The 144179-nt window shown below is 42.6% G+C and overlaps 2 protein-coding genes and 1 pseudogene across 2 annotated transcripts; 2 read left to right on the forward strand and 1 right to left on the reverse strand.

Annotated features, from left to right (window-relative positions):
- The first annotated feature begins 31465 nt into the window (after positions 1 to 31465).
- Positions 31466 to 77350, forward strand: SLC25A43 (solute carrier family 25 member 43). The gene is made up of 5 exons (XM_036917265.2): positions 31466 to 31849; positions 37607 to 37848; positions 41036 to 41208; positions 74309 to 74443; positions 75158 to 77350. The coding sequence occupies exons 1-5, from the start codon at positions 31575 to 31577 to the stop codon at positions 75353 to 75355; spliced, it is 1023 nt and encodes a 340-aa protein (XP_036773160.2). The 5' UTR covers positions 31466 to 31574; the 3' UTR covers positions 75356 to 77350.
- Positions 77351 to 79233: 1883 nt separating this feature from the next.
- Positions 79234 to 79783, reverse strand: LOC118928210 (ADP-ribosylation factor 4-like; annotated as a pseudogene).
- An 8800-nt stretch (positions 79784 to 88583) lies between these two features.
- On the forward strand, positions 88584 to 91445 carry SLC25A5 (solute carrier family 25 member 5). Its single transcript, XM_036917266.2, has 4 exons — positions 88584 to 88790; positions 89799 to 90285; positions 90509 to 90649; positions 91040 to 91445. The coding sequence occupies exons 1-4, from the start codon at positions 88680 to 88682 to the stop codon at positions 91195 to 91197; spliced, it is 897 nt and encodes a 298-aa protein (XP_036773161.1). The 5' UTR covers positions 88584 to 88679; the 3' UTR covers positions 91198 to 91445.
- The last annotated feature ends 52734 nt before the right edge of the window (positions 91446 to 144179 follow it).

Genomic DNA, 144179 nt, shown 5'->3' on the forward strand with positions numbered 1-144179 from the left:
TTAGATTTATTCCTGGCTTTCCTTTAGTTTTTGTTGCTACTATAAGCTCTAGTTATACTACTGAATTTTTTGTTATTCTTATTTCCTCAAACCTTATAAATATTCTTAATTTTTCAGTAGTGTGCATATTCTCCTGTATTTTCTACATAGACAGCCAAGTCATCTGCTAATAATAACCTTTGTTTCTCCTTTTTTGAGCCTTACTTTTTTATTTGCTTTCCTTTTTTTTAACATACTGATTAGGTCACATATGAGATTGAATAGAACTGAGAGTTTCACTCCTTTATTCTATTATTTTAGTGACTTAATAGATTCTTTTTCTAGTGTTAATAAACTCATATTACTGAGATAAATACAACTTGGCCATAATGTATTTTTATACATTGTTTCTGATTGCTAGTATTTTATCTTGCATTTTTGCATGTATGTTTATAAGTGAAATTTCCTTTAACTTCCATTTCTCAATAATAGCCTGGCCTGGTATGATATCAAGGTTATACTAGCTTTATAAAATGAGTTAGAGGGGATTTACTTCAATGGTTTATATCATATTGAGGTTTTCTGTTACTTGAATGTTTGATAGAATTCACCTGTGCCTGGTGACTTGTGTATTTGTTTATCTGTTGGTTGGTTGGTGGATTTTCAGCACTGTTTAATTTTATTAATAATTATAAATCTGCTCAGTTTTCCCATTTCTTCTTGAGTCAGATTTGATAGGCTGTACTTTTATATAATAGAATCCATTGCATTTACGTTTTCAAATTTACTGGCATTAAGATGTTCATAAAGTTCCCTTAGTATTGTTTCAATACCCTATCTACTGTCTCAGTTACTTTACACTTATTCTCATTCTTATTTATTTGTGCCTTCTCTCCTTTTTTCCAGAGAGTTTTCTGTTTTATTCATCTTTTTCAAACAACCAGGTTTTCTTGTATTTTTTTCTGATTTGTGAATTCATTTACAGAATGGACTTAAAACAGCTAAGTCACATTTATTCTCTATATGATCAATAATGATTATTAGAAAAAAAATTACATGAGAAGAAATACAAACTTTAACAACAACAATTATCTGTTAACAGGTAAATATCTGAGTATCAAGCATATCCTGGCATATCTAGCATGTATATTTATCATCTTTATATTGATATAAAATAACCTATTGTTTTGTTTTGTTGTTCCTCTTGATTTGGCTTGGTATTCTATTCCAGTAATTTCTGCTCTTACCTTTTTGAAATTCTTTTTATGTCCAGTATAGAGAAAGCCTATTATTTGTGTTTTCAAATCTCTTTTGCTTTACTAATTTCTTGTCAGCATCTCTCAAATATGAAGAGAAGTATATTAAAGTCTCTCCTATTTGTGTGTATTTATCCTTTTCTCTTTGTAATTTTGTGCATTTTTGCTTTCCTATGATAATATAATTAAATCCATACAGGTTTAGAATTTGTATACCTTCTTGGTGGATTATTCCTTTGGTCATGATGCAGTGACTATATTTATGCCTAATAAATTTTTTCTACTTTTAGGTTTATTTTTATGATATTAATATTGTAGCATCAGTTTTCTTTTAGTTACATCTTCTGGGCATATATTTTTGCACTTTCAAACTTTCTGTATCCTCACATTTTAGGTATATCATTTATAAATAGCACAGAGCTAGGTTTTAAAGATACAATTTGTCAATATATGTTGCTTATTGTAAATTTCATCTGTTTACACTTGTCATTGCTAACTTATTGAATTTCTTTCTACCATCTTGATTTGTGCATTTATTTACCCAACTTTTCTTTTTTTCCTTTTTAAGCTATTTATTTGTGCTTGCAGTATTAGTGTTATTTTTAATCTATGGCTGCGTTTGTGGGGAGATTGAGCAGAGGGGTATTTGTTTGTTTTTATAGGAAACTTTTAAATCCACTTTTACATTTTGTAAGGGTTAGTTTAATTAAAGCAAGACCATATTATCCATGAATACATTTAACTTGACTTAGTAAACGGGAAAAACCTTGGAACACACTGGAAGGGAAAGAATGAGTACCACACCAGGACCAGACCTTCTGTGTTGTGCAGCTCCCACTCTTTTTTCAGGATACCTTGTGTCCTCTATGTGGCACCAACTGTCAGACACAAGGTTAAGTGAGCATGCCCAAGACATCAATCCATATATTAAATATTAATACCATATGATTTCACTTATACGTGGAATCTCAAAAGCAAAACAAACAAGCAAATTAGAAATAGACTCATGAACTCGGAGAATAGACTGGTGGTTGCCCTAGGAAAGGGGGATGAAGAGGTACAAACTTCCAATTATAAAATAAATTAATCACAAGGATGAAATTACAGCACAGGAAATATAGTCAGCAATATTGTAATAACTTTTTATGGTGACAGATGGTAACTAGACTTATTGTGGTAGACATTTAGTAATGTATATAATTGTTAAATGACTGCTGTACATCTGAAACAAATATAATTGGTATATTAACTACACTTCAATAAAAATTATATTAATATTGTACTTTTGGTTTAAAAATATGAATATATATTCTAATATTTTTCTACCCTCCTCAAAAGGGCTGGTGTTATGGGTTGAACTATACCCCCAAAAAAGACATGTTGAAGTTCTAACCCTCAGTACCTCGGAATATGGCCTTATTTGGAAACAGGGCCTTTACAGAGGTAAGCAAGTTAAAGTGAGGTCATTAAGGTGAGCCCTAATCCAATATAACTGGCGTCCTTTAAAAAAGGGAAATTTGGGTACAGAGAGGCATAGGAGAATGCCATGGGAAGATGAAAGCAGAGACTGGAGCAATACATCTACAAGCCAAGGAACACCAAAGATTGCCAGCAAACCACCAGAAGCGAGGGGAGAGGCATGGAAAAGATTCTGTCTCACAGCCCTCAGAAGAAATCAACTTGCTGATGCCTTGATCTAAGACTTCTAGTGCCCAGGACTGTGAGACAATAAAGCTCTGATCTAGTCTGTGATACTTTGTTCCTGCTACTGTGTTAGTGATATTAACTAATATTAATATTAATGTTACTAATGCAATTGGGAAGCATTAATCTTGTCCACCATATTCCTGGAACTAGATGTCCTTAAGGGCACTTCTTTACTTCTTGAAGTAAAGAATAAAAAATGCTTTTTATTCAATAATAGGATATAATAATAAATTGTTGGAACTATTTTAAATTCATCTGTTCAATAAATATTGAACAATTACTAATGGCCCTTGCTGGAGATACAGTAGGGACCAAAATAGACAAGTTCCTCCCTTCATGAAGCTTCCATGCTAAAGAGGGAGACAGATATGAAACAAACATACAGGGATAAACTTTTTAAGTGATATCAAAGAACTGCAGAGCACTATGAGAAAATATAAGAGTGGTCATAGAAGTTCTCTCTGGAGAGATAAACCTTTAAGCTAAGAATTGAAGGCGAAAGGAAAATCATTTCAGGCAGAGAACTGCTTGTCAAAATACCTTAGCATATTCGAAGAACAGAAGGGATATCAGAGCTTGCCAATGCACTGGATATGCATGGGAAATAAGAGAGAAGAAACAATCAAAGATGACTGACTTGGAAACTGGGTGAATAGTGATAGCAAATAATGAATAGGAACAGAGATGAAGTGAGGAAGACCCTAGGAAGAACAGATCGCATCAGGGTGGGAATCAAGAGCTCAGTTTTGGACATGCTGAATTAGAAATCTGGTAAACATTCAAGTGGAGAGGTCAAATGGGCAACTGAATATGTAAGTTTGGAGCTCAGGGGGAAGGTCTGAGCTGGACTGATTGGCTGATTATTTATTTATTTATTGTCATTGGTATAGGTGGTATTTAAAGTTGGGGGGCTGGAAGGGATTCTCAAGGGAGTGAGTGTGACTAGAGAAGAGAAGAGGGACAAGGACTGATTCCTGAAGCATTCTGACTGTTAGAGATTAGATTTTGTCAGACCCGCATTGTAGTCTAAGACTCCCTTCCCAATTCTGCTGCCTATCCCCTTTCTATTAAGAAGTATCAGTCTGCATCATGATCCGAGACATTTCCCATCCAATCCTTCTTCCTCTCCCTCTATGTTTCACAGGCAGTGCCCCCAAGAAACCTCTTGCACTCCTAACTCTGTCTCAGTATCTGCTTTCCAGAGGAACTGAACTGGCACAGTTGGTACTGGGATCAGTCTGAGAAAGCAGAGGTAAGGTGGGGCTTTAGGACTGGACCACTTACCACCTGAAATGAAATGAAGAGCTCATCCCGGATGGTATATGGGCCAAGGATAGTCCCTGGTACAAGATGATGGCCCAATTGCTAAAACAATCACTGGTAGAGAATTGGGAGAACATTCTGGAGAAACAAAATGCTCTGGCAGGTGCAATGAAAAGCAAAAGTGGATAACACTGGCTGTTAAGTGGAGGGAAAATGAAACTGCTGAGGGCAATTAACAATAGAAAACTAAGCGTAAAGGCCAGAGGGCCTCTTTGGTAGCACATAGAGGTCCTAGCTCCTTCAATGGGAGAGCAAAAAAACCTAAAGACCAAACTCAGGACTTAATAATTAGAGTCCCCAAGCTTCAAAGATGACTGAATGCTTATCCAAGGCAGGTCTATTATGTCAAGGCCAGGGCTCTAGTTGGGAAAACCCAGGAAACTGGCAAATGGCATGGGAACATCTAAGTGGATGCCTCCAAGGAATTTTGGCTCCCCATACTACTCTGAACCCTCAAAGCATGCAAAGGTAACCCACCCCTCCCTATTAAGGGCTAGCATTCTCCCCACCCCTTAAGAGAAGACAATCCAAAGGCCTCTCCCTTATAAGGCAACAAGATCTGCCTCTACCTCTTCTCCTAGCTACAAAGCCAGTAACTAGGGTTAAGTCAGGGTATAACCCAGCCAGAGATATGCTGGGCTTGGTAAGAAAAAAAGGGTCTATATGCCAGAGGATCTGCAAGACCTAGGCAACATATACTGGAAGAAGTCAGAAAGATCTCATGGTCTGGATTTCAAGGGTGCTAGATCAATGGGGACAGAACATAAGACTGGATAAAGGAGAGTTTATTGACTTGGGGGCACTCTCTCAGGATACGGGACTTAACACTCTGGCAAGGACCCAAGGGGTAGGTGCAAACCCACTGTTATGGCAGCTCCCAGAAGCCTGAAGAAAGTGATGACCATGCTGGGTGAGGTTAAAATGGCTGAATTGCCACAGCAGATGTTAAAGAAAGGAATTAAAAGGCTCAGGGAAGCTGCTGTGATGGATATGTTACCTGAGGCTGGAAGACCCCTCAGAGAAGTACATTGAACGGGAGGACTCAGGAGACATACCCCTCACCAAAGCCAACAGGGATGCACTGGTGAGAGTGGCACCAGCGTCACCAAGAAGTTCTGTGGTGGTTCATCTCTGCAGGCCAGAGGAAGTGGTAGGAGAGGTAATCACATGGTTGGATTATTTTTTTAATTTTTTTTAAATTTTGCTATCATTGGTTGGATTTATTAATAGAGGCCAAAGTAATAAGGTCCAAGAGGCTGTGTTTAACTGCCCAAAGCCAGGAGGCCACAATAACCATAGGACCAGCAACATCAGAGGGGCACCCAAATGGGCTTGACCCTCGGGGAGTAAAGAAGATTAATAGAGTATGCTGTCCATAGGGGCAAACTGATTGACAACCAATGAGGATATTGTTTAATTCTATAATTTTTTAAAGCAGCAGTAGAAAAGAGGTTAACACTCCAATAAAAAGCCATGATCCCCTGCCCAGTTGCTTGACCTGAGTCAGTTTTCAGATCCAGAACCCACTGACTGAAGAGGTGGCTAGGTCCCCAGGAGGAAGAAACCTCCATCACCATGGCAATTGTGTACAATAATAATAATTCTCGTTCTTCCTGATGGGACCTATGGCCATTTATTTGGATGACTGTATACCAGAGGAATGGGAGACTACTGGACATTGATACCCAGAGACCCAAAGTTTCTCTCTGGCAAGGAGTTCCAGGTAATCAATAGGGAGGTAGAACACAAATTTGGATTAAAAATAGTTTGTAAATATGCAAGTATTCTCCTGGGATATAGGATTTAACACCCTGGCAAAGACCCTGAGAGATGGTACAAACACACTGCCACAATGGATCCCAGAAGCATGGGAAACATGTTTGCTGATAAGAAGGGCATCACTAAGAAGTTCATGTGGCTCTCCTCTGCAAGCCAGGGCAGACAGTAGGAGGGGCCATCACAGAGCTGGCCTCATAACTAGCAATGGGGATGATAGGGCCTCTTCCAACCTAAAAGGACCAAAAATTCATTCTCATAGAAATGGACATTTACACTGGGTATAGTTTGGCCTTTCCTGCCCACAGAAGCTCAGCCAGCACCACTATCCAGAGTGCCTGATCAGAACAGAATCTGACACAGCATAGCATCTGACCAGGGACTTACTTCAAAACAAAGGAAGTTGTAGGAGTGTTCTTGTGACTATAGGACATCCTGGGCATGTCACATTCCACACCATTCAGAAGTAACTGACCTGATAAATCAAATGAATGGCCTGCTGCAGATGCAGCTGAAGCAGCAGCTCAGAAGCAATATTGTGCAAGGATGTGGTACCATCTTCCAGGATACAATGTAAATGCTAAATAAAAGACCTCTATATGGTACCATACTCCCAAGAGTAAAAATACGTGGGTATAAGAACCAAGGGATGGAAGCAGGAGTGGCCCCACAGTTATTCCCAATAACCTAATGGTAAGGAGATATTGTGCTTTTGGACAGTGTGGTGTAAGAGGTACTTGCCCCCATAGGGTGCACACTCTTGCCAGAGGTACAGAAGAGTCCCATTGAACCCCCCAGAGGGATGGGAGGTAGGAATCAAAATACTGTTATAAGGTACTGGCACCGCACATGAAGAAGCATAGTATCATCTGAAGATGGACTTAGATTAGTTTAAAATGTACATTAAAAACTCTACAGCAACTACTATAATTGGTATACTAAGAGAGTAAATAAAATGGAATCATATAAAAAGCTCAATTAAAACCTTAGAAGACAGAAAAGAGAGTGGGGAGGAAAAAAGAACAAATGCAACAAATAGAAAACAGTTACAAAGATGGTATATATTTATCTAATCAATAATCACTTTAAATGTGAATGGTCTAAATGCACCAGTTGAAAGACAGAGATTAATGGAATGGATAAAAAAAACAAGACCCAACTATATGTTGTCTATAAGAAACTCACTTTAAGTATAAAGACACAGGTGGGTTACAAATAAAAAGCTAGACACAAATATATCAAGAAAACACTCATCAAAAGAAAACATGAGTAGCTATATTTCTATCAGATAAACTAGGCTTCAGAACAAAGAAGACTACCAAGAATAAAGAGAAGCATTACATAATTATAAATGGGTCAATTCTCAAGAAGACATAACAATCCTAAATGTATATGCACTTAACAACAGAGCATCAAAATAAGTGAGGCAAAAACTGATAGAACTATAAGGAGAAACAGATACACCTACTATTATAAATGGAGACTTCAACACCCTTTTGTCAGTAATTGATAGATGAAGTAGACCAAAAATCAGTATGAATATAGAATGGACAGTGGAGAAGGGACAAGTTGAAAACCAGTGGCAGCCCTGAGACCAACTGCAAGGTATGGTTCTTCCCACTAACCTCCTTTTCTTTATTTCCCCTTAGGAAGAGAGTTCCATAGGAACATTGAACAGATTTGGAAAAATTAATCCAGGTAGCAGAAAAGGTGGACTATGGCAGGCATGGAGGTGCATGGCTTAGGTCTCCCTTCAAGAAAGAATTTGCCATATATCTGTAAGGAGTGTAGTTAGTTGACAGCCCCTAATTGCAGCACCTTGAAAAAGCTGCATCATTCTTGACAAAGCTACACTTTTCCTTGAAAGATTCCAGCCAATGACCAAGCACAGGAGCTATACTAGGGCCTGGCCATTTCTGCCCAACATGGGACTCTTCTAGCAGTCAGTCTTTCCTCCAGAACTCCACATTGAGTTGACCAAGACTTTGTCAAAACTGCTTTGCAGTATAAAGCAATTCTACTCAACTCCTCTTCTTCCCCCTACCCTTTCACATGAGTCAGATCAGCATTATGGTCTAAGGGCTTTCCCTGCCTAGTCTTGCTCCCTGCCCTTTTATCTTTCACAGGCATTATCTCCAATCAACATCTTGCATTCCTAACTCCATATTAGTATCTGCTTCCTGGAGGATGCAAATTGGCACAATTACCCACTACCACTGCCATCCATTTGGGAGAAATTCTGCAGAACACACTTAATCAAGCACTTCAAGTGTCTCTTCATTATGATCAAAATATTTTCAGCAAGTTTGTCAGCTGAATTCACAACTAGGTAATTAAGACAATGAAAATTATTTCGTACCCCAAACTCACATTCTCCATCAAGGAATATGTGCTGCAATGACAGTTTTTGCAATCATTGCATTCAGTTTCTCTTGCATGGTACAACACTTATGAAGCTTGTCATAAAAGCATAAATTTTGGTTGTTCAAGTCAAACCTAGTCATGCTTATGATCACTCAGATTGAAAGGTTTTGTTCCAGTAAGACACAGATTTTTCTTGAAATTCAAATAGTCAAGTGATGACTTTCCTTAAGAAAATCAGTGAGTTTATTGAACAAAAATAGTTAGAGTCACTGCTCTTCTCTTCATGAAGCTGAGAAAAAAGTCCTTCACGTACCTGATAAGCTTAAGTGCTTCTCTTAAATCTTCATGTGTAGCTCAGGTGGAGAGGGCTTTCCTGTGGACAACAGTGTATAGATGGGTTAGTCAGGGTAGATTAGACTTTGCTGTGATAACAAATAAACTCTGAAATTTCAGTGACTTAACACAAAGGTTTATTTCTCACTCCCACAAAGTCCCATGAGATGGTTCCCATCTGAACAGCTCTCTTAGACAGGTATCCCCTAAGCGGTGAAAGTTCAAGCATCCAGGTTTATCACATTGTGTTCTGTCATTTCAGAGTCCTTTGCATCCAGCTGCCCTGATAACAGAGAGTTTCGGCGTGGAAAATTATTAGGACTATGGTATAGGCCGGCCCTGGCAGTTGTCAGTCCCATCCACATTCTGTTGGCAAGAACAAAACCACATGGCCCCACTTAACTAAAATGAAAGCTGAGAAATACAGTGGAGCACACAGATTTTGGTGTACAGTCTCTGACACAATAGATGCTTTTGGTGTAACAGCTTGAATACATGAAATAAGCCTCCACCTGGATTTACCACAGCTTTAACATCCTTCATACTTTATCCTTGTACATCACTTTCAGTCTACATTATTTTCATGAAGTCATCAATAAGTTTAAAAGTCCTTCCTTATTAATTGCATCACCATCCACCCATTTACAAAAATCCAAAATGTAGAAGTTATCCATGTTTCTTCATATGGAAACTTAAAAATAAGAGAGCCAAAGGAGCCAATATGGCGGCATGAGTAGGGCAGTGGAAATCTCCTCCCAAAACCATATATATTTTTGAAAATACAACAAATACAACTATTCCTAAAAGAGACACCAGAGGATACAGTAAAAGAGTCAGGCTACATCTACATCTGCAAGAACTCAGCATCTCACAAAGGGGGTAAGATACAAGCCGTGGCCTGGCAGGACCTGAGCACTCCCCCCACCCCAGTTCCCCAGTGGGAGGAAAGGAGTCAGAGCAGGGAGGGAGTGAAAGCCCAGGACTGATAAACAACCAGCTCGAGTAATCCGCACTGGGAGCTCAGACACACAGTGCACAGTGTGCAGGATATTAGAGAAACGGAAAAGCAAAATCTGCAAGTGGGTCCCCACAACTGGCTCCCCTGGGAAAAAAGAAAAGTGAGTGCTTTCTGAAAGTCTTAAAGGGACAGGGACCTCACAGCTAGACGGAATCATCCCGGCACACTCAGCCCAGCAGATAGGAATCCCGGGGAACTCCAGGCACCCTAACCCCCTGGGTGGCAGCGTAGCTCTGAAGCCCCTCACAGCAACAAGCAGCCTGCCAGTCATTCCCCCAGGGGGCGCGGCCCCCGAAACAGTGGCCCAGTATCCTGAGAGTGGCCGCGCACGCGCGAGCAGGTGGCAGGGTTGACAAAGCAGCCCGGGAGCAGCCACGCCCCCAGCAGCTGCCCAGAATCTCCTCCCGGCATGCAGCCGACTGGGCCAGACCCAAAGGCCACCACCAGTGCACAGCTGCCTGGTGCAGGGAGAAGGAACCAGGGCAAGGCATGAAGGGGTGCCACTCACGCAGGAGAGAACACCTGGTGCACATGCTACTCCCCTCAGGGCTCTGGACTACCCTGATGGTGACCCCGCCCATGGCAACTTAGGGGATTAATCCAGAGGCTGCTCCAGGAGTGTGAGTAACCAACACAGGAAGCGGAGAAGGGCAAGGCAACCAGCAAACAGGAAAGGACTTTGTGCTCCCAGCTGACACATGCACTAACTACCTACAGCTACTTCTATCTCCATGAAAAGGCAGAAGAATTTGGTCCAGTTCACAATTACCCAGACAAACCCCAAGAGAGTGCCGGGGGGGGGGATAGATTTACACAATCTTCCTGAAAAAGAATTCAAAATGAAGGTCATAACTGTGCTGATGGACCAGCAGAGAAATATGCAAGAGCTAAAGGAGCAAGTAGGGAGGGAGAATATAGAAATAAAACAATCTCTGGAAGGACTTAAGAGCAGACTGAATGAGGTGCAAGAGGCCATTAATGGAATAGAAGTAAGAGAACAGGAATACAGAGAAGCTGAGGCAGAGAGAGATAAAAGGATCTTCAGGAATGAAAGAATATTAAGAGAACTGTGTGACCAATCCAAATGGAACAATATTCACATTATAGGGGTACCAGAAGAAGAAGAGTGAGAAAAAGGGATAGAAACTGTCTTTAAAGAAATAATTGCTGAAAACTTCCCCAAACTGGGGGAGGAAATAGTCTCTCAGACCATGGAGACCCACAGAACTCCCAACACAAGGGACCCAAGGAGGACAATGCTAAGACATATAATAATTAAAATGGCAAAGATCAAAGATAAAGACAGCGTATTAAAGGCAGCCAGAGAGAGAAAAAAGGTCACCCAGAAAGGAAAACCAATCAGGCTACCATCAGACTTCGTAACAGAAATCTTACAGGACAGAAAAGAATGGCATGATATATTTAATGTAATAAAACAGAAGGGCCTTGAACCAAGAATACTGTATCCAGCATGATTATCATTTAAATATGAAGGAGGGATCAAACAACTCCCAGACAAACAAAAGTTGAGGGAATTTGCCTCCCACAAACCACCTCTACAGGAAATTTTAAAGCGACTGCTCCAGATGGAACCACCCCTAAGGCTAAATAGATGTCAACATAGAAAATAAAATAACAGCAGAGAAAGCAGACCAACCGAGGGCGGAGCCAACATGGAGGCGTGAGTAGGACAGTGGGAATCCCCTCCCAAAAACATATATATTTTTGAAAATACAACAAATACAACTAATCCTAAAAGAGAGACCAGAAGACACAGGACAACCGCCAGAATACAACTACACCAGCGAGAACCCAGCACCTGGTGAAAGGGGTAAGATACAAGCCCCAGCCTGGCAGGACCCGAGCACACCTCCCCCCAGATCCCGGCGGGAGGGAGAGGGAGCAGAGGACTGCTAAACACCCAGCCCCAGCCACCCGCACCAGAACGCAGGCACAGTGCATGCGTGGAGGGCTGGTAACTAATGAAATAGGGCAGCAAGACCTCTGAGCAGTGCCGAAGCTGATGCCCCTGTGACAAAGAAAAGCGGAGGCTTTTTGAAAGTCTTAAAGGGACAGGGATTTAACAGCTGGACGGAAACAGCATAGGTCACAGCCCAGTGGCAGGAAATTACAGGGAAAACCGGGTGCACTAAACCCCTGGGCAACAGCTCTGAGACCCCTCACGGAGGTAAACAGCCAAACAGCCCCCCCCCACCGTCCATTACCCCTCCGGGCACTGCGAAAGCAGAGAAACAGCCTAAGGCAAACCCCGCCCACAGAAAGGGAGATCCATCCATATCAGCCGGGCAAGACACAAAGACCCAGCCTACTCGCAATTACCCAACACAAGCCACTAGAGGTCATAGTTGTCCCAGTAAAGAAAGGCCAGCAGCAAGTGAAAAGTTTGGCCCTCCCAGCCGACAGTCAATAGCACCTGTCAACATGAAAAGGCAAAAAAATATGATCCAGACAAGACTAACCCAGACAGCTTCGGCATCTGCTACATCTTCCCCTGAGAAGGAACCTGAGGAGATAGATTTAACCAGTCTTCCTGAAAAAGAATTAAAAACAAAAGTCATAACCATGCTGATGGACTTGCAGAGAAATATGCAAGAACTAAGGAAGGAGAATACAGAAATAAAACAAGCTCTGGAAGGACTTCAAAACAGAATGGACGAGATGCAAGAGACCAATAATGGACTAGAAAACAGAGAACAGGAACGCAGAGAAGCTGATGCAGAGAGAGATAAAAGGATCTCCAGGAATGAAAGAATTTTAAGAGAGCTGAGTGACCAATCAAAAAGGAATAATATATGCATCATCGGAATACCAGAAGGAGAAGAGACAGAAAAAGGGATAGAAAGTGTCTTTGAAGAAATAATTGCCGAAAACTTCCCCAAACTAGGGGAAGAAATGGCCTCTCAGACCACAGAGGTACACAGAACTCCCATGACAAGGGATCCAAGGAGGGCAACACCAAGACACATAATAATTAAAATGGAAAAGGTCAAAGACAAGGACAAAATATTAAAGGCAGCCAGAGAGAAAAAAAAGGTCACCTACAAAGGAAAACCCATCAGGCTATCATCAGACTTCTCAGCAGAAACCCTACAGGCCAGAAGAGAATGGCATGATATCCTTAATGCAATGAAACAGAAGGGCCTCGAACCAAGACTACTGTATCCAGCACGAATATCATTTAAATATGAAGGAGGGATTAAACAATTCCCAGACAAACAAAAATTGAGGGAATTTGCCTCCCACAAACCACCTCTTCAGGTCATCCTACAGGGACTGCTCTAGATGGGAGCACTCCTAAAAAGAGCACAGAACAAAACACCCAACATATGAAGAAGGGAGGAGAAGGAAAAAGAAGGGAGAGAAATAAAGAATCATCAGACCGTGTTTATAATAGCTCAACAAGCGAGTTAAGTTAGACAGTAAGATAGTAAAGAAGCTAACCCTAAACCTTTGGTAACCACAAACTTAAAGCCTGCAATGGCAATAAATTCATACTTTTCAATAATCACCCTAAATGTAAATGGACTGAATGCACCAATCAAAAGACACAGAGTAACAGAATGGATAAAAAAGCAAGACCCATCCATATGCTGCTTACAAGAGACTCACGTCAAACCCAAAGACATGCACAGACTTAAAGTCAAGGGATGGAAAAAGATATTTATGCAAACAACAAAGAGAAGAAAGCAGGTGTTGCAATTCTGGTTTCAGAAAAAGCAGACTTCAAAATAAAGATAGTTACAAAAGACAAAGAAGGACATTACATAATGATAAAGGGCTAAGTCCATCAAGAGGATATAACCATTATAAATATATATGCACCCAATACAGGAGCACCAACATATGTGAAACAAATATTAAGAGAACTAAAGGAGGAAATAAAATGCAATGCATTCATTCTAGGAGACTTCAACACACCACTCACTCCAAAGGACAGATCCACCAGACAGAAAATAAGTAAGGACACAGAGGCACTAAACGACACACTAGAACAGATGGACCTAATAGACATCTACAGAACTCTACATCCAAAAGCAACAGGATACACATTCTTCTCAAGTGCACATGGAACATTCTCCAGAATAGACCACATACTAAGCCACAAAAAGAGTCTCAGTAAATTCCAAAAGATTGAAATCCTACCAGCCAACTTTTCAGACCACAAAAGCATAAAACTAGAAATAAACTGCACAAAGAAAGCAAAAAGGCTCACAAACACATGGAGGCTAAACAACACGCTCCTAAATAATCAATGGATCAATGACCAAATCAAAATGGAGATCCAGCAATATATGGAAACAAACGACAACAACACCACTAAGCCCCAACTTCTGTGGGACACAGAAAAAGCAGTCTTAAGAGGAAAGTATATAGCAATCCAAGCATATTTTAAAAAGGAAGAACAAGCCCAAATGAATGGTCTAATGTCACAATTATCGAAATTGGAAAAAGAAGAACAAATGAGGCCTAAGGTCAGCAGAAGGAGGGACATAATAAAGATCAGAGAAGAAATAAATAAAATTGAGAAGAATAAAAAAATAGCAAAAATCAATGAAACCAAGAGCTGGTTCTTCAAGAAAATAAACAGAATAGATAAGCCTCTAGCCAGACTTACTAAGAGGAAAAGAGAGTCAACACAAATCCACAGTATCAGAAACGAGAAAGGAAACATCACGACGGACCCCACAGAAATACAAAGAATTATTAGAGAGTACTATGAAAACCTATATGCTAACAAGCTGGGAAACCTAGGAGAAATGGACAACTTCCTAGAAAAATACAACCTTCCAAGACTGACCCAGAAAGAAAGAGAAAATCTAAACAGACCAATTACCAGCAACGAAACTGAAGTGGTAATCAAAAAACTACCAAAGAACAAAACCCCCGGGCCAGATGGATTTACCTCGGAATTTTATCAGACATACAGGGAAGACATAATACCCATTCTCCTTAAAGTTTTCCAAAAAATAGAAGAGGAGGGGATACTCCCAAACTCACTCTATGAAACCAACATCGCCGTAATACCAAAACCAGGCAAAGACACCACCAAAAAAGAAAACTACAGACCAATATCCCTGATGAAGGTAGATGCAAAAATACTCAACAAAATATTAGCAAACCGAATTCAAAAATACATCAAAAGAATCGTACAACATGACCAAGTGGGACTGATCCCAGGGATGCAAGGAAGGCACAACATTCGAAAGTCCATCAACATCATCCACCACATCAACAGAAAGAAAGGCAAAAACCACATGATCATCTCCATAGATGCTGAGAAAGCATTTGACAAAGTTCAACATCCATTCATGATCAAAACTCTCAGCAAAATGGAAATAGAGGGCAAGTACCTCAACATAATAATGGCCATCTATGATAAAACCACAGCCAACATTATATTGAACAGCGAGAGGCTGAAAGCTTTTCCTCTGAGATCAGGAACTAGACAGGGATGCCCACTCTCCCCACTGTTATTTAACATAGTACTGGAGGTCCTAGCCATGGCAATCAGACAAAACAAAAAAAATACAAGGAATCCAGATTGGTAAAGAAGAAGTTAAACTGTCACTATTTGCAGATGACATGATACTGTACATAAAAAACCCTAAAGACTCCACCCCAAAACTACTGGAACTGATATCGGAATACAGCAAAGTTGCAGGATACAAAATCAAAACACAGAAATCTGTGGGTTTCCTGTACACTAACAATCAACCAACAGAAAGAGAAATCAGGAAAACAACTCCATTCACAATTGCATCAAAAAAAATAAAATACCTAGGAATAAACCTAACCAAAGAAGTGAAAGACTTATACTCTGAAAACTACAAGTCACTCTTAAGAGAAATTAAAGGGGACACTAACAGATGGAAACTCATCCCATGCTCGTGGCTAGGAAGAATTAATATCATCAAAATGGCCATCCTGCCCAAAGCAATATACAGATTTGATGCAATCCCTATGAAACTACCAGCAACATTGTTCAATGAACTGGAACAAATAATTCAAAAATTCATATGGAACCACGAAAGACCCCAAATAGCCAAAGCAATCCTGAGAAAGAAGAATAAAGTAGGGGGGATCTCACTCCCCAACTTCAAGCTCTACTATAAAGCCATAGTAATCAAGACAATTTGGTACTGGCACAAGAACAGAGCCACAGACCAATGGAACAGACTAGAGAATCCAGACATTAACCCAGACATATATAGTCAATTAATATTTGACAAAGGAGCCATGGACATACAATGGCGAAATGACAGTCTCTTCAACAGATGGTGCTGGCAAAACTGGACAGCTACATGTAGGAGAATGAAACTGGACCATTGTCTAACCCCATATACAAAAGTAAACTCAAAATGGATCAAAGACCTGAATGTAAGTCATGAAACCATTAAACTCTTGGAAGAAAACATAGGCAAAAACCTCTTAGACATAAACATGAGTGACCTCTTCTTGAACATATCTCCCCGGACAAGGAAAACAACAGCAAAAATGAACAAGTGGGACTATATTAAGCTGAAAAGCTTCTGTACAGCAAAAGACACCATCAATAGAACAAAAAGGAACCCTACGGTATGGGAGAATATATTTGAAAATGACACATCCGATAAAGGCTTGATGTCCAGAATATATAAAGAGCTCACACGCCTCAACAAACAAAAAACAAATAACCCAATTAAAAAATGGGCAGAGGAACTGAACAGACAGTTCTCCAAAAAAGAAATACAGATGGCCAACAGACACATGAAAAGATGCTCCACATCGCTAATTATCAGAGAAATGCAAATTAAAACTACAATGAGGTATCACCTCACAACAGTAAGGATGGCTGCCATCCAAAAGACAAACAACAACAAATGTTGGCGAGGCTGTGGAGAAAGGGGAACCCTCCTACACTGCTGGTGGGAATGTAAACTAGTTCAACCTGTCCCGTCCCGCGGGACTATCAACGAGGGCCAAAACAAGAAACCTGCAGAAATGAAACAAGCAAGGGACACAAAGCACGACCAGCAAGACAGGATGTCTGATCAAGCTGGCACAGTTTATTGTTTGCAGGCTCAATTTATACAGGTTAGCAAGGAAGGGGTGGGTCAGAAGATAATTGGACCTTAGGTGGCGCCGGCAGGAAGGTGTAGAGGGGTGATTGGGCCTTGGCTGGCACCAGCGGGAGCAGAGGACCCGGAAGAGAAGCGGGGAGTTCGCCATTTTGTGGGTGGGGGGTCCTTTTGGTCCCCAGCATCAACCATTGTGGAAAGCAGTCTGGAGGTTCATCAAAATGCTCAAAACAGTCTTACCATTTGACCCAGGAATTGCACTCCTAGGAATTTACCCAAAGAATGCAGCAATCAAGTTTGAGAAAGACAAATGCACCCCTATGTTTATCGCAGCACTATTTACAATAGCCAAGAATTGGAAGCAACCTAAATGTCCATCGATAGAAGAATTGTTAAAGAAGATGTGGTACATATACACAATGGAATACTACTCAGCCATAAGAAAAGGGCAAATCCTACCATTTGCAGCAACATGGATGGAGCTGGAGGGTATTATGCTCAGTGAAACAAGCCAAGCGGAGAAAGAGAAATACCAAATGATCTAACTCATCTGTGGAGTATAAGAACAAAGGAAAAACTGAAGGAACAAAACAGCAGCAGAATCACAGAACTCAAGAATGGACTAACAGGTACCAAAGGGAAAGGGACTGGGGAGAATGGGTGGGTAGGGAGGGATAAGGGGGGGAGAAAAAGGGGGGTATTAAGATTAGCATCCATAGGGGGGTGGAGAAAGGGGAGGGCTGTACAACACAGAGAAGACAAGTAGTGATTCTACAACATTTCGCTACGCTGATGGACAGTGACTGTAAAGGGGCATATAGGGGGGACATGGTATAGGGGTTAGCCTAGTAAACAAAGTATTCGTCATGTAAGTGTACATTAATGTTAAAAAAAAAAGCAGTTCCTGTGTGGTGACCTCCAATGAGCTCTACACAATGATATAAAGGGCATATAAAAGTGTAGGCAAAGGGTCTGTTTGTGTTTATACAGAGGATCAAAGCCTAATTGGGCTACCCCGAAAATGAACTAAGATACGATATGAAAAAGAACTTTCAACATCAGCACTCTCGGGAAGACTCATGCCAGAAGATGATTATCAAAAAACCCAACAAAGATCCACGCACTGCTACAGGTGTAGATGCACTCATCCCACCAGTTCCTGGACTTGCCATGGGAATGAAGAAGGAGATATCTAAGCTGGCCTGTGCATACAGTAAAACAACAAATTTGACTGGATCTATACGGTTGGAACTCAACCAAGATTTAGGAGAAGTGCAAATTGTAGCACTCCAAAATCTTACAACTACAGACTATTTACTGTTAAAAGAACATATGGGATGTGAACAGTCCCCAGGAATGGGTTGTTTTAATTTATCTGAATTCTCTCAGACTGTTCAAGTTCAGTTGGACAATATCCACCATATCATAGATAAGTTTTCACAAATGCCTAAGGTGCCCAACTGGTTTTCTTGGTCTCACTGGAGATGGCTGGTAATTACAGGTATGCTTTGGTTACGTAACTGCACTCGTATTATGTTAATGTGTGTGCACAATTTACTTAGTAGTTTAAAAACTATACATGCTGAGGTTACTCTACAAGAAGATATGTCAAAGAAATAATCAATCTCCCCAGGTTTTCTTCCACCTGCTACTTCTATAGCTTATCTTCTTCCTTCCTGATTACAACCCTTAAATAGAATTCGTGCCACATATCGAATTTACCGAGTATCATAATTCTTCCAAGTGGTAAAGACACCTCAAGACAAATACTGGGCATAGAAGCCACAGGGCATAAATATGCAAAGAAGTAAAAAGCTAACCTTTTCAAACAATAAGGCTTCTCTCTCACTTACCAACTTAACATTTCCCTGTATGGCCCCGGTAGATGACTGGTTAGCCAGAGACAGGTAAGATTCCTCAAGGGAGGAACAACCTAAGACAGGCACAGTCGCAGGGGGGCCATCAGGTGAAAAAATGGGGATCAACAGAGGTGAGGCTTAGAACACCCCCCGTTCTGAGAGAAATCTTCCACATACGTGGATGTTTTATTGCCCGTGTCTAGCGTGGATTAACACATAGTCTACAGGCACACACCTGATCACCTACATTTGCTCTCTTACAACACTAAACTATGTTTTCTACCTTTACCTTGTATCTACCTACCACTTCAGCATTTTATTAAAAAGAATAATAATAAAGAGAGAAGTGTGGTATCCACATATAAATCAAGTATAAAAATCAAATGAATATTCATATTTGAACTGACTGTTTATAGTTCATAATGCATGAGCAAAACCGAAAGCTTCTGTGATGACTGCCCCTGTAATGTTCACCATGTAACTTATTCACTATGTAAGAATTTGTACTCCATGTAAGAACTGGTTCGTTAAGCTTCAAAAGATTGGAGACTGACGAAAATTAGGCTTGGGGTGGATTAATGATTGTGCATTGAGCATTGATCCCCCTATACAGAATTTTATTGTTGTCAACAACCATTTGATCAATAAATATGAGAGATGCCCTCACAAAAAAAATATATATATATATATACACTTCCAATTTTAAAATAAATAAGTAACCGGGATGTAATGTATAGCATAAGGAATATAGTCAAAATATTGTAACAACTTGGTATGGTGATACCTGGTACCTAGAATTATCATGTACATAAATGTTGAATCACTGTGTTGTACACCTGAAACTAATGTAATACTGTGTGTCAACTACCCTTCAATAAAAAAAAAAAAAGAAAGCAGACCAACCAAATACTAACTAAACACAAAAAATAAAATAAACTATTCATAAAAGCAGTCAAAGGAAACACAAAAGAGTACAGAATAGAACACCTAACATATAAAGAATGGAGGAAGAGGAAGAAGAAGGGAGAGAAATAAAGAATCGTCAGACTGTGTTTATAAGAGCTTAATAAGAGAGTTAAGTTAGACTGCTAGATAGTAAAGAAGCTACCCTTTAACCTTTGGTAACCGTGAATCTAAAGCCTGCAATGGCAATAAGTACATATCTTTCAATAATCACCCTAAATGTAAATGAACTGAATGAACCAATCAGAAGACACAGAGTAATAGAACATATAAAAAAGCAAGACCCATCTATATGCTGCTTACAAGAAACTCACCTCAAACCCAAAGACATACACAGACTAAAAGTCAAGGGATGGAAAAAAATATTTCATGCAAACAATAGGGAGAAAAAGCAGGTGTTCAAAACAAAGAAAGTAACAAGAGATAAAGAAGGACATTACATAATGATAAAGGGGTCAGTCCAACAAGAGGATATAGCCCTTATAAATATATATGCACCCAATACAGGAGCACCAACTTATGTGAAAGAAATACTAACAGAATTAAAGGAGGAAATAGAATGCAATGCATTAGTTCTAGAAGACTTCAACACACCACTCACTCCAAAGGACAGATCCACCAGACAGAAAATAAGTAAGGACACAGAGGCACTGAACAACACATTAGAACAGATGGACTTAACAGATATCTACAGAACTCTGCACCCAAAAGCAGCAGGATACACATTGTTCTCAAGTGCACATGGAACATTTTTGAGAATAGACCACAAACTAGGCCACAAAAAGAGCCTCAGTAAATTCAAAAAGATTGAAATTCTAACAACCAACTTCTCAGACCACAAAGGCATAAAACTACAAATAAATTGTACAAAGAAAACAAAAAGGCTCACAAACACATGGAGGCTTAAGAACATGCTCTTAAATAATCAATGGATCAATGAACAAATTAAAACAGAGATAAAGCAATACATGGAGACAAATGCCAATAAGAGCATAAAGCCCCAACTTCTGTGGGACACAGCGAAGGCAGTACTAAGAGAAAGTACATAGCAATCCAGGCCTATTTAAAGAAGGAAGAACAATCCCAAATGAATAGTCTAAAGTCACAATTATTGAAAATGAAAAAGAAGAACAAATGAGGCCCAAAGTCAGCAGAAGGAGGGACATAATAAAAGATCAGAGAAGAAATAAATAAAATTGAGAAGAATAAAACAATAGAAGAAATCAATGAAACAAAAGCTGGTGCTTTGAAAAAATAAACAAAATAGATAAGCCCCTAGCAAGACTTATTAAGAGAAAAAGAGAATCTAAACACATCAACACAATCAGAAATGAGAAAGGAAAAATCACGATGGACCCCACAAAAATACAAAGAATTATTAGAGAATACTATGAAAATCTATATCCTAACAAGCTGAAAAACCTAGAAGAAATGGACAACTTCCTAGAAAAATACAACCTTCCAAGACTGACCAAGGAAGAAACCGAAAATCTAAACAGACCAATTACCAGCAATGAAATTAAAGCAGTAATCAAAAAACTACCCAAGAACAAAATGCCTGGTTCAGATGGATTCACCGCTGAATTTTATCAGACATATAGAGAAGACATAATACCCATTCTCCTTAAAGTTTTCCAAAAAATAGAAGAGGAGGGAATACTTTCAAATTCATTCTATGAAGCCAGCATCACTCTAATAGCAAAACCAGGGAAAGATACCACAAAAAAAGAAAATTACAGACCAATGTCCCTGATGAACATAGATGCAAAAATACTCAACAAAATATTAGCAAACCAAATTCAAAAATACATCAAGAGGATCATACACCATGATCAAGTGGGATTCATCTCAGGGATGCAAGATGGTACAACATTCCAAAATCTATCAACATCATCCACTACATCAACAAAAAGGACAGAAACCACATGATCATTTCCATAGACACTGAAAAAGCATTTGACAAAATTCAACATACATTCATGATAAAAACTCTCAACAAAATGGGTATAGAGGGCAAGTACCTCAACACAATAAAGGCCATATATGACAAACACACAGCCAACATCATACTTAACAGCGAGAAGCTGAACGCTTTTCCTCTAAGATTGGCAACAAGACAGGGATGCCCACTCTCCCCACTTCTATTCAACATAGTACTGGAGGTCCTAGCCATGGCAATCAGGCAAAACAAAGAAATACAAGGCATCCAGATTGGTGAAGAAAAAGTCAAACTGTCACTATTTGCAGATGACATGATATTGTACATAAAAAAACCTCAAGACTCCTTTCAAAAACTACTAGAACTAGTATTTGAATTCAGCAAAGGTGCAGGATACACAATTGATACAGAAAAATCTGTTGCTTTCCTATACGCTAATGATGAACTAATAGAAAGAGAAATCAGGAAAATAATTCCATTCACAATTCCATCAAAAAGAATGAAATACCTAGGAATAAACCTAACCAAGGAAGTGAAAGACCTGTATGCTGAAAACTACAAGACACTCGTAAGAGAAATTAAAGAGGACACTAACAAATGGAAACTCATTCCATGGTCTTGGCTAGAAAGAATTAATATTGTCAAAATGGCCGTCTTACCTAAAGCAATCTACAGAATCAATGCAATGCCTATCAAAATACCAACAACATTCTTCAATGAACTGGAAAAAATAGTTTTAAATTTCATATGGAACCACCAAAGACCCCGAACAGCCAAAGCAATCCTGAGAAGGAAGAATAAAGCAGGGAGCATCTCGCTTCCCAACTTCAAGCTCTACTACAAAGCCACAGAAATCAAGACAATTTGGTACTGGCACAAGAACAGCCCCATAGACCAGTGGAACAGAATAGAGAGTCCAGATATTAACCCAAACATATACGGTCAATTAATATAAGAGAAAGGAGCCATGGACATACAATGGGGAAATGACAGCCTCTTCAACAGCTGGTCTTGGCAAAATGGGACAGCTACTTGTAAGAGAATGAAACTGGATTATTGTCTAACCCCATACCCAAAAGTAAATTCGAAATGGATCAAAGACCTGAATGTAAGTCATGAAACCATAAAACTCTTTGAAGAAAACAGCCAGAAATCTCTTGGACATAAACATGAGCAACTTCTTCATGAACATATCTCCCCAGGCAAGGGAAACAAAAGCAAAACTGAACAAGTGGGATATCAAACTAAAAAGCTTCTGTACACCAAAGGACACCATCAATAGAACAAAAAGGCATCCTACAGTATGGGAGAATATATTCCTAAATGACATATCTGATAGAGGGTTGACATCCAAAATATATAAAGAGCTCATGCACCTCAACAAACAAAAAGCAAATAATGCAATTAAAAAACGGGCAGAGGAGCTGAACAGACAGTTCTCCAAAGAAGAAGTTCAGATGGTCAACAGACACATGAAAAGATGCTCCACATGGCTAGTCATCAGAGAAATGCAAATTAAAACCACAATGAGATATCACCTCACACCAGTAAGGATCACCACCATCCAAAAGACAAACAACAACAAATGTTGGTGACGTTGTGGAGAAAGGGGAACCCTCCTACACTGCTGGTGGGAATGTAAACTAGTTCAACCATTGTGGAAAGCAGTATGGAGGTTCCTCAAAAAGATCAAAATAGAAATACCATTTGACCCAGGAATTCCACTTCTAGGAATTTACCCTAAGAATGCAGCAGCCCAGTTTCAAAAAGACATATGCACCCCTCTGTTTATCACAGCACTATTTACAATAGCCAAGAAATGGAAGCAACCTAAGTGTCCATCAGTAAATGAATGGATAAAGAAGATGTGTACATATACACAATGGAATATTATTCAGCCATAAGAAGAAAAGAAATCCTACCATTTGCAACAACATGGATGGAGCTAGAGAGTATTATCCTCAGTGATATAAGCTAGGTGGAGAAAGACAAGTAACAAATGATTTCACTCATATGTGGAGTATAAGAACAAGGAAAAAACTGAAGGAATGAAACAGCAGCAGAATCACAGAACCCAATAACAAATCCTACAATTTGCAACAACGACATGGATGGAGCTGGAGGACATTATGCTCAGTGAAATAAGCCAGGCAGAGAAAGACAAATGCCAAATGATTTCACTCATTTGTGGAGTATAACAATGAAGCAAAACTGAAGGAACAGAATAGCAGCAGACTCGGAGACTCCAAGAATGAACTAGTGGTTACCAAAGAGGAGGGTGTGGGAGGGAGGGTGGGGAGGGAGGGAGAAGGGGACTGAGGGGTATTATGTTTAGTACACATGGTGTGGGGGATCACGGGGAGAACCGTGTAGCACAGAGAAGGCACATAGTGGATCTGTGGCATCTTACTACACTGATGTACAGTGACTGCATTGGGGTATGGGTGGGGACTTGATAATATGGGTAAATGTAGTAACCACAATGTTTTTCATGTGAAGCCTTCATAAGAGTGTATATCAATCATACCTTAATAAAAAGAAAGAGAGAAAGAAAGGAAAGGAAGGAAGAGAGAGAGAGAAAGATGAAAGAAAGGAAGGAAGGGAAGGGAAGGAAAGAAGGGAAGGAAGGAAGGGAAGGAAGGAAGGGATGTCAGGCATGACTACAAGATTTTTGGCCTGAGTTACCAAAAGAACCATGTTTCCATTTACTGAGGTAAAAAAAAACTAGGGGTTTAGTTTGAGACACGTTAATTAGCTTGAGCTGCCCATTAGATACCCAAGTGGAGCTATTCAGGAGGCATTTGGGTATGAGAATCTGGAGTTCAGGGGAGAATTCCAGGCTGGAGATGCATATTTAAGAGTCATTAGACATAGGTGGTATTTAAAGACATGAGACTAGAAGAGATCACCATGGAAATCAGTTTAAATAGAGAAGAGGCTCAAGGACAGAGCCTGGAGCACTTCAATATTTAGAGATTGTAGAGCTGAGGAAGAACCAACAAAGGAGTCTGAGGAATGACCAGTATTATCAAGAGTCAGCACCCTGAACTGTCCTACTGCAGGGCCACTGATAAAGCTGAATTTCTGGATCCACAAAGCTAAGGAGTAGATAGCAGGGACTGCCCTCACCAAGTCACTGCTGTCCTGTGAAGTCTTTTTCTCTTTTCCACCCCGCTCATATCTATTTTCCTGCCTAACACAAATACTTGTATGTGAATGTTCACAGCCGCTTTATTCATTAAAGCGAAACATTGGAATCAACCTAAATATTCACCAACAGATGACTGGATAAACACATTGTGCTGCATCCACACTATGGAATACTACTCAGCAATGAAAAGAAAGAAAATACTGATGAACACAACTAGATGGATGAATGTCAAAGGCATGACAGCAGGTGAAAGAATCCAGTCTCAAAAGGTTACATGCTGTGTGCTTCCATTTGTATGACAGTCTCAAAAGGTAGAACTATAGTGATAGAAAACAGATCAGTGGTTGCTGTAACTCTGGGGGAAAATATTTTCCCACCCCTGGGCAAACTAGCTTTGAAACCAAAATCAGTCAAATGGAGAAATAATGTGGGATATGCCTCTCCACCCCTTCAAAATACCTATTGATATGGAGGCAGGAAATAGATATGAACGGGGTGGAAAGAGAAAAAGTCCAGAAAGTCCAATAACAAAGACCCAAAATTAATCAATTAAAGCTCCAAAAGCCAAGAGCAACTTGGCCTGGAATGTTTGAATACTTCCCAGATAAAGGAAGGTACCTCAGCATAGCCCATGTCTTTATTGTGTTAATCATGCAGGCCCAGCTTACTTTCTTTTTTTTTAAATTATTTTTATTAAGGTATGATTGATATACACTCTTATGAAGGTTTCACATGAAAAACAATGTGGTTACTACATTTACACATATTATTAAGTCCCCACCCATACCACAATGCAGTCACTGTCCATCAGTGTAGTAAGATGCCACAGATCCACTATGTGCCTTCTCTGTGCTACACTGTTCTCCCCGTGATCCCCCACACCATGTGTACTAAACATAATACCCCTCAATCCCCTTCTCCCTCCCTCCCCACCCTCCCTCCCACACCCCTCCTTTTTGGTAACCACTAGTTCATTCTTGGAGTCTCCGAGTCTGCTGCTATTCTGTTCCTTCAGTTTTGCTTCATTGTTATACTCCACAAATGAGGGAAATCATTTGGCATTTGTCTTTCTCTGCCTGGCTTATTTCACTGAGCATAATGTCCTCCACCTCCATCCATGTCATTGCAAATGGTAGAATCTGTTTCTTTCTTACTGCCAAATAGTATTCCATTGTGTATATGTACCACATCTTCTTTATCCATTCATCTACTGACGGACACTTAGGTTGCTTCCATATCTTGGCTATTGTAAAAAGTGCTGTGATAAATATAGGGGGGCATATTTCTTTTTGAATCTGAGAAGTTGTATTCTTTGCCAGCTTACTTTACCTGTACCTATATGCTGTTTTTTTCTCCTTCTGGCCCTAATTAAGTAGTTTGTAACCTAGGCAACTAATTTAGCATGCAGGCCCAGCCAAAAACAACATAGTAAAAGGCAGGAAAGATTCCATCTTAAAGATTGTATTTTAATACCCAGAAAGTTAAAAATGTCAGATTCTTAACTTACTATTTAGCAAACAGACAATAACTCAGCCCACCTTGTGGGCTGGGCGGGCAGCCTGTTTGATCTGCTCCCAGGCCAAGATGCCGGTATCCCAGGGAGAAATCAGAGCAGGAACTTCCTTATGTTAAGTTAATTCTGAGTATTCAAAGACCACTTAACAAGTCTGCACCCCCAGCCCTTAGTCAAATTCCTAAAGATCCTTAAAAGGGGAAACCCCCAACCTTTCAGGGCACTCCTCTCTCTGAGGTCACCCGCACTTTCTAAGTATGTAACGTTATAATCTTAAATTTCTCTCTCCAACATTTCGGGGCACCTCCTTGCTGAGGTTGCCTTCTGCACTTCTTCTCTCTTTAAGTAACTTGAAATAAAGGTTTTACTCTGCTTCACTACTGTGTCTCTGCCCTTCAATTCTTTGTCACAGTGGGGGAAAAGGACCGAGGAAACACACAACGCTCTGCCAACACATCTATTGATATGGAGAGGCCAGGCTGTGAGAGATTCTGGAAATATTGCAATTTTACCCACATTGCCCAGGGCTGGGAGACCTTGACTACAAAGGGGCAGCACCTGAGAATTCTGGGGGCTGATGGAGCAGTTCTGTGTCTTGATTGTAATTGAGACAGGGACCATGGGTGTAGTCAGAGTAGGGTGAGGGCCTCCGGAAAAAGCAAGGCACGATATCCGCAGTCAGAGCAATTGTCTCGCCAGTGGGTTTCAGCCCCAGGGAAGTTCGCTATGGATTCAGTGTGACCAAAGAAAATGACAGCAAAATGTTCTTGGGGTGAAAGGGTTATACCCAACTTTATTTCCAGGTGGCAGGTCAGTCACTAAAATCCTGTTCACTCAGAGCAAGTCTGCATGTAGCAAGCCGGTCTCTGCCTCTGGGCCCCTCTGTCCGCATAGCCGTCCCACACAGCCATCCTCTGGGCCTCTGTCCTTAGCACTGCCACCACTCCAGCCTCTGCTCTGCTCTCCTGCAGCCTTGCAGCCCTGCCACAGTGTCGTGCCCAGAGCACTGGGTGGAGCTCTTTTTATAGAGTCAACAGCCATGTATTGCCAACAGGTGTGCAATGAACTAGTCAACCAGGGCCAGGTGAGAATCCTGGCCACAGGAACTCTCATTTTATCCACAGCAATGTAACTACATGCAAGGAAACCCCCTACTAAAACTCTGTGTTAAACATTCAGCTCTAGAGTCATTCTTCAATGAGATCAGTTAATATACCCCCAGATAAAGAAGAGTAGCACATGTTTATTTTATGCAAATCATTTATAATCATGTGTAAGATTCGCTTTAACATGCTAAAAGGCCCAGGCCTATGTGCTGTCTTTCCTCCTTCAGATCTGATGAAGTGATTTTGCAAACTGGGCAAACTAATTTAGCATGCAAGCCCAGCCATAACACAGTAAACGGCAAGAAGGATTCCATCTTAAAGATAAGATTGCACTTAACTTACTCTGTAGCGAACAATACCTCAGCCCACCTTGGGGGCTGAGCAGGTGGCCCTGTTTCATATGCCCCCAGACCAAGATGCTGGTATCTCAGGGAGAAATCAATAGAGCAGGAAGTTACTTGTATCAAGTTAATTCCAAATATCCTAGGACCACTTAATAAGTCCACACCCCTAAGCTTTTTTTCATGTTCTCGAAAAATCCTCATCTGCCTATAAAACCCCCTAGACAACGCACCACTATGGACTCTCTTGTCCCCTTGTGGCGTGAGCCAGGAGCTCTGTCCTTTCACTTTATCTCTAAATAAAAACCTGTACCTTGCTCTCCTACCTTGAGTGTTTGTGGAGCTCATTCTTCGGCTTCGTGAACAAGAACCCCGGCATCATCTTGATGGTCACACAAATCTGTACATGTGTTAAAACTCCTAGAACTCTACACCAAAGCAAGGTAATTTTACTACATAAATTGCTAAAAGTGTAGAAGTGGAGTTTGTCATTAAAATGTGTTGAGTTTAGTCCTAGGTCCCCAGATAGGTATTAGAGATGTATCATTCTGGATCATATCATCACCTGGACCATATCTTAGTGTTGTAAAGTTACCAGCAACAAAGAAACTAAAAGTACCATGTGACTACCGTGAAAAACCATTGAAATTTGCATTACCATAACCTGGTAATGGGAGCAAATTAACTTCTGTTATGTGACATATGTATCCCCAGCATAGTTCCTGATATAGAGGAAGTATTCAGTAAATACTTATGGAATGAATAAATGACTGAGTGAATGAAGGAATAAGGCTCATACATTGAAATATGAAACCTTCCTGCTTCAAACATCACTAATAATTTTGAAGCAGAATGGAAGGATACTTACGCATAACCTAAAGTTAAATACAGTGCGCCAAAGGATAAAAATGCAAAAGCTGTGGAAGCCACATTTTATGGTGGTGTATTTAATTGCAAAGGTTAGAGCCGCTGAAGTCATTGTTGACACGCTTGCCAAAATTGCTGCTAAAGACATGGTAAAAATAATGATTAGGGACAACGCAAGTGTCTCTGTCAAATATCGCTGTTCACTTTAAAATTACAGATGTGGCTAGAAACTCAAAAAGAGAAATATGCTGTTTCAAAGAGGCAGATATTATTCACTGCAAATTGATGAATCCACTGATCTTGTGAATTCAGCTAATCTTTTGCTATTTATCATATAGGACCTAATATATAATTTTATGAAGACATTATGTTCTTCTAATCTTTTCCAAATTATACAACTCAAAAAGAGATTTCCTTCCTCCTTTCCTTCCTTCCCCCTGCAGGAGACTTAGCTTTCCTTACTATTTCTGTACTGCTTGTCTTGGTACAACAGGTATACACTATTTTTATAATTTACAAAGTTCCATAAGGTAAAAGAATAAAAGACAAATTTAAAAAGCAGGAGGCAACCAACACTGGTATAAATATAGCAAGATAAACTATAATCTGAGAAATATCAGCAAGTTAAAATAAGGTAATATACTGAGAGAAGGTCTCATTTAGTGGGAAGAGAAAATGAGAACTGCAGAATTAAAAACTGTTAGCATCTCCCAACCGCCTGCTAGGGTGACAGGTGGCTGGCTGCCTACTGGCTTTAATCAGCCAGCCATCTTTCTCCTCATGTTACACTACTACTAAGCTTTTTTTTTCTCACTGACTGCCTCTTTCGTTTGTTGCTGTCACTGGTTTCAGCTATCATACATTCAGTTTTAACACTACACCCAGATTCACATTATGTGCCTTTTCCAAAGCTAGAGATCCTTAACCTGCTATGTTCTTGACAGACTTTTCGACAAGTGTGCAAAAGAGGCAGTAAGGTTAGCTCGAGTCTACAAGTCACAATCCAAATATAGAATACCCTTGGGAATAGATTTACATTTAAGATCAATATATATAATGTCCCCGATGCTTAGCAAATAAATGAGTGACACTCTCACTGAGTAAAATATTAACACACCTTGTTATGTTAGCACATTATTATGAAAAGACAGAAGGCAGCAAATATATACTTAGTGGTTACTCGTTTGACTGTTCCATGTACCTGTCATGAAAAAATGTGCCTTTTTACCTTCCAGGTTAAAGTAGACCATCAGTTGATGATCTCTTCTGGCCCACAGCAATGAAGACTAAAATGACTCTTCTGGCCTCTGGAGCATTCGAACATTTCATTCAAGCTGAACACAATAGAATCGTAGTGCTAAAGAAAAGGGTATACCTGGTTCCCAAGGTGGGTGCAGTTGAAGCTCTCATATAAGATGCCTTAAAACAAAAGGAAAACAATACAAAACTCAGCTGAGGCAATCTCCATACAGTGAGGTTATTGCATTAACTGTTCCATTCCTGGGTCAGAGCTCCCTGAAGGAGCTTTAGGATCTAGTCCTGTTGTCCAACAGTTTTTTAGAACTGAACTGGTACCTGAAGGTTTCCTTATTGTAGTCTCCAGATTCCATTTCAAGCGCTCTTAAAGTCCAGTGTCCTCTGGTCTTCAGACTCACAAATCTACTTTCTCCAGCCTCCCGTGGCTGTGAAATTAGCTGACAATAAGACAAGAGAACTCACAAAACATGAAAAGTCAGCATTCCCCAATCACTGAGAGCAGAGCAAGGCTTCTGTAACTAGAAGTCCTCTCAGTCTAAACCCTGCAATGCCTTTAAGAAAGGCTTCCTTTTATCATCACGTGTGTTGATAAATGTAGAAACGATACAAGCCTAAAAGTAACTGTGTACTTGGGATGTCTTTAACAGACTCCTGACTGCCCCTTTCCTTTTCATTATTATTACTGATGTGACTTTTTAAAAAGACTGAAATTTGGAAATTTTTTAACTTATCAAATCCTACTTCGATTCTAGCCAAGTCATTCTTAGCCCTTCTTTGCCTCTCCTGTCCTCTTACCTTACAGAACCATTGAAAATGTCCTACTCTAGTTACACACTACAGTCATAGTGGACCTGTGGTGTCGCTATTATTGGATGTTGGCATAAAACCCACCTAGATTTGAATCCTGACTGCCTTTAGCAGCTGCATGACCTAGAACAAGGTAATGTCTGTCTTGGTTTCCTTTTCTGCAAAATAGTATCTAATCATAGCTAACATATATAGCGCTTATAGGTATCATTTCTCATGTAATCCTTATAACAACCCCTATTGGAAAAAAACTATAGATGAGGCAACTGAGGCAGAGAGGTTGAGTGACATCCCAAAGGTCACACAGCTCGTAAACTGCTGAGCCAATATTCTAAGGAGGTTCCAGATTCCAGGCTCTAACCACACCTACAGCCTCTCCAAATGAGGGCAATAAATGAGGACATACTTAAGAGTTGTTCTTAGGGCTGAGATAATATACATAAAGTCCAAAACTTGACATATGTCTGATAAGTAACACTGTATGCTATAGAAGGTTTTTCCTTTCTCCACTGCAAAATCTGCCAGGCTTTTTATTGGAGCAGAACAACGGAGCTCAGAGGGAAGAGAAGCCGGGCCAGGGAAGGTACAGGGCGAGGTGTAATGTGAATAGGGAGAAAAGGGTAAACAAGAAGAGAGGCAGAAGGAGCGCTGAATACTTAGGAAAAAGAAGTCTAGCTGGCCAGGCCTTGTGAGAACTTGGGGACTTTCTCCACTGCAAACAAAAACTCGCCAACTGAACAGCATACATTAAACCCGCCAGGCCGCAGACCCAGGGGCGGACCTCCTCGACTCCACCTTCAGCCCCGAGGCGGGCTCGGGCGTGGTCCCGGCTTCCTGCCTGGGCCGCTGGCCCGCCCCCTCCGCCGAAGCCCGGCCACCTCCGGCCCGAGCCACGCGGTCTCCCAGGCGGGCCGGGGCTCGGGCCCGCAAAGCGCGATGGTGACTTGGCGGCGGGACGGCCGGCTGACGGGCAGCCAACGGCTGCTGTGCGCCGGGCTGGCGGGGGCGCTGAGCCTCAGCCTCACCGCGCCGCTGGAGCTCGCCACCGTGCTGGCCCAGGTCGGCGTCGTGCGGGGCCGCGCCCGGGGGCCGGGGGCCGCGGGGCTCCGGGTGTGGCGGGCCGAGGGGCCCCGGGCCCTGTGGAAGGGGAACGCGGTGGCGTGCCTGCGCCTCTTCCCCTGCAGTGCCGTGCAGCTCGCCGCCTACCGCAAGTAAGAGCTGGGCGGGGCCGGGAGACGGGAGGCAGCCGCGGGGAGGTCCGCGGCCTCCGGAAGCCCAGGCCCCGGGGGGCGAGCCCCAGGCCCCTTCCGGATTGCGTGGGACCCCTCGGGACAGTTTGGCCAAAAGGCGACGCCTACCGTTCCCAAAGAGCAGTCCCCAAGTTTTTCACAGTCTCGGGATTCCTGCCCCGCCAGGTGCAGTTTTTGTAGGGGCACAGCCCTGGCTCAGAGAGGCTTATCCGGTTGCCCCAGCGAGGAGGTGGAATGGTGCAAAAGAAGATTTGCGGGGAGGCAATGAAGGGATCTGCAGAGAGATGGCTCCTGACCATTCCCATCATTCACCAACTTAGTAATTTTGCCTTGGCTGGCTGAGAAGAGAGACCCTTTTGAAGGTGTGTGTATGCAAGTGCGTTCATGTGACCAAAGCCCCTAGAACGTGCTTGGTATCGGGGAGAGGGACCAATCTGGCCAGAAAAAGGCCACAGATTTCTGCAGCACCGCCCCGCTCCCACCACCCCCAGTGAAACTTGTCTTTAGGGTTCAACGCAGGCTGAAGCTTCCCCTCCCTAAGCTGCAAACAGCCCCCTCAGCCTACTACTGCCTCACCCCATTCTTTGGGCTTTTTCACCTTCTTACAACAGCTGCTTCTCAGGAAAGGATCTAAAGATTGCAAATGCTGGATGACTCCTAAAGCTTCCTCAGAGCTCAGAGATATTTGCATTTTAACTGAAAATAAAGCCTAGTGAAATGGTAGTGATGGCATTTCAGGAAGAGATGCTTCTGTACTTAGGGGATGGTCCCTGTGTTCCTCATTCAGTGGGCACAGCACCAACCCTGAAGACTGGCCTTGGCACTGAATTAGACAGACAGCCCACAGTCCTGACCACATTAATCCAACCTTGGAGGCTAACTAACCGTTACAGAATTGCCTTCGGCCCTGGGAGGCCAGACCTGGAAGGCTTACCTGGCAGATGAGAACCCCGATGGGGTCATCCTGAGTCCTCTGGGACTGAATCCTCACTCATTTCACCTAAGCCTGGGAGCAGAGTTCTTCTCTCCCTCTGGGGAGGGAATGTGGTGACCTTGTGGGGCGTTTCAAGGCCGTCTTTCATCCTCAGCAACATCTGGCCTGCGGTCTGTAAACAGTTCTCTGAGTTTTAATGACTCAGTTTCTCCCCACTTCACTCTGCTCTCCAACGTGGTATGGAAATCTTTGGAATGTGTACCAAGCAAAGGGAGGCAGAACTTCGAAGGCTGGTTTAAGTATTGTGGCTTTTCTCCTAACCACCTAGTATATGTACATCACTGGATTTTTTAACAGCTTTACTGAGGTACCCTTGACGTACAAAAATTGTATATATTTAAGGTGTACAATGTGATGTTTTGATATACATAGACATTGTGAAATGACCACAATCAAGCTAATTAACACACACATCACCTCGACCTAGTTACCGTTTTTTGTGTGTGTACATCATTGGATTCTTACAACTCCTTCCTCCTGCCCTGTAAGGTCCATAGGATAAGAAGTATTAAGCCCATTGTACAGATGCAAAACTGGGCTCAGATGGGCCACAACATTGTAGGTAACAGAGCTGAGAGTTCCACCACCTGGTCTCTAAATCCAAATCCCGTTCTCTATGGCATCATGTTACCTTTCTCTTTGCATTCATTTGACATTAATTTAGTGAGGCTTCTTTAAGTACCCACTGTGTGCATGAGGCTGGGGAAAATGCAAGGATGAAGGCAGCATGGTCCCTGTGCCTCAGAGCTTACAAAATGATAGAAGAATAAGACTAGCATGTCTGTAGCATGTCATTGCCATGGGTGAAATGCTATAGAAATTTCACAGTCCTGGTGAGGGATAAGGAGAAGATGTCAAGACTTCATAGGGGAACAAAAACATCTGAGTTTGGTCTTAGGAGAATGAGTAGGAGTTTGCTGGGCAAAGATGGGGAAAAAGATATTGTAAGTAATGTCTTGAGCAAAGGCCCAGAGGTGGGAAGGTATGCAGCGTGACGGGAGCATGGTGTGTCTACAGCAGTAAAAGGAAATACAGGTTAGAATCAGATCTTGGAGGGGCTGAGTTAAAGGGTTGGGACTGGGTATGCAAGGGTAGCTGTGGTCTATTTTTGAGCGGGAGTGCTGTGATTAAAGCAGTTCAACAGGAATTACTGTCACCTGGTGACAGGGTAGGATGACCAGAGAGGAGGAAGACCGGGGATGGCAGGACCAGTTAGGAACCTCTTGCACTAGTCTGTGTGGCAGCTGAGGGCACTTTAAGTAAGCTGGTGACAGTGGGAGTGGAGAAGAGGAGATATATGGAAGAGGAAGAACAGATAGTTACCCTGCTGGGTTTTCTAATAATTTTTTCCTACAAGATTAGTTTCTTTCTGGAAACTAGAAGTATTTCAGTGAATGGCCAGGCAGAAAGCAAAGTGGTTAATTAATCATGGTGCCACCCTTCCTACATAAAAACTATAACTTTGGTCCATCATTATACTGATTTATCTCCATTTACTGACCATGAATTACAAAACAGTTGTCTGGAGGTAATGGTATGGCCTGTGATCATGTATATGAACAAAGTGTAAACATTCAGAATGTTCAGGGAATTAGGTGGTTAAATGACTTGTCCACCAACACAATTAATGGCAGAGTCAGAGCTTGAAACCACGTCATCTGACCCCTTAGTCCAGGGCTCTGCCCACCCTTGTGATGCTGAAATGTCTGCTTACTCAGGTTTATGATTGAGAACCCACTCAGTAGAGTCTGTTAGGAGCTAGATCCTTGTAATAAATAATATACCTAACACAAAGGATGGCTTTCAAATGCATCAGATAGTAGACCTTCACCCAGCTTTACTCCACAGCTGCTTGGCCAGCTGAATAAACCTTGGTTTGGGTCCATGCAGCTCTGAAATTGTTCATAACCAACACCTTTTCCTTATTGTGTAACCACTTCTTGAGCTTTTGTTTGGCTGCTGACTTGTGTTAAGGTGTACAACTTGATGTTTTGATATACATAGACATTGTATATCAAAGTTGAAGTGTTGGCAGTTCCAATTACATATATCCAGGGTGTGTGTAATATCCGTGTAGCTGAAAGGAAAGGGTTACTGCTGTTCACCAGCTTATCCAGTCTCACTGGAAAAGCTTCTGTGCCTGTAAGTATGGGATGGGGAAGAGCAGAACGGGAACCCTGCTGCCTCAGCCAGCTGGACAAGAGCTTCAGATGCAGAGACCAGGAGGACATCATTGAGCCTGTCGGGGCTGCCTGCCTTGACTCTGTGATTCTAAGGGGAAGGATTAGTGGTCCTTGTCTCTGTATCGGACGGTAAGAGTCCGAGAGGAAAGGACTTCCTTTGGTTCATCTTTTTAATTTTGCATATTTGATAGTAACACCCTACTTTATGAAACAAGTCTAAGACAGGGTTCCTCTTCCTAGTTCATCAAGTCATTCAGTGAACCAAGGGCCTATTTCCTTTCCTGTTGTCCCTATCAAACACTTCTTTGGCAGGACTATTATTGAACTCTTATGATCTATGCTGAGTGCCAGTACAGTGTCTGGCACATTGTAGATGTTCAATACGTGCGTAGTGAATGAATAAATGCCCTGGAAGCCATCCAGTAGGATAGGGAATGAGGCAGTGAGAAAGAACAGTGTTTCTTTTGTCATTTCAGTCCCCACCTTCTTCTAGGTTGGTCCAGCTTGCTGCAGACCACCCCTCCCGTCAACCATTTCCTCTGTCTCTCCTGCCTCTCCTAAGGCTTCCTTCCCACTAGACTGGCCAAGGCAGAGAGGAGGGAGGAGCAAGGAAGTGTGCAGGCAGTAAAACCGAAGCAAATGGCCCATTGGTAAATGCCTGCTTTAGTTATCTGCATCCTTAAAACTAGCTAGTTAACTTAAATGACTGTCTCCGTGCAGTTAAGGTAGACTGACAAAAAGTAGATTGACAAAATGATGTCAAGACTTCCTTGCCACTTGAAGATGTTTTTAATCAATGATTAAAACTTGGGAGCAGAGGAGCCACCCTAGAACCCGTTAAATGATTTCACCTGAACACCCACTCATCTTATTTATCATGCAGACTGATGGCCCTGGCTTACTGCCAAACAGAAGCCAGGACATGCTCTGCTCTGGAGGCTCAACAGCCAAAGAACTGGGAATGCTCTCATTAAAAAAAAAAAGAAAACACAGTACTTTTACTAGAGCCTAGCTCTGTTCACTTTCCTTTTACTCAAATGATTGCTGTCCCTCTCCCTCTCTCCACCCCCCTGGCAGAAAATTTTTTATTTTTCTTGGTTTCCAAGACCTTTTTTATTTTGTCCTCATCAGCAAAAAGTAAAATTCCATTGCTTCCTGGCCAGGGAATGTGTACCATCTAAATTCCCCTTATAGTGATTTCTGCCGTGGTAGGCCCTCATAACTAGGGGTGCACTGCTTCCAAAAGAGGGACTGTAACAGAGTGGCTGTTTTGCATTTGGAAAAGTCCACCCAAAGTTATTTTTTACTAAATTGTAAAACTGCAGAGAAACACAAGAACAGTCTAGCAAACACTCATATACCCACCATCCAGAATTGACAGCACGAAAGATAATTAGTATAGAAGATACTTTTAACAGGAGTATCTTTTTTTAATACAAGAAATACAGTATTACAGATAGAGCTCCTCTTTATTCTCCTTCCCAGTCCATCCCCTCTCCACCTTCCTGGAGGTCTATTTTATACTGTTTTTTTATGTTACTATATCTGTCCATGAATAACGTATGGTTTTCTGGGTGCATTTCTTAAACAGATGGTTATCATACAGTATAGGTCACTCTGCAACTTACTATTTTCACTCAGTTTTATGCTTTTATGACTTCTCCACACTAATACATTGTTCTAAGCTCATTCATTTTAACTAAAGTATCCATTATATAACCATACTACAATTTATCCATTCCCCTAGCAGTGGACATTTAGGTTGTTGGACTTTCTCCACTTACAAACCATGCTTTCTGGGTCTTCGTATGTACATGTGCAAGAGTTTCTCTAGGGTACATACCTAGAAATGGTATTGTTGGAGTGAACGTAGGCATTCTTTCTGTTTTACTAGTACTGCAAAGTGACTGCACCAACTTACACCACTACCAGCAGTGGGTGAGAGTTCCTGTATCCATACATCCTCACCATCACTTGACATTATCAGACTTTTTAAACTTTGCCAATCTGCTAAGTTAGAGATGGGATCTTGTTACTGCCTTTATATGTCATCTTCCTGATAACTAACAGGGTGGCACATCTTCTCTTATAATTATTAAGCCAGTATATTTTTAAATTCCTGGGGATTCTGAAAGTCATCATTTCAAGCAAGTACATTTCTTTTAAGTTTCAGCAGAACCAAGGAGCACATTCCAGTTTGGTATTTACTGTTACTTGGTTCAGAACAAGTCCTTTTGTTCCTTTACGCCTCACAGGCAAGCCAGGATTGACAGTTACACAGATAAAAGGGGAAAATGCTTAAAATGAAGGAGGAAGAACTTAGGGTAGATATAAAGGCAAGAGTTGGGTGTCTCTTATAGCTAAGTAGAATTATATAAATATAGTAGAATTTGTTGTTCATTAATCCTAATACATCAGTATAGTAATTTTCACTTTGTAAAGCATTTCCAAATACTTGAAAATGTTGCAAAAAGTAGTGTGGTGCACTCTACTACAATCCATAGCTGATTCCCTTGTGCTTTTCCCCCTATTTTCTCCCAGGTTTGTCATGCTGTTCACTGATGACTTGGGCCATATTTCCCAGTGGAGTTCCATCATGGCTGGGAGTCTCGCAGGCATGGTTTCCACCATTGTGATATATCCTACAGACCTCATCAAAACCCGGTTGATTGTGCAGAACATGCTGGAACCATCTTACAGGGGGATCCTCCATGCTTTTTCTACTGTTTATCAACAGGAAGGATTCCTGGCCCTTTATCGAGGAGTTTCCCTTACTGTTTTAGGTAAGATGGAACTTTTCATCTTGTCCAAGAAAAAGCTGTGTTCTTTTATATTAATGAACGTATTGTATACCTTTGTAACCAGCTAAATCTGCTTTACTGAGTTCATGGTCATATGAATTCAATCCATCTAGAGCCAGTTAGCTTCATTCTATTCCATAGCCACACACCCCACTCCTAACTTTGGCCTGTCCCATTCCAGGGAAGAGAGGAGGACAGAGAGTGGAGGTAGCTCAGCACAGACTGATGGGACAGCAGTCCCACATGATCCCCATCTGCCTGCAGGCAGGAGCACAAGTAGTGTAACAACTGTAGTTCTCTGGTCTTTGGAAGCTTGGCCTGGGCTACACACCCACAGGCCACCTGGTACCCCTGATTGCCAAATCCAGCAGATCCCCCATTATGTGATCTTTGTTGTGGCATTTGATGAGATTGATCACCCCTTCTTCTGGAAACTTGGTCTAGGACCCCCTGTCTCCTGGATGTTCTTCCCACCTCTCTGGCAGCTCTCTTACCTGGTTCATCTGACACTGCCAGCCTCTACATAGCACTGTTCCCTCAGATCCTTCTTAACTTTCTTTTCATCCTCCACACCCTAGGTGGCCTCATCTAAGCTAGTGGCTTAAACAAGCATCATTATACTCTACTGACTCCCAATCCCGTCTCTACAACAGCAATGACTAACATTTATTGGTTTATTGGTGCTTGCTCTGTGCCAAGCGCTTTGCATAGTTTCCCATTTAAGCCTCATTTTACAGACTAGGAAATAGATACTTAGGGAAGCTAAGGGACTTGCCCAAGGTCATGTTGATAGAAAGTGGAAGAACCTATCAATACAACCCAAGAGCCCTGTCTCTTAACCACTGACTGCTACCAATTCCCAATGGCAGTAGGAATACCTGCTATTGGACACCTTTACCTGCTGCTTCCTGGGCATACCAAACTCACGACTAAACATGATGACTTCATTAGCTTAACACCTGCTCTCCTCCTGTGTTCCCTGATGAATGAAACTGCCTTTCTTTCACCCACTGGCCTAAGCCAGAAGAAACCGAGAATCACTTAACTCCTCCTCTCACTCCGCTCCCACTTCGGCCATCCAGTGCTGTCATTTGGCCTCTTTTAACCCTCAATCTGTCCCTTGTTTATCCCTCCCTCCTCTGCCCTCATTCATGCTCTGAACCTCATCTTTCCTGCAGACACTTACAAGAGGCTCCTACTTGTGCCCAGTCCCAGGTCTCCCATGCTACTGCTGCCAAGCATCGTGATCTTTCACCAGCCTCATTCCATTGCCCTCCTTAAAAGCCTTCACTGACTCTTGAGCTGCAAGGAAAAGCCCAAATTCCTTATGGTGTACCAGGTCCTTCAGACCTGGCCTGGCCAGCCCCACCCACCCAGCCCACCTCATCTCCTGTCACACCTGCACCTGCACTCATGCTCCAGCCAAACAGAAACATGTGCTTTTCCTGGAACCACTACTCCCTTTATACATGCTGTTCCCTCTGCCTGGACTGCTTGTCCACTCTCCCAAGGTCTGATGAATGCCTACTCATTCCTCAAGACCTAGTTGGAAAGTTCTCTCTTCTGCGAAGTCCTTCCTACTTTACCCAGGCAAAATTGATCTCTCTGATCCTCGTGTACCTAAAGCACCCCCATTATGGCACATATCTGCTGTCTGTCTCTTCCACTAGATGGTGAGTATCTCCAGAAATTAGCCTACTCCTCTTTGTATTCCTGGCACCCAGCAGAGGGCCCTGCACATAGCAAACCTCCACAAAAGTTTGCTGAATAAAGGCAAATGGGGGAGTTGATGCATCATTTTTCATGTGCTTATTAAATAAATGTTGTGTTTTTCTAAGATAGGCAACCCCACTTGTGTTATCCCCTCTTTTAAAAGGGGATAGCAGTCCCTGTGTGAACTTAAGATGGCTCCCAAAGTTTCCGGAAACTTGTGAAAGTACTGCCTACTGCACTTCTTGCTCACCATCTTTCTCTAGAAAGATGAGGATCACACAGCACATATGGCCACGCCATTGCCAAAGGCAAGTCAAGTAAGCTCCCTCACCACTACAGCCTCACTTTGCAGTTGCCAGAGAATGTTTCCTTCTCAGCTGGAGACCAGCCCCTCCTAGCCTCCAAAACCTAAGTGCCTCCCACTAACTTTTTTCTTTATGGGACTGAATTTTTCCCCAACAGCTATGTTTTTAGATTTCAAACACCCAGAAAAGTAAAAAGAATTGGAAACACCCATATACCCACCATCTATAAGCTACAGTGAACATTTTGCTTTATCACATATCTATCTATCCTTCTAGCCATTCATCAGTCCATCTTAAGTATTTTTTGATGATTTCCCTGTAAGTTGCAAACATCAAAACCCTTCACTCCTCAGTCCTTCAATATGTGTGTCAATCAACCAGAGTTCAATATTTGTTTATGATTCTTCTTAAAGTTAAGCTTACATAGGGAATCTCACAGCTATGGATTCCCAGCAGAGTGGAGACCCTCCAAGGGCAACATAAAGAGGATCCACAGGATAGGAATGGCAGCATCACATTGGCCTGGCTGTCTGAGTGACTATGGAGGAGGTTGCCCCGCCAACCTGCCGTACCTGCCATAACTGAGCAAAAAGCAGAGTTGGCCCAAAAAAGCCAGGCCAGGCCAAGACTGAGGCAGGAGAGTCATCCAAGCCGCTTGGCCCCCAGTGACAGCCTTGAACAGGCTGGATCATGCTCAACTTACAAGTGCACACAGGAGGGTGGCCCCAGAGTTGCAGGGGAGGTGAGCTGCTTGCAGTGGCCATCCCAGTTAGAGACCCATCAGGCTGTTTAGAGGATGCATTCCTATGAAACAGTCCCCCCAACAGAGCTTATAAACCACAGCTGTTTCTGTGCTTGGTTTACTTATGGACCCAGAATAAAGGAATAAACTGTCAAAAAACATTTACATACTGCGAAGTACATAAACCTTTAATGAACCATTCTATGCATTTTGACAAATGACACTACCCCTATCAAAATACAGCACATTGTCACCACCCAAGAAAGTTCTTCCTGCTGCTCCAGTTGGAGTGATTTTACCAAGTACAGAAGCAGTCCTGTTTACTTCCCCTGGAGTCCCCACAGGCATTTAGGCTCTCAAGCCTACATTATGGTGACAAACACCCACTCTTCCTGGCCTTGTTTTGCAGGTGCTCTCCCCTTCTCTGCTGGCTCCCTCCTCGTTTACACAAACCTGGAGAAAATCTGGAATGCACCCCAAGATCGGTTCTCTCTCCTCCAGAACTTTGCCAATGTCTGCCTGGCTGCTGCAGTGACCCAGACCCTCTCCTTTCCCTTTGACACAGTGAAGAGAAAGATGCAGGTGAGGCATTATGTTGGGGGTGTCCTCATGTAGGGAGGATGCCTGGAAGTGTTTGTGGGTGGGTAACAACAGCAAAGAACACCAGCCATCAGTGATGCCAGGTTTCCAGGGAGCCTGTGACTGCTCAGACATACCGTGCAAACCCCCACTCTGTGGCATTTGAGCTGCGAACCTCAGGGCTTTGGCTTGAGCCCAAGCTGCCACCCCATTCCACATTCTTGCTTTTGCAGGTCTGTTTTCAAAGCCTCCAGATGAGGCCCACTTTTCTTCCTCTCTTGCTCATAGTTGCCACCACCCATTACATGGGAGCAGCCTCCCAACTCTCCCTCCTCTCCTGCGGCTTCCACAGGGAGGACACGCCCTCCAGCTTTCTTCAGAGCCACTCCTTCCCCTCAGTGAAACAAACTCAAAAGAACCAAATGGCCCAATAGTCCCTGACTTCCTTGCTGAGGAAATAACTGCATCTGGTTCTTACTGGAATTGGCCCTGCATTTCCTGTTACCTGGGAAAACAAATTTTCTCTGCAGACCACAGGGCAAAAGCCTGGGGCAGAGGTTCCAAAGTGAGTAATTGGCTTAGCCTAGAGACAGCCAATTTCAGTAAAGCCAAGTAAGGTCACATGTGGGTCTGCCGAGTGGGGTGAGCTCTGAGTCAAGCACGATGAGGCTCCAAATCTGCCCTTAGCCCTGCTCACTGTCCACTATTCTCCCTTAAAACTCCACGTCCACAGGAAAAAAAATTTTTTAATACCACCACATCCCCAGGCTTGCCTGCCTCCCTGGTCTCTTCTTGGTAAATCTTGATTTCTACAATTGATATATTCCTAAAGAGCTGCTTTGGTATTAATTTGGGGTCAGTTGGAATCCAAGTTTAAATAATCAGACCCAGTTGGGTTTGTTTTTCTGCATGTCTCTAACTTGTTGATGTGTGGGCTCAGTGGCCCCCAGGTTCCCCTCGCAGCTTGCTGGGCTGGGCTGGACTGGGCTTCACTTACCTCAGCACCAAAAAGCCTGCAGGTACTTATCTCAACCTATAAAGAAAAGCTGCCTTCAGAATAATACACATCACAATTACACCCAATTCTTTTGCTCCAATCCATCCAACTCTTTGTCTGGGTTATATTCCTTCTTAGTCCTTTGTCCAAAGAAATAATTGTCACATTATTGTAATGTAGATACAAGTTTAGAGCTTGGTTAGTGCCTGCTTATTTGTAAAAAACATTTTTTCCTAATTTTAAAAGTAATGCACATACTTAAAAATAGTTAAAATGGGACAGACATTCAAGATGGCGGCATGAGAAGTGAGATGGAAAATTCCTCCCAAAACCACAGATAGTATGAAAATGTAGTTAATTGATACAACTAACCCTAAAACAAGAAAGAAGGCTGAACCAGACTGCACACAGACCTCACAAAACAGGGTAATGTACGAAAGCCTTAATCACGTGGGACCCAAGCCCTTCCCCCACCCCAGCTCACCTGTGTGAGGAAGAGAAATGGAGCAGGGGAGGGGGTGGAGGCCTGGGACTGCTGAACACCCAGCCCTGGAGGTCTACTTTGGGAGCAGAAACCTACACTGTATGCTGCTCTGGACCTTGGGGAGCTCAGACAGGTGGAGTGCTTGAGAGACAGATTGCGGACATTTGTGGAGGAGGGGATCCACACCCGGCCACTCTGGAAGAAGGGAAAGGCAGGCAGTCTGAGAGGCTTCCTAGCAGTGAGAGGGCAGCTGAAGGAGCGGGGTTTGCACGGAGCTTGCTGTGTGGAGGAGGGGAGAGCTAGACAAGGTTGTGTGGGCGTGCTCTGCCCAGTTGGTTGAGAACTTCAGTCACTCCATCCACCTGGCTGCCTACTCAGCTCCAAGGCCTCCCACTGTGACACATATAGCCTGCTGCACCTTCCTCCTAGCCTGCCAGCACCGGTTCACAAACCTGCAGTCACTGTGCTGGCATCAGGCCAACCATAGGGAGGCCATGCCTACAACAGCTAGAGACACAAAGCACAGAGGCTTACACCTGTGTGCTTGGCCCACTGGCTCTGACACTGGAGACAGGCACCACAGACGGGAATCTGAAAACATATCTTTCTCCCCCCAGGAACCATTTCCGCTCCCCTACGACACCCAACCTCACTCTAGGGGCTGAGCACCTCCTGAGACTGGAGCTTCTGGGCACTAGAGGGCACCACACAGAAATATGAAACGTCAAAAGAACATGATTCAGACCAAAATCTCACAAACCCCAGAAAAAGGGCCTAATGAAACTGAACTCACCAATCTGCCTGAAAGAGAGTTCAAAATAAAAATCATAAACATGCTTATGGAGGTACAGAAAAATATTCAGAAACTCAGGAACGAATTTAAGTCGGAGATTCAATCATTAAGAAATTCTGTATCTGAAGTGAAACATACAATGGAGGAATTTAAAAGCAGATTAGATGTAGAAGAAGAGATGGTAAATGGAATAGAAATTAGAGAAGAGGAATATAAAGAAGCTGAGGCACAAAGAGAAAAAAGGATCTCTAATAATGAAAGAATATTGAGAGAATTTTGTGATGAATCCAAACGGAAGAATATTCATATTATAGGGGTACCAGAAGAAGAAGAGAGAGGAAAAGGGATAGAAAGTGTCACAGAGGAGGTAATTGCTGAAAACTTCCCCAATCTGGGGAAGGAGATAGTCTCTCAAGCCATGGAGGTGCACAGATCTCCCAACACAAGGGACCCAAGGAAGACATCAAGACATAATAATTAAAATGGCAAAGATCAAGGATAAAGACAGACTTTTAAAAGCAGCTAGGGAGAGAAAAAAGATCACATATAAAGAAAAACCCATCAGGCTATCATCAGACTTCTCAACAGAAACCTTACAGGCCAGAAGGGAGTGGCAAGATATATTTAATGCAATGAAGCAGAAGGGCCTTGAAACAAGAATACTCTACCCAGAAAGGTTATCATTTAAATTTGAAGGAGGAGTTAAACAATTTCCAGATAAGAAAAAGTTGAGAGAATTTACCTCCCACAAACCACCTTTATAGTGCATTTTGGATGGACTGCTATAGATGGAAGTGTTCCTTCCTAAGGCTAAATAGATGTCACCCAAGGGATAGGCAAAGAGTACAGAATATGATTCATAACATACAAAGAATGGAGGATGAAAAAGTAGGAAAACAAAAAAAGAACCTTTCAGCTGTGTTTATAATAGCACACAAAGTGAGTTAAATTAGACTGATAGTAACCTTTGGTAACCACGAATCTACAGCCTGCAATGGCAATAAGTACATGCCTATTGATAATCACCCTAAATGTAAATAGTCTGAATGCACCAATCAAAAGACATAGAGTCACTGAATGGATTAAAAAACAAGACCCATGTATATGCTGCCTACAAGAGACTCACTTCAAACCCAAAGACATACACAGACTGAAAGTAAAGGGATGGAAAAAGATATTTCATGCAACTAACAGGGAGAAAAAAGCAGGAGTTCCAGTACTTATATCAGACAAAATAGACTTCAAAACAAAGAAAGTCACAAGAGACAAAGAAGGACATTACATAATGATAAAGGGGTCTGTCCAACAAGAGGATATAACTGTTATAAATATCTATGCACCCAACACAGGATCACCTACATATGTGAAACAAATACTAACAGAACTGAAGGAGGAAAGCAGTGCATTACTTTTAGGAGACTTCAGCACACCACTCATGCCAAAGGACAGATCAACCAGACAGAAAATAAGTAAAGAGACAGAGACACTGAACAACATATTAGAACAGATGGACCTAATGGACATCTACAGAACACTCCATCCAAAAGCAACAGGATGCACATTCTTCTCAAGTGCACATGGAACATTTTCAAGAATAGATCATATACTAGGCCACAAAAAGAACCTCAGTAAATTCAAAAAGATTTAAATTGTACCAACCAGCTTCTCAGATCACAAAGGTATGAAACTAGAAATAAATTACACAAAGAAAATGCAAAGGCCCACAAACACATGGAGGCTTAATAACATGCTCCTAAATAATAAATGGATCAATGACAAAACAAAAACAGAGATCAAGCAATATATGGAGACAAATGACAACAATGATTCAACAACACAAAATCTATGGGACACAGTGAAGCCCATGCTAAGAGGGAAATATATTGCAATACAGGCCTACCTCGGGAAAGAAGAACAATCCCAAATGAACAGTCTAAACTCACAATTAATGAAACTAGAAAAGGAAGAACAAAGGAGGCCCAAACTCAGTAGAAGGAGGGACATAATAAAGATTAAAGCAGAAATAAATAAAATTGAGAAGAATAAAACAATAGAAAGAATTAATGAAAGGAGAAGCTGGTTCTTCGAGAAAATAAACAAAATAGATAAACCCCTAGCTAGACTTATCAAGAAAAAAAGAGAGTCTACACACATAAAAAACAGAATCAGAAATAAAAAAGGAAAAATCACTACAGAAACCACAGAAATACAAAGAATTATGAGAGAATACTATGAAAAAGTATATGATAACAAACTGGATAACCTAGAAGAAATGGACAATTTTCTAGAAAAATAAAACCTTCCAAGGCTGACCCAGAAAGAAACAGAAAATCTGAATAGACCAATTACCAGCAAAGAAATTGAATTGGTAATCAAAAAACTACCTAAGAACAAAACCCCTGGACCAGATGGTTTCACTGCTGAATTTTATCATTTAGTGAAGACCTAATACCCATCCTCCTTAAAGTTTTCCAGAAAGTAGAGGAGGGAATACTCCCAAAGTCATTCTACGAGGCCAACATCACTTTAATACCAAAATCAAGGAAAGACACCACAAAAAAAGAAAATTACAGACCAGTATCCCTGATGAACATAGATGCGAAAATACTCAACAAAATATTAGCAAACCAAATTCAAAAATACATCAAAAAGGTCATCCATCATGATCAAGTGGGATTCATCCCAGGGATGCAAGGAAGGTACAACATTCGAAAATCCATCAACATAACTACATCAACAAAAAGAAGGACAAAAACCACATGATCATCTCCATAGATGCTGAAAAAGCATTTGACAGAATTCAACATCCATTCATGATAAAAACTCTCAACAAAATGGGTATAGATGGCAAGTACCTCAACATAATAAAGGCCATATATGACAAACCCACAGCCAACATTATACTTAACAGCCAGAAGCTGAAAGCTATTCCTTTAAGATGGGGAACAAGACAAGGATGCCCACTCTCCCCACTTTTATTCAACATAGTTCTGGAGGTCCTAGCCACGGCAATCAGACAACACAAAGAAATAAAAGGCATCCAGATAGGCAAGGAAGAAGTCAAATTTTCCCTGTTTGCAGATGACATGACACTCTACATAAAAAACCCTAAAGAATCCACTCCAAAACTACTAGATCTAATATCTGAATTCAGCAAAGTTACACAATACAAAATTAATACACAGAAATCTGTTGCTTTCCTATACACTAATGATGAACTAACAGAAAGAGAAATCAGGAAAACAATTCCATTTACAATTGCATCAAAAGGAATGAAATACCTAGGACTAAACCTAACCAAGGAAGTGAAAGACCTGTATGCTGAAAACTGCAAGACACTCTTAAGAGAAATTAAAGAGGACACTAATAAATGGAAATTCATCCCATGCTCTTCGCTAGGAAGAATTAATACTGTCAAAATGGCTATCCTGCCTAAAGCAATCTACAGATTCAATGCAATGCCTATCAAAATACCTACAGCATTCTTCAATGAACGAGAGCAAATAGTTCTAAAATTCATATGTAATAACAAAAGACACCGAATAGCCAAAACAATCCTGAGAAGGAAGAATAAAGCAGGTGGAATTACACTCCCTGACTTCTAGCTCTACTACAAAGCCACAGTAATCAAGACAATTTGGTACTGGCACAAGAACAGGCCCATAGGCCAGTGGAACAGATTAGAGAGTCCAGACATAAACTCAAGCATATATGGTCAATTAATATGTGCTCAAGGAGCCATGGATACACAATGGGGAAATGACAGCCTCTTCAACAGCTGGTGTTGGCAAAACTGGACAGCTACATGTAAGAGAATGAAACTGAATTACTGTCTAACCCCATACACAAAAACTCAAAGTGGATCAAAGACCTGAATGTAAGTCATGACACCATAAAACTCTTAGAAAAAAATATAGGCAAAAATCTCTTGGACATAAACATGAGCAACTTCTTCATGAGCATATCTCCCCAGGCAAGGGAAACAAAAGCAAAAATGAACAAATAGGACTACATCAAACTAAAAAGTTATGTACAGCAAAGGATACCATCACTCGAACAAAAAGACATCCTACAGTATGGGAGAATATATTCCTAAATGACATATCCAATAAGGGGTTGACATCCAAATTGTATAAAGAGCTCATGCACCTCAACAAACAAAAAGCAAATAGTCCAATTAAAATATGGGCAGAGAAGCTGAACAGACACTTCTCCAAAGAAGAAATTCAGATGGCCAACAGGCACATGAAAAGATGCTCCACATCGCTAATCATCAGAGAAATGCAAATTAAAACCACAATGAGATATCACCTCACACCAATTAGGATGGCCACCATCCAAAAGACAAACAACAACAAATGTTGGCAAGGATGTGGAGAAAGGGGAACCCTCCTACACTGCTGGTGGGAATGTAAATTAGTTCAGCCATTGTGGATAGCAGTATGGAGGTTCCTCAAAAAATAAAAATAGAAATACCATTTGACCCAGGAATTCCACTCGTAGGAATTTACCCTAAGAATGCAGGAGCCCAGTTTGAAAAAGACATATGCACCCCTATATTTATCGCAGCACTATTTACAATAGCCAAGAAATGGAAGCAACCTAAGTGTCCATCAGTAGATGAATGGATAAAGATGTGGTACATATACACAATGGAATATTATTCAGCCATAAGAAGAAAAAAAATCCTACCATTTGCAACAACATGGATGGAGCTAGAGGGTATTATGCTCAGTGAAATAAGCCAGGCAGAGAAAGACAAGTATCAAATGATTTCACTTATCTGTGGAGTATAAGAGCAAAGAAAAAACTGAAGGAACAAAACAGCAGCAAACTCACAGAACCCAAGAATGGACTAACAGTTACCAAGGGAAAGGGACTGGGGAGGGTGGGTAGGAAGGGAGGGATAAGGGGGAAAATGGGGCATTACGATGAGCACAGATAATGTAGGTGGGAGGACACAGGAAAGGCAGTATATACAGAGAAGACAAGTAATGATTCTACAGTATCTTACTACGCTGATGGACAGTGACTAATGGGGTTTGTGGGGGGGACTTGATAATGGGGGGAGTCTAGTAACCATAATGTTGTTCAAGTAATTGTACATTAATGATATCAAGATAAAAATTTTTTTTAAATAGTTAAAATGGTCAATTTTATGTTATGCTTTACCACAATTTAAAAAAGTAATGCACATAGATTATAGAAAATCAGGGAAATACAGAAAAGTACAATAAAGAGAACAATAATCACTTATAAGCCCAGCACTTACATGCACTACGACTAAGTTTTTCTTGTGTGTAGGCACATATGTATGTGTGTGTGCATAAATATAAGCATACATAATACATGTATAGGGAAGGTTAATTTTTTTTTACAAAACTGTTCCTCCCATATATAAAAATCAGTATCCTGCTTTTTTCATTTATTATATAATGGATATTGCGTGAGGCCATCAAGTATTGAGAACATCTTCCTTCCTTGTGTCTTCCAGCTTCTGGGGGCCTTAAGTGTTCTTGGTTTGTGGCAGCATAGCTCCAATCTGTGCCTCCATGATGCCATAAATAACAATTTCTTAGTTTTTTAATATTTAGGCTGTTTCTAATTCTTCAGTATAATAACATGTCAGTGAAAACCCTTGTATTTTTTTCACATCTGTGATGACACCCTGTGGCTGTATTCCTAGAAGTTGATTTACAGGTCACGAGATAAAAATAATTCTAAGTCTCTTAATGAAGTCTGCACCCTGGAAAGGTTTAAGTTTACACCTGCATCAGTGGTGAATAAGAGTGGTTCATCTCAGCTGTCATCAGCAGTAATTACTATCTCTTTCTAAATACTTGTAAACCTACAAGCTGGCAAATGCTGTCACATTGCTTACATTTCAGTTTCATTGATTATAAGCAAATTTCACCATTTACCTAAATCAGTCCTTTCTATTTCTTTGTAAATTTCCCATTTATGTCCATTGCCTATTTTTCTTGGATATTCAGCTTTCTCTACTGATTAGTAAGAAGTCTTTATATGATACCTACATTAACCCTTTGTCATACATTGCATGTATTTGTCCCATTTTGACATTTGGCTTCTAATGCTGTTTATGTGTTGTTGTTTCATTTGTACGTATTTTAAACTTCTATGCAATTATATTTCTAACTTTCTTTTCTGCATAAAGGCCAACTGTACCCCACGATCATATGACTATTCACTCATGTATTTGTTAAATACTGTTACAAATTTTATGCTTAACACTTTAATATATTTAGAATTTACCTGGGGTATATGACATGAGGTAATCACCTGACTTTTTAAAAAGTACATAGTGTACCAATTGTTTAAGCACCATTTTTTGGAATAATCTTTCTTTTCCCCACTACTTTGGGATACAACCTTGACCACATCCTAGACATTTATATATTCGACGGTCTATCTCAGGGCTGTGTATTCTGTTCTGTTAATCTGTCAGTCTGTCCTTGTGCCAGCCTCACACTGTTGTGATTCTTCTAGCTTTGTAATACCTTTGAATATTAAAAGATGGCAGGGCGCCTCCCTCCTCATTGCTCTTCTCAACATGTCCTTGGTTATTCTCATCTTTTGTCCCCGATGAACTTGAACAAACCAAGGGACACTTAGGGCCACCAGAAGCTGTGAGAGATACCTTGTGATTGTGAGTGGATTCTGTTAAATCTAAAAATTTGGAATGACTTATGTAAAATCTGGGTTTTATTCAGGAACACAGTATATTTCTCCCTTAGTTTGTCTTCTTTCTTTAGATTGAGCCATATGAAACTGCCAGTATTCTACCTTTTTGACCTACTCAAATGGCAATTTCATATGACTTAACCCTTTGAAAAGTTGATTTCTTTATATGGTAATTATGCTCTTTCCAAAGAGTTTTCGTTTAAAAAAAAAAAAGCCAGGGAGAGGGTGAGTGAAAAAGATATACTTCAAGCTTTTTATTTATTTTTTAAAATCCTGGCCTTAAGAATTTCTCTTACTGTCAGGAATGGGAATAGGCTATTGCTGGTTGATCACCGGATGGATGAAACAAAGGATATATAGATCACGGGCTTCCATGCTTTGAGGATCCTTTTAAAATAATAAAGCCAGAGGGATCTGTCCAGTATTTCCTACCACCTCTTATAATGTAGTGATCCTTAAGCATATACTTCAAGGTTTGGTGAGCTGGGCTTCCTTCCCATAGTAGGTCGGCCCAAAACCAGAGCCTTGAGCCTGGAGGTAGGGGTAGTCAGAAAGGGTAAAATTCAGGTAAGATTAAGGAACCAGTTCCAATGTGTGGGAGATTTACCCACACCAAACGATTCTCTGACACCAGCTGGGTGTCCGACAATTCATTCAACTCAATTCTGACACTATCTTCCCAGAAGCACCAGAGTCCCCAGGTTAAGGCTCAGTCCCACAAGATGGCCCCACACTTCAGATGCCAATCCCAAGTCCAGGTAACTGTTACCTGTGCTTCTGACTAACTGGCTATAAATCAGGGGTTCCCACTACTCCATCCTTGGGTTCAATTCATTTGCTAGAGCAGCTCACAGAACTCAGGAAACCAATTCGATCACTAGATCCCTGGTTTATTATAAAGGGTATTAAAGGATACAAATCAACAGAGATTTATAGGGTGAGGTCCTGAATAAAGGAGCTTTTATCCCCACGGAGTTTGGGACCTGGCACTGTGACACATGGATGCATTCTGGTCATCAGCTTGGAAGCACTCCCATCCCCTGTGCCTTTGAGTCTTTATGAAGGCTTCCTTACATGGGCATGATTGATGAAATCATTGGCTGTGGGCAATGGATTCAACCTCCAGCCCCTCTCCCTTCCCATCCTTAGGTGCTTTCCAGAAGTCGCCGTATTAACATAAATTCAGGTGTGGTTGAAAGGAGTTTGTTATGACTGTCATGACACTTTTATCACTCTTATCACTTAGGAAATTCCAAGGGTTTTGGGGGCTCTGTGCCAGAAATGGAGATCAAGATCAAATATATATTTCTTACTATAAATCACAAAGCACAAAGGGTTTCAGATGAAATTAAATGACTAAATGTCGGGGGTGGGAAGTTTCAGTGTTCACCATAATCTTTTAGCTTTCTTTTTTCCACCTGATAGCTAGAACCATAACCTCTTCAAGGAGAATCTAGCCAACACTATGTTCTACTCTAGAATGTGTACTTAACCACAACAATCTACTATAAACTGAGGTAAGACACACTAGAAGTGGGTATTTGGTGATAAACTTGATCTTTTCCTTTGTATGGAAACCTTCTAGGTAATGCAAACACAGAGCTTCAACAGGAAGCTTTAAAATAAATGCAGTCATAATGGTTATTTTAAAAAACAGGTACTTGCACGGTTTTCATAAAATATAATCAGCATCCAGTACAAATAACATCGTAAATGTTATATAGGATAAGACAAAGATGTAGGTGGTGAATTCTTAAAGAGTTGAGGTCAAAGTGTAATTTTACAGAGGTATAATAATTTTACAAGGTATAATAATACCTTGTCCACCCTACTTTTAAAAGAAAAACCCCAAGACAGAAGAACCACAGGCTGCTTTTAAATGCAAACATTCATTGCTTTCTCTGGCCATTAGGTGTCGCTGCAGTAAATGGGGCGTATCTGAGCACTGTCTGAGGACATTAGAGTCTCGTAGCTAGTGATCTCTGTCCAGTTAACAACCTCCTAATCCTTGCTCGCAAAACGTCCTCATTTCAAGGATAGGGAGCCTAGAAACACCAGGCTAACCGTACGGTCTGTTGTAGTTGCTTTTATCTGCAAAGCACATGATCCAAACTCTCCAAGAGAGAACTTTACTAACATTCTCCCCCTATGGGAGCAGGTAAGGTTTGCCAGCCAAATTTATAACAGGAACTTGGCAGGCCAGCCAGGCTGCTCTGACCTGAGCACATTTAATGGTAATATTTGCATTCCATTGGCTTTTCTTGTCACACAGCCTATCAGGAAGCAAATCAGCACCAAGTGTCTGATAGATAACCAGCTGGACAGGGAATTCTCTCAACCACTCACACTGGCCACTTTGTCTTAATGTATTGTTCCCCTAATATGCTTTTACACACACACACACACACAAATTCTGCCTATTTAATGTCACATCAGGTTGGAGCTCTCCTGAACATTAATGACAATAATCAGAAGTCTTATTTAACCAGCCGAGCCCTTCCTTCACCATGCTTACACTCCTTTTATTCCTTTTTCTTTTTCTTGCCTTGGCTCCTGGATGGCATGCTAGAGAATGGAGAGGTAAATAAATTATGTATGTGCATGTTTTCATGCAATGGTTGGGATGGGGAGCAGCTCTGTACACAAACGGAATGAGGTACCCCCCCACCTGGTATGCTTTCAAGGATCCTAAGAGCACCCGGCCTGAAATCTTCCCCACACTGCAGTGCATTTCAGCTCAAGCTCTTCCAGGTACAGCCTAGCCTTTTTGTCTTCATTTCTCCCACAGCTGCCCAGAGCCTGGGCCTGAAGAGACTGGCAGCACCTAGTGCATTGTGAGAACAAGTAGAAAGAGTAAAATATTGATGGAGATCAATTTTCCTGATTAATTAGTGGGCCCCTAATAAGGTCCAGGGGAGTCCTGAGCAAAATGGTTCTCTGGACAGTTGCACATGGGAGAGAAAGAAGCTGCCGTGAAAAAGCAGTAAGAACCTGGGAACCTCGTGGGCCTTCTGAGATGATCAGGAGGGATGCAGTGGGCACAAGCCTGGTCACCCTCCCCTGTTGCCTATTTTACGTGTCTCCATTTCATCAAATATAAAACCAAATGTCAGACTGTTGCTTTATACCCCAGGGGACTTTGCCCCGAGCGCTCATAAGGATTGAGCCGGGTCAGCATTTGAACTGAAAGCACATAAGATGAAGGACAAAGGTGGTATCCAAGTGGCACAGCTGACCGAGCAGAATACACAGGGCCTGTAAATGAAGAGAGGCCCCATGCTGTTCAGACAGATGCTGACCGCCCCCAAGATGCTTAACACCTGGGGCCTCCTGGCTGCCCCCGGGGACACGGAGACATCATCCACTCCCTCTCAGAGCTCCCCTCCCCTCTCACGGCTTCTCATGCTCACTCCCTCAGCCCCAACCCACATTGCTCACTGCCCGCTGGACATTGCCATTTGGCTGTCACCTCTAACTTAACATGTATCAAACTGACTTCTTGCCCTGAAACTTCCCAATTTTCCATTTCAGTACCATCATCCCCCCAATTATCCGGGCTGAAAACCCAGAAATTGTCTTGGACTCATCCTCTTCCCCTCCCCCAGTCAACCTTATTCCTAGTTGGTTCTTCATTCTTACTGCTCCCATGCTGGTCTTTCTTTTTGTCACTGTCCCTGCCCTAATCTAGGACCTTAGCACCTACCTAGGCCATTGCAATAACCCTCTAATTGGTCTCTGGGATTAACTGTAAAACTGATCGTAAGCATCAAGCGCTAATGGACCTGGCACTGGGCCGAGTACTTGATGCTCAGTATCTCATTTCACCCTAACCCTACCTGTTAGGTGGGTACTGTTCTTATCAAGCCCATTTTATAGATGAGGAAACGGAGGCACTGAAAAAATTTTGTAGCCTGCCCAAGTTCACCTACCCAGTGACTAAGCTGAGATTTAAAACCGGATAGCTGTCTGCAGGGTCACCTCATTTCAGTCACTCCCACCCAGCCTATTGCTTCTGCCAGACTAATTTTCTTAAGATCTGCCTGTCTTTTGTCCTTTATTGCCCCGAGAGAATAAAGGCCGAGCCCCTAGCCTAGCATGGTGCCCTTACCAACGTTAGCACCCTCGTTACACGGGCCCTCTGGATCAGGAGTTGCAAAATCAAATGCTGGCAGAAACTTGGAAGTAACATGAAAAAAAAACAAAGTAGGGAAACCCAAATAATACACACTCACCCCTTAAAGAATAAATTTTCAATGCATTCTGAGCCATCACAGTCTTTTGGCTTGCAAAACATTCCGGAGCATTAACTGCACTGTGCTTATAAAATGTGATTAGCATCTAAATATGAATAGCAGAAAGGAATAGAGTTAGCAGTGGAGGCTGAGGCTGCAGCAAGCTCATTGTTTCCAAAGGGGTGGATGCTATTTAGAAATGTGGGCCCAGTTTTCCCAAGGGATACTAAAATCCAGATTTTTGTGTAAAATCTCCAGTTTTTCAATGTTGGCAAATAAAAATTGTTAAATACCTTGTGGGCTAAACAAAACAAACTTTTCTATAACCTCTGCTCTATTAAAACCTCCAGTTCAATCAAAATTATCTTAGTCCTCCTCTCGCATCCCCGTAAAGAATAAGTGGATTTCACATTCCAGTTACCTCTGCCTGGAACATTTATCTCCATCTCCTTAAAGGCTCAACTGAGATTTGCTCCAGTGGTAGCTGGCTCTTCTGACTGACAATAGCACATATCTTTTGCTTTTGTTTGCTAAATGAGTTGGCTAAACCACCCCTGCCCCCCACCGCCATCCATACAGCTATCCTATCTTGAAAGATAAAGGCAGGTGTTTTGCCTTTGTAGAACCACAATGGGGTGTTCCAGACCTCTGCGGAGGGGATTGTGGGGCAGGAGAAGCGATTCAACTCATAGTGTGCTCTAGCAATAAAGGTAGATGCCATGTTTTCACCGTCATCCCTGTCCCACTGCCAAGGGCGTAGCTATTTTGTTCCAAGAGCTTTGTGGGTGAATAACCCCTTTTTAAAGGATGCTGTTCGCCTGTATGTGCCCTCTGACCCAGCCGGGTTTTTTTTAATTTCCACTGCATGTCTCTACTTCCCTCACCTTCCCCCATCTGTACACCATTGCTCTATGTCTCCACCCTGTGAAAGCCACCTCCCAAAGTCATCTCTCACCTCCTGGAGCCAGAGACTTTCCCTTCTGAATGCCCACAGCTCACTCTTGCTATAGCTCTCTCCCGCTTATGTCACATGCTTCCTTATGTTATAATCTCCCAAGTCATGATTCCCTCTAGACTGCGAGTTTTTTGCCTTTGGGAAGTATGTCTTACACGTTTGTATGTCCCCACAGCATGTAGCCTCCCATAGCGAGCAAGCGCTTGATACTTGTTAAAAAACAAATGAAGTTCAGGACCAGCTTATGAGATCTCAGCATCTGTGAGTACACAATTGAACCTTAGCTGCCACTAGGTGAGCTCCAAGTCTGTGTGCTCGTGCCTACCCATGCTGAAGGTAAGAACAGCCTGCCCCCCACCCACACAGCTGCTGCCCTAAGGAAATCTCTGCCCCCTGTCTAAAACTGCCCATAATGCTCACTCTGCTAATGCACCATCTTCCATTCCCCACAGCAGTCAGGTTCTGTGTATCTCAGCACCAACAGCTGTTATTTCAGGATAGGTAAATATGCTACAAGAACACGGTAAAACCATCTTGACACTGATTGGATGTATGCCCCCTCTTCATCACAGCCTCCCACCGCTTTGTAGGGTGCGTGGAAGTGCTTGACAAACCATAGCATCATAGAGTTTGTATTTGTTAGTTTGATTTCTGTAAATGTGACCTAATGTAAATAGGGTCTAAATCTGTGCTCTCCTTTGGTAGGGAGACTTTAAGTCTGGGACAACATGGAGACAAGGTATGTCAGGAGAACGAAATGAAAGCCTTCCTTGGGATTAACAAATTGTAATAATATGCTAATAACTACCATTTATTGGTCATTAATGTAGACAAGGCAGCTTATTATCATCTTTATGGACCCTATGAAATAAGTACTGTTATTGTTCCTGTTTTCTAGATGAAGAAGTGAGGCACAGAAGAGGTAACTTACCCAACAGTCACAGCTACCAAGTAGTGGAGCTGGGATTGACCACTGTCCCACGGGTCTTTCCTTTGTGCTTTATCCTCCAGGAATACAGGGGCCTGTTACTAGATGCTAGGTAATCGTTTTGTTCTGCGTCATTTTTCTCCGTTCCCTTGCCCAGGTGTGGAAGTGGAGGATGAGAGATGAGGTGACCTAACCTTGACAATTGGAGGTCATGGTCTCAGGGCAAGAGCAGTTTAGAAGACCAATAGCATACAAGTTCAGAAGCATACAGGCAAGAGCCTGGCTTCGGCCAGGAAATGGTTAACTCAAGTTCAAGGGGGAAAATAATCTTTAGAAAACCGGGCTGGGGGTGGGGTGGGGGGCTTGCTTTAGTTCTTGGCAGCCTGATGATGGAAGGCTTGAAGCCAGCAGATCGCAATGAGAAGCAAAGATCATTCGGAAGCCTCAGGCCTTTAGCCACCAAGTGACCACGGCTGCTGGGAGGGATGGAGAAGAAAGCCCTGCTGGCTTTCAGCCCCTGCGAGAGCAGGCGCAAAGCCCCAGGAGGGAAGAGTAAATTGTTGTCATCACACCCGCGAGGACGTGGTAACAGAGTTTCCGATTTTCTGCCTAGTTCAACATTTCTTGGTTGACATAGCATCTATTCTCAGTAGGAACAGAGCTCTGTTTTCCCAACAGAGCCAGCTTACCTGTCCTGAAGTACAGACACTCCTGGGTGCTAAGCTTTCAGGGTGGTGGGAGAGGATGGCAACGTCACCTTCAGGGTGTTGCATTGTCAACTCTTGCTGTCATCTTAGTTTGGGGTCGGCCCTTTTGGGGACTAACTTCTGCCAATGTCAGTAGCATTGCCTTGGCAGTCTGAAAAAGAAAGGACACCGAATCCAGGTAGACGTCTAGACATCCCTTAGATAAGGTGGCTTTGTTTGAGCATCATTTTTAAGCTGTAGGGAAAAAAGAACTCTCCCCTTTTTCTCAAGAGGTGTAGAGTGCCCTAAATTCTTTAGGGATGGCAGTTGTTGATCGTGGAAACCAGCCTGTCCCTAGAGGGCAGGCCCGCAGGAAGGAGCGGGGAGCCTTCATGATTCCACTCGCTGTAAAGTCACTCTACCCTTTTCTCCGGACCTGAGCTGGTTTATACCTTTGAAGAGATAAAGTCTGGGAATCAAAATGGCCAGGCTGTGCTAAGCAGGGTTCTTTGAGCTCCAGCTACACAGTAACAGCCCCTAAGACAGGAGCTCGCCCCCCTGCCATGCCCACCCAACCTCCAGAGTGAAGGTGAAGAGAGAGGGAGGAGAAAGGGAAAGAAAGGTCCCAGACAAGGCGTGCAGCCAGCCAGGAAGAACCCACAGCTGTGCACAGTCATCTGCAGCTCCTGCTGTCCGGAGGAAAGGAAGACGAGGTTGCTGACCCCTCAAACCAGCTTTAAAAATGCAGCACCAGTTTTCACTCCCTTCCCCCACATAGCTGTTGCTTGTTTATTCTTGACAGCTGTGTTTGTCTTAAAGCTCTAATGGGCAGACCAGCTCAGTGATCAAGAGTATGGGCTTTGGATGCCAGCCCTGCACCTCCCTCCTGCTTGAACTTGAGTCAGCCACATAGTCTCTCTGAGCCTCATCTTTCTCATCTGTAAAACATGGGGTAAGCATAGTGCCTCTCTCATATACCCTTAAAGAAATTAGATGGGGTTAATGCAGATACGAGCCAGGCACAGGATAAACAATAAAGCTGATGTGCTCTTTTTATTGTTCTTGAAGCATCTCTTCAGAATCTATGCATGGCATTGAAGGCCTGATTAGAACTACAAAAGCCAGTCCAGGTGTGTTTCTGTGTTTCCTATGATTGCTATAAATACAAATGAGCTAGCATCAGAAAACCTCAAGACCCTTCATCTCTATAGATAATGGTGAGCAGGGACAGTGGGAGAGTTAATTATTCATTTGCTGGGTTAGTTGGACACGCATTTACCCAGAGGTCACTAGGTGCAGGCTCTGCATATATCTATCTATATATTTCCAGCCTTCTAAAAACTGTCTTCCAAATCTTTCTCCTCACCCTTCCTACCCAGTCTCACCCCCAAATCAAGGTGACAGTAAAAGTTCGCTGTTCACCGCAGCTGCTCTGCATGCAGCTCCCATGGTCTCAAGCCCTGCAGCTCAGCTCACTTGCATCTCAATTGCTTTCCCAAGGCTGACCCAGCTGCACTCATGTTTCCCCACCCCCCGTTCGGCACACAAGAACTGACTGTTTCTCCTCTCTGTTTCCCAGCAGAACACGAACCTGGCCTTTTGCTCGCTTCCCCACCATTAGCGCGGACTTTCTGAGCAGCCAGGCAGCCCTCTGGACGCTGCTGAACCACGAGGAGGGGTAGGGGGGCATTTGCAGAGCCTGGTGCTTCCCAGCTCTAAGACGGCAGCTTCTGCCGTGCTGGCTCCACCAAGAGAAACGTGGGCCATGAAGTTCCCAGGACATAAAAGTCCTTTTGCTCCTTTTTTTGTTTGGTTTTTGGGGATTTGCCAAAAGACAGAAGCCTTCTACCACGACTGCCTTCCCCAGCTATGTTTCCTCAGACAATTTAGGAATCGGACAGCTTGGTCTTCAGGCTGTGTGTAAAACATCTACGAAAGATAAAAGTTGTCTCCAGTAACAAGTGAAAGGTTCTGAACTCCTTTTTTTAAAGTATCATTGATATACAATCTTACGAAGGTTTCACATTAACAACATTGTGGTTTCAGTATTCGCCCATATTATCAAGTCCTCACCCCACCACCATTGCAGTCACTGTCCATCAGTGTAGTAATATACTATAGAATCATTTCTTGTAATATACTATAGAGTCATTTCTTGTCTTCTCCACCTGAGATCCTTTTCATCCAACCAGCAGACTCTTTTTTTCCTTTTCTTTTGGTTGCTTCTTTTAAATGCTCTTTTTAAATTATGATGACTTTTTTTTACAGTAGTTTTAAGTTCCTAACAAAATTTGGAGGAAGGTAGAGAGTTCCCATTTGTTCCCTGCCCCCACCACATACATGGCTTCCCTCATTATCAACACCCCCACAAGAGTGGGACATTTACAACTGATGAACCCACACTGACACATCATAAAATCACCCAAATCCATAGTTAACTTAGGGTTTGTCTTGCCAATGGGTTTCAGCCCCGGGCAAGTTCGCTATGGATTCAATGTGACCAAAGAAATTGACAGCAAAACGTTCTTGGAGTGAAAGGGTTATACCCAACTTTATTTCCAGGTAGCAGGTCAGTCACTAAAATCCCGTTCACTCAGCAAGTCTGCATGCAGCAAGCCGGTCTCTGCCTCTGGGCCCCTCTGTCTGCACAGCTGTCCTCTGGGCCTCTCTGCCTGCACAGCCGTCCCACACAGTTGTCCCACACAGCCATCCTCTGGGCCTCTCTGCACAGTCGTCCCGCACAGCTGTCCTCTGGGCCTCTGTCCTCAGCACTGCCACCACTCCAGCCTCTGCTCTGCTCTCCTGCAGCCTTGCAGCCTTGCAGCCATGCCACCCTGTCATGCCCAGAGCACTGGGTGGAGCTCTCTATACAGAGTCAACAGCAATGCATTGTCCACAGGTGTGCAGTGAGCTAGTCAACCAGGGCCAGGTGAGAATCCTGGCCACAGGAACTCTCATTTTATCCACAGGGTTCCTTGTGGTGTACATTCTATGGGTTTGGACAAATGTATCATGAAGCATATTTGTCCTTAGAGTATACAGAGTATTTTCACTGCCCTAAAAATCCTCTGTGCTCTGCCTATTCAGTCTCCCCCCAGCCTCTGGCAGACACTGATCTTTTTACTGTCTCCATAGTTTTGCCTTTTCCAGAATGTCATGTATAGTTGGTATCATACAATGTATAGGCTTTTCAGGGTGGCTTCTTTCACTTACTAATAGGCACTTAAGGTTCCCCCATGTCTTTTCATGGCTTGCTAGCTTGTTTCTTTTTAGAGCTGAATGATATTCCATTGTCTGGATGTACTACAGTTTGTTTATTCATTCACCTACTGAAGGACATCTTGTTGCTTCCAAACTTTGGCAATTATGAGTAAAGCTGCTTTAAACATCCATGTGCAGGTTTTTGTGTGGACATAAATTTTCAGCTCCTTTAGCTAAATACCAAGGTATAATCTAATCAGCACAGTTGCCAGATCATATGGTAAGAGTATGTTTAGTTTTATAAGACAAAAAAACTGTCTTCCCAAGCAGCTGTACTGTTTTGCATTCCCACCAGCAATGAATGAGAGTTTCTGTTGCTCCACATGCTCACCAGCATTTGGTGTTGTCAGTGTTCTTGATTTTAGCCATTCTAATAGGTGTGTAGTGATATCTCCTTGCTTTAATTTACATTTCATTAATGACATATGATATGGAGCATCTTTTCTTATGCTTATTTGTCACATGTAAATCTTCTTTGATGAGGTATCTGTTAAGGTCTTTCCCCTTTTTTAAATTGAGTGGTTTGTTTTCTTATTGTTGAGTTTTAAGGATTCTTTGTATATTTTAGATAACAGTCCCTTGTCAGATATATCTTTTGCAAATACTTTCTCCCAGTCTGTGGCTTGTCTTCTCATTTTCTTGATTAATGCTCTGTTAAATATTCTACCTTTTATGTAGGTAACATATGCATATGATACAAAATCCAAAAGGTGCAAAGAGTATACATTGAAGTAAGTCTTCCCCAACCATTGTCCCTTGGTCTCCCAGTTCTCTGCAGAGATAACACTGTTGTTTCCAGTTTTTCATCTGAATCTTTCCAAAGATAGTCTATGCAAAGATATACATAAATAAGCACATTTATGTTCTTTTTGTATTTTGGATAATCAGCAGCATACTACATATTCTCCTGAACCATTTTTTCACCTAAAAATATATCTTGGAGATAGCATGTATTTTTAAATGGTAACATAGTATTCCACAATATGATGTACTATTTCTTTAGCCCACTATTGGTGGACATTTATTTTCAGTTTCCTGCTGTTACTAACAATGCTGCAACAAAAATCCTTGTAACATATCTCTTGTTTCCCAAATGGGCAAATATATCTGTAGAACAAATTCCTAGAAGTAGGATTGCTTTGGTCAAAGGATATATGAGTTTCATATCTTTATTAATATAATTTATTTGAGTGCCCATGGAAAGAATGAACAACCTAAAATGCTGCCTCTGTTGGATGGTCTCTGAGGAGTTTATCACAGAAGCAATCAAGTACTTTGCTTTGAAGTATTTGTCATTTTCATCTACCAAGTTTATTCCTTCTTTCCTTCAATATGTATTGAGCACATATCATGTGCCAGGCATGTTGGTAGGCCTTGGGGAAAAAGCCACAAACAAGATAGACATGGTCACTGCCCTCATGGTATTTACAGTCCAGGGGGTCCAGTGGGGGTGAGGAGTACACATGAAAGACTTACACCCTAAATCATTACAAACCGTCACATGCCATGAAGGAGAAGTACAGGTGACCAAAAGCGTTTACTAGGCTCCTGACTTAGTCTAGCCTCTGAGAAGACTTCCCTGAGGAAAGGGTGTTTATTCTGATCAATAAGAGAGACTTAGCTAGGCAGAGGGTATGGCAGGTTTGAAGTCCTATAGGCAGGGAGGGGCATGGAGGAGGACGGACAGCATGGATCATAGGAGCAAGAAAGAGCCTTCAAGGTCACTTAGTCCAGTGTCCTTACTTGACATGAGAGGTAACTAAGGTTCAGAGAACTAAAGGACTTGGTCGAGGTTATACAGATAGTGGCAGAGCCAGGACTAGGACCTGGCTCCTCCAAATTTTTTCAGAGGGTACCATGCTGCACAATGCAACATGTCCATCCTGGGAGCTGTGGATCAACTAGACAGCTACAGGATAGTTCCCTGGGTTTATGTTGAGGGAGGATTTGAGCTCAGGTCCTTGTGACTAGCAGCCTGACATGTTTTATTTCTCTTTACTAGTAAGATATAGTTTGGGCAAATGGTAGTCTAGCAACTCCAGTCTAGTGGCTTGGTTTAGTCTTCAGCATACTTGTCTCTTCTCTAAGTTTAGATAATAAGTAATAGCGATATTAATAATGGTGGTTACTTATGTAGTACTTGCTACATGTCAAACGCTCTTCTTAGTACTTTACATGTAATTCATTTAATCTTGACAACAATCCTAAAAGGTAGGTATCATTATTACCCCATTTTACAGATGAGGAAATTGAGGCCCAGAAAGGTCAAGCCATTTGCTCAAGGTCACAGAGCTAGTGAGTGGCAAAGTAGGGGCTCAGTTCAGGCAGCCTGACTTCAGGGCCCATGGGCTTTCTCTGGGCACTGTCAGTGTCAGCAGCAGCTGGTGGACTCGGGTCTGAACCGTGAGCTGCCCTATACTGTGGAGGGCCTATGTCAGTGATCCCCAATCGTGTCTGCACATAGAATCACCTGGGGAGCTTGCTAAGAATGACGTCCAGACCTCACCCAAGGTCAGTTAAAATGCAGTCTGTAGGGGTGAATCCCAATCATTGATGGTTTTGAAAAGCTTTTTTTTTTCAAAAAACACAGCTAAGGGCTGAGAGGCACTGATATATAATTTACCATTCCTTCTACCTTTGGGGTTATCTTAGTTTGAGCTGCTGTAACTGAATACCATAGACCAGGTGACTTAAACAGCACATACTTATTTCCCAGAGTTCTGGAAGCTGGGAAGTCCAAGATCAAGGTGCCAGCAATTAGGTGTCTGTTGAGAACCCACTTGCTGGCTTGTAGACAGCCACCTTCTTGCTGTGCCCACAGGGTAGAGTGAGAGATCATCTCTTTTGTATCTCTCCTTATAAAGCACTAATCCCATTCATGAGGGCTTCCCCATCATGACTAATCACCTCCCAAAGGCCCCTACCTCCAAATACCGTCAACTGGGGATTAGGGCTTTAACATATGAATTGGGGAGGGGCATGCTAACATTTAGTCCACAGCAGGGGGCAACCAGCAATGCACGCTTGCCTTTGTGTTCCAGATATCCATTTAGTATGACACGGTAGGGGCATTAATTCATATCAGACCATGAGCTCCAGTCTTAGCAGGGAGAATTCTTTCAGTGAACATACTGTGGCAGCCACACTCAAGGATGATGTGTGGTAACAAGCTCGTTGGGGGCTAAAATAGTCTCAGTCATGGACATCAGGAGACAGTGTAGTTTAGTGGAGTAGAGCTTGATTCTGAGTCAGACAGACCCAGATTCAAGCTGACATTTTATCTCTTGTGTTCTCTGATTTGGGGAGGTTTGTCCTTTCACAGGGCTAAGATAATACAACCTAATTCCGTGAGGATTGAATGAGATGTTACACACAACATACTCAATGTAATGCCTGATATCTAGTACTCAGTAAATATTAGCCATTATTTAGCCTCATGACCACCATGTGGCTCATTTGAGCCTAGTAACAAGTAAACAGTTGTATTTGGGAAAAGCTACCAATGACACTGATATTGAGGGGAATCTGGCTTGACATTTAATGAGTGCCTGATATGTGTGATGAAGGGTATTAGACCCTGAAGCACTAGGACAGTGAGGGTGGCCCAGTGCCTGCTCCCATAGGCTTTCTGGCTGCCAGCCCAGATGTGCACCCAGATAGCTCATACCAGATAGACTGTGCCATAGCAGAGGTCCAAACAAATAGCAAAGAGAGCACAAGACAGGGAAAGAATCTCTATTCAAACAAAGAAGCTAGAAAATTATAAGGCAATGTGAACCCTGACTGGATACATGATGATATTAAGGAATTAAAAATGATAGGTGTGATATGGTATGATATGTTTTTTATATTTTTTTATGTTTTATAGAAGAAACCATTATAATATTTATGGATGAATTGAAATGATGCCTTTTGAGGGTAGAGTGAAAAAGGATGGCATGTATTGTTAATTGTTGGAGCTGGGAGATAGAACTTTGTGTTTATTTTACTATCCTACTTTTGTATATGTTTAAAATTGTCCACAATAAAAAGTTCTTTAAAAAGAGAGAGGCACATTTCAGGAGAGAGCAAGGAAACAGGCAATTTCAGTTAGGAATTCAAAAGTTCTAAGATGAGGTGGCATCTGATCTGGCCCTAGGTGACTAAGACTTTGCGCATGAGAAAAGGTATACATAATGTTTAGGAAATAACAAGTATGACAGTATGTAGGGTTCCTGGAGTGGGGGTAGGTGTTAGGGTTCTCTAGAGAAACAGAGCCCATAGGATATGTATGTATGTAGAGAAAGATACTTGTTTTAAGGAGTTGACTCACACAAATGTGGCAACAGGCATGTCTGAAATCTGCAGCATAGGCTGGCAGACTGGAGATGCTGCCATTCAAGTTGATGTTGCAGTTCAAATCCAAAGGCTGGACTACTGGCAGAATTCCCTCCTCCTTGGGGGACCTCCATCTTTTCTCTCTTGAGGCCTTCAACTAATTGGATGAGACCCATCCACATAATGAAAGGTAATTTGCTTTATTCAAAGTCTAGTGATTTCAGTGTTAATCTCATCTAAAAAAAATACCTTTACAGCAACATCTAGACTGGTGTTTGACCAAATATCTGGATAATGTGACATAGCCCAGTTAACACATGAAATTAACCATCACAGGGTAGTAGTGAGAAGAGCTAATGGGAAGGCAGGCAGGTGCCAAACTGTAGAGGGTTTTGAATTCTGTCGAGTTTTCTTTTGGAAAACTTTCTTCTAAAAGTTTTTCTTTAGAGATTTGGGAGTTGGTGAAGGATACTGAGCACAACAATGGCAGCATCCAGTGAGTTTGGAATGGTGCCCAGCTGCAGGGTACGATGGGCTGCAGATGGAGAGGTCAGAGCCTGGAGGGGTGTGGAGGGGGAGGGAAATTGTGGCCTGCACTCAGGAGAGATGATGCGAGGTACTGGAAGTGGAACTGAAAAATATTTGAAACAGGGAATCAATGCAGGCCATAGCAAGAGATCAGACTGAGAGAGTAGGCAGAGGCCAGGTCATGCGGACCTGGTAAGCCAGATGAAAGAGTCTGGACTTTATCCTGAGGGCAGTGGGGATCCCCTGGAGAGTGGAAGTCAAGGGAGTAACCTATCAGATCACTCCGACTGCTATGTGGGGAATAAGGGCAGGTAGACCCGCTAGACCCAATTGTAGTGAAGGTGAAAGATGATGGTAGTTTGGACTAGGATGATGATAGTGATTAGAAAGAAAAGTAGGCAGATTTGAGACATGTTTGGAGGCACTGGAACTCACTGGTGATGGATCAAATAGTAGAAGGTAAGGGACAGAGAGAACTTAAGGGTGACTCAGGTTTTTGGCCTGAACAAATAGGTCAATAGCAGTGCCATCTTCTGACTTGAAGAAAATGAGAGGATAATCAGAGTTGGGGTGGAGTTCTAACCAGGATGTATACAGTTGGAGGTGTTTATTAGACTTCCAAGCAGAGATGTCAAGTAGGTAGTTGGTTATGTGATCCTCGGGGTTGAGACTGGGGTTGGAGATAGAAATTTGGAAATCATCAGGCAGAGGAGAACAGAAAGAAAGCCAGTGAAATTGAAGTGTAGTACGTAAGCAAGAGAGTGACACAGATGACGTTGAAAAGGTGTGCAGGAGCAGATCGTGCAGCACTTGTAGCCTTCAAGAAGTATGCAAGAGCCAGTTCCTTCTGGCTCAGGAGAGCTGATTGTTAAATTGCAGGAAATCTGGCAACTGGTTGATCTCACAGTTGGTAGCTTGAAGTCGTCCAGGGTGGGAATATTTACACCATTGAAATCAGCAAATGCTACAACTCAGGGCTTTTTTTTCCCCCGGAGAGCCAGTCGTTAAATATTTACCACTACAGCTTATAGGCAACAGTAAGAAATACAGATTTTTTTCTAAGTGTTATATAAAGCCATTAAAATATTTTAAGCAGTTGAGTAAAAAGATCCGATTTATTTTTTTTTTAATCACCTGGCAAGTCTGTAGGGAATGGACTGTAGATGGGAGGAAGGCAAGGAGTCCCAAACCTGCCATGTCCTAAGGAGACTGCCAGGAATGCTGCTGTGATGGTCCATGTGAGCAATGATGGTGGCTTGGCAGTGAAGGTGGAGTGAAGCAAAGACATTTGGAAGATTGTTGAAGTCTTAAGATTCAATATGGATGGCTCTTGACTCCTCACAAGGTGATTATAATTGACTTGACACACAACTCGTGTAACTTGGTTAGTGGCTTTTCGTTCTTGTTGTGGTGAGGGGCACCAGGTTGCAAAATGATTACTTTGACTCATGATTCAGGTCTTTTTGCAGTTTTACCGGAAACCAGCAGAAGATAAATCAATAACACTGTTTCATAGCAGAATAAGAAGGTTAATTTCCTGCGTGAATATAATCTCTTGTCAGTATGTCAGTCTTACAGCAGCAGGAGGAACTTCAAGTCTTACGATTAGGCAGATTCTTGCTAAGGGGAAAGGAAGCTTAATATCTTTTTGGCAATGGTTCTTTTTTGATGGGGTAAGAAGGAAAGGAGGCTGAGTCAGAACAGTGTTAAGATAAAACATTTTAAAGTAAGACATTCACCAAAGACTCATAACCGTTCTGGTTCCTCCAGCTCCAGACTGGAGACTCAGCCCGTCCATTTCATGTTCTGTCTCATACTTGGGTCTATGCTTGGCTGTTACTGTACCTCAAAGGGAAGGCCTAACCCAAAAGTTCACCCTTCACCTTCATGGACAACTCTATATCAAAATTAAGGCATAGAAAGTTGATCCTTCAAGCCAGAGTAGTAAAGCAATATACAACAATCATTCATCTGAAATAAAGAACTGTGAAACCTTATGATTTTGCATGCTACTAACCTAAATTATAGTAACCCAGGGTTTAGCAGGTGAAATGATAATATAAATAGCATGATTATGGGGATATTTAAACTCTTTACCAAAAGAAGCTGCTTTTAAGGCCTGCTGAAATATCTGTTTACTAATAACAATAGCTAACATGGACAACTCTATATCAAAATTAAGGCATAGAAAGTTGATCCTTCAAGCCAGAGTAGTAAAGCAATATACAACAATCATTCATCTGAAATAAAGAACTGTGAAACCTTATGATTTTGCATGCTACTAACCTAAATTATAGTAACCCAGGGTTTAGCAGGTGAAATGATAATATAAATAGCATGATTATGGGGATATTTAAACTCTTTACCAAAAGAAGCTGCTTTTAAGGCCTGCTGAAATATCTGTTTACTAATAACAATAGCTAACATCAAGCACTTATCTTGTTGCTGGCACTCTGTCTCATTTAAGTTTCACAGCGATCCTAAGAGATTGGTCTTGTCATCCCCAATTTTGAAGTGAGGAAATTGAAGCTCAGAGAAGTTAAGGAACTTGCTTAAGATCACACAGCTAGTAAGTGGAAGAGACAAGGGTTCAAATGCTGGTCTGTGTGATGGTAAAACCCATGCATATGACCTTTATGCTCAACTTAGGCTTCTGAAAACCACTCAGCTAGAGGTGAAAGTTGGGCCCAAAAACTTTCTCCACTAGGTTGACCTTCATTAATTGAGTTTCAGTCATATATAATAAAATGGGACATCTTTCCAAAATTTCATAATTCAGACTTCACTTATTTAGACTAATGCCTTCCTCCACCCCCATCTCTCTCTCTCTCTCTCTCTCTCTCTCTCACACACACACACACACACACACACATACACACACACTAGTTGGAATTACTGATGTTTTTCTGTATGGTTTATTGAATGTCCTTATAGAGGGAGGCATGAAAGAAGCAAAAGTCTAACTTGGGCAAGATGGCTACAGTCATTGCCAGGGCTGTGCAGCAAAAGGCAGCAGGGTGAGGTGTCCTGCAAGGGCACAAGTTAGGAACGTGACAAGTGCAGCACAAGTTGTCATTTTATGTCTTGGAACCTAGAGGCCAAGGTCAGCGAGTCACTAGGAAGCAGGATCCTTGAGGGTAGATTGCAGTAGACCAGGAGGTAGAGTACCTGGCTTCTAGTCCTGCCTCAGCCTTTGTCACTCTTTGTCAGTCTTCCTCTCAAGGTCTTGGGTTTTCATCTGTAAAATGAAGTAACTGGATTGGAATATCTTAAAGTCACTTTCAGATTTAAGTCCGTGATTTGGGGACTTGGGGTTATCAGGGTCTGGAGCAATGAAGATCTAGGAATCAGAAGGAGAGCAAAAAAGGGCTAGGCTTTGTGGTCAGAGACAAGAAAATCCAAGAGCCCAAAGGCCTGTCCTGGGTAATTTGTTTGAGTGATTAAAATTGAGTTTTAGCACCACTTTCCTGGTTGTAACTTGTTCATATGTTCTACAGAGTTTTATGGAGGAGAGAGAAGTTGAGTTAGACACAGTCCCTGCCATCAGGGATCTCACAGTCTCCTTGGGTAAAGGGCATAAAACAACTAACTAATACGAAATGGAATAAAATGTGTTATTTACCAGCTGTACGGCCTTGGTCAGATCACTTAACCTGTCCCTGAGCCTCAGGTTCCTCAACTGGTACAGGCACATAAGCAGTCAATAAACATCAGCAGCTATTAACAGTAACAGTAATAATATTATTTTGCATATATATATCATATATTTAAATATTTAATTACTACATATGTGATATTTTATACTTGTATGCTATCACTTCTTAGTAAAATAGAACTATCTACATAGTACTGTTGTGAAGAAAAATTAAATAATATGAAATTTGATATTTGTTTTCTAAAAAGAGTCTATATTGTATAGGTCTTGACCCAACATTTTTATAATGTATGAATAAAATTATGTCAAAATGCTCTTAAAATTCCAGCCCTCTCCTATACTGAGCATTATGCATTCATTCAGCAAACCGTTCGCCAAGCACTGGCCACATGCCAGCTGCTGGTTAAGGCACTAGAGATACATAAATGAAGAAGACCCAGTCCTTACAGAGTACACAACCCACTGGAAAAAACAGCTATGTAAATCAGACATGGTTATAATGCATGCAGTGTGAAAGAGCCTCCTTGAAAGAGTCGTCTGTATTTATTGTCTCCAATCTTTCTCTTCTCATCTCTCTTCAGTCAGTCCCATCAGATTTGCCCTCACCCACTCAATAGAAACTTCTCTTCTTAAGGTAACGAGTGACCTCCACATCTCTATATCTGAATTTAGATTCTCAAATCTCATTTGAGTCCTCATCATTCTTGGCCATCAGCAGCTCACCACTCCCTCTGACACACTGTCTTCGCTTGGCTTCCTAGACACCACCCTATCCTGGTTTCCCTTCTAAACACTAACTGCTCCTTCTCAGTCTTCTTTGCCAGTCCTCCTCTTCTCCTTGACCTCAAAATTTTGGAGTATCCGTAGGCTCAAGCCTTAAATGATCTCATCTAGTCTCCTGGCTTTAAATACCATCTGCATGCTAATGTCTCCCAAATAACATCTCCAGCCCTGACCCTGTCCCCTGAACTCAGACTTATGTCATAGCCAACTCCCTACCTCCAGTTAGATGTCAAATAGGTGTCACACAACTGTACTCCTTAAGTCTCCACCCACCCTCCAAAAAACAAAAAGAAAAGCAACCTACTTCTTCCACAGTTTTTTCCATCTGACTTAATGGCACTTCCATCTACCCAATTACTCAGGTGAGAAACTTTGGAGTCATCCTAGACTCTCTCTTATGTGCTCAGCCAATCCTATAGACTCTGCCTTCACAGTGTATCCAGAATCTGACCACTGCTTACCACCCCACTGCTAGTGTCCCAGTCCAAGCTACCATCCTTTCCTTGCCTAGATTATTATAATAATCTCCTAACCAGTCTCCATCCTTCTCTTTCCCCCATCCTTAGTCTTAACACAGCAGCCAAAGTGATCCTGTAAAATTTAAATCAGATCATATCACTCTTCCATTTGGAAACCCCCCTCAACTCCCCATCTCACTCAGTAAAAGCCAAAACGCTTACAATCGCCTACCAGCCTTACTTGATCCAGTCACCGTTTACTTTTCAGATGTCTTCTCCTGTCACACTCTCTTTAGTTCATTCCATTCCCACCACATTGGCCTCCTGTTGCCTCTCCAACACCCCAGGTGTAATTCTGCCTCAGGGCCTTTGCAGAGGACTTTATGACTCACTTCCTCACATCCTTCACATCTTTACCCAGAGGTCATCTTCTTGATGAGTCTTCCCTGACCACAGGAATAAAAACGTTAGCACTCTCCAGACTCCCTTTATCTTTTCCCTGCCTTTTAATATTTGGTATTATTTACTTATTTTTCTTTATTTGTCTGCTCCTTCCCCACAAATAGAATTTCATCTCTGTGGGAGCAGACTTTTATCTCTCTGGTTCACTGCTGTATCCTCAGTGCCTGACACATAGTAGGCACTCAAAAAATATTTGAATAAGTGGAAAGTCTTCAGAGGAGATAATGAGAGCTACTGGGAGTACAAAAAGTTTGCTAGGGAATGCAGTTGGTATGAATAGGGATAAATGATGCTTCTAACACTAGGAAAGTTGTCATTAAGGGCCATGTATGTCATCCTAAGGAGCTTGGATTTCATCCAATAGGTGGCAGGAAGTCAACAAAGGACTCAGTTGTCCAAACCGAAATTTGGGAAATGCATTCTGGCTGTAATGTGAAGGATGAATTGGAAAGAACAAGAGCGGGTCCAGGAGGACAGTAAGAGACGGCTGCAGTAGTCCGTGTGTGGGATGGCCCTGATGGTAGCCTGACCCAAGGGACGGCAGTTGGGGATGCAGAGGAAGGGATGGATCTGAGAAAGACTATATTTAGAAGATAAAATTGATTGGACTTGATGACTGATTGGCTAGGGCAGTAAGAGTGAGCAGATGAAGGGACCCCAAGTTCCTGGCTTATGGCAGCTGATGGAACTGCAGGGCGATTTACTGAGATAATAAATACAGAAAGAAGAATAAATGTGATACAGTCAAGGAGAAAGGCAACAATGAATACTACGTGTGTTGAGTTTTGAGTACCTACCTGTGTGCTATCCAGGTGGAGATGTCCAGTAGGCAACTGGGTGCTTGGTTTGGGATCTCAGGGGGAAAGTCAGAGCCAAAGACAGAGATTTGGGAATCATTTGCCTCTGAACAGTGTTTAAAACCATGGCTATGATAGAATTTCCTAGAAAAGTTGTATAAATTCAGGAAGACAGAAATTACTGGGTTTTAGTACCAAATATAGTCCAAAAATATCCAATAAGAAAATGTCTTAAACATTGGGCAGTTAGGAGGCCCTGACTATATTTCATTTATTCAAATATTTATTGAATATTTACTATGTGTTGAAGATAGGATACAGTGATGAACCAAACAGGCAAAAATCTTTTTCTATCGAGCTGAAATTATAGTCAGGTGAGGAGCAGACAAATAAAGAAAATAAATAGGTAAATTATACCAAATATTAAAAGCTGGGGAGTGCTCTGAAGAAAAGAAAAGGCAGGGAAAAGATACAGGCCTGTCCAGAATAAGTAAGCAGAGTCCTGGAGATGGATGCCAGGTCACAATGAGTAAAGAAGTGAGTGGAAGGGAGGAAGTGGAGTCAGCCAGAGTAGACAGCCATTCAAGAAGTGCAGATGAGCAGGGGAAGAGATGTCCATTAACAGATAACTGGATAAACACATTGTGCTGTGGCCACACATGGAATACTACTCAGCAATAAAAAGGAAGAAAATGTTGCTGAACACAACAACACAGATGAATGTCAAAGGTATGACAGCAAGTGAAAGAACCCAGTCTCAAAAACTGACATGCTGTGCGCTTCCATTTGTATGACAGTCTCAAAAGGTGAAACTATAGGGACAGAAAACATATCAGTGGTTGCCCAGGGCTGGGAGACCTTGACTACAAAGGGGCAGCACATGAGAATTCTGGGGGCTGATGTCCTGATGTTCTGTGTCCTGATTGTAATGATGGTCACACAAATCTGTATACATGTGTTAAAACTACTAGAACTCTACACCAAAACAAGGTAATTTTCTGTATATTAATTTGGTAATGAGAGACTGGGAAGTATCTGAAGGGCAAAGTTAAGACTGGAGGAAACAGTTGTTTCCTCTTTGGGAGGGACTTGAGTCATTCATGTGCTAAGGAAGAAAGTCAGGTCTCCTGGGAATGGTGCCCAAGAGGAGTTCAAAGGTGTGAGATCCAGGGCGCTGGTAGGAAGAAAAGATATTTATAAAAAGAAGCAAAAGTTGAGGCCTTGTATAATCTCTTTTCCCTATGAACTAGAGGCAAGATCAGCTGCCCAGAGTGGAGGAAATGGAAGTGAGGTACAAGGCATCAGGGGTATGGTAAGATTTGGCAGAGCCACCCAGAAGAAATGGGAAGGATGCTTTGAAGGCTTGCTTTGCAATATGAGGGCCCAGCTAAGGTTTGAGACCTCAAAGCTTCAGCAGCACCAATCTACCCCTTTGTGGATTCATCTTCAGCAGCATGGAGCAGAGAAGTTTGAAAGGGGAAGGGTGGAGACCAACTGAAGAACAAGGGGCAAGGATTTGGAGAGCAGGCACAAAAAAAAAGCAGCAAAGATGGAAAAGGAGGACCATGAGGCCAGGGGCTGGTGGTGACCTCAGAGATAAAGGAGAGGGAGGGGACTAGAGAGGTTAATAATCTGAATGACTATGAATAAGAGGAATCAGGGAGTGGGAGGGCTGGATGGAGGACACCATGGTCTGAGCCTGAGCTGTTCTGAAGTGTAAGATTGCAGAAGTGGATGTGGAGGACAAATAGGTTAGGTAAGAGATTTGGAATATTTAGAATACTTTCTCCAAAATGGTAACAGCAATGCTAGCTGATATGGATCCTTCCTATGTACTGGATGTCTCATTTAATTCTCACAACAATTCCATGAAGCAGGTACTGTTCCTGTTTTCTAAATGAGGAAACTGAGGCTCAAGAAGGTTAGGTAAATTTCCCAGGGCCATGTGGCCAGTAAGTGATGCAGCCAAGACCAGAACCCCACCTGTCTGATTCCAGAGTTTGTGCTCTCTGTTAGACTACACCACCTCTCCCATGTGGAAAATCTTGATTCCATTGCAATAGCATGCTATACTAGCTTCAACTGGACATTTCAGAAACAAGCGAAAGTATGTGCATAGCTTAGTGTAAACCCAACACCATTTCTGCAAGCCACCTATAAGGTGCTGTCCCCGTCATAGTTGAGAGGTGTCAATTTTGTATATAGATGGTATATTGAAACGTCCTGTCACCTGATCATAAAATTGTTTTTCTGAAGGACCAAAAAATGTTACTTTCAGAGATGGAGCTTTTTGGGGATCAGTCAGAATAGTTCTGGCAGTGGTGGTGAAGTCCATGAGGTGGCTGGGTAAAAGTGTGGGTGGCCAAAAACTCTAAAAGTGAGGCTGACTGAAGTCGAGGTGCAGAAATGGGGTATGGGATGGGCTGTTTTTATAAATACCCAAGTTCCCAAAGATTGTGGTGAGTCTGGAAGAGGGGGAGCCACCAGGTGTCACAGTCTCCAGTGAATGGCCAAGAGATCAGTAAATGAGAGCAGCAACAAGGAGTGTGTTCAGTGACAAGAGCCCCAACTGAGAGCTTTTGTCATGAGACTGAAGGAGTCAGGGTCTGGGAATAGCAAGGAGCTAGAAGAAGCCACCATCACTCTGCTCCCCACCCTAGGACAGCTGTGATGTGGGGAAATGAGCAGCCCCCACTTGAGAGCTTCATGGGGGAGGCACCAGTTCAGACAAGTGGGGGGCACTTTAAAAAGGTTAAAGGCATGGGAATGTGTTAATCATAGGTTGGGAAGCAATGTTAAACATGAAGGTAAGTCTGTCTCAAATGGCTGCTTTCTTCCAAGCAAGTAAGCCACATAAATATGTGTATGAGATGTCATGACTTTACTGCATGTTAATATTCATTCTGAATCCATAGAGCAGGAACATCCCTGTAGCAGCCATTCTTTGACATCATCAGCCAGGAGCATAGCAACCAGATCCCAGACTTAAGACCCTGGCTACTTTGACTAGAACATTTATTTCCCAGTAACTAAATCACCTCATCCCACCTTCTATTTCCTGCCAGGCTCAGAGCTCCTACCTTCCCCACTGTGGAGGAGTAGATGTCCATTTCTCAGGAGCAGTGGACTGCTTTCGGCAGATAGTGAGGACCCAAGGAGTACTGGGGCTCTGGAATGGATTGACAGCCAACTTAATGAAGGTGAGAGGAGTGCTCAGTCTCTCCTGCTTCTCTACATCTTCCAATTCTATCCTGTCCCTTCACCGCTCCTCCTACAGTTTGCATAGTTAGGCCCCCTCTAGCACTGATGGTAGCACAAGGCCCAGGAATGCAGACTGGCAGTCAGCCCTGAAGAGAGGGGACCCTGTGCAGAGTTGGAGAATCTGATACCCCCTCTCAGAGCTGCTCAGCATTTAGTGTCGAGGTTGCTAACATGGGAGTTGATGACATCTAAGAAGAACCCTAAACCCTCATCCTAAAATTGTATGCAATGATGTGTACGTATGTATATATGTCCTTCTCTCTGGGGAGAGGATCCATAGCTTTCATCATATTCCCAAAGAACTCCATGATCAGAAAATAAGGTTAAGAACTCTGGACCAATCTTGTACTGCTTGACACATAAATGATTCCAATCAAGACAAGTATACGTCAACAGGCAGTATCAGATTGTCTACATGCATATTAAGCCAAACCCATGCTTCTCTAGAGCATGTCCTTCAACAGCTCTGCCATTTCTCTTCCCCCATGACATGCTGTGCCAGCTTTCATTTAACCATCTTCCTATGATTCCAAAAAGAATTATGTTGTATTTTCCAGCCTTTATCTCAGTTTACCCTGATCCAGGTTGACTGCAGAGGCATTGGTATTTTCTTTTTAAGATTTTAACATGATTTTCATTTTCTTTTTAAACAGATAGTTCCATATTTTGGAGTTATGTTTGGTACCTTTGAGTTCTGCAAGAGAATCTGTCTTTACCAAAATGGTTACACTGTGTCTCCTCTGAGTTATAAATTGACCCCGGGAGTGGATCAGAGTTTGAAGCCCCAGGAATTACGCGAATTTAAAAAGTTCAAAACTGGACAACTGAAGTCTAAAAAACCAACTATTTAAATGGAACTGGAAGTGCACAGACTGAAGGTGTGTTGCAGTCACAAATAAACGTAGCCTCCTAATTGTGCATGTGTGGAGTAACGAGAAGGTACTCCTGTCTGCTGCTATTGGAAATGAGAAGATTCAGCCATACACCACCTCTGAGCTTCAAACTGATGTCCCTGTGAACACGTGCCCCACAAGATTTCCCAACATAACCATCTCATGACTGACATTCCACCAGATTTTACAACAAAACCTAGCAGTAATGAAATGTACAGTTTACACCCTGAATGCAAACCTGCAGTTTACGTGACACCAGAGAAAGGGCATTGCCATGACACCTCAAAGCAGCCTGTAGTTGAAGTGGCTGAGCAGATACCATGGCGTGAGCTCTGCCACAGGGTCACAGCTTGCACTAACCCACATCAGTCTCATTTTGTTCAGTTTGACCTGAGACTTCCCAATACAGTCGATCTGGAACTTGTAATCTTTGCTGACTTCTGAATGTACCTACAACAGTGTAAATTATGCCTTATTAGAAACTAAATGAAAACATGTAACATTTAAAAGTTATCAGGATCATAGTAGAACCATCCTTCTTTATTTAAAGTTTAAGCATGCCAGGATTAGGTGTTTCAGGAATCTCATATTTCAGGAAAGTGATTCTGACCATGACTGCATGCCCCAAAAGACCTTATTCCGTTTGAAATCATGTGCAGTTCAAGTAGCCTGAATTCTATGCCTTTTTAAATTGCTTTGCAAACCTACCCTGAAAATCAATCACCTAGTCAACTTAAGTTATTCCCACAAGATGTCCCAGTTGACTAGAAAGAATCAAATAGGACCTTTGACACACCTACCAAAAAAAAATGTAACTGAACAAAAACATTTCAGACTCATCTCTACTACGTTTTTTAAAAGTCAGATTTTGGACTATTCCACCTTGGGAACTCTGTGTCAAGTTTATATAACTACTTTCAGATGGTGCCTATCTGTGCATTAAAAAACTATCTTCTATTAAGTTCTTAATTTATATATACACACATAGATACTTTCAGTATGTTGAAAGTACTTTACCGTATTAAATCTAATTTCCAAAGAAAAATGTTATGTTGCTCTTTCATTACAAATCTGATTTATAAAATTATGGTTAAATAATCAAAACCGAAAGTTTCTGTGATATGACTGCCCTTGCACTGTTCACCATGTAAGAACTTATTCACTATGTAAGAACTTGTTCATCATGTAAGAACTTGTTCGTTATGCTTCAGAAGATTGGAGACTGTTGAGAATTAAGCTTGGGGTTGATTAATGATTGTGCATTGAGTCCCTTATACAGAATTCTATTGTTAACAACCATTTGATTGATAAATATGAGAGATGCCCTCTCAAAAAAAAAAAAAAAGAATGTGCATCAATATGTTACCTCTGGTGAAGAAACTGGACTTAGAAGGACTTTTCTTATGCTATACATTTCTGTAATTATGACTTTAATAGCATGTATTACTTTTAGTATTAAAAAATTAAATAAAAATATATTTAAAAAAGAAAAAAAATTATGGTTAAATATACACTGGCCAAAATCTTTAAACTCTCAGAGCTTTATCCTATTAAAATATACCAAAATAACTCATTTTTCCAACTGCTATGGCAGACTGTTTTACAGACAATATCAGTTAACACACATGTGAAAATCTCATCTGTAGTCCAATCTGTTAGCATTTGGAGGGTCGCAGATTGTTACCCAGAGTGCATAGTTCATGGCTGTTACTCTATTTTCCCTGAGGTTAACAACTTTTTGTAAAAGTTCTGAAAACTGCAAAAAATATATATATTTTTTTACTAAATCTAAAATCCTAAGCTCAGGTTACTTACATCATATTAATATCTCCTGAATATCTTCTGCAAGTGTTGTGAGATAGATAGCTAAGCTCTTGCTATTGCCACACACAACGAATGTTTTCTGAACTCCAGTTGGATTATTTTTTTCAATAAAGTAAGTGGAAAAAAGGATATGCCTCACTTTTCTTATTTCACAACTCTTTAAAACTCTAGTTTTGTTCCTAAAATAAACCTCTGGCTATTTTCATTTTCTCAGAGGTATGAAGGGAGTATTCTGTTTTTCTGCTTCATGATTGGCAGTGTGCACCAAACCGGACAAAGTAGCTGAGGAAGATGATAAAGTGTGATGTGGAATTGATCCAGGAGAAATCTACAGATAAACATACCTGCATATGTGAAATGACTATGATTACAAAACAGATATAAGCAAAGGCATGATACTGTTGTAACAGTTTTACAATACTGCCAAGGGGCCCTGTGTATACTTACTGAATGATTTTAAAGGGCTCATCAAAGATGAGAGGGGTTAGCAATGAGCAGGGGTTTGGAGAGGTATTATGTCTTGAACTAAGTCTTGGAGGAAGTGAAAGGATATTACTTGGTCAAGAATAGGTTGAAGGTGGGGCATATGCAGTGTCACACAGATGGAAGCAAATGAAAAGAGTTTGGGATAGAGTAAGAGGACTGTCTTCATGCATTTATTGGACAGCTACTGGGCACACTGGTATATAAGGCAAATAAGATCCTTGCCCACATCAAGCTTGCATTCTAGTGAGGGTGGCAGTCAATCAAAAAGTAAACACATCAGCAAGTTAGGTAATTCCAGATTGTAATGTTATAAGAAGAATAAATAGGGTGCTTTATTAGAGAATCCTGTGGGGGTGAGGGATATATTTTAAATCAGGGAGCCAGGGAGAGCAACACTTGAGAGGTGACATTTGAATGAGACCTGGAAGATGACAATGAGCCAACCATGCAAGAACTAGGGAGAAAAGTATTCCTGGCTGAGGGAACAGAATGTACAAAAGGGGTACTGGTAGTGAGAAAAGATTTGGTGAACAGCACAGAAGTGAGCATAGTCAGAATGTGGTGAGTGAGTGAGAGAGTGTAGAGATGAGGTTGGATAGAGGGCCAGAGCATATGTGGCTGTTTCAGGCAGCAGTAAGAAGTTAGATTTTATTCCAAATGCAGTGGGAAGTCACTGAAGTTTTTTTATGCACAGAAGCAATATCTGATTCTCATTTTTCTGACACATTTTATCATTTTTTTAGGAATAATTCCAAATGGGTTATGAAGAAAAGTTAGTTTGATGAGTTTTCCAAAAACTCTTAATGAAGATATGTTCACCAATAAACAATAAAACAGCAGTACTATCATATACTGGGCAAAAAGGCTGATACCAAAAGCAACATGCAACATAAAAAAGATACAATATAAAGGAAGACAATCTGCTGGATATTAAAAATCATCTAATATTAACTTTGCAACCAGCACAGAACTACTTAGCTATCAAACCCAAACCACACCAAGGTAAACTTGGCTGACGAGTCAATAATGGGGGGAAAAATAAGTTCCTCAGTGCAAGAGATCTCAAAATAGTGTTTTGGAGCATTTCCCTGGATGGTACAAGGAGTATTAGAAAACCTTTTTTGGAAGGGAGAAAAAAAATACAAATGGAATGCTACACTTTTTTAATCAGCAGACTGTCCCAGGAATGATAAAGGTATCAGTAAAGTAGCAAAGGGTAACTAAAACATTATTTTGTGGGGTCAAAAAACATTGAAAATGGATTTATTTAAAGGTGTCACAATAGCTATGTGCAGGCATTTATGCTTGAGGGAAGTAAAATTAAAGGAGGACACTTTTTTCCCAAGTTAAGGAAAAATTCTGTAAAACCGAGCATATTGCTCAATAGTAACATTATACTTGGTAAACAATAATTGGCAGTAAAGTAAGTTTAAACCAGTCCCAGATATTGTTTAATAACAAATTTGCAAATGAACTTCGTTGTAACAAGCCTAGACCAATTCATCAAACATGTCCTTGATGTTTCATTAACGTTTTGAAAGCGCATTTGACAGCCAGTCAAGTCCCTCATACAGACCAGTTCCTTGTGTAATACAAGTGGCTTGAACACACCATGTTCTGTTATGAAGAGACTGAAGACCTAATTTGTCTGTCATTTCACTGATGGCCATAGCATTTGGCAAATCCTGTTTGTTTGCAAAAAGCAGCAACACTGCATCTTCAACTCATCTTCCTGAAGCATTTTCCACAGCTTCTCTGCTCCTTCCTGAATTCTTTCATGATCATTGCTATCTACCACAAAAATAAGACCCTGGGTATTTTGGAAGTAATGCGTCCAGAGAGGCCAAATTTTATCTTGACTACCAACATCCCATACTGTGAAACAAACGTTCTTATATTCTACTGTTTCCACATTAAAACCAGTGGTAGGAATGGTGATGACTATGTCCCCAACTTCAGTTTGTACAGAATGGTCATCTTGCCAGGAGCATCCAATCCAACCATCAAAATGCACATCTGCTTCTTGCCAAAGAGGCAGGAGAGGAGGAAGGACATGGTGAGGCCCATGGTGGTGGTGGCACTTGTGAAGGGCGGGAGCACAAGGGCTTGGGGTGTCCTCAGGCTCCTTTCACGCTCCCAGCAAACTCAGCTGGAGGGGAGAGGAGCTGAGGAAGAAAAGATGGCACTGACGGCTCATTGGCTGGCATGTCCGACGAAGCTCTAGACAGGAATCAGGGGAGTGAGGACCTGCTCCATGACTGGCGAGGCAGCTCTGGCTGATTCTCATTTTTAAAATATCCCTTCAGTTTCTGTGTGGATAACAGATTGGAGGAAAGCAAGGCTCTGAGTGGGAAGACCAGTTAAGATACTATTACAAAACTAGACAGCTACATGAAAGAGAATGAAACTGGATCATTGTCTAACCCCATACACAAAAGTAAACTTGAAATGGATCAAAGACCTGAATGTAAGTCATGAGACCATAAAACTCTTAGGTGAAAACGTAGGCAAAAATCTCTTGAATATCAACATGAGCAAACATTTCATGAGCATATCTCCCCGGGCAAGGGAAACAAAAGCAAAAATGAACAAATGGGACTACATCAAACTAAAAAGCTTCTGTACAGCAAAGGACATCATCACTAGAATAAAAAGACATCCTACAGTATGTGAGAATATATTCATAAATGACAAATCCGATAAAGGGTTGACATCCAAAATATATAAAGAGCTCACACACCTCAACAAACAAAAAGCAAATAATCCAATTAAAAAATGGGCAGAGGAGATGAACAGACACTTCTCCAAAGAAGAAATTCAGATGGCCAACAGACACATGAAAAGATGCTCCACATCGCTAGTCATCAGAGAAATGCAAATTAAAACCACAATGAGATATCACCTCACACCAGTTAGGATGGCCACCATCCAAAAGACAAACAACAACAAATGTTGGCGAGGATGTGGAGAAAGGGGAACCCTCCTACACTGCTGGTGGGAATGGAAATTAGTTCAACCATTGTGGAAAGCAGTATGGAGGTTCTTCAAAATGCTTAAAATAGAAATACCATTTGACCCAGGAACTCCACTTCTAGGAATTTACCCTAAGAATGCAGCAGCCCAGTTTCAAAAAGATAGATGCACCCCTATGTTTATCACAGCACTATTTACAATAGCCAAGAAATGGAAGCAACCTAAGTGTCCATTAGTAGAAGAATGGATAAAGAAGATGTGGTATATATACACAATGGAATATTATTCAGCCATAAGAAGAAAACAAATACTACCATTTGCAACACATGGATGGAGCTACAGGGTATTATGCTCAGTGAAATAAGCCAGGCAGAGAAAGACAAGTACCAAATGATTTCACTCATCTGTGGAGTATAAGAACAGAGGAAAAACTGAAGGAGCAAAACAGCAGCAGACTCACAGAACCCAAGAATGGACTAACAGTTACCAAAGGGAAAGGGACTGGGGAGGATGGGTGGGAAGGGAGGGAGAAGGGGGGCAAAGAAGAAAGGGGGCCTTACGATTAGCATGTATAATGTGGGGGGGCACAGGGAGGGCTGTGCAACACAGAGAAGACGAGTAGTGATTCTATAGCATCTTACTATGCCGATGGACAGTGACTGTAATGGGGTTTGTGGGGGGGACTTGGTGATGGGGGGAGTCTAGTAAACATAATGTTCCTCATGTAATTGTAGATTAATGATACCAAATAAATAAATAAATAATAATAAAGATTTAAATCATGAAACAAAACTCTTAGGAGAAAACGTAGGCAAAAATCTCTTGAATATCAACATGAGCAACTTTTTCATGAGCATATCTCCCCGGGCAAGGGAAACAAAAGCAAAAATGAACAAATGGGACTACATCGAACTAAAAAGCTTCTGTACAGCAAAGGATACCATCAGTAGAACAAAAAGACATCCTACAGTATGGGAGAATATATTCATAAATGACAGATCCGATAAGGGGTTGACATCCAAATTATATAAAGAGCTCACACACCTCAACAAACAAAAAGCAAATAATCCAATTAAAAAATGGGCAGAGGAGATGAACAGACACTTCTCCAAAGAAGAAATTCAGATGGCCAATAGATACATGAAAAGATGCTCCACATCGCTAGTCATCAGAGAAATGCAAATTAAAACCACAATGAGATATCACCTCACACCAGTAAGGATGGCCACCATCCAAAAGACAAACAACAACAAATGTTGGAGAGGATATGGAGAAAGGGGAACCCTCCTACACTGCTGGTGGGAATGTAAATTAGTTCAGCCATTGTGGAAAGCAGTATGGAGGTTCCTCAAAAAACTAAAAATAGAAATACTTCACCCAGGAATTTCACTCCTAGGAATTTATACTAAGAATGCAGGATTCCAGATTCAAAAAGACATACTCACCCCTATGTTTATCGCAGCACTATTTACAATAGCCAAGATATGGAAGCAACCTAAGTGTCCATCAATAGATGAATGGAGAAAGAAGAGGTAGTACATATACACAATAGAATATTATTCAGCCATAAGAAGACAACAAATCCTACCATTTCCAACAATATGGATGGAGCTGGAGGGTATTATGCTCAGTGAAATAAGCCAGGAGGAGAAAGACAAATGCCAAATGATTTCCCTCATTTGTGGAGAATAACAGCAAAGCAAAACTGAAGGAACAAAACAGCAGCAGACTCACAGACTCCAAGAAGGGACTAGTGGTTATCACAGAGAAGGGGGTAGGGAGGGTGTATGGAGGGAGGGTGAAGGGGATTAAGGGGCATTATAATTAGCACTCACAATATAGATAAGTCACAGGGAAGGCAGTATAGCACGGAGAAGACAAGTAGTGACTCTATAGCATCTTACTATGCTGATGGACAGTGACTGAAATTGAGTGTGGGGGGATTTGATAATATCCACATGTAATAACCTTCATAAGATTGTGTATCAATGATACCTTAATAAAAAAAAGATACTATTACAAAGTCCAAGTAAGAAATGATCACTTGGACTAGACTGGTGGCAATAAAGATGGAGAGGAGGGAATGAGTTCAAGACATATTTTGGAGTTGGATTCAGCAGGATTTGCTGAGCGATTGGATGTAGAGAATAAAAGGAATCAAGGCTGACACCTAGGCTTTAGGCTTTTGACTTGATTAACAAGGTAGACAATGTTGCCATTTGCTCATATGGGGAAGACTGGCAATGACCAGAGTTTTGATGGGGAAGAAATTAGAAGTTCTCTCTTGGACACGTTAAATTTAAAATGCTCATGAGACATCCAAGTAGAGAAGTCAAGCAGACAATTGGCTGGAGCACAGAGTGTCTGTGTAATTGTCCAAACCAGTTGTGGAAGAAAGAATAATGGCCACCCCCAAAAGTATCCACACCATAATCCCTAGGACCTATGAATATTTACCTTACATGGCAAAAGGGACTTTGCAGATGTGATTAAAGCTAAGGACACTGAGATGGGGAGATTATCATGGTTTATCTGGATTGGCCCAATTTAATCCCAAATCATTAAAAGTAGAAGAGGAAGACGAAAGAGTGGTTCAAAGAGACTCAAGGATGGAACAAGAAGCAGAAGAAATGGGGGGTGAGAACTTGACTCACTGTTGCCGGCTTTGAAGACAAAGGCGTACAGGAGCCAAAGAACGAGGGTGGCCTCTTGAAGCTGAGAATAAACCTCAGCTGAAGGAAGGAAGCCAGCAAGGAAACAGGGACTTCAATCCTACAGTTGAGTTCAGCCAACGACCTGAATAAACCAGGAAATGGACTTACCCCTAGAGCCTCCAGAAAGGGATGCAGTCCTACTAGGCACTTTGATTTTAGCCCCATAAGCCCCGTGTCAGACTTCTGACCTACAGAACTATAAGATAATACATTTGTGTTGCTTAAGACACTGGATTTATAGTGATTTGTTAGAGCAGCCATAGGAAACTGATACACCAGAACACTATTAATGATTATGTCAGGATACTAAGCATAAGCAAGGACTGTCCTGGGCAAACTGGGACAAGTCTGGAGTTCAGGGGAGAGTGGTAGCTGGAGATAGAAATTTGGCTATCATCAGCAGATAGATGGTAGGGTCTTTATCTGGGACAGAGAACTGGCCTACCTCCCTACTTAAGCAAGGAAGAGTGATTTGTTCATTAAAACTCAGAGCTGGTCCACCTAAGTATTTTTCTTAGTATTAATAAAATCCATCATGTATTGAATGCTTGCTATGTACCAGACTGTTTAGGCATACATATCTCATTTGATTGTCCCTACAGTCCTTTGAGGCATAGGTACTATTCCCATTTTACACCTGAAGAAATTAACTTTTGAAGAGGTTAAGCAACCTACCCAAGGCCTGACAGCAAGTGGCAGAGCCAGTATTTGAACTCCAGCAATCTGGCTCCAGAGCCCACCCTCTAGACCACTGGGCTCAGTTACCTCTTGCTTCCTATTTTGTCCAAGATTCCCAAACTCAGATGCTCAAATCCATTCAGCCTTAGAGATACAAAGGAAGAGGAAGAGAGCTATAGAATCTTAGAATTGGAAGGGTTGCAGAACTGTCTTTCCAGCCAACAGAGCAATCTCCTCTGCAGTGGCCATTTCCTATGGCTGCTCTAACAAATAGTCCCTAGTGAGTGGCCATTCTGCCTCAACTCTTAACATTTCCAGTGACAAAAAGGTCCCCAAATGATGAAGCAACCCATTCCACCTTTAAGTTGCTCACATTTTAGAAAGTTGTTTCTTATTCAGCTGAAGTCTACTTTCATGAAACTTCTACTGGCTGATGTTGATTCCATATAGTATGTCTAATTCTCTTCTACCTGAGAGTTCTTCTATTAGGAAGACAGTTATGACATCCCTCCTTCACCCAAAGCTCTTTCCCAGTTAAATATCTCTCATTCATTCAGCCATTTCTCCTATGACATGATTTACAGGCAGTTCACTTCCCTGACCACCTTTCCTGAATATATTCCAGTTTGTGAACATCCTCTTAAACCTGGCATCCAGAAGTGGGCATAAAGCTCTATGGGCCAGCCAGCAGAGGGGCTGAAAGTCCACCTGAGCTGTTCGCCATCTTCTTGGCCCAACTCCAGACTCATTAGCGTTTTTTGGTGTTGCCAACTCACAGTCAACAAAGGACCCCCCCACCCCCACCCCAGTTATTTTTCACACATCCTACCATTAAGCTCTAGCTCCTCATCCATAAATCCTCTGAACTTAAACAAAGGATTTGAACCCTTTATTGTGGTCCTTCCTATTTTATAAGCCTGGGTTTACTCTGGACTTTAGCCCTTCTGACTCAGTTCCTAGAGGTTTGTGATACACTTTGGTCTTTGTCCTTGGATGCCTATACCTCCTTCTGTGATTTGTGTATGTACTTTAAAAAATCTGAGCTCATCAGAGAATAATCTGTAGGGACATTTCAGTTTATTAGATAACTCTCCCTTTTTAATTTCTTGTTGGAATTTCTCCAAATTGTATGGGTCTGAATGTTATCTTTGGAATTCTTCACCCTCTTGAGCTATTTTTTTCTTTTGGTATTTGGCCAAAAGATCATATTTATCTTTTCTATGATTCTTTCCAAGTCTACCACATGCATGCACCAACATGTACACACACGTTAGTTAACCTATCTGACCACACCTAGCATTCTTTTGCTTAACAGGTCCAGATGGCATGATCTGTTCCCCAAGATTCTTGTCACTTTCACTTTACTAACCAGATCTTCCTTATTGTCAGGATTAAGCCTAGTTTAGCAATTTACCTCACTGATTCTTCTGTCTTCTGAGAACTATAATTATCAGCAAGAGAGTCAAGAATTTATCCAGTGTGTTGCTATCAGAATAATGAAACTTCCAGCAGATAGTCATTTGGATGGTTTATGTCTCTGATCACCACTTCCTGCCTATGTGAATGTTTATGAAGTACTATTTATAGCTTTTATCTACCTAGGCGGTCTCTCATATACTTCCACAACTACAATTACTTTCATTTCTCCCTTTCATTTTCCCTGAGTGATTTTTATCCTCCAGCCAATGAATTATTGGTTAAAGCTTCTTGATGTATTACCACTCTGCTCTCCTTCTACATGGTGTATTTCTTAACCAGGCTTGCCCTTCCTGTTCTAGATGCCAGTAAGAACTCCCATTCTACCAAGTTGGAGTGATACATATGAAGTTGCATATTCTTGCTTGTATTAACATTTTACATTCACTTTATTACCCATACTCTGGGTGTGTTGGTACATAGAGAATTGAGGCCTTATGTATCATTTCTGACCCCTTCCGAGTTTTTTCTTGAGAATTACTAGACACTATCTTAATGTTAGTTCCTCTTTCTTAATAATATGTGTATGCTACATAGCTTCCAGAAACACAATAGTTACTAATACAGAGCCCCCACTATGCCTCACTAGAGGAATCAATGTTTAATGAATTGACCAGCCATATATCATGATCAACACAATCATCATTATCATTAATATTACACTCTATTTTCCTGGGTTCTTTTTCCTGTTTTTTTTTCTTATTTAATTTTTTTTAACTTTCAGATATAAAAATGTTGCACAAAAAATAGTATAAAGAATTTCCATATAGCCTTTACTCAGCTTCTCTAAATGTTAACATCTTACCACTCTAACTAGGAATGCTATTGGTAAAATACTATTAACTAATCTACAGATATTCAAATTTCACCAATAATACTACCAATGTTCTTTTTCTGGTCCAGGATCCAGAATCAAATTGCATTAAGCTGTCACTCTCCTTAGCCTCCTTTAATTTGTGACAGATCCTCATCTTTGTCTTTCATGACCTTGACACTTTTGAGGACATCCAACTCCTTGAAGTATGCCTGGTCATAGGCAACTAGGAGAGCTCCAGTTCACAGTAGATTTAGCAAAATACCAAGTCATGGCATGAAATTGCCTTTAAATGACCCATCGTGTATTTCATCTTCAATAAAACTACATTTAGGCACCCAACGACTGAAAAGGGACAAATTCTATGTAATTATTTGATCATCTTTTTGTGGAGAGATAGAAAGCTGACAAAACCATAAATGTGGAAGTGCATAAAACAGTAAAAGAGCTTTGGGATAGAATATAGTAGTGACATCATGCTCAAAGGGAGTAGCAGATGTGGCCAGTGAAAGGCAGAAAAAAGTTACATCAATGATGGGGAGGCATATCAAAGAGTAATTAACATTTGAATAAAAATGCATTAATGAGAATTTCCAAGAGTTCCTACTTTTATTTTGAAATGGTTCTAAACACCACCTCCCTTTAAATAAAATGCTCTGTAGCTTTTGGGTTTAGGTGTTAATTCTTTCATCAGTAGAGACAGAGGAGTGACTATCACTTCGAGAGAATATACCCTATCAATTGAAACCATACAGCAAGGTCATTTCTGTATCCAAGCTGCATCACTGTTATAACCAGCTAATGAAAAATGTTAGCAGCCTCTCATGAACACAGATCAACAAAACTGGATTCAAAATTGCTCTTCTTTGAGCACTTGCAGTGGTGTATGCTCACTTCGGATTGCGGGGGTTCTTGAGAAGACTAACAGTTGCAAAGTACCTGTAGAGAGGAAGGGCCTGACATTCCTGGAGGAACCCTAGAACTGGGCCTTTTAGTAGGCAGATCTGGAGAAGGTGGGAGAGGGCAGGAAAGGATATGTCTCTTATGTCTTCACTGTGCTGGGCACCTTGGGTTCAGCTGCAGCTGAGTTTGCAACAGTTACCCTTATTTTTATAAACACTGTGTGATTACTTAGACACTGGATTTGTGATTACACTCTCTGGCTCCTGTTCTCAACATGAGAGATTGCATTCAAACTAACAAGCAGGTTTTTGAGGACGTGTGGCAAATGCTTACCCAGGACAGGGATGAGGAGCTCAGCAAGCACTTGTCCACTGACATAATGCCTGTCTATCTAATTCTGTTGATTCCTCTAAACTTTACTGGAGTTCAGAAATCTGCTGAATCTAAGAGCACTTTACCTGGAATCCCAGGAGCCAAATGTCAATCTAGTTCACACAGCCCCTAGGCTTCCTGATACAATCTCTATATTTGGCTTCTGGCTAAAATAATTTCCCCACCTCCAGCTGAGGCCTTTGGACTCTCTGCCAATTCCTGGCAAGATCTTTGTTAAACTATGTTTGCAAATCGGAGTCTGGAGCACGCTAACAGTGTCCCAGCTCAGCTCTGCTGTCCCCCCAATTTCCTCTGGCTTCACGAGCGCAGCACCAAAGCAGTGCTGGTCTAGGATGAGGTGAGGCACTTGCCTTGGTGCAAAATTTAAGGGGGGCGTCAAACAACTTAGTAATCAAGATGAACGATTTTTAATACACTATTCAAAAAAACAAAGATAATGCAAAAAAAATCCACTATGAATAAATTACCACAATTTAAAATAAAGACAGGATCCCACCCTGCACTTGCATAACCCTGCCTCACGTGCCTCATCCCTGGTCCCAGCCTGGGGCTCCAATTAAACTTTATTTACAGAAACAGGCGACCGGCCAGCGGACCTATATTCTTTAAAATACTACGCCTCACCCTTGTCCCGGCCCTGCTCCAGAGGTTTTTGTCCAGGCACAATGACCTCACCCTCCCTCCCGACTCCCAGGCCTCTCCTGGGGTCCAGCGTCCCGGTGCCCGGTATTCCCTGGGGCCGCGCATTCCTCTGGCCAGGTCAGGTGCTGCCGGAGAGCCGGGCTGGCGCGGAGGGCGGTCCCTGGGCCGACTCCTCGGCCCTGCCCTCCAAGCGCTGAGCCACTCAGGCGCCTGGCCGCCCCGCTCTGCGCTCGCCCCGGCCCGCCCCCGACGCCAGCCGCCTGGGCGCCAGCTCCCTCTATATAAATCGGCCATTAGCTTCGCTCTGCCCCAGAACCGCGGAGTCCAAGCGGCTTCCTAACGCAGTCCCGTTGTCACCCGCCTCCTCTTTCCTTTCACTATGACAGATGCCGCCGTGTCCTTCGCCAAGGACTTCCTGGCAGGTGGAGTGGCCGCGGCCATCTCCAAGACAGCGGTAGCGCCCATCGAGCGAGTCAAGCTGCTGCTGCAGGTACGTCCTGGGAACAGAGAGCCAGACGAGGAAGTTGGGGGCGGAGGAGGGAGGGAGTCGCGCAGAAAGCGGTGCCCCGAAGGGAGGGGACGAACTCTTTTGACCTGTCCAGGGAAGTGGCAGCGTGGGGGCAGCGGTGGCCGCAGAGTCAGACCTAAAAGCGAACTTAAGAGAGGTTCTTTAGCGACCTGAAGCTCTGGACCTGAAAGGGCCGGGAGCGGCGGGAGGTGAGGTGGACCAGGGCCTTGGCATCCCGGAGGCAGCGAACTCGGATGGGGCAGTCCAGGAGTGACTGTCCCCCCGGGTCTTGGGTCAAGGGCGAAGCCTGAAAGTCAACGCTAGAAAGAGGAACACCTGTCCTTACTGCAGACCTCAAGGTCGCTGTAAGGAGATAACAGCTCGGGGAGGCCATGCGGCCGGTCTACTGCCGCGCAGCCGGAGGACGCGCTCAAACCTCGCCGGGCCGGAAGCCGGCGCCGGGAAGCGCATGTGCCGTCTGCATCCGCCCCGCGCAGCCCCTGGCGCGTCCACGCCGCCTGCCTTCCTGCGCGGCGCGCTCTCCCGCTCAGGCTCTAGAGGGCGCGTCCGGACGGGCGCAGGGGAGGTGGCCTACGGGTCACCTTTAGGAGAGGAATGGGGGCGGAGTGGGAGGAAGCAGCGCCCGAAGAGCTGAGGCGTAGGCCATGGTCACCAAGGTGACCGCGCCCTACCTGGGACTCGTCATAGTGCCTCTGAACCTAGGTCTGAGGTAATGACCTTTCTTCCACGTCTAAAGGTCACGGGTCAACTTGAGGGGTGCCCCCTCCCCACCCAAAGGGGCAGAGGCTTATTGCTTCTAATGGTGCACAGCACCTCTTCCACCAGTAACCTCATCAGGGTTAGGAGTGTCCAGCCTGTATGATATAGAAGACTAGATTTGGAGAAGAGGGGAGCAAACTTTAAAGCAAATTGAGATATTCCTTCTCCATGCTTATAATTCTCCCTGTTGGCCCCCTTTTTCCCTGTCAGGTGCAGCATGCCAGCAAGCAGATCACTGCAGATAAGCAATACAAGGGCATTATAGACTGCGTTGTTCGTATCCCCAAGGAGCAAGGAGTCCTGTCCTTTTGGCGTGGTAACCTGGCCAATGTAATCAGATACTTCCCCACCCAGGCTCTCAACTTTGCCTTCAAAGATAAATACAAGCAGATCTTCCTGGGTGGTGTGGACAAGAGAACCCAGTTTTGGCGCTACTTTGCAGGGAATCTGGCATCAGGTGGTGCCGCAGGGGCCACATCCTTATGTTTTGTGTATCCCCTTGATTTTGCCCGTACCCGTCTAGCAGCTGATGTGGGCAAAGCTGGAGCTGAAAGGGAATTCCGAGGCCTTGGTGACTGCCTCGTTAAGATCTACAAATCTGATGGGATTAAGGGCCTGTACCAAGGCTTTAATGTGTCTGTGCAGGGTATTATCATCTACCGAGCTGCCTACTTCGGTATCTATGACACTGCAAAGGGTAAGTTTGCTCTGTTCTTTGAAGCTATGTTCTTACAAGACAATTTAAAAGATCACTATGCCATCCTGATTTTCCAGGAGCCAGAGGCTTTTTTGTAATTGCTAAAGGAAGCCAAGGCATCTAGTACAAACCTTGTGTATGGCTGAGATATTGGGGGCATGTGGAAAACAAGAAGTCAGTAAAACTCTGCTTTCTGGTAAAAGTGTCTCTTTTCCATTCTCAGGAATGCTTCCAGATCCCAAGAATACTCACATCTTCATCAGCTGGATGATCGCACAGTCTGTCACTGCAGTTGCTGGGTTGACTTCCTATCCATTTGACACTGTTCGTCGCCGCATGATGATGCAGTCAGGGCGCAAAGGAAGTAAGTTCCACAGGAGCAGAAGATAAAAACATGGGCATGCAGCAAACTTAGCCACAAACTTGTGAGGCCTGTGTTTAAAAATGGCAGTGCACTCAGCGCAGGCTGGGGTTCAGTGTTGTTTGCTGCATAGCTGCCTTTGAGCACACTCTTGGATGCCTATGAATGAGGTTGCTTAAGTGGTATTAGTGGATAAGACCAAGGGGCTAGTCTACATATCCCTGCTGTTCTCTAGTCATGGCATTAATATTTCAGGATTGCCCATGCTAAGTGTAAATGTTGGGTTTTAAAAACTGGCATTAGCTCTTCGAGGTTGGGCTCTGGTTTAGTCTAGTAAATCTTTGGACTTTCATCAGCCTTCAGTCACCCACTCCATGTCTTTATTCTTTGCAGCTGATATCATGTACACAGGCACACTTGACTGCTGGAGGAAGATTGCTCGCGATGAAGGAACCAAGGCTTTTTTCAAGGGTGCATGGTCCAATGTTCTCAGAGGCATGGGTGGTGCTTTTGTGCTTGTCTTGTATGATGAAATTAAGAAGTTCACATAAGTTATTTCCTAGCCTTTTCCCCACTGTGAACAGGCATGTTGTATTATATAACATATCTTGAGCATTCTTGACTGTCGGCTATATTTATCAATGGCAACTATTTACTGGTTGAAAATGGGAGCAATAATATTCATCTGACCAGTATTCTCTTAAGCCATTTCCATGATGATGATGGGACTCAATTATATTTTTTATTTTAATCACTCCTGATAAATACATTTGAGGAAATAAAAAAATCTGAAATGTGATTTTGTTTGTGACTTACTTTCATATAAAATATATTTTGTACTTTAGTAAGTGCTACATTTGAGTAAATGTTACATAATAAATGATACAGTCCTGAGATGAAGAGCTTTCTTTTAAAACCAATCTTTAGCTATCCACTCATCAAAGAATAGCTTGGTTGTGACCCATTAACACAATACATTAGCAAAATGAGATTCAGGCCCAGTGTAGACAGAAATGATTGGTCCATGACCTGTGGACAGTCATAGCTGAAAGAGCTTTCTTTAAAAAGTACTGTGTGCCTACCTTCCCTAGTCCTGTGGTTATTGAGAAATACAAGCTGAATAGTTCACTTTAAAATGGTTGTTCATAAACATGAATTTCATCTCATTTAAACAAAAAATTGAAATATAAGGTAATCAAGTTTAGCTCAACTGCTTTCCATCATCCATCTTCACCTGGCTCAAGCCATTTTAATTTAAATCCCATTCAAATCAGGATTATAGCTGGTACAGTTAAGCAGTGCTGAGATTGCACTGCTGATAAAGATTAGGAGAGACAACTGCCATGACCCCAAAACTCATTTACATAAAGGAAATGTATCTGCATTTTGCCTAAAATTCTAATAACAAGCCCAGTCAATGTGAGGACATGGCTTCTTTCTGATAAGCCTTTATTTGGGGTCTACACGAGAATGTTTGCAATTTCTGTAGCTTTTGATTAGGCCTCAAATCCAGTGGTTTTTGGCCTGTAGCAAGGTTTGTATGAAGAATAAAGCATTCTGGCTGCCAAGCCACAACATTAAAATTAAAATATAACAAGATAGGTGATAGACTTGCACAGATAAAACTCATTCCTAATGAACATTGCACACACTGGCATGTTTTAAGCTCACAGATGGGGTGTACATGAAATGCATTAATGTCCAGGGCATCCTAGCCAAGCACCTAAATCACAGTGCAACTTGATAACTTTGCAGTGTATACGTGTATCAAAATATTCAAGTTGTACACCTTAAATATATACAGTTTTTATGTTAAAGATAATAAAGTTGCTTAAAAAAAACTGGTATCAGAGCAGCCTGGATTCTGCCATTTACTTGTGTTGTTGGGCAAATTATTTCCCTAAGCCTTAATTTTCCTCATGTATAAAATAATAATGTCTGCCTCAGAGGGTTGTTACAAAGATAAAAGTTATGCAAAGGATCTACCATAGAAAACATCTATATAATAAGCATTCCAGAAACAGTAACTCGTAATTATTAAGAGGCGGTAAGATTTCAAGGTCTCCATAATCACAAAGAAGTATCTGGATTTGAATCTTAGCTCTGTAGCTTACTTAGCTGTATGACCTTGGGCAAGTCACTTAATCTCCCGAGTCTGTTTCCTCATCTGTGAAATGGGTATATAATAGTGCTAGCCATATTTCCTAGGGGTGTTGAGTTGTGAGTTGGGTAGTGAGTGAGGGTTAAAGTAACAAAGCACAGAGAGCGATAAAAGTATGACATCGTCACCTAGTAAGCACTCCAATGTGAGTTTTTCATAATTAGGCATCCATTTTGTTGAATGAAGATTTGCCCAAGCAGAGCACTACTTAAGAATGCATTCAAACCCACTGTTCCTTTTCTGCAACAGCCTACACATATATTGTGTAGAATTTATATAAAATAAGCTTCAGCCTAGGTCTTTTGCAGTTATAGATTTTGATCCTGAATGGGGATAAGCTCTCCACTTAGGGCTGCAAACCACACTACAAGAGAACCCAGACCTCCTTTGTGGTTATTACAATAGATGTGGACTCACTGAGCTGGCAGCTATTAAAATAAACCTAGGACCAGACATTAATGATCAGAAAGCAAGAAGTGGTGCCTCCTACAATTGGGTGGCTGACATAGATGAGGGTGTTTTTTTTAAATTTCTATTCTTGTTGTTTAATGATTTTCGAAATTTAATTTAAAGACAAAGTGGTTTTAATCTCTCCAAGCTGTGCAGGATAGCGCTATAGAATTCATTATACCCATTATGCTCATGTGAACATTGATGGTACACGATCTTAGCAACACCCTAATTTATGCCGTTGTTTTGTTACTATTCAATGCATAACAGGATCCGTGAAGCCTGATTCCAGGTGAGAGAGCTAGAATACAGGTCAGCTTGCGCACATCCGTGCTTCCCATTCCAGGGGCCTCTGCACTCAGTCACTGGAGGCAGTGTGCTACGGGTGCTCTGGACCGCTGGAGAAAAAACAGGGGTGTCTCCCCACAGGGGCAGTTTTCGTGGATGGTAAGTCATTTAAGCCATTATTTTCGATAAAAAGAGATTCCGGATATGTTAGAGAGTCTATTACACAATTTGAATGCATTTTAAAAACATAAGCTGTAAAGAGAGTTCTTGTGTACAGAGGGCCATTTCTGGCACTGTCCCCAGACCCGTGGGGGAACCCATTCAGCCTCCTCTGCCATTATAGATACTTCTGTAGAACATTTTTAAAAGTACTGCTATACTGGATAATAGATTTTCAAGCGTCAGTGCTATTGGGGTAAATTGCATTTCTCCTGGGAAATTTGTGAGCATAGTATTTCTAATTTGTGTTTTAGATTTTAAACACAGTTCATATCTGTACATGGTGATCAAAGTCAAATAGTAAAAAATATATATAAAATGTGAAGCAAATATCTCCCTGTCCTGCCTCTCCCATCTCCTATCCCCCTCCTTCAAAAGTAAGTATTGTAAACAGTTTCTTGTATATCCATTCTAAAATATGAATGCATAGTGTTGTAATAATAGCTGGTTTGTTTTTATCTGAATCATATTCTGACCACTTGGATTCAAAATGGCATGATTCTTTTAGACCAGTATCACACTGTGGAGTACCAGGGCTCACAGATGCTGTTGGAAGCAGAAGGGTATAGAAGGGGTAGCTTCTGGAGTCTGAGCAAGGATTTCTAAGTGTGAAATCTTTTATTAAAACCCTAAACTAGTACTTACCATTTGGGTTTTAGCTTTGGTGGCTCAATGACCTGGGGGGACTAACACCAGAGCCTTAGTTTCTCCTCTAAAGTCCTTTCCAGTTGAGATATTCTCTGGATCCTTCATTTTTATATAAAGCAGAATCTATGAAAGGACTGAGACTAGGTGATTTAATCCTTTCAGAGAACATTTTAAAATATCTAACACAGTTGTAAGTAAATAGTCTCTGACTCAGAGCAATCATTTGCAGACTGTGTGGGTGGCTTGCCTTTGCCAAGTAAAATTACAAATGTAAAGATTTACATTAATTTCAGGACCAAGAAGCTGAGCAACAAAATTACAGCACGGAGTTTGGGTCAAAGGTGATCTGATTTACCTCAAAATAATTAACATCTGTCTTTTCAAAGCCTCATCTTGTTATGTGTAATGTGCACTTCGGTATGCAGGTGGAGATTTATTTGAACAACAAATATTAGATGCTGCAATTTCTGGTCACAAGAAATGCCTTGTGTTCCACTTAAAATGTTTGGAGGAGCTTTCCCATCATTTCAGCCATTATTTGCTTTATGTGCAGGTGAACAAGTTCAGATCCATGATGCTCTTCTTAGCCAAAGGCTTAAAAGGGCCTTTGGTATCCTGGCAACGAATATAAACAATGTTCAAGCAACAGACTGGGCGGTTGTTTTCTGTGGACCCTCTTCAGAACAAAACTGAGTTAAATAAAGGAGTCCGTCAATCCATGGCTTTTCCATGACTGTCAGTCAAAGGGACCATAGTGGAAGAGAGGTCTTATTTTGATGGTGAGCATCCATGCTGGGATTTCATTTCCTTAGGCAACTTTCATAGGCAGGCCGGAAAGTTAGCACTGTAGATATTTAAGAGAACATACCACATCTCATCATATGAGACATTCCACTCCTTTTTTTATTAGACGTTCTCTAATGTTTTCACTCCTAGAATGGAGATGGCTATGGCTGTGAAGACATAACCAGAGCAAAGTCTGTGTCAAATCCCTGTTGACAGACCAACTTCTGAGGGCCTCATGCTTGAGAGTGAAAAGGAAAACTCTCCTGTTGAAATGAGCACCAGTGCCCTGCTCAGCAAGGAGCAGAGACATCTCATGGGGGACAGAGGCCGATGTACAGGGAGCTTAATGATGCTTCAGCTTCAGAGCCACCCCTCGCAAGGGCCCCTTCGCAGCCCTGGAAGGCACCATAACAACATATTCATTTGCTCATAAGGTTTTGTAAAATTTTCAAAAGATACGTTTGTGTTGTTTAAAAGAGGGCTCCAAATTATATAAGTTCTTACCCCCACCACACCTGCATCTGCTCCTGCTGGTGGTGCTGGAGTAGACGAAGGAATGGGGAGCCAGCCCTATGCCTCAGGGCAGAGGAGTGACCCAGGCTTGGGACTTCCTTATCACCTGATCTCCCCACTGCTCCCCAGGTTCCTGCTCAGGACTCACTCATGAGACTCTTTTGAGCTAGAGGTCTCATTTTCAAATACCAAACTTTCTCACTTGACAACTATCCAACTTTTACTTCACAGCCCTGTGCCTCAGTTTCCCCATTGGCATAGATGGATAACAACAGTACCTACCTCATAGGAATAGTGTGAAGATTAAAGGGGTTAATAGGAGTAAAGTGCTTAGAACAATGCTGGGCACTTGCTTTACACAATGTTGTTACTGTCTTGTTGGAGTACTTTATTTTCATTTCATTCATGCAAGACTGGTGTAATGGATTTATCCCTGACCTATATGTTTTCTTAAACAGTATCAAGAAAATGCCACATGTACTATACAAAGTGACTCTCACACACACACAAAGAAAGAAAGGTTGTAAAGAAAGAAAAGAATACTTCTGGAATGGACCAAATAGGAACATGTGGCTATAGTGATAATCCTGAACTCTAACTCAGAGCACTTATTTTACAACAATGATTAGGAAAGGAAGCAAAGGTCAAAAATAAATCCATCCCGCCTTGCTGGCCCATGGGGGAGTGTGTGATCATCAGGGTCCCCTTTGCTCTTATAGTATTTCATGGAATCCATGAGTTCCTAGCCTGATTTTCCAACCCTATGACTTCATTCCCTTGGGAAAGAAGCTGCTAGGAAAAGGCAATGGACTGAGACCTCTGAATTCAAAAGATTTCCTTTCACTCTTGCGAATTAAACTCAGGAATCCATTTATTATAGAAACCAACCATCATCATGGGTTTACCCTGGAAGTGCAGGTTAGGAGGTAAAGAAGCTTGGGCTTCTTGGTAAAAACATGCTATTTACCAATTAGGATGGAAAGCTGGAAGTTTGGGCAAGTGAAATTGTAATCCTACATCAGTTCCATTTTTCTCTGTGTCTCGGGTTTTATCACTCCTCACCGTGGGTTACAGCATCGGTTTGTCCACCAGGAAAACTGGAAAGCAACTTATCTCATTTCAGTTACAGTATCATTTCTTAAGTCTTCTACTAGTATCTATGGTCCTTTTCAGAATTTCTGGAGCTAAACAGGTTGGATTAAGTTAAACCTGCTTCTGCTGATTAAATAATTGATACAACCAAGTACCAGTGATTTCTCTAAAACTACAGAATCAGGACCATAGCTGATTATTTTATTTTGACCTGTTATATGCCAGATGTTTTGCTAAGCACTTTATGTAGATTAATTCTTGTGATCCTCTCAACAACCCTGAGAGGTAGGTGTTATGATTAACTCCATTTTATGGCTGGTAAAATTGAGGCTTGAAGAGGTGAGGTACTGTATTCTGAGCTGCCTGACTTGACAGAGGTTTCAAAGAGAACTTCAAGGTGATCCTGTCCAACTATTTATTGTGAGTCCTAAAATATATTAAAATATGAAAGCCAGCTAGTTTCAATACCACCAACAAAATCCACCTGAAAAATACGAAATAGAAATTGTAATAATAACCAATGCATTATTTTTACAGAGCCCATTTTTAGAGAATGGGTTATTTTCTATTTTCAGCCAATCTAAGAATTACTGTTGTAAAAAATTGCTTGAACCTAAAGCTCTTGAGTTAAATTTTATTTTGGTCAAGTTCAGTGAACTTTCCCAGGACAGACCTTCTTTTTAAATGAAGGCTCCCGGCAAAGAATGCTGAGCCCCTCTAAGTCTACCTGCCTGGGGTTGGGATTATTAGGCCATCGGCTAAGGCCCCCATAGCCGCATGACCTTGCTTGGCGCCCCCTCGCTTGGTGAGGCCACCCCTCGCCTCTTACCAGGGCTGGCTCTCAGACAAATGCTGAGGCCCAGGCACTGGTCTATTTCCTCTGATTGCACTTTACATGGAGAAAGAGTAACATGCACCTCTGGTTCTGCTACTCTTTCTGTGCATGCTCTACAGCCCCAAACCAAGCCACTTGCTATTCACTAGCCATGCCATTCACTTTAATATTTCCAAGCTTTGCTGTACTATCACTTTCGCCCGGCCTGCCCTTCCATGCTTCCATGCCAGGGTACAGTCCTTCAAGACTCAACCCAGAATACACATCCTCTGCCAACCTTCCCAGACTCTACCAGTCAGTGCTCACTGCTCTCTCCTTTGAACTGCTAAAGTCATCTATTTATGTCAGCTCAGGGATTTTGTCTGTTTAATTTGTGGTTGTATCCCCAGTGCTTAGAACAGTGCCTGGCACATAATAGCTATTCAATAAAATAATTGTTAAGCAGATGAATTACAGTATTTATTTCATGGTATGGCAGCTAAGTGTTTGCTTGTCTGTCTCCAGTTGGGGCTATGTCTTTTCCCTGCTTACATTGCCAACACAGAGCACAGAACTAAACACACAGTGAATGCGTGGTAAATATCCATTGTAGGGAGAAATGAATGAATGAACAACATATGGAATTTGTTCCTTTGGTTAATGATAAGCATGAATGAATTTTGGCTAGATCCAGCCTCTTGCTTCCTGGGAACAATTCTGCAGTAATAAACTGCACAGGGCCTTCCTGACTTGGCATCTATTGTTTGCCCATCCCCTGGGCTTAGAGGGAGGATAGGGATACAGCAGGGGTCTGGAAGTCACTGGCTTCCTGCTCTGCTGCTATATTGTCTGTGCTAGAGAACTAGAGAGCCCAGGACCTTGGGACTTCCTCCCCAAATCTATGTAAAAAGATAGGTAGGACTCCACACCAAGGGTTCCTATCATCTTATGAACATATGCTGCCCATTTGATCATGAGCCCCTAACACAGAGCCCTCCACATGGTGAGTACCTGATGTGTATCTGGTTGTGATGGTGACAATGCTGAACACTGCCTGCCACACAAGATGACTCAGGCCACTCCAAGGGGAGAGGAATAGGCATGTTATTGGGGCGCCTGAGGACGCTGCCATCCAAGCTGTACCAACTGCACACCCACATGCCTTGTTAGGGCTGATTAGCCCAGACATACTCCTGTGCTGAGGCATGGTGTTCCCAGCTCTGACGAGGGCCCCAGACACTGAAAGCCAGTGAGAACCCTACAGTAAATGTGACCCTCTCTGACCTGAAAGCAAATGGATTTGTTCTCTTTCTCCACCCATCCCCCACCCCCCCACCAACCTCTCTCTGCCCCTAGGTGTGTACAGCAGGGGCTTGGTCTCTTCTGCTCACCCATTGTCATTCTTAGAGCTCTTTACTAGGGGCCAGGCATTCTTGTATTGTGTGTGGGTTCTCATTTAATCCTTTCAACAGTATTATGACACAGATACTATGATGACCATTTTCCAGATGAGGTTAACTGGGGCCCCTGGCAAGCCGCACAGAGGACCTGCAGCTACAGACCCTGGAAGCAGAGCCCCAGCCCTCCTTAAAGAGGGCCAGGAAGCAGTGCAGTATGGTGTGGTGCCTGGAAAATGACCAGGTAGACCAGAGGAAGACCAATGGTTCAGGCTGGGAACCATCGGCCTGTTTGGGGACTGACCCACTGTGAGCAGTGGAAGGAGAGGCCCTTCCTAAAGTGCTTAAGCACATGCCGGCCTCTTTCCCGCGGTGAGACCATGGGCAAGGTACTAAGCTCTCAGTGCCTCAGCTTGTTCAACTGTAAAATGGGGTCGTGAACAGCACTGTGGTGCAGATTAAATGAGTTAGTATTTGCCAGGTGGATGGAACAGAGCTTGGCACAGAATGTGTGCTTACGTGTGAAATGACCACTGGACTCCCTCAAGGGCGAGCTTCGTCCCGGGTTTTTTCACGGGAAAGTTTGTAGGGGACGCTCTCAGCGTGTTGGCCTCAGTGGTCTTTGAAGAGAATGCGGGGAGGAGCAGAGGGAAATACCAGCTCCCGCTACGGATAGAACTGAAGACAGCTAGGAGAGAGGAGGGCTGGGTGTGCCCTGAGGGGAGACAAGGCCGTTCTGAGCCTAGTGGCGAGTGAAGGCACAAGGCTGGATGAGAGACACAGGCTGAGACACTGGCGGAGCGGCGGCCGCCGTAGCCCCCAAAAGTAAAAGTGCGCCAGCTGCCCGCTGCCCGCTCGCAGCAGCCTGCAGGAGGCACGCTCCCCTCTTCCCAGCCTGGGGCTGCCTCCGGGCGCTGGGAGGGCTGCACGCAGCTGCTCGCCGCTTGTCTGCGGCCAACCCATCTCCTCCACGAGGCTTCCTCTGAGCACTGCAGCCACACTCTTCCTCCCCTGAGCCTCCAAAGTATCATCTGCACTTGCATCATTTAAAACCTGAATGTGATGGCTGGTTTGCCAAGTGTGTGGATGTATTGGCTCCACAGCTTTATCTTATCTTGTATTTTTTCTGCCATCATACACAGCTCCTGGCACACTGGTAACTACACAGGGAGTGCCTGGCAAACACTTGACTTGCTCCTATCAGGTCTTACTGTAGTGACTCTGTTGGGGGAGGAAAATTTTCCCTCGACCCTTCAAGGTTCCTCCATATGGTCTGAATTATATTGACATGTGACAGATTAACAGGAGAAAATCAAACTTAACTTCATAACTATAGAGAATCCACACACATGAGATTCCAAAGACAGGCAGAATGAGGAATATATGTTATTCTGAACTACAGAAAAGGGAGTAAGGGTCTGGGGCTTCAACAGGAAGGAAAGCAATTCTCAGGAGATGAAAGAGAGTAAATATTTGGTAAATAAATGTTTGTTGGGCCACGCATAAACATGGGACCTAGAGAGGAATTTTAACAGACTTCGCTAAATTCCTCCGTGTTAACCACCCTAGTTCGTATTATAATATAGTTTATCTATGGTGATGGCTCTCTTCCTGGAGCAGGTCCTCTATCTAAATCCTTTTGATGCAGTTAGGGGGAAAGTCAAAGTTTGTCCCGAGTCCTTTGGGCCTGACTTGCTTTCATCTTGAAAGAATCTGCATGCCAAAGTGGCACATTTTTGGGTGACTTGCCCTTGGCCCCTACAACTCTAAAAAGAGACTCTCAGAGTTCCTGATGTCACAGAGCCCAGGGGTGGCAGAAGGGGCACCTAGCAGGATGCCTGCATGGCCTCAGTCTCCCCCACTAGACTGCAAGCTCCAAGAAAGGGGGACAGAGCCATGCCTGGCTTGTTCATTCCTGTCTCCTTAGCCATGGCTAAGAAGAAAATGCCCTATAAATATTCACTGAAGAGGTGAATGAGTGGGTGAATGTGGCAGTTTGCAGAGAAGACATGAACTATGGAGTCAGAGAGCCTTGAGTTTGAGCTCTGGTTTTGCCAGTTATTGCCTGGGTGGCTTCGGGCAAGTTGACTAACATCTCTGAGACTCTTATCTCCCTTCTGATAATAATATCCTCGTCACAGGGTTGTCCTGGCGATTCAATGATGTAACATGTATAAAGTGCCTGTTGCAACCTGCAGCTGGAGCAGATTTCTGGGGAGTGCTTTGCATACAGTAGGCCATCAACCAGTATTTTTGGCTGAGATGGCGGTTGGGAAACTTGAACTTTCTTCCCTGTAGGCAACAGGGAGTCTCAGATGCCAAGTGGGGTGTTGGATGATTAGTGTGGATGTGGTGTGAAGAACGGGCCTCAGGGGAGGAGGGGAGGAGGCGCAGCTGTGAAGGCTGCCGCAACCAGGAGGAGATTAGGACAAGCTAGGGTGATGGCAGTGGAGATGGAAAGAAAGGGATGTTGGGAAAAGGAGAATCAAGACCTGTTATTTTTGAAAGGAGACTGCAGGAGATAACTACAGATTAGCAGAGGAGAGAATAGGTATGAGCTCAGAGAGATGCAGCAACCTGTCGAGTGGGTCTTATCACAGAAGAGCAAGGGGCTAAGTGCTGTCTGGAGCCCCCAAAGGGTATAATAATCCAGAAGACTCACAAGAGGTTCTGCCATCCCTGGTCAATGGAAGTCTCAGTGGCTAATTCTCAGACCCTGCAAGATTTTCAGGTAATTGTATTTTTTTCAGCAATTTTTAGAGGCTGCCTGTACTTTCTTCTCTTTCTCTTCTACCAAAGTGTCAGAAAAGCAGTCCACCAGGGGGCAGGTGATAGCTGGCAGAATCCAATTTCCATGGAAATACGGTGATACTGAAAAGCAGTCTTCCCTCCTAGATGTTGCAGCTGTCTGAATGAGCAAAAAACAGGATGTTAGTGGCATTCATTTCCCCTGCCTCATTAGCAGGAGCTGCACTGCCAGAGGTGTGTAAGTTGTAATGTGGCCATGAGGTGAGCACTGGGAAGCCAGAGGACATTGGTTATTGCTCAAACTTGGCACTTTCTCCTGCTTCTAGCTCCTGCCCACCTCTCTCTCACAAGACCAGGGAGGAGCAGTCTGATGCCCAGCAGGCCTGATGGTGAGAGCAGAGCTCCTGTGAACAGATCAATCAGACACATGCCCACTCCAAGCAGAGCCTAGGATCAGGAGTCAGGAGGTGGAAATCCAGAAAAAAATCAAAGATTCATTTAAGGAACTGAATCTAATGGAAGAGAAAAGGCAAACCCACATTGGCTCAGAGAGTGTTTTGGGGATCAGAGAGACCTGGTTTCAGATGCCAGCTCTACCACTTCTTAGCTCAATGTCCCAGGACAACCTATTTAATGTTCTTGAGCTTCAGTTTCCTCATCTGGGAAGCGGGGTAGAGTAATAAATGACAGCACCCTCCTCATCAGTTGGTTGTGCAGTTTCAATGAGATAATGTGTAAATAAGATAGTGCCTGGCAAACAGCTCTTAATACATGCTAGCTGGAGTCATTGTTACTGTTAGCAGTAATAATAAAGCAATACAGTACATATTGAATATAGAAAAAACTTGGAAGACATAGTAGCAGGTGAGTAGGAGGTGGGTTTTATCCTGAGTTGTTGAAGGTAAAGAGGCAGGAGTTGTGAGAGCAGAGTGGGGAGACCATCCCAGGCAGAGGGCACGAGGGGATGTCTTCAGAGTTGGTGAAGAAGCAGGTGGCTTCACTCTACTGGCCCACTGGGTCTGCACTGGCAAGGACAGGGGCTGCTGCAATGGGACTGAGAAGCTGCAAACTTTCTCTCTATATATTTGCATATATGTAGAGAATAGATTTATTCTAGGAATTGACTCATGTGATGACGAGAACAGGAAGTCCCTAGACGTGCTATCTGCAAGCTGGAGACACAAGAAAGCTGGTGGTGTAACTCATCCGAGTCTGAAAACCTGCGAACCAGGCAGCAGATGGCCTAAGTCCTGGTCCAAGTCCAAAAGCCCGAGAACCAGGGATGTCAGTGTCCAAAGGCATTAGAAGATGTATGTCCCAGCTCAAGCAGAAAGAGCAAATTTGCCTTTCCTCCACCTTTTTGTTTTCTTTGGGACCTCAACAGACTGGATAATATCCGCCTGCATTGGTGAGAGTGGTCTTTACTCAGTCTACTGATTCAAATGGTAATCTCTTCCAGAGACACACACAGAAATTATGTTTTACCAGCTATCTGGGCATCCTTTACCCTATTCAACATATAAAATGACCTATCACAGCATACTAAGGAAGGTCAGAGCCCCAGTGCTCTGTCTCTGCAGGCACAGACCCAGGGGAAGTAAACAAAGGATATGGAATAAGAGTCTTTGTTCTGGACCCCAAACACATATTTTGAACTCTAAAATGATGACCCAATGAGACCTAGAAATCGGTTTCTATCCACAAAACCCTCAGGTATCAGCTGCAAAATGCTCATCCCCAGGCAGCACCTTCCCCACCCCCAGCCCACCCCAGTGGGCTGTAAACTGCAAGAAGGTTCTTGACATTTAAGATCAGGGCTGGTCTGACCTTCCATTTCCATGCTGATTTTATAAGCTTAACTTTGCCTGTTAGCAGGTCTTTTTAGGGCCTTGACTCAGGGCCAGCAGAACTGGGCCTACTTCCTGCCTGCCCAGGGTATGTGTTCATATAACCCTTGGTTACACAGGCTTTTGGAGAAAAGCCTCAGCCTAAATAACTCCAAACAAGAGATAATAGAAAAGCCACTTATATTTAGCTTTAGGATATCATAAGTGATTTTTTGGCAGTGTATTTCCCTTCCTAAGGATGGGTGGATTAGGCTAATATTAAAATTAACTTTATGAGAAGCAGTACCGCAGAGTGGTTAAAAGCCTTTATAGCACAGCCATTGTAGGCTTATAACCACACAGCCAGGTTTCCATTCCAGTCACTACCACTATTAATTTCTGTCTCCAAGGCTGTCTCTTCATCTATAAAACAAGGTAGCCAGAGTACCTTCCTCATCGGTGTTTGTGAGGACTGCATAAAATATAATGCATGCAAACCACTTACTGTGACGCCTGGCCTGTGGAAGCATTCCACAAGGGGTAGTGATCATAATTAGCATCAAATTATTATTATTTCCCCAGTAGACCCGCTAGGCCTCGGAAAAGGGAGCCTGAAGGTAGCCTGGGGGAGGGGCATGTGAGGGAGTCAGACCAGGATTAAAAACTGTCTGCAATCCAGAAACAACACTCCACACTAGAAAACTGACTTGTCGGCTTGTTATCCTGAAAACCACCAGAACCTACTTTCTCCACCCTTGTTCCTAGGCTCGTGCAATTTCCTCAGCATGTTTACTCTAGAGTGAGTGGGTGGCATAGGCCCGAGACCAGCTGGACATGGAGCCTGCTGGGAAACACTTCTCTGTGCCAGGGCGTAGGCTCCGCTGTAGTCCGGTGTGTGTTTGCAAGGTGAATGGTTGTTACCCATGCAGTCACCTTTGTCCATGAAGGGTGGCGGCGGAGGAGGAGGCCAAAGCCTATGGGAGCATAAACGCCCCTCCGCCTTGGGCAGGGCTCACCCGCCTCCACATCCTTATCAGATTATATTTCCTTGTGTGATGTGCTTGGAAAAACGATTAGAAAATAGACAGGGTTTTTTTCTACATAGGACGTGGTAAAAAGACCTCTTGGAGATAATCAGGGCTAAAGCCTGAACTGTATTCCAAGCCAGGAAGACAAACTGGTGAATCCGGTCTTTATGGCCTGGTTCCTCCATTGTTGCCAACCCTAGCACTTTGAACAAGCCCTTGCGAGCTCTTTGCTTCTCCACTTACATAGCTACACACTTGTCTCTCCCCTCTTACTTCATTTACTTTTTGCACAGGTAATATATAGCTAATATAGGTCACTAATAGCAAATTCACCAGGCACACAGAGTTTGCAGGACCGTCTTCATCTCTCCCCCATTACCTTCCTATCCACCCGCAAGTGATCTCTGTTACCACAGTCTGCTGTTCCCCTCCAGAGATAATCTATATATACAAGCATATACTATGTTAGCACTAATGGTAGCATTCTTATTCCTAGTGTATTCTCAGTGTCCAGCAGAGTGCCAAACACATCGGCCTTCCCAAAAGTTTGTTGGTTGAATATTTGTTTGCTCCCAAGTTTTTGCCTCATCCCAGCCCTGGGTGTCTGTCCTGTCTAGTTGATATTTCCACAGGCATATCAACATGTTACCTGTTTGGGCTTGCCGCTCTGGCTGTACTCTGTCAGGACTGAGATTTACACAGAGGCTGCTAGGGCCTTGCTTACTATAAACAACTCATTATATTCCACAATAGAACTCTGAAACAGAACCCTGATGTACTCATTTTCTTCCCTGCTTTGTTCTGTGTCAAGCCCAACCTTAGCTTTGGTGGGGGCTTCTTGGTGGTGGTCTTTCCCTGAGGCTAGGATTAAAGAGATTTTGATGCCACGTTCATCTTGGGGGAGTCTCTAAGCACACTCAGCTCAGATTCTTGGCTCAGGAGATAAAATGCAGGAGTTTCTGAATCACTGCAGTATGCCTCTGCCCCGGCCAGAGCTGGCTTTTCCAGAAGCATCCAAGCATGTAGGTAGTGAGTGCCCTCATTCTCTCTCTCCCTCCTCCTAATGTGACGAGGGGACAGGTTGGACTCCTGCATGTGATCCATATAAAAGGGCCAAGGAAGAAAGGAAAGCGGGGTCTAGGAGGTTTGCTCCTGGTCCTGCTGTATTCTCATAAGGCTTACAGACCCAGGGAGGCAGCAGGGCAGAACAGTGAAGAGAACAGAGTTTGGGATCACATTACTTGGGCTGGGGTCCTGACTCTGCCACTTATCAGCTGTGTGACCTTAGGCAAGTTATCTAACTTCTCTGAACCCCAGTTTCTTCAACTGTACAATGGGGATGACAACTGTACCTACTTTAAAGGATTACTATGAGAATTTAATGAGTTAATGGACTGCAAAGCATTTAAAATAGTGCCTGGCACATGGGAACTGCTATATAAATGCTTTTGAAATAAAAATAAAACTTTTAATGGTACTGGTTCCTGTGTTAGATCCATTTCCCCTATTCCCTGACCATAAGTTTCAGTGCTTTCGCTTACTGATCTGAGACCCTTGGTGCACTTTTTTCCTATTGGGAGAACACTGAATGCTGTGCTGTATGGTGCTTCCCTTAAACCCAGGGGAAAACCTGAAAAATAGCCTGTTTCTAGGTTAAAAATCTTGTATAAAGGCAGGATTGTGCTAGCTAAAATCCCTACTACACTGCCTTTTGCCTGGGGCTGCTCTAGAGGCCCCACTCTACCTTTAGAGTGCTGAGCCCTCCTGAGAGCTTCTTCAGCCAGGGCCTTCTGGGAAGAGTTGCTGTGGCTGCTGAGCTGGGCGAAGCACTTGGCCTCCCCAAAGACCTTGTGTGCTGCTATGGCAACAGGCCTTAGCCCTGGAGGATTGCAGAGCAACACATCAGTCTGGGAGCCAGATCAAGGTCTCAGTGGTCATCAGATGTCATTCTACCTGATTGGCAGGCTGTGCTCCAGACATGAGAGGTGCCCTTGCTCTTCAGAGGGCTGGGTTGTCAGACCAGCTCCTCCCACGCCTGCTCTCCAGACATCTCCTGTTTCTGCATTATCCCAACACAAGCAGCATGCCTTCCAAATGTCCTTGCACCAGAAAGACGTCCAAAGTCAGCTCACTGAGTACATATAGCTTGGCCGGGGCTCCTGGGGAGGTTCCATGAGCGGTGCCAGGGACTGGCATCTAGGAAGCCTTCAGAGCCTCAAGAATGGGTCCTGGACAGCTCTCAGTCACCTTGGGTGACTCACTCAGGTCTTGACATCTCTCAGTGATGGGAAACCTAATGACCACAGCCACATGCGCCTTCTTTCCTTGTGGCTTGTGCCCAGGCAGGGTTGGGCCCAGCTGTGCCAGAACAGCAGAGGTTCAAAGGACACACCACAGGGTTCCCAGGTGCTGCCCACACAGTTAAGTGCAGTTCTGTGGACATGGAGAAAAAAACGTATCCTTAACAATGTAGTGGAGGAAAAATTTCCCTCTACCCTTTAGGGTTCTTCTAATCTGGTCTAAGAATTAAATGGATGTGAGACAGATTAACAGGAGACAATCAAATTTAGTTACGTACCTATGAGGAAACTACACAATCAAGAGATGCCACAGTCAGGCAAAATGAGGTTATGCATCACCCTGAACTAAGGAGAAGGAGGTAGGGGTCTGGGACCTCAACAGGAAGGAAAGCAATTCACAGGAAGCTGAAAAGGAGTAAATGTTTCATAAACAAAGGTTTGCTGGGCCCCACAGGAACACTGGGACACAGAGAGGAATTTTAACAGACTTTGCTAAATACCTCACCGGCTATCCCTAGTTCATATTATAATGTAATTGTCTATAGTGATGGCTCCCTTCCTGGAGCAGGTCCTCCATCCTAATACTTTTAATGCAGCTGGGGGGAAAGTCAAAGTTTCTCTCTGAGTCTCTTGGGTATTGATTATTTTCTTCTTTAAATAATGTGCATGCCAAATTTTGGGGCGGCCTGCCCTTGGCCCCTATGAGGGGAAACATGTTCAAAAGGACATTAGTGTGTCAACTGATGAAACTGGAAACCAGACAGTAAAGTATTGTAACACTGTTAGATTTATGAAACTGATAGCAGTACCAGTGCTTTGGAACATGTATCTCTATGCTTAGGAAATACACACTGAAGTGTAGGGATAAAGAATCATGATGTATACAACTCACTCTCAGATGGCTCAGAAAAAAGTGTGTGTATAAAAAGGATATATATATATAATGTGTGTGTGTATATATATATAATGTATATACATAATGTGTGCATGTGTGTGTGTGTGTGTGTGTGTGTAGAGGAGAGAGAACCTAAACAATAAAGAGAAAAGGATAAAATGTTAACAATAGGTGAATCTGGGTAAAGGGTATATAAGTGTTCTTTGTACTATTTTTATTTTTGCAACATTAGGTAAATTTGGAATTACTCCAAATAAAAAGTTAAAAAATTATGACCAGCTGTCAGGTACAAGGATGGGGGGGTGGGGGAGTGGTGAGAAATGAAAGCAGCACCCAGATCCTTCTTTCCCCAGCTTTACCTAGATATCATTGGCATGTAACTTTGTGTAAGGTTAAGATGCAACACATGCTGGAGAAGCCAAGATGGCAGCATGAGTAGGGCAGTGGAAATCCCTTCCCAAAACCATATGTATTTTTGAATATACAACAAATACAACTATTCCTAACAGAGAGACCAGAGGATACAGTACAACAGCCAGGCTACATCTTCACCTGCGAAAACTCAGCATCTCACAAAGGGGGTAAGATACAAGCCATGGCGCAGCAGGACCCAAGTGCTCTCTCCACCCCAGCTCCCTGGTGGGAGGAAAGAAGTTGGAGCGGGGAGGGAGTGGAAGTGCAGGACTGCTAAATAACCAGCGCTAGTAATCCACACCAGGAGCGAAGACACACATTGCACGGTGTACTGGATATTAGAGAAACGGAAAGGTAACATCTGCGAGCATGTCCCTGCAGCCAGCTCCACTGGGACAAAAGAAAAGCGAGTGCTTTTTGAAAGTCTTAAAGGGACAGGAGCCTCACCGCTGAATGGAAGCATCCCGGCACACTCAGCCCAGCAGCTGGGAATCCTGGGGAACTTCAGGTGTCCCAGCCCCCTGTGAGGCAATGCAGCAATGAGGCCTCTCACAGTGATAAATAGCCTGCCAGTAGCTCCCCCTCAGGCACTGCCCCACCGCAGCGGCTGAGCAACCTGAGAGCAGCCCCATGCGTGCACGCAGTGGCAGAGCAGCCAGAGAGCAGCCGCCTCCACAGCAACCAACCAGAATCTCCTCCCAGCACGCACCCGCATGGGCGAGACCCAGAGGCTGCCGCCAACATGCAACTGCCTAACACAGGCAGAGGAAACCAGGGCAAGGTGCAAAGGGGTGCCGTTCTCACAGGAGAGCACAGCTGGCATGCCTGCCACTCCCCGCAGGGCTACGGGCTACCCTGATGGCAACCCAGCCCACGGCACATTAAGGGATTAAGCCAGAGGCTGCACCAGGTGTGCGGGTAACTGACACAGGAAGCAGAGAATGGCAAGGCGACCAGCAAGCAGGAAAGGACTTTGTTCTCCAAGCTGACACACACACTACATGCCTACAACTACTTCTATCCCCATGAAAAGGCAGAAGAATTTGGTCGAGTCCAGAATTACCCAGACAACCCCCAAGAGAGGGCCTGGGGAGATAGATTTAACCAATCTAGCTGAAAAAGAATTCAAAATAAAGGTCATAACCATGCTGATGGACCTACAAAGAAAACTACAAGAGCTAAAGAATCAAGTTGGGAGGGTGAATACAGAAATAAAACAATCTCTGGAAGGACTTAAGAGCAGACTGGATGAGGTGCAAGAGGCCATTAATGGAATAGAAATCAGAGAACAGAAACACAGAGAAGCTGAAGCAGAGAGAGATAAAAGGATCTCCAGGAATGAAACAATATTAAGAGAATTGTGTGACAAATCCAAATGGAACAATATTTGGATTATAGGGGTACCAGAAGAAGAGAGTGAGAAAAAGGGATTAAAAACTGTCTTTGAAGAAATAATTGCTCAAAACGTCCCCAAACTGGGAGGAAATAGTCTCTTAGACCATGGAGGCCTGCAGAACTCCCAACACAATGGACCCAAGAGGGACAACACCAAGACATATAACAATTAAAATGGCAAAGATCAAAGAAAAGGACAGAGGATTAAAGGCAGCCACAGAGAGAAAAAAGATCACCTACAAAGGAAAACCCATCAGGCTATCATCAGACTTCTCTAAAGGAACCTTACAGGCCAGAAGAGAATGGTATGATATATTTAATGCAATGAAACAGAAGGGTTTGAAACAAGAATACTGTATCCACAATGATTATCATTTAAATATGAAGGAGGGATTAAATAATTCCCAGACAAGCAAAAGTTGAGGGAATTTGCCTCCCACAAACCACCTCTACAGGATATTTTAAAGGGACTGCTCTAGATGGAAGCACTCCTGAGGCTAAATAGATGTCAACAGAGAAAATAAAATCACGACAAAGAAAGCAGACCAACCAAATACTAACAAAAGGCAAAAAATAAAATCAACTACTCACAAAAGCAGTCAAAGGAAACACAAAAGAGTACAGAATAGAACACCTAACATATAAAGAATGGAGGAAGAGGAAGAAGAAGGGAGAGAAATAAAGAATCATCAGAATGTGTTTATAATAGCTTAATAAGAGAGTAAAGTTAGATGATTAGATAGTAAAGAAGCTACCCTTGAATGTTTGGTAACCATGAATCTAAAGACTGCAATGGCAATAAGTACATATTTTTCAATAATCACCCTAAATGAAAATGGACTGAATACACCAATCAAAACACACAGAGTAATAGAATGGATATAAAAAGCAAGACCCATCTATATGCTGCTTACAAGAGATTCACCTCAAACCCAAATACATACACAGACTAAAAGTCAAGGGATGGAAAAAGATATTTCATGCAAACAATAGGGAGAAAAAAGCAGGTGTTGCAGTACTAGTACCAGACAAAATACACTTCAAAACAAAGAAAGTCACAAGAGATAAAGAAGGACATTACATAATGATACGGGGGTCAGTCCATCAAGAGGATATAACCATTATAAATATATATGCACCCAATACAGGAGCACCAACATATGTGAAACAAATACTAACAGAATTAAAGGAGGAAATAGAATGCAATGCACTCATTTTAGGAGACTTCAACACACCACTCACTCCAAAGGACAGATCCACCAGACAGAAAATAAGTAAGGACACAGAGGCACTGAAGAACACACTAGAACAGATGGACCTAACAGACATCTACAGAACTCTATACCCAAAAGCAGCAGGATACACAATCTTCTCAAGTGCACATGGAACATTTTCCAGAATAGATCACATACTAGGCCACAAAAAGAGCCTCAGTAAATTCAAAAAGATTGAAATTTTACCAACCAACTTCTCAGACAGCAAAGGCATAAGATTACAAATAAATTGTACAAAGAAAACAAAAAGGCTCACAAATACACGGAGGCTTAACAACATGCTCCTAAATAATCAATGGATCAATGAAAAACTAAAACAGAGATCAAGCAATATATGGAGTCAAATGACAACAGCAGCACAAAGCCCCAACTTCTGTGGGACACAGAAAAGGCAGTTCTAAGAGGAAAGTATATAACAATCCAGGCCTGTTTAAAGAAGGAAGAGCAATCCCAAATGAATAGTCTAAAGTCACAATTATTGAAACTGGAAAAAGAAGAACAAATGAGGCCTAAGGTCAGCAGGAGGGACATAATAAAGATCAGAGAAGAAATAAATAAAATTGAGAAGAATAAAACAATAGAAAAAAATCCATGAAACCAAGACCTGGTTATTTGAGAAAATAAAATAGATAAGCCCCTACCCAGACTTTTTAAGAGAAAAAGAGAATCTACACACATCAACAGAATCAGAAATGAGAAAGGAAAAATCATGATGGATCTCACAGAAATATAAAAAATTATTAGAGAACTCTCAGAAAATTTATATGCTAACAAGCTGGAAAACCTAGAAGAAATGGAAAACTTCCCAGAAAAATACAACCTTCCAAGATTGACCAAGGAAGAAACAGAAAATCTAAACAGACCAATTACCAGCAACAAAATTGAAGCGGTAATCAAAAAACTACCCAAAAACAAAACTCCCAGTCCAGATGGATTCACTGCTGAATTTTATCAGACATATAGAGAAGATATAATACCCATTCTCCTTAAAGTTTTCCAAAAAATATAAAAGGAGGGAATACTTCCAAACTCATTCTATGAAGCCAGCATCACTCTAATAGCAAAACCAGGCAAAGACACCACAAAAAAGGAAAATTACAGACCAATATCCCTGATGAACATAGATGCAAAAATACTCAACAAAATATTGGCAAACTGAATTCAAAAATACATCAAGAGGATAAGATTAAAGATGGCTACGTGAGAGGAGAGACAGAGGCTTCCTCCGAAAACTGGATACAATTAGAAAACATAGTTGGCGCAACTAATCCTGAGAGAGCAACAGGAAAGAGGACGGCGTCAGACTGCACACACCTGGAGAAAAGAGCAGACCTCACCAAACGGGGTAACGTACCAGAGCCGTGGCTCCACGAGACCTGATCCCTTCCCCCACCCCAGCTCACCAGTGGGAGGAAGAGAAACGGAGCAGGGAGGGAGTGGAAGGCTTGGGACTGCTGAATACCTAGCTCCGGAGATCTGCTCTGGGAGCACAAACCTACATTTCACGGTGCTTTCATGAGACTCGCATGACTACCGGGTTGGAAAGTTAATACAGGCAGAGTTCCTGGGGAGACTGGGATTCCAGCCGCTTGTGGAAAGCAGGGATCCATATCTGGATGCTCTGGGATAAAAACTTATACCTGTGTGCCCAGCCCACTGGCTCAGACAGTGGAGACAGGAACAGGAGCCAGGAGGCAGGGAACAGCCTTTTCCTACCCCCAGGCACCAGTACCACTCCCCTGCGACCCCCGATATTGCTTCAGGGGCTGAGCAGCTCCAGAGTAGAGCTTCTGGACACTAGAGGGTGGCATATACAACATGAAACACCAAAGGAACCTTGTCCAGAGTAAAATTATTAATACAACTCCCAAGAAAGATTTAAATGATATGGACCTCGTGACTCTTCCTGAAAGGGAGTTCAAAATAAAAATCATCAACATCCTAATGGAGGTATGGAAAGACATCCAAGAACTCAGGAATGAATTCAGGTCAGAGATCCAATCATTAAAGAGCACGATGGAGGGTACTAAAAGCAGGTTGGATATGGTGGAGGAGACAATATATGAAATAGAAACTAGAGAAGAGGAATACAAAGAAGCTGAGGCACAGAGAGAAAAAAGGATCTCTAAGAATGAAAGAATATTGAGAGAACTGGGTGACCAATCCAAGCAGAAAAATATTCGCATTATAGGGATACCAGAAGAAGAAGAGAGAGAAAAAGGGATAGAAAGTGTCTTTGAGGAGGTAGTTGCTGAAAACTTCCCAAATCTGGGGAAGGAGATAGTCTCTCAGGCCATGGAGATCCACAGATCCCCCTACACAAGGGACCCAAGGAAGACAACACCAAGACACATAGTAATTAAAATGGGAAAGATCAAGGATAAGGACAGACTGCTAAAAGCAGCCAGAAACAGAAATAAGATCATATACAAAGGAAAGCCCATCAGGCTAACATCAGACTTCTCAGCAGAAACCTTACAGGCCAGAAGGGAGTGGCATGATGTATTTAATGCCATGAAGCAGAAGGGCCTGGAACCAAGATAACTTTATCCGGTGAGATTATCATTTAAATTTGAAGGAGGGATTAAACAATTTCCAGATAAGCAAAAGCTGAGAGAATTTACCTCCCACAAACCATCTCTATGGTCTATATTGGAGGGACTGCTATAGATGGAAGTGTTCCTAAGGTTGAATAGCTGTCACCAGAGGTAATAAAACCACAGTAAAGCAAGTAGAACAGCTAATTATGAAGCAAATGCAGAATTAAATTAACTATCCTCAAAGTCAATCAAGGGATAGACAAAAAGTACAGAATTTGATACCTAATATATAAAGAATGAAGTAGGAGGAATAGAAAAGAACCTTTAGATTGTGTTTGTAACAGCATACTAAATGACTTAGACTCTTAGATAGTAAGGAAAGTAACCTGGAACCTTTGGTAACCACGACTCTAAAGCCTGAAATGGCAATAAGTATATACATATCGATAATCACCCTAAATGTAAATGGACTGAATGTACCAATCAAAAGACATAGAGTCACTGAATGGATAAAAAAATAAGACCCATCTATATGGTGCTTATAAGAGACTCACCTCAAACCCAAAGACATGCACCGACTAAAAGTCAAGGGATGGAAAATGATATTTCATGCAAACAATAGGGAGAAAAAAGCAGGTGTTACAATACTAGTATCAGACAAAATAGACTTCAAAACAAAGAAAGTAACAAAAATACATCAAGAGGATCATACACCATGATCAAGTGGGATTCATCTCAGGGATACAAGGATGTTACAACATTCAAAAATCCATCAACATCATCCACCACATCAACAAAAACTAGGACAAAAACCACATGATCATCTCCATTGACACTGAAAAAGCATTCAACAAAATTCAACATCCCTTCATGATAAAAACTCTCAACAAAATGTGTATAGAAGGCAAGTACCTCAACATAATATAGGCCATATAAGACAAACCCACAGCCAACATCATACTTAACAGTGAGAAGCAGAAAGCTTTTCCTCTAAGATTGGGAAGAAGACAGGGATGCCCACTCTCCCCACTTCTATTCAACATAGTACTGGAGATCCTAGCCACAGCAATCAGAGAAAACAAAGAAATACAAGGCATCCAGATTGCTAAAGAAGAAGTCGAACTGTTACTATATGCAGATGACATGATGCTCTACTTAAAACACCCTAAAGACTCCACTCCAAAACTACCTGAACAAATATCTCAATTCAGCAAAGTTGCAGGATACAAAACTAATACACAGAAATCTGTTGCTTTCCTATACACTAATGATGAACTAACAGAAATTGAAATCAGGAAAACAATTCCATTCACAACTGCATCAAAAAGAATAAAATACCTAGGAATAAACCTAACCAAGGAAGTGAAAGACCTATACCCTGAATACTACAAGACACTCTTAAGAGAAATTAACGAGGACACTAACAAATGGAAACTCATTCCATGCTCTTGGCTAGGATGGATTAATATTGTCAAAATGGCAATCCTGCCTAAAGCAATCTACAGATTCAATGCAATCCCTATCAAAATACCAACAGCATTCTTCAATGAACTGGAACAAATAGTTTTAAAATTCATATGGGACCACAAAAGACCCTGAATAGCCAAAGCAATCCTGAGAAGGAAGAATAAAGCAGTGGGCATCTTGCTTTCCAACTTCAAGCTCTACTACAAAGCCACAGTAATCAAGATAATTTGGTACTGGCACAAGAACAGAGCCACAGACCAGTGGAAAAGAACAGAGACTCCAGACATTAACCCAAACATATATTGTCAATTAATGTATGATAAAGGATCCATGGACATACAATGGGGAAGTGACAGCCTCTTCAACAGCTGGTGTTGGCAAAACTGGACGGCTACATGTAAGAGAATGAAACTGGATCATTGTCTAACCCCATACACAAAACTAAATTCAAAATGGATCAAAGACCTGAATGTAAGTCATGAAACCATAAAACTCCTAGAAAAAAATATAGGCAAAAATTTCTTGGACATAAACATGAGCGACTTCTTCATGAACATATCTTCCCAGGCAAGGGAAACAAAAGCAAAAATGAACAACTGGGACTACATCAAACTGGAAAGCTTCTGTACAGCAAAGGACACCACAAATAGAATAAAAAGCATCCTACGGTATGGGAGAATATATTCATAAATGACATATCCGATAAAGAGTTGACATCCAAAATATATAAAGAGCTCATGCACCTCAACAAACAAAAAGCAAATAGTCCAATCAAAAAATGGGCAGAGGAGCTGAACAGACAGTTTTCCAAAGAAGAAATTCAGATGGCCAACAGACACATGAAAAGATGCTCCAGGTCACTTGTCATCAGAGAAATGCAAATTAAAACTACAATGAGATATCACCTCACACCAGTAAGGATGGCCACCATCCAAAAGACAAACAACAACAAATCTTGGCAAGGATGTAGAGAAAGGGGAACCCTCCTACACTGCTGGTGGAAATGTAAATTAGTTCAACCATTGTGGAAAGCAGTATGGAGATTCCTCAAAAAACTCAAAATAGAAACACCATTTGACCCAGGAATTCTTCTCCTAGGAATTATCAAGACAATTTGTTACTGGCACAAGAACAGACACACAGACCAATGGAACAGAATAGAGACTCCAGACATTAACCCAAACATATACGGTCAATTAATGTATGATAAAGAAGCCATGGACATACAATGGGGAAATGACAGCCTCTTCAACAGCTGGTGCTGACAAAACTGGACAGCTACATGTAAGAGAATGAAACTGGATCATTGTCTAACCCCATACACAAAAGTAAATTCGAAATGGATCAAAGACCTGAATGTAAGTCATGAAACCATAAAACTCTTAGAAAAAAACATAGGCAAAAATCTCTTGGACATAAACATGAGTGACTTCTTCATGAACATATCTCCACGGGCAAGGGAAAAATTGCAAAAATGAACAAGTGGGACTACATCAAACTGAAAAGCTTCTGTAGAGCAAAGGACACCAACTGTAGAACAAAAAGTCATCCTACAGTATGGGAGAATATATTCATAAATGACAGATCCAATAAAGGGTTGACATTCAAAATATATAAAGAGCTCATGCACCTCAACAAACAAAAAGCAAATAATCCAATAAAATAATGGGCAGAGGAGCTGAACAGACAGTTCTCCAAAGAAGAAATTCAGATGGCCAACAGACACATGAAAAGATGCTTCACATGGCTAGTTATCAGAGAAATGCAAATTAAAACCACAATGAGAAATCACCTCACACCACTAAGGATCACCACCATCCAAAAGACAAAGAACAACAAATGTTGGCGAGGTTGCTGAGAAAGGGGAATCCTCCTACACTGCTGGTGGGAATGTTAACTAGTTCAACCATTGTGGAAAGCAGTATGAACGTTCCTCCAAAAGCTCAGAATAGAAATACCATTTGACCCAGGAATCTGACTTCTAGGAATTTAACCTAAGAATGCAGGATCCTAGTTTGAAAAAGACACATGCACCCCAATGTTCATTACAGCACTATTTACAATAGCCAAGAAATGGAAGCAACCTAAGTGTCAATCAGTAGATGAATAGATAAAGAAGAGGTGGTACATATACACAATGGAATATTATTCAGCCATAAGAAGAAAAGAAATCCTACCATTTGCAACAACATGGATGGAGCTAGAGGGTATTATGATCAGTGAAATAAGTCAAGCGGAGAAAGACAAGTACCAAATGATTTCACTCATCTGTGGAGTATAAGAACAAGGGAAGGGTGGAGCCAAGATGGCGGCGTGAGTAGAGCAGCGGAAATCTCCTCCCCAAACCACATATATCTATGAAAATATAACAAAGACAACTCTTCCTAGAATAAAGACCAGAGGACACAGGAAAACATCCAGACCACATCCACACCTGCGAGAACCCAGTGCCTCGTAAAGGGGGTAAGATACAAGCCCCGGCCCCGCGGGACCAGAGCGCCCCTCCCCCCAGCTCCCAGCGGGAGAAGAGTAGGCAGAGCGGGAGGGAGACGGAGCCCAGGACTGCTGAACACCCAGCCCCCGCCATCCAGACCAGAGCGCAGACACAGTGCATGCACTGGGCCCTGGATACTAGGGAAACAGAGCAGCAAGAATGGTGCGAGGGTACCGGAGGCCTGGCGCCGGAAGACACAAGAAAAGGGAGCGGCCATTTATTTATTTATTTATTTATTTTGCTGTTTTGTTTTGGCGAGCTGTTTTGTTTAAGACTTTTTGGAAGTCTTAAAGGGATAGGGACCCCAATACTAGGGATACAGGGCAGCAAGACCAGTGAGCAGATGCCTGAGGCTGGCGCTGGAGAATAAAGAAAAATGAGCGGCCATTTTTTTATTTTTATTTTTTATTTTTTTAATTAAAAAAAAATTTTTTGTTTTTTTTGTGGTCGTTTTCTTTTGGCAGGTGCTTTTTGGAAGTCTTAAAGGGGCAGGGCAGGACACTTAATCCAGATGTAGGGAATCCAGGGATCTCTGGGCACCCTAATCCCCTGGGCTGCAGGGAGGACGGAGGCCCCTTACGGAGATAAATAGCCTCCCGGCCGCTCCGCCTCCAACGGGACTCCACCACTTTGGAGCAGCTGCCCGAGCCAGGCCACACCCACAGCAACAGCGGAGATAAACTCCATAGCAGCCGGGCAGGAAGCAGAAGCCCTGTTTGCGCACAGCTGCCCAGCACAAGCCACTAGAGGTCGCTGTTCTCCCAGGAGAGGAGGGCCACAAACCAACAAGAAGGGAAGTTCTTCCAGCCGTCACTCGTCCCAGCTCTGCAAACTATTCCTATCACCATGAAAAGGCAAAACTACAGGCAGACAAAGATCACAGAGACAACACCAGAGAAAGAGACAGACCTAACCAGTCTTCCTGACAAAGAATTCAAATTAAAAATCATAAACATGCTGACAGAGATGCAGAGAAATACACAAGAGATATGGGATGAAGTCCGGAGGGAGATCACAGATGCCAGAAAGGAGATCGCAGAAATGAAACAAACTCTGGAAGGGTTTATAAGCAGAATGGATAGGATGCAAGAGGCCATTGATGGAATTGAAACCAGAGAACAGGAACGCATAGAAGCTGACATAGAGAGAGATAAAAGGATCTCCAGGAATGAAACAATATTAAGAGAACTGTGTGGCCAATCCAAAAGGAACAATATCCGTATTATAGGGGTACCAGAAGAATAAGAGAGAGGAAAAGGGATGGAAAGTATCTTGGAAGAAATAATTGCTGAAAACTTCCCCAAACTGGGGGAGGAAATAATCGAACAGACCACGGAAATACACAGAACCCCCAACAGAAAGGATCCAAGGAGGACAACACCAAGACACATAATAATTAAAATGGCAAAGATCAAGGAAAAGGAAAGAGTTTTAAAGGCAGCTAGAGAGAAAAAGGTCACCTATAAAGGAAAACCCATCAGGCTAACATCAGACTTCTCGACAGAAACCTTACAGGCCAGAAGAGAATGGCATGATATATTAAATGCAATGCAACAGAAGGGCCTTGAACCAAGGATACTGTATCCAGCACGACTATCATTCAAATATGATGGTGGGATTAAACAATTCCCAGACAAACAAAAGCTGAGGGAATTTGCTTCCCACAAACCACCTCTACAGGACATCTTACAGGGACTGCTCTAGATGGGAGCACTCCTAGAAAGAGCACAGAACAAAACACCCAACATATGAAGAATCGAGGAGGAGGAATAAGAAGGGAGAGAAGAAAAGAATCTCCAGACAGTGTATATAACAGCTCAATAAGGAAGCTAAGTTAGGCAGTAAGATACTAAAGGGGCTAACCTTGAACCTTTGATAAGCCCGAATTTAAAGCCTGCAATGGCAATAAGTACATATCTTTCAATAGTCACCCTAAATGTTAATGGACTTAATGCACCAATCAAAAGACACAGAGTAATAGAATGGATAAAAAAGCAAGACCCATCTATATGCTGCTTACAAGAAACTCACCTCAAACCCAAAGACATGTACAAACTAAAAGTCCAGGGATGGAAAAACATATTTCAGGCAAACAACAGCGAGAAGAAAGCAGGGGTTGCAGTACTAATATCAGACAAAATAGACTTCAAAACAAAGAAAGTAACAAGAGATAAAGAAGAACACTACATAACGATAAAGGGCTCAGTCCAACAAGAGGATATAACCATTCTAAATATATATGCACCCAACACAGGAGCACCAGCATATGTGAAACAAATACTAACAGAACTAAAGGGGGAAATAGACTGCAATGCATTCATTCTAGGAGACTTCAACACACCACTCACCCCAAAGGATAGATCCACCGGGCAGAAAATAAGTAAGGACACGGAAGCACTGAACAACACAGTAGAGCAGATGGACCTAATAGACATCTACAGAACTCTACATCCAAAAGCAACAGGATACACACTCTTCTCAAGTGCACATGGAACATTCTCCAGAATAGACCAAATACTAGGCCACAAAAAGAGCTTCAGTAACTTCCAAAAGATTGAAATCCTACCAACCAACTTCTCAGACCACAAAGGCATAAAACTAGAAATAAACTGTACAAAGAAAGCAAAAAGGCTCACAAACACATGGAGGCTTAACAACACGCTCCTAAATAATCAATGGATCAATGACCAAATCAAAATGGAGATCCAGCAATATATGGAAACAAATGACAACAACAACACTAAGCCCCAACTTCTGTGGGACACAGCAAAAGCAGTCTTAAGAGGAAAGTATATAGCAATCCAAGCATATTTAAAAAAGGAAGAACAATCCCAAATTAATGGTCTAATGAAACAATTATCGAAATTGGAAAAAGAAGAACAAATGAGGCCTAAGGTCAGCAGAAGGAGGGACATAATAAAGATCAGAGAAGAAATAAATAAAATTGAGAAGAATAAAACAATAGCAAAAATCAGTGAAACCAAGAGCTGGTTTTTCGAGAAAATAAACAAAATAGATAAGCCTCTAGCCAGACTTATTAAGAGGAAAAGAGAGTCAACACAAATCAACAGTATCAGAAATGAGAAAGGAAAAATCACGACGGACCCCACAGAAATACAAAGAATTATTAGAGAATACTATGAAAACCTATATGCTAAAAAGCTGGGAAACCTAGAAGAAATGGACAACTTCCTAGAAAAATACAACCTTCCAAGACTGACCCAGAAAGAAACAGAAAATCTAAACAGACCAATTACCAGCAATGAAATTGAAGCAGTAATCAAAAAACTACCCAAGAACAAAACCCCCGGGCCAGATGGATTTACCTCGGAATTTTATCAGACACACAGGGAAGACATAATACCCATTCTCCTTAAAGTTTTCCAAAAAATAGAGGAGGAGGGGATACTCCCAAACTCATTCTATGAAGCTAACATCACCCTAATACCAAAACCAGGCAAAGACACCACCAAAAAAGAAAACTACAGACCAGTATCCCTGATGAATGTAGATGCAAAAATACTCAATAAAATATTAGCAAACCGAATTCAAAAATACATCAAAAGGATCATACACCATGACCAAGTGGGATTCATCCCAGGGATGCAAGGATGGTACAACATTCGAAAGTCCATCAACATCATCCACCACATCAACAAAAAGAAAGACAAAAACCACATGATCATCTCCATAGATGCTGAAAAAGCATTTGACAAAGTTCAACATCTATTCATGATAAAAACTCTTGGCAAAATGGGAATAGAGGGTAAGTACCTCAACATAATAAAGGCCATCTATGATAAACCCACAGCCAACATTATATTGAACAGCGAGAAGCTGAAAGCATTTCCTCTGAGATCGGGAACTAGACAGGGATGCCCACTCTCCCCACTGTTATTTAACATAGCACTGGAGGTCCTAGCCACGGCAATCAGACAAAACAAATAAATACAAGGAATCCAGATTGGTAAAGAAGAAGTTAAACTGTCACTATTTGCAGATGACATGATACTGTACATAAAAAAAACCCTAAAGACTCCACCCCAAAACTACTAGAACTGATATCGGAATGCAGCAAAGTTGCAGGATACAAAATCAACACACAGAAATCTGTAGCTTTCCTATACACTAACAATGAACCAACAGAAAGAAAAATCAGGAAAACAACTCCATTCACAATTGCATCAAAAAAAATAAAATACCTAGGAATAAACCTAACCAAAGAAGTGAAAGACTTATACTCTGAAAACTACAAGTCACTCTTAAGAGAAATTAAAGGGGACACTAACAGATGGAAACTCATCCCATGCTCGTGGCTAGGAAGAATTAATATCGTCAAAATGGCCATCCTGCCCAAAGCAATATACAGATTTGATGCAATCCCTATGAAACTATACAAGCAACATTCTTCAATGAACTGGAACAAATAATTCAAAAATTCATATGGAAACTCCAAAGACCCCGAATAGCCAAAGCAATCCTGAGAAAGAAGAATAAAGTAGGGGGGATCTCACTCCCCAACTTCAAGCTCTACTAAAAAAGGCATAGTAATCAAGACAATTTGGTACTGGCACAAGAACAGAGCCACAGACCAATGGAACAGACTAGAGAACCCATACATTAACCCAGACATATATGGTCAATTAATATTTGATAAAGGAGCCATGGACATACAATGGCAAAATGACAGTCTCTTCAACAGATGGTGCTGGCAAAACTGGACAGCTACATATAGGAGAATGAAACTGGACCATTGTCTAACCCATATACAAAAGTAAACTCCAAATGGATCAAAGACCTGAATGTAAGTCATGAAACCATTAAACTTTTGGAAGAAAACATAGGCAAAAACCCCTTAGACATAAACATGAGTGACCTCTTCTTGAACATATCTCCCCGGGCAAGGAAAACAACAGCAAAAATGAACAAGTGGGACTATATTAAGCTGAAAAGCTTCTGTACAGCAAAAGACACCATCAATAGAACAAAAAGGATCCCTACAGTATGGGAGAATATATTTGAAAATGACACATCCGATAAAGGCTTGACATCCAGAATATATAAAGAGCTCACACGCCTCAACAAACAAACAAAAAATAACCCAATTAAAAAATGGGCAGAGGAACTGAACAGACAGTTCTCCAAAAAAGAAATACAGCTGGCCAACACACACATGAAAAGATGCTCCACATCGCTAATTATCAGAGAAATGCAAATTAAAACTACAATGAGGTATCACCTCACAACAGTAAGGATGGCTGCCATCCAAAAGACAAACAACAACAAATGTTGGCGAGGCTGTGGAGAAAGGGGAACCCTCCTACACTGCTGGTGGGAATGTAAACTAGTTCAACCATTGTGGAAAGCAGTCTGGAGGTTCATCAAAATGCTCAAAACAGACTTACCATTTGACCCAGGAATTGCACTCCTAGGAATTTACCCTAAGAATGCAGCAATCAAGTTTGAGAAAGACCAATGCACCCCTATGTTTATCGCAGCACTATTTACAATAGCCAAGAATTGGAAGCAACCTAAATGTCCATCGATAGAAGAATTGTTAAAGAAGATGTGGTACATATACACAATGGAATACTACTCAGCCATAAGAAAAGGGCAAATCCTACCATTTGCTGCAACATGGATGGAGCTGGAGAGTATGATGCTCAGTGAAACAAGCCAAGTGGAGAAAGAGAAATACCAAATGATTTCACTCATCTGTGGAATATAAGAACAAAGGAAAAACTGAAGGAACAAAACAGCAGCAGAATCACAGAACTCAAGAATGGACTAACAGGTACCAAAGGGAAAGGGACTGGGGAGGATGGGTGGGTACGGAGGGATAAGGGGGGGTAGAAGAAAGGGGATATTAAGATTAACATGCATGGGGGGGTGGGAGAAAGGGGAGGGCTGTACAACACAGAAAAGGCAAGTACTGATTCTACAACATTTTGCTATGCTGATGGACAGTGATTGTAAAGGGGTTTATAGGGGGGACCTGGTATAGGGGAGAGCCTAGTAAACATAATATTCATCATGTAAGTGTAGATTAGTGATACCAAAAAAAAAAAAAACGGCCATTCCCGTGTGGTCACCTCCAATGAGATCTACACAAGGGTATAAAGGGCATATAAAAGTGTAGGCAAAGGGTCTGTTTGTGTTTATACAGAGGATCAAAGCCTAATTTGGCTACCCCGAAAATGAACTAAGATACGATATGAAAAAGAACATCCAACATCAGCACTCTCTGGAAGACTCATGCCAGAAGATGATCATCAAAAACCCCAACCAAGATCCACGCACTGCTACAGCTGTAGATGCACTCATCCCACCAGTTCCTGGACTTGCCAGGGGAATGAAGAAGGAGATATCTAAGCTGGCCTGTGCATACAGTAAAACAACAAATTTGACTGGATCTATACTGTTGGAACTCAAACAAGAATTAGGAGAAGTGCAAATTGTAGCGCTCCAAAATCTTACAACTACAGACTATTTACTGTTAAAAGAACATATGGGATGTGAACATTCCCCAGGAATGGGTTGTTTTAATTTGTCTGATTTCTCTCAGACTGTCCAAGTTCAGTTGAACAATATCCACCATATCATAGATAAGTTTTCACAAATGCCTAAGGTGCCTAACTGGTTTTCGTGGTTTCACTGGAGATGGCTGGTAATTACAGGTATGCTTTGGTTATGTAACTATACTCCTATTATGTTAATGTGTGTGCACAATTTAATTAGTAGTTTAAAACCTATACATGCTGAAGTTACTCTACAAGAAGATATGTCAAAGAAATAATCAATCTTCCCATGTTTTCTGCCGCCTGCTACTTCTATAGCTTTTCTTCTTCCTTCCTAATTACAACCCTTAAATAGAATTCGTGCCTCATATCAAATTTACCGAGTATCATAATTCTTCCAAGTGGTAAAGATACCTCAAGACAAATGCTGGGCATAGAAGCCACAGGGCATAAATATGCAAAGAAGTGAAAAGCTAACCTTTTCAAACAATAAGGCTTCTCTCTCTTACCAACTTTACATTTCTCTGTATGGCCCCGGAAGATGACTGGTTAGCCAGAGACGGGTAAGATTCCTCAAGGGAGGAACAACCTAAGACAGGCACAGTCGCAGGGGGGCCATCAGGTGAGAAATTGGGGATCAACAGAGGTGAGGCTTAGAACCTCACCCCCCCTGTTCTGAGAGAAATCTTCTGCATACGTGGAGGTTTTATTGCCCTTGTCTAGCTTGGATTAACACATAGTCTACAGGCACACACCTGATCATCTACATTTGCTCTCTTACAACACTAAACTATGTTTTCTACCTTTATCCTGTATCTACCTACCACTTCAGCATTTTATTAAAAATAATAATAATATAGAGAGAAATGTGGTATCCACATATAAATCAAGTATAAAAATCAAATGAGAATTCATATTTGAACTGACTGTTTATAGTTCATAATGCATGAGCAAAACTGAAAGTTTCTGTGATGACTGCCCTTGTACTGTTCACCATGTAACTTATTCACTATGTAAGAATTTGTTCTCCATGTAAGAACTTGTTCTTTATGCTTCAGAAGATTGGAGACTGATGAAAATTAGGCTTGGGATGGATTAATGATTGTGCATTGAGCATTGACTCCCCTATACAGAATTTTATTGTTGTTAACAACCATTTGATCAATAAATATGAGAGATGCCCTCACCAAAAAAAAAAAAAAAAAAGTACACACTTCCAATTGTAAAATAAATAAGTAACCAGGATGTAATGTATAGCATAAAGAATATAGTCAAGATATTGTAACAGCTTGGTATGGTGATAGTTGGTACCTAGAATTGTTATGTATATAAATGTTGAATCACTATGTTGTACACTTGAAACTAGTGTAATGTAATACTGTGTGTCAACTACCCTTCAATAAAAAATAATTTTCTACAAAAAAAAAAAAAAAAAAAAAAGAACACTTAAAATCCTTCTATACCGTTTGGTGCTTTACTACTTATATTATATTGCATTTTCATTTGTTTTCTTCTGGGTACCCTATATCAGGCTTAAGAAAGCAGTTTTTTTAAGTTGCATAATTCCATGCTAACAAAATTTGTTAACTTGAATTTCATTTTAAAATTGTATATTCTGACAAAAAAAAAAAAAAGAACAAGGGAAAAACTGGAGGAGCAAAACACCAGAAGACTCACCAAACCCAAGAATGGACTAACAGTTACCAAAGGGAAAAGTACTGGGGAGGATGGGTGGGAAGGGAGGGACAAGGGGGAGAGGGGAAGGGGGCATTATGATTAGCATGTATAATGTGGGGGGCGCACGGGGAGGGCTGTACAATACAGAGAAGACAAGTAGTGATTCTACAACATCTTACTACTCTGATGGACAATGACTGCAATGGGGAATGTGGGGGGATCTTGGTGATGGGGAGACTGTAGTAAACATAATGTTCCTCAGGTAATTGTAGATTAATGATACCAAAAAAAAAAGATGCAACACATGATGATTTCATACACGTGTATATTGCAAAATGCTTACCACCATAGTGTTTGCTAACACCTTCAGCACGTCACAAAATTACCACTCCTTCTTTGTGCTGAGAATATTTAAGATCTACTGCTAGCAATTTTCAAGTATATATGTAAGACAGTATTATTAGCTATAATTACCATGCTGTACGTGAGCTCCCCAGAGCTTACTCATCTTAAAACTGGAAGTTTGTACCCTTTGACCAACATCTCCCTATATAGCAGCAGCCAGATCTTAAGGAGACTTGCACGTCATTGTTGAAATCTGGACTTTATCCTGAGGACAATAAGTTATACACAACACATATATTTAGAAAAAAGACCTTGCACACAATGTTGACTCATGTTTTGTTCTGTGATTTGAAGCTTTTGGTACTTTACAGATTTGGACCCATTGTCACATACAGTGCACTACAGGGCTGGGAAGGGGTTAGTAAATGGACTATTTTCAGTAGAGTGCAGGTAAAGGGGTTGGCTTCAGAGGAAGCACAAGAATGGGGAGAAGATGGGCACGTTGCAGACTGACCAGAGAGAGATATAGGGGTAATTTTCTGAGAGCCTGTTATGTTTGTGGGACAGTTCACACTAGAGGTACAAAGGTGAATGAGGCACCGTGGTCCCTTCCCAAGAAGTCTGGTGGTGTCATCGTCCTGGAGGAATGGTGGGGCAGTGTTCTGGATTTGTCATTGGCAGCCAAGAGAAGGCGTGGACTTCAGCCTGACTTTGCAGGACTGTGGAGAGGCTGGCAGGGGCTATAGGTATAGAGATGTGCAATCACAAGTCCAATCACATGCCTAAGTGGACACATGGTGATGGGAAACAACCCAAGAGATGGAAAGAAGGACCCACAGACGTCATATGAAACCTGAGGGTGTATTGGGATTATGGACAGGCTGGCTGGATGATGTTGCGCACCCCAGGGAGGGAACTGCTTCTATACGGTGAGAGGACAGAGACTACTACATGCATGCCAAAAACGGTATGTGATTTATGACTATACTATGTGCTATGCTAGAAGGGATCATTCTTGTGCAACTGGAACCCCAAGGAAAGAAACCTTCAACAGAGTGGTCTGCATCCCAGTAAGATGTGTCCACCAATATGGAAGGCGTGGATCTGGCCAGCCCTAGACCATCAAATACCTAGCATAACCGCTCAAAGGAGGGGGCCATGTGGACAAACGGTTTTTCTGGGACAAAAGGCTACAATCAGCAGTGCTTATCCCCCAAGATTGCTGTCTCTCCAGCTGGCCTAGAGGATGAGGGTCGGGAAGGAATATTTGTGTTTTGTAAATAGAGTGAAAGGCGAAAAACTCCCTCCAGACTCTGAGGTGGAAAAAGATTCACCCACCCAGAGCAGAAACGTGGGGCTCTGTGACCTCTTCAGGTCAGAAGTCTGGGAGTGGGGGCAAAATGGGAGCTGCTTTTCCAGCCCCACCCCCAATCTCCTCTCCCAGTTTCTCCCTGCCTTCTGGAAGGAAGCCCAGACCACGTTCTGAAGATATTAACACCCTCCCTCGGGATCAATCTTCCCTGTCTCCACCCCAGGTAGTCCTGAAAAGACCTCTCCGTTCCCCAGGGTGGCGCCTTCCTCTGGGCAGTCTTTCTTCTGGGCGGTCCCTTCAGGACCCAGCCCACCCTTTTCCTGAAGCCACTTCCCCAGATCCTTTGAATCCCCCTCTGGCTTTGTGGGCATGCGCATTACCCTACTCTGGACCTTCCCCTGACTTCCTCATAGGTGTCAAAACTTCCTTTCCACTGCACATTCCACCTTTTCTGCCCAGGAAAATTCAATGCCAGTAGGATAAATAAGATAGGCTGGGTTCTGCTCCTGGGTGAGCTAGCTAATATGCCAGCAATGTTCCCAGAATAGAATATAAGGGGGACTACAGGCACCTACAACTTGGAAAGAAAGACATGTCTGGTCAGGCGGGGCCTTCTTGCCGCCTTGGGCACATTATTTGGAACTTGTTTATGGACAGGGTTGAGAATGGAGTACCGGGTGGGGTAGGGATGATGGGGGAACTGGAAGCAAGAAGGCACATCAAAAAGCTGTTGCTCAACATGGATGGAGCTGGAGGACATTATGCTCAGTGAAATAAGCCAGGCAGAGAAAGACAAATGCCAAATGATTTCCTTCATTTGGAGTATAACAACGAAGCAAAACTGAAGGAACAAAATAGCAGCAGACTCAGAGACTCCAAGAAGGAACCAGCGGTTACCAAAGGGGAGGGGTGTGGGAGGGCAGGTGGGGAGGGAGGGAGAAGGGGATTGAGGGGTATTATGTTTAGTACACATGGTGTGGGGGGTCATGGGGAGAACAGTGTAGCACAGAGAAGGCAAATAGTGAATCTGTGGCATCTTACTACACTGATGGACAGTGACTTAAATGGTGTATGGGTGGGGACTTGATAATATGGGTAAATGTAGTAACCACATTGTTTTTAAATGTGAAACCTTCATAAGAATGTATATCAATAATACCTTAATAAAAAATTAAGAGAAAAAAAAAGCTGTTGCTGCACCTCAAGAAAACAGTGGCAAGACCTCAAGTCTCGACAGGGTGTGCAGGCTAGGTTGATGAGGCAAAAATGTGCAGGATAGAACAGGTCTGACTGAGTGACTTATATGCAGAGATAGTTGATGAGGGAGTGAGTGGGTTTCTGGCTTGGCCAAGTAGGTGAGTGGCAGTGCCATTTACTGAGAAAGTGATCACCAGGCAAATCAGACTGTGGCCTTGAGGGGGAAGTCAAGGGGAAGGAAAGGAGAAGCGTGGTTGACTATGTTCAATTTGAGTTGCCTGTGGTTAATCCAGGCGGGGCTATCCGGGAGGTACTGGGACTTGGGGGAGGGGAGAGGGGGCGGTGGAGTCTGGCGCCCTGGAGCAAAGTCTGACCTGGAAACAAAGTTTTACTGTTTTAACACACACATACATGGCCACCAGAACTTCCAACCTGGTACACTCACAAGGTCATTCAGCCCAGGGCGTGTTGACAGAAGGCGGTATGGATATCCTTCTTGCAGACCGGCACCCTAGTTTACAATGCCTCCTTAGCAGTCATTACACATAGTCGTAAGGGCAACAGTAATAAAAGCCTGGAGACATTTTACTTCCGAAAATGCAGAGTCAAGCCTCTCTGCAGACTTCGTAGTAGGCCGGCCACCTCTCTTTTCCAAACCCTGGGAATCGTGTCCTCAGAAGGCATTTGCTGGAGGATGTGTGTGAATGCTGGTGGGTGTGTGTTGAGCAGGGCCTGGGGGCTTGGCAGTGAGAGGAACCCTTCTAACTCTGCTGAGTATGATCCCTCTGCTTTTAGAGTGCATTGAGCCCTGAGTGCCTGTGTCCTCACCCTGGCAGCGAGGGTAGCTGCACGGGATGTTCTCAGGCTGATGTCAAGAGCAAATCACTCCCAGGCATCACTTTGGCCAGCCTTAGTAGGCGCCGGGTGGAGCAGTGTGCGGGCAGAGGTGACTTTTCTTGGGTTGGGAGAAAAAAAAATTGTTGTAACCTGGAACTTCCAGCTTACAGAATATCTGACTAGCAAAAATCCCGTGTGTGATGAGGGTGGAGACTGGGGAGTCTGCCCTCCCACTAGGTGTTAGCAATAGTAAAGGACACCGCCTGTATAAGATGACAAGATCGGAGCTTCCATACACGATTCCACACTGTGCTTCTGTTTCACCAGGAAGAAAGTTTCAGTGTCAGCCAGACTTGTACTCACTGATTCATTCAGTCACTGAGGGCTGGTTTTGTACTGAGTGCTGGGTAGGGTGGGGCTGGGGATTGTGACCTTGGACAGTAGCCAGCCTAGGTGCAAACACAGAACACTCACTCATGCAGTGACATCAGAGCAGTTCATCCAACATGGCCCAAATGCATCAGAGCAGCTGTGGCTGATAAATTGCCCAGGGGTGACCTGTGGATTTGAGACCAGTGCATATGGCCCCAAAGGAGACTGGGTTCATCCGTAGCCTATACACAGAGTATGACCCAAAATGCTGGGCGGGCTTTCCACCACAGAGGGTCATATTCCAAAGCAGACTGAGCCAGTCAGCAGGAGGCCCAACCATGGACCCCAACTCCCACTGCCGCCCTCTCCTTCTGCTGAAAAGGAAATGGGACCAAAAATGTAGACTTCAAGGGCAAACACCAGACCACCAAGAGTAGCTTCCAGGGCCCTGGCTAACATCCTAGAGGCAGAAGGGTTTGGCCCCCCTCCCCAACCAACAGTCTCTGGTGTCACCAGCTTTTCTGGAAAGGCTTCAACAATAAACATATTTTTTTATGTTTATGCTCCTAGCCAGGAGCAGGGCCAAGTCGACAGAGGGCTGAGCCAGAGCTCCCCTACCCTCACTCCCTCATCCGTCCTCTTCCTCTTCATCTGGAGTGCTTGCCAGATGTGTCTTCCAGAGTCACTGCAAGTGTCCTTGGCTCTTTTCCACCCCTGCTTTTTTCCAGGCAGAAAGAGGCCACCCACCCATGAAAAAGCCATTGTCAATCTGTCTTCAGTACCCTGGTTCCAGGTAGCAGCTAGGGTTAGCTCTAGAGTCCAGGAGCTCCCCATCCATGGCAGTGGGGGAGGGGGGTCCTGAATTAATGGCAGAGAGTGAGAGTAGGGATGAGGGTCATCCAGGACCTGGCAATATAATCAGTCCAAGGAGTGGGCTGGAGCCGGCTCCTTCTGGTGCCTAAGAGCCAAATGCTACATTTTCAGAAATGTTGTGAGCTGGTTGTTAAACACAACTATTGTTTAAAAATATGTATAGTTACAGTGAAATAAGTTGTATTAAAAAGTAAGGCAATAAATACCCTAAAACTCATCACTTCTTAATCATTTTACTATTATTTGCACAACTGGGTTATTTGTCTATCACATCTGTGTGGTTTAAACACTGTTGAATAGTGTGCAATCACACGTCTTCCCAGCATCACAGTTCAGTTGGCAGCTTGATAGCAGCCACGGTGGGTATATTTACAACTTAGAAATCAGGAAATGCTATAAATTGGGGTTTGAGTTATTGTTTTGTTGATTGTCTAGACCTAAAAGCAAGGGGGGAAAATGTTAATAATGCAGATTAAACTCCACAGTGAGCCATGACTGTAGCTGTTACATTGTGAATAATACCTAAAATGAGGAAATAATCTTCCCATGTTTGAAAACTGTTATCTTATTTAGCAAAGAAGTTATATCACTGATGAATCAGTGAAGCTCTGAAATATGCTTTTTCTTTGTTGCTTCACAGATAAATGACAATACCAAGCAACATTGATGTCAGAACTATATTTATCCATCAGTTGCAACCATAGGTCATAGGTTGGCTACAGACATTAAGAGTTGGCAAAAGTCAATGAAAGCATTCTGTGAGAATCAGTTAGCTACTGATTAACAAATAAAATTATTAATATTAATACAACCAACAATATTATTTATTAAGGTATATTTTATTATATGTCATTTGTGTGGCATGTATCCTTTGTATCAGTACAGATTATAATTAACTTATGTACATACCTACACACATACACTTCCCACAGTGAGGTGGTTGTTAAATATTTACCAACACTTCACTGGTTAAACCCAAGTTTCAGAACTACTTTGGCACCAGAAACACAAGTTTCAAAGATCCAGTACTCCAACCCTAAACCAAACCTGATAGAGAACCAACATGTGACTAAAAACACCTATGTGTTCTTTCTTTTTTAAAGCAAACAAATAAAACCCTTTTTTTTTTTTTTTTACTTCACCAGGCTATAAACTCTATGTAAGTAGGGACTTTGTCTCTTTCATTCACAATGGTATCCTTGGTGCCTAGTCAGCAGCTGGCATGTGGAAGGTGCTCAGTCAATTCTTTAAAAGAATGAATGGCTCTTGTATGCCAACTAACTCTGATCTAACTTCCTTACAATATCAGCCAGAGATGGCTCTGAGGGGAGACCCAGGCCTGTACACCTACTGTACCCAGGCCTCTATTTCTGTACTCTAGAAATTCCCCTCTCCACAGGTTCCTCACTTCAGCCTCAGTTCAGCTCTAAAAGAACCCCCGCTCCACCATGTCGTATTCAAGCCTGACAGGAAGGTCCCCGGCTTTACTTCCTGGACACTGGCTCTCCAGAAGTTGGCCTAGGCTAGCTTGTTGCCTCCACCATCTGACAAACCACTTTGGTCTAGCTGCCAATTATGCCTGTATGGACAGAGAAGAAATTGGGGTTTGGAGTAGAGGCAATGGGTAAGATCCAAAAAAGTACAACCCAAATGGGAAGCCATTTGGCTTGGGGAATAAAGTATAGACCAGTTTCCTGACTAGAAACCTATGGAGATTTCTAGTTCTACTTACCACTTAGTAGCTGTGAGACCTTCAACAAAGTACTTTAACCTCTCTGATCCTCAATCTGCTTATGTAGAAAAGGACCTAAAGTGGCTACTCTAGAAGATCTAGAGATCTAGTTGGAGGCTACTGCTGACACATAGACCTGCAAGGGGGAGGGAATTCTGATATCCCAGAGGAAGGGCCCCACTTGAAGCTTGAGAAAGGTATCTTTTTAAGAAAAGAATTTCTCTTTTGGAGGAAGCAAAAGTGTGTGGAAAACACCCAAGTTGGTGAAGCAGGCTGAAAAGAAACACTGCAGTTTCCAAAAGCTTGGGTATATTTGTGGCTGATAGTTTAGTAAAGGACTCAAGGACGATGCTTGGGTCTTCACATCCCATGATGTCCTTGTCTGAGTCAGGGGATTCAGGCCTCACCCACAGCATGGCATTTTTACTCTCTTGTGTTCTCGTGTCCTAAAAATGCCCTGGCACAAGTCCTCACTCCTACATATGTAATGCCCACACCTTCTTCTCACATTCTGAACCCACTGGCCAAAGACAGTCAAAGTGGTCTGCAAAATGAAGCCCCACAGGTTCCAGAGGCTTCTTCTCAGCCCCTCCTTCCCCTTGCTACTTCCTGTCCCCAGCTGCAGTGTGGGCTCAACTCCTGAAGAGGGTTAGCACTAGGTCTCCTGCTCTGTATTTTATGAGGCTCAGAATACCCCTGTGGAAATAAGAGCAGCATTTTTCAATCCTGCCTCCATCCTATAGATGTGAGGAGAGCCTTCCCTGAGAGTGTTTTCTTCCGGTGTTCCAGTGAGAGTGTTTTCTGTTCAGAATGCCTTCAAACTACCTGCTCTCTTGAGTCCATATTCAATTTCTTCAAAGAGAAATTATCATTAATTCAGCACCTACTATGGGCTAGGCATCGAATCCAAGCATCATATCCCCTGAGCTTAGTTAGCAAGTCTAGGATAGACCCTCCACTATTTGTCAAATGAATTAGTGAATAAATCCTCAGAACAACTGTGAGAGTATTATCATTCCCCATTCTACCAATTAGGAGAGTGAAGCTTAGGGAAGTCAAGTAATTTGCCTGAGGTCATGGTTATTGAGTAGGAGTCAGTATTCAAAAGTAGGTCTGTCTGATCCCAAATCCTGGGGATGCTAATAAATATATATATATATTAAATTCTATTATTATTATTATATAAATAATATATGATTACATAATTATGAATTATATTGTAATAAACATATAGTGTTATTATATATTATAAAATATTATATATTATACATATATATTTTTCTTCAAGTTGCCCTCATCCTCCATCTCCCTCACCCAGGAAGGTTCTGGACCAGCAAACACAGCCCTGTGTTATTTTTGGTCCCAGTTATTCCTATGCAGATAGCTGCAGCCGTCCAGGCAGGGGGCACATATGCCACCACCCCATCTCCGGGCACTGCCCAATAATGGCTCATCATACCCTAAGGAGCGGGCATATAACAAGGGAGCTGCCCTTGGGAACGTCCACAGCCCTCCCGGGATAAGCCCACCCTTGCCCAGTTACAAGCCCTGTACGTCCCTGGAAGAGGCACTTCCCGCAAGCTGTGGTGGCAGGCGGCTTTCCTTGCAGGGTGCGGCTGTGCAGCTGGGACGGGCTGCTATCTCGGAAGATGGCTCCACCCTCTGCTGTGCGGGCTGCTTCCGGGTACCCCACCCTGCTCCTATGGGACCTACTGACCCCTTGTGGGCAGAGTGTAAATGCACTGCGGCCCTAAGCCGGTAGCCCTTAACAGAAGCTCTGCTCCCACCTTTTCCTGTCCCTTGCAAGCCATCTACCTTCCCAGGTCTGATTTGTCTCTAACAGCGCTGTAGCAACCTAGGTCTCTTGATCTCGCTGTGCCTTGGTTTCTTCACCTGTAAAATGGCGATAAACAAAGACCCCTGCCATATTTTAAAACATGAAAAAAAGCTTTAATTGGGAAGAAGTGTATGGGGAGACTCAAGATGCCATGGCCTCAGGTGGGCACTCAAGAAATTCTTGGTACCTGACCAGAATTCTTAGATATTATGTAACAATATTAATCAATCTTTTTCATGTCACAGCACACATAGAAAACATTTGTCTAGCACACTGGGACAAGAAGAAAGACTCCTTGGGACCAGGCTCGGCCCAGCTACCCCAAAGGCCGAGAGCACCAACATCTCAGAGTTCCTGGGATCCTTTTGCAGTACCAGGGGTGGAGGTTGGGGGCGGCACTGCCATATGTAAAAGTATTCACAGAAGCGGTGGTGAATGAACCCAGCCAGGATTCTCTTTTCCCTCTTTCATATAATTCAGCCAGCAAAGGGTTTGGGTGGGTGGCCCCGCCTCTCAGAGACCTACAGGGACCATAGACACAGGTGGGAATGGTCACTGAGCAGTAGACAAGGACCTTATACACTTGGACCAGGTCACAAGGCAGAGCTCTGCAGGCTCTGGTTCTCTTGTGCTCCTTTCCTAATGCAGGAAGGTACCGAGATCACAGCTACCTCACAGATCTCTGGGCAAAAGCAGATTCCATTTACGGATAATCTGTCTGTCAGACACCCTGACAGGGTGTCCACCCAGAGCAAGAATGTGAGATGGGGCATCTGCTTTCTGTCTCCCCTAAGCTTCTTCTCTTTTCTCCTTCTGCTACCCACTCGCACCTCATAGACTCATTCATCCAAAAAGCCCTTAATGAGTGGCACCAACTGCCAAACCCCATGCCAGGCACTGGGATTACAGGATGAAACTGTTGGCTTTAAAGAACTCAGGCTGACAGAAAGAAAGACATGGGAAGAGAGGTATGGAGTATGGTACAATAGGTCTGCAGAGAGGAGGGAAAGTGTGAGGGCCTAAGACAGCCTCAGAGTCAGGAAAGTTTGCCAAGACACTTGCAGGATACTTGGGGGTTAGGGGAGGGAAAAGTAGCCAAGGAGTAGCAAGGCAGCTTTCCACAGAGAAGGACGTGTACACAGGAGGCACTGAGACATGGGAGGATGAGGCATGTTGAAAGCATCTCAAGTAGTCCAGTCATGCCAAAATACAAAGTGTCAGATGGGGGTTGGGGGTGGGGGTGAGGAAGCCAGGCAAACAGTAGCCAGATCAGGGAGGTGTCAATTAAAGGAGTTTTTGCTTTATTCCAAGGGCAATAGGGAACCCCTGGGGCATTTTGAACAGGATTGCACCGGGACCCAAATTACTTTAAAGAAGCACCTGCTCTGGCGGCAGAGGGAAGGACAGGGTGTCAAGACAGAGTGACTACTGAGGAGGCTGTGGCAGTCAGTTGGGTTACATGGGTTCAAAACTCAAAACTAGGACATTGTCATGAAAACTGTAATGGAGGTATTTGAGAATGCTTCAATAAGCAGAATCAGCAAAAAGTGGTGGTTGTTGGGAAGTAGGTGGTAAGGGTGAAAGGTTGAGCCAAGAGCAGCAGCAGTTTTCTGAGTAACTGGGTACATGGTGAGCTCAGGAACAGCAGGAGGACCCAGGCAAAGAGAGAGGGAAAGGTTGAAGTTACAGGGAAGAGAGAGAACATAAGTGATGGAGCTAGGCCCAAGAGCTGGTGAGGGGGACTGGCCCTGAGCACATGGGGGAGGTGGGTCTCAGCACTGGGCAGGAGGAGGGAGCTGGGGGTAGGAGAAGAGGGCATTGCAGACTGGGTTTGCTGAGAGGCTAACTCTGAGATGGAGACCAGCATTCAGGAGGCTTATTAGGAAGTGCTCTTAGGATCACCACCCATGGAAGGGAAGGAATGTAAGTAGGATTGGAGGAAGGAGACATTGGACTGCAATGGAGGGTCAACAAAGGCCTCAGCCAGCGCCATAGGAATGTCTGGAGCTCGGCGTTGGGATCGGGACTGGCCTTTGTGTCCATCAGTCATGCACTGGATGCAGGCTGCTCTGGGAAAGGGGCATGCCCTTGGGCAGTGCAGCTTTCTTCAGCTGAGGCAATCCCCAAGGCATCTGACAGCTGAAGCTGTCAGCTGTAGCACTGAGTCCTTCAGTCCTGAAGGGGGTCAGCAAAGCACAGACAGTGCCCACTACATAGAGGAAGAGGGCGCTATTGCATTTGAGTTGAATCTCTGTGCCAGTTGGTGACACTGAAGACAGGACGGAGGGACTTACAGGATTGCCAAGTGGTGGTGGGGTCTTAGGTAAAGCCAGAGAACGAACCATTTTGGCAGGTCCAAATAGTGTTCAGCTTTCAAAGTCCCTCATCCTTAGCCACATAAATCTCCTCTCTCGGATTTAGTTTGTACCAGGAAACATCTATATTATCTTAAAAAGAACATTTTATCATACACTGTTCCTAAAATCCCACAGTTTTTACCTAAACTATCTCTTAAATTAGATTTAAATTCATGGACCTCAGTAGGTAACTATTATTTTTGTTGTGACAACAGTTATTACTTACGCTGACAGCAACAATCTGGCTAATGGCAAATAAAACTATGTGGATATGATGCATTATAATTCAATCAGAAAACTATATCAGAGTTGACAATAAAGAAAATAAACACTTGTCTATGACGAGACAAATACAAATTATAGGAGTGAGGATTAAACCTAATTAGGAGGCAAACACAAAATGCAGACCATTAAAGGAAAAAATCATGAAGCTACAAAGGAAAACCTACTGCTATAATGATGAAACATGGAACAGGTGGCTAATCAGGTACAGTGACAAAAGGTAAGTACACAGCCCAATTAAACGGCTTTTTAAATCCATACAGGAATTATATGGATGATCAATCAAAGATAGTGCCTTGCTGTTCTGAGAAGAAAGGGTCCCCGCACGAGAGGGAGCAGTTAGAATAAGAACCTGCCAGGCTTAAACCATGGGCAAGGTGACCAACTGTGCCTCCATCAGGAAACCAGCTTGTTCTCCACGAGTAACTAGGAGTGAGTAGCAACAACTTTTACAACCGACTGTAGCGATGTGGTTCCTAGGAAAAAATGCAATATCTAACTCAAGAACAAAGCCAGCATTTGTGATGGGGCCTCATCCTGCTTCCTGTACAGATTTGCCACTGAGCATACATTTTAACAAAGGCTTTGTTGCCTAAGGTATGAGTGACTCTAATTGTAGAAATTTTAGGACAGAGAATGGCAGATCTATAGGGGACCTATTCAGGAGCATCACCTCATTATACCTTAGAATCATTCTAGATATAAGGGGAGTCAGTCCTGCTTCTAGCCCCACCTTGGGGGAGAGATGGGGCTACCCGCATCCTCCAGGAGCAGATCTCGCCCAGCCCAGCGAATATCATCTTACAGCTCTTTCCACCAGCCTGCCAGATCACTAGACACAAATTCCAAGAGCTTCACTATTGTTCCCTATCCCGTACCCCCTAGTCTCAGAAACATGATGCCAGGGTTCTTGTTCATGAAGCCAAAGAATGAGCTTCACAAATAGTCAAGGTAGGAGAGCAAGAAGAGCTCCTGGCTCACACCAGGAGGGAACAAGAGAGTCCGGGGTGGTGCATTGTCTAGGGGATTTATAGACAGTTGAGGATTTGGGGGGACTGATGCCTTAGGGTGTGGACTTGTACCAGCTGCCCTGCCCTCAAGGTGGGCTGGGTTGTTGTCTGTTTGCTAGGGCTGTTTACAGTGAAGTCACAGGTTATGCTGAGATACCCTTGTGGTACACTCAAACATTCCAGGCCAAGTTGCTCCTGGCCTTTTGACCTTTAACTGATCTCACTGAAGATGTCTATATTCCTAGTCAGGTATCTTTACCCTAGAGAATTAGTGTGACCTTGACTTTGCATAATGCTGAACACAGAGTTTCGATAGGGACTTTACATTGTTACATTGCTTTTACTGTAAATATCTTGCCTTGCTTTTTCCGGAGGCCCTCACCCTACTCTAAGCCCATGGTCCCTGCCTCAAACACACATGTACAAACAATGTACAGGTGATCTTCTGAAGCTCCAATGATAATACCAACCTTACCATGTTCCAGACAATCTACTAAGGGCATTGTCCTTATTATCCCATTTTTTCCTCTCAAGAACCCCATGAGGTAGATACTGCTATCATCCCCACTTTACAGATGAGGATACTGATGCACACAGAGTCAAAGTGACTTGCCCAAGATCACAGGCAGTACGTGACAGAGACAGTACATGAGCACAGGAAATTGGATGGCAAGATGGTGCAACTCCCATAATGCTAATGCCTCCTACATTTTGAGGACCAGACCAGTGATTCCTAAGTGTTCTTTCTTCATGGGCCCCTCTGAAAATCTGGCGAAATCAAGGAATCCTCTTCACAGAAAAATGCCCAACTGTTCACATACACACAAAACACATTTAATCTTAAGGAGTTCAGGGAGTCTCTGAAGCTCAACCTGAACCCTGTGGAGCTGAGGTTCAGAACCTCTGTTGTGGGCTAGTCCACTCCCAGGAAGCAGCTTGGCCTCGACCCCATCATGCCCCTAAGCTTCCCCTAGAAGAGCTCAGGACCGCTGCTTTGGGGCTACTCTTGATGCCGGGGTTCTTGTTCACGAAGCCGAAGAATAAGCTTCACAAACACTCAAGGTAGGAGAGCAAGGTACAGGCTTTTATTTAGAAATAAAGTGAGAGAATAGAGCTCCTGGCTCATGCCAGGAGGGGACAAGAGAGCCTGTAGTGGTGTGTTGTCTAGGGGGTTTTATATTTTTCAAGAATATGAAAAAAACTTAGGGGTGTGGACTTGTTAAGTGGTCCCTGAATATTTAGAATTAACTTAACACAAGCAACTTCCTCTGATGATTTCTCTCTGAGATACCAGCATCTCGGTCTGGGAGCAAATGAAACAAGGCCACGTGCTCAGCCCCCAAGGTGGGCTGAGGTATTGTTTGCTGAAGAGTAAGTTAAGAATTTCTAACGTCTTAACTTCTTGGGTATTAAAATGAAATCTTATCTTTAAGGTGGAATCCTTCTTGCCTTTTACTGTGTTGTTTATACCTGGGCTTACTTGCTAAATTAGTTGCCCAGTTTGCAAAATCACTTCATCAGATCTGAAGGGGGAAAGACAGCACATAGGCCTAGGCCTTTTAGTATGCTAAAGTGAATCTTACACATGATTATAAATGGTTAGCATAATAAAACATTGCTACTCTTCTTTATCTGGGGAACATTAACTGATCTCACTGAAGAATGATTCTAGAGCTTAATGTTTAACATAAGAGTTTTAGTAGGGGGGTTTCCTTGCATGTAGTTACATTGCTCTGACTGCAAATATTCCACCCTACCCCCTCCAGAGGCCCTCACCCTACTCTGACTACATCCACGGTCCCTGTCTCACTCTCACAGCTGAAATTCAGAATCTTCTGGCTGTGTAACCCGAGACTTGTGACCACATATTTTCCCCAGCATACTATGCCTGTGCCATCTCCTACAGCACCAGGGGAAGGTTTCTAGTGAGCCAGCTCAACCTTAGTCCAGAGAAGATAAGAAAGATCTAAGATTTTTCACAAAGAGACCAGGTCCCTGGGCTCCAACTGCAAAAACGGAGAGGGAAGGAAATCAAGCTCCCAGGCAGAGCCAGTGGAAAGTGGTGATGCCAGGGTTACCCCCAGGCCCTGCTGCAGGTCCGAATTGGAAATAATGTCGGGAGGAAAAGGACAGTAGGGAGGAAACTTTCCTCCACCCCTCAAGTTTCTTCTAGCTGGTCTAAGAATCAAATTGACATGAGATAGATTAACAGGAGAAAATCTAAAGTTTAATTGGGTCCTACAGGGAATCTAGATACAGGAGATTACAAAGACAGGCAGGCAAAATGAAATATATCTGTCCTCCAGAACTAAGAAGAAGGCGGTAGAGGTCTGGACTTCAAAGGGAAGGGGAAGCAATTCACAGGAATATGAAAGAGTGTTTGGTAAACAAAGGTTTGCTGGGCCACACAGAAATAATGGGACACAGAGAAGGATTTTAACAGATTTTCCTAAATTCCTCCCTGTCTACCCACCTCGTTCATATTATAATGTAATTATCTATGGTGATGGCTCCCTTCCTGGAGCTGGTCCTCCATCCTAATCCATCCTTTTTATGCAATTAGGGGGAAGGTTAAAGTTTCTTTCAGGGTCTTTCAGGCCTTGATTGTTTTTAGCTCGTGACATAATGTGCATACCAAAGCGGCACATGGTGGGGCCACCGGCCTTTGGCCCCTACAGTTCCCAGATGGAAACTTGCTCTGAGGGTATCAGAATGGGTGCTGCATTTTGGTCCTCCTCCCCCCAATTAAGTAGATCTGAGCTGTCCTGGAGCCCAAAGAGCTCTGCAGCAGAGATGTAGGATTTACATTTGAGCTCCGGACAGGCAGGGGCAACCACATTACCACATTTGCAGTTCATTCATTGAAGCAACAGGTAGTATTTAGCATTTGTATATTTACCAAGCACCTCCCAAAAGCCAGGCACTGTTCTAAGCACTTTACAAATTCTAACTCATTTAATTCTCACGCCAAGGAGAGAAGTGTGCTATTATCGTCTTCCTTATACAGTTGGGGACCTGAAGCACAAAAGAGATTGACTTGCCCACCCGAAGTTATACAGCTGGTAGGTGGCAGAATGAACTTATACAGCTGGTAGGTGGCAGAGTTAGGATTTACACTCGAGCAGTCTGGCTTGCCCATGCCTTGCACCACCACGCTCCGCAAGGTATGTGATCCAGGGATTGGGCCAGGTACTGGCAACAGAGCAGTGGAGCAGTACAGACATGGTCCGTGCTTCCAAGGCACTTCTGTTCTAGCATGGCCCCAGAGTAGCCAACAGGCAATTACGGCACATTGTGATGAGTTCCTCCACCAGGGTGGGGAGGCTGACCGTACTCCAGAGCACCCCAGTGGTCCAGGTGCCAGAGCAGCAGCCAGCAGACTGCCCTGACTCTCAGGCCCAGGATAGAAGGAGCCAAACAGAAGGAAAGGACCATTTTTGGTTGTGGGACCTCCCATTCACCTCCCACTCTGAAGCTTGGAAACCAAGCTGTAAGTCAGGAATTGCAGGAGCGCAGGAACCAAGTAAGTGTCCTCACTCCTGTCTGGGGTACCAGAACAGGGGGGATCCCTACAGAACTGTCTCCTGTCGCTCTGTCCTGGCAGACGCAGCCAGCTCTCTGCGGGAAAGAACTAGGCCTGCGTCTTTCTCCTCATACTTTCAGGCTATGTGCACCTAGTCAGCACTCCATCAGTGTTTATTTAATCCACTCATTCAACCGACATATATTGAGCATCTACCACATTACCAGGAAGTCTACTAGGCTCTGGGATACAACAGTGACCAAAAAAAAATCCCTCTCCTAACTGAGCTTACATTACAGTGGCATGCTAGACAATAAGCAAAAGGAACAACAAAAATACATAGGGACCTAAGGAAAATACAAGGAAGGAAGATAGAAGTATGAGGAGGTGAGGAAGTTTTAGATAGAATGGACAGCAAACACCTCTCTGAGGAAATGACATGGAAGTCAAGGCCTGAAACAGGTGAGCGATGGGGCCACACAGATACTTGAGGGGAGGGTGTTGCAGGCAGGGGTGCCAGCAAATACAAAGGCCTCAGGCGGGCATGTGTCCAGCACTTCTGAGGGTCTGGGGGGAGACCACAGGGCTGGAGGGGAGGGAGCTGTGGCGGATTGCAGTGGGACCTGAGGTCAGAACAACTAACAGTAGTGGAGATTGTCTCACACCTGGGAGCCAGGGAACCAAACCAATCCTGCTGGGACTCATGGAGTGGGAGCACAGGAACACCTATTAATAACTCACTCTCTCTCCAGCTCCATTCCCAAGGCATGACTGGATTTCCCCTCCACCCCCAGCCTGCAGCTGCTGGGAGGACAGGCGGGGGATTCCTTGAATCTCCTCCCCTCAATCTGGGATTGGGGCTGAGCTGGCTGGAGCAGGCTAAAATTAAGAACTGACTGTTAGCATTCACAGGGCCCATCCTCCTACCTCTAGAGAGTACTCCACTCACTTCAGATACTACCCTGGAGGGCATCATGGGCTGTGGCCACTGGTTCCCTTTGATCCTTCTGAGAAAAAAAACTTCAGTTAGGGTCTTTAGATGGCAAATTCTCTTTCAAAGTCCCACTTTCCCACCCCCGTGCCTCACTCGGACTCTACCATCACAGGCAAAAAGAGTAAGTGGCCCTGCTCTCCTCCAATCTCTGTGTCTGAGTCCTGTGGCCCGTACTGTCCCCAGAGTCCAAAGTCAAACCCTCTATTGTCTAAAAGATGATTTGTAGTTCTCTAGATATTTTGGGTATGAGCTTTGTACTTTTCTTTATTACAAATATCTTTACCCACTCCGTGGTTTGCTTTTTCACTTTTAATAGTGTGTTTTGATGAACAGAAGCTCTTCATTTTAATGTAATTAAATATACCTACCTTTTCTTTTATGGTTAGTGCTTCTCGTGTTTTGATTAAAAGGTCTTTCATTTTCCAAAGATAATGAAAATATTGTGCTATATTATTTTCTACAAGTTTTTTATTTTACCTTGCTCATTTAGTATGACTTACCTGGAATTGATATTTGTGGATGATATTAGGTAGTGATCAAGTTTTCATTTTGCTAGTTGGACAGAAAATTATCCTAGCAAAATTTATTGAAAAAAACCCATCTCTCCCATTGAAGAGCAGTGACCCCTTGCACATCTGTTACATCTGTGCGGTCTGATTCTGGACTCTCTATTCTGTTTAACTGGTGTATATTTGCCCATCACTGGGCCAATATCATGTTTTTATTACTTTCACTATATAGTAAGACAATATCTAGCACAATAAGTCTTCCCACCTAGTTCTCCAAGAGTGCCTTGGCTATTCTTGGACATTTTAATTTCCATATACATTAAATTAGCTTGTTAAATCTCCCCCCACTCCCACACCTGACCCCCTCCTCACAATATAACTATTGGGATTTTCAAATGTGGTTTCATTGAATCTATAAATTGGTTTGTAGAGAATTGACATCTTAAAGCTATTGATTTTTCCAATCCAGGAATACAGTATATAAATCTATTTACTTAGGTTTTACCTTTTCTCAGTAATCTTTTTTTTTTTTTTTGTAGATAATTATTTTTTATTGAAGGGTAGTTGACACACAGTATTACATTAGTTTCAGGTGTACAACACAGTGATTCAACATTTATATACATGATAATTCTAGGTACCAGCTATCACCATACCAAGTTGTTACAATATTTTGACTATATTCCTTATGCTATACATTACATCCCGGTTACTTATTTATTTTACAATTGGAAGTGTGTACTTTTTTTTTTTTTTTTTGGTGAGGGCATCTCTCATATTTATTGATCAAATGGTTGTTAACAACAATAAAATTCTGTATAGGGGAGTCAATGCTCAATGCACAATCATTAATCCACCCCAGGCCTAATTTTCGTCAGTCTCCAATCTTCTGAAGCATAACGAACAAGTTCTTACATGGAGAACAAATTCTTACATAATGAATAAGTTACATGGTGAACAGTACAAGGGCAGTCATCACAGAAACTTTCGGTTTTGCTCATGCATTATGAACCATAAACAGTCAGTTCAAATATGAATATTCATTTGATTTTTATACTTGATTTATATGTGGATACCACATTTCTCTATTATTATTATTTTTAATAAAATGCTGAAGTGGTAGGTAGATACGAGATAAAGGTAGAAAACATAGTTTAGTGTTGTAAGAGAGCAAATGTAGATGATCAGGTGTGTGCCTGTAGACTATGTGTTAATCCAAGCTAGACAAGGGCAATAAAACCTCCACGTATGCAGAAGATTTCTCTCAGAACAGGGGGGGTGAGGTTCTAAGCCTCACCTCTGTTGATCCCCAATTTCTCACCTGATGGCCCCCCTGCGACTGTGCCTGTCTTAGATTGTTCCTCCCTTGAGGAATCTTACCCGTCTCTGGCTAACCAGTCATCTTCCCA

Source organism: Manis pentadactyla, chromosome X (assembly GCF_030020395.1).
Source record: "Manis pentadactyla isolate mManPen7 chromosome X, mManPen7.hap1, whole genome shotgun sequence".
NCBI lineage: Eukaryota > Metazoa > Chordata > Mammalia > Pholidota > Manidae > Manis > Manis pentadactyla.

Coding starts and splice junctions, on each gene's coding strand:
- SLC25A5 (XM_036917266.2), top strand. CDS start 88,680: ATGACAGATGCCGCCGTGTCCTTCGCCAAGGACTTCCTGGCAGGTGGA. Junction 88,791..89,798: donor GAGTCAAGCTGCTGCTGCAG/GTACGTCCTGGG, acceptor TTTCCCTGTCAG/GTGCAGCATGCCAGCAAGCA. Junction 90,286..90,508: donor TATCTATGACACTGCAAAGG/GTAAGTTTGCTC, acceptor TTCCATTCTCAG/GAATGCTTCCAGATCCCAAG.
- SLC25A43 (XM_036917265.2), top strand. CDS start 31,575: ATGGTGACTTGGCGGCGGGACGGCCGGCTGACGGGCAGCCAACGGCTG. Junction 37,849..41,035: donor AGTTTCCCTTACTGTTTTAG/GTAAGATGGAAC, acceptor CTTGTTTTGCAG/GTGCTCTCCCCTTCTCTGCT. Junction 74,444..75,157: donor TGACAGCCAACTTAATGAAG/GTGAGAGGAGTG, acceptor CTTTTTAAACAG/ATAGTTCCATATTTTGGAGT.